This window comes from Anguilla rostrata, chromosome 5 (assembly GCF_018555375.3).
Source record: "Anguilla rostrata isolate EN2019 chromosome 5, ASM1855537v3, whole genome shotgun sequence".
In the NCBI taxonomy this organism is placed as follows: domain Eukaryota; kingdom Metazoa; phylum Chordata; class Actinopteri; order Anguilliformes; family Anguillidae; genus Anguilla; species Anguilla rostrata.
In genome coordinates this window covers 8794875-8938395 of record NC_057937.1, presented here as the reverse complement: position 1 = coordinate 8938395, position 143521 = coordinate 8794875, and the positions used below count along the sequence as shown (strand labels likewise).

The window sequence follows — 143521 nt, the reverse complement described above, 5'->3', positions numbered from 1 at the left end:
GCACAGAGCAGAGGATTCTGGGAGTTTATTTATGGCTACACGTTCTCCGAGGACGTTCTCAGACTCTTAAATGACTCCTGTAGATGCGTTTGGCAAATATTAAATGTTTTTGTTCTCAGCATGGCCCAGGGGTGTTTATCGTGTTGCTTTCCATTTATGAGAAAAACAAAACTTGTCGGCTGAAGATTTTAACAATTCAATTTCAAAACTGACAAGAGAAGACACTGTCTGAAGTGGGTGTGTCTAAACACAGGCAGGAATTTAACAGAAGAATGTATGTGAGCTGTATGTGATTTTAATATTTATGGGTTTTTGTTTATGTATCTGTGTGTGTGTGTGTGAGAGGGAGAGAGAGAGAGTGAGAGAGAGTTGTAGCCAGAAATTCATTTAAGATGTTCAAAATTCTGAACCAAACTGACAAAAACTTGAAAAGGGGGGGGGGATTTGGGGGTTCAAACTCAGAAATACACCCTCCCGCCTCTCTCTGTCTATCAAGCTATCATCAGCATCACTGCCACATACTTTCTCAGTCAAGATTAATGCTGCTTCTCCGTTCAATGGCAGTTCACCAAGTGATTCATTCTGTTTAGACACACGCACATCAGCCATTTTACAGTATCCGTGACATTTTAACACCAGGTCTGAAATAAGCCCGGTGCCACAGGGTGTTAGCCATTTCCCCCCCCCCCCCACATTTTATAAGCTTTTTTCCATAATGCTGTATTTATACCTAATGGCTTGATATGAACATTTGTATTCCATTTGGTTCTGACAGCGGTTCTGGCTGGGAGGGAGAGCTGTGTCTGGTGTATTAATCTAAATACTTTCCCCCAGCAAGTGGATGTCTCAGACAATGCTAAATGATGCGTTTGGTATTTAAGGTGGTTTCAGGAAAAATAGAGGAGGAAAAAAAAAACGTTACCCTTGATGAAAACCACAGTGGCACATAAACAATTTGCCATTATCTCAAATGGTTCTGTCAGCTATATAGATGATGTTATTGCTCTCGCTGCTCTGTTTACTGTGATAAAGTATCCTTTGAATATCAATTATGTCTCTCCTTCTCTCAGGAACCAAATACAGTGCTCTCCCGTTATACCAGGGAAAGACATCCAAACATTATTTCTTTAAAGTACACCAATGGCATTTCTGTGAAAACCCCTTACTAGATCACCTTACTGTATATTTTAGGCAACGTTAAAAGTATTCTGAAGTTTCAAATGCTCTCTCTCTCTATATATATATATATATATATTACATTACATTACAGGCATTTAGCAGACACTCTTATCCAGAGCGACTTACACAACTTTTACATAGCATTTTACATTGTATCCATTTATACAGCTGGATATACACTGAAGCAATTCCGGTTAAGTACCTTGCTCAAGGGTACAAAGGCAGTGTCCTTACCCGGGAATATATATAGTCCGTATATATATAGTCCGTATATATATATATATATATATATATATATATATATCTATATATATAGTCGTAATATATATATATATATATATATAGTCCGTATATATATATATAGTCGATATATATAATATATAGTCCGTATATATATATATATATATATATATATATATATAATATAGTCCGTATATATATATATAGTCCTATATATATATATATATAGTCCGTATATATATATATATAGTCCGTATATATATATATATATATATATCCGTATATATATATATATATATACAGTCCGTATATATATATATAGTCCGTATATATATATATAGTCCGATATATATAGTCCGTATATATATATATATATATATAGTCCGTATATATATATATATAGTATATATATTATATATATCTATATATATATATATATATATATATATATATAGTCCGTATATATATATATAGTCCGTATATATATATATATATAGTCCGTATATATATATATTATATATATATATAGTCCGTATATATATATATATGTCCGTATATATATATATATATATATATATATATATATATATATAGTCCGTATATATATATATATATATATCTATATATATATAGTCCGTATATATATATATATCTATATATATATAGTCCGTATATATATATATATATATATATATATATATATATTATATATATATATATATATATATAGTCCGTATATATATATATAGTCCGTATATATATATATATAGCTATATATATATATATATATATGTCGTATATATATATATATATATATATATATACGTAATGTCTAAATATAGAGTCACCCATATTAAATAAATAGTCAGTTAATAAATATATAAGGTAAATAATAATATATAAGTAAGATTTTAGTAAAATGGCATTTCAATGATCAACTGCATTAGCATCGATTATAGATAAAATTAATAGTAGTGGTCAAATTATATATATATAATATATATATACTTTTAATAATAATGGTCGTAATTCAATAATCAATTTAAAAATTTAGTCTTATTTCTTTCTTTATAAAACTTTAATCAAAGCTGATCAAAAGTTCGAAATATTATAATATTTGTATATATACGATATCTATATATATTATCTATTATTATATATATATATATATGGTCCGTATATATATATATCGTATATATATATATAAGATATATAGTTATATAGTCTTATATATATAGTCCGTATATATATAATATCATATCATATATAATCATAGTCAATAGTATATATATAGTCGTATATAAATTATTTATATTAAAATGGTCCATAAACATCTTGAGGAAAGAGTAACCACTGATATAGAATTTAGCCTCTTAACCATGAAAATATACTATTTTCTTGCTGATGTGAAGGGCCTATGTTTTTCATATTAGCTGTCGATTAATACATGGTATGAAATAGTTATTAATGGTCCGATTTGGAGGAGCAGGCCATGGAAAAAACAATGCTCACTGAATATGCCCGTCCTGTCTGCATCCTAGACAGGCATCCAGCATGGCTCTCACAGATTTCAGAATCTCACCTGAAACAACAATCAGTTGCATTCTGTTTCCATGGCAACGAGCAGTCAACTGCCACATTTCACACTTGACATGCACCCCAATCTGCTGCTTTTCAATGGAAAACGAGATGCAGAAGAAAATTGACAAAGCTGGGGAGCTGATGAAAGAGAGTTGGGGTCCCCAGCTAGCTCGTTGTAGGGTTCTGTGATGTGCTTTTTTTAAAGCCCGTTCCCTGAATCCACCAGTGGAAAAAAGGGTCACCCCATTCCATACTACTAAGTTTTGTGTGAGATCTCTCCTCAGATGCACTTTAAAAGTGCATTGTTATCTCCGGCACTCCTGGAAACCTACCCTGCATGTGACTCCGAGGCCCACAGCTTGTCAATTTGAAATTTTAAACTTGCGATAAGGTCATCGTGCAAGAGTGAGTGCCACAGCCCGGTGCTATCACGTAGCACAGCAGAATTCAATTTCATTTACTCACACAAGGGGAATCGAGTCTCACAGCTCTTAGTCAATATACAAACATATGATAGGGAACACACCCAGACATTCTGTTCAACACACTCATCCACCCAACTATACATGAGTTAATTATATAAATATATAGACATTTTGTTCAACACATATATTCACCCAACTATACATGAGGACATTATGTAAATATGCAGACATTTTGTTCAACACATACATCCACCCAAGGAATAGTAGGCTATGAGTCAAAAACTCCAGCAGTCCAAAGGTTGATTGAGGGAAATGTTGTGGTGGTGTGAATTGTCCACGGTGTTTGTTTGTAAGTAATAGGCAAATGCTTTATCAAGATATTTATGGTGCCACAAACTGTTTCACAAACATATCCGGCCAAACAAATGTTAATATGTTAGAGGGGAAAAAAGGCCTGAAATTTCCTTTAAGTCCTTTGATATAAACAACAAGTTTCAGTGGCTTAAGAATTAATCTCTCCTCCCACCAAGGAGTACTAATGTGCTCCAGGGTAATGCTGCCTCAGCTGGAACTCAATATAAGCAAATTAAATAGAAATCAAGAAGTTCATTTTCATGCTTTAAAAAAATCTGATGTGATCCAAAAGTAAGGCTTGCTTCTTCCAGAGCGGGAAGGGTAGAGTGTATGGTTCAGTTCCCTCAGGTCTTCATTCTTACTGTTGCTGTCCTTCTCACTCCCTCCAAACCAAGGGCAAATACATTTGGTTTGCTGAATTCTGTGAAGAAGAAAAAAAAAAATGAACATCATACATGGATTTAATTGAGTCAAGGTTGAGGACAAATGTTGATTGAATCAAGGCCATTATTCATAGTGAGGCTACTTTGCAAGCTTCCTCAAATTATAGCGCCCCTAGTGGTCTGCAATCCTCACTGCAGGAGCCCTAACCATTTTTTTCAATGCTTATTTATTATTTAATTTGATTTAACCATTACATAACCAGAATAGGCTCATTGAGATTTTAATCTCTTTTTCAAGAGCAACCTGGCCAAGACAGGCAGCAACAAATCAATTACACGATGTTAGAGACAGACAACATATATCAAAATACAGCAAACTGAGTTGAAATCACAATCATGAATATAAAACACTTTCCAAGGTTACAAGAACTGGTGAGCGGGTGGAGCTGCTTAGCTGGACTAATAGTAGAAAAATGTTACTGCAGAAACTAAACAGAACTGCATTACTGCCTGTAGGGCTGCTTCTTCCAGCTGTGTTGCAAAGAAGGCTAGGATAGGAACCAAATGAAAGGAACTTGGCATGAATACACACCACACCAGTATAGGCAATTAGGCTGAATCATGGGCCAAAGTGGGCACAGAACTGCTGCTGATAATAGCAGTATTGAAAAAACAATGAGTTAAGTGATTTATTTGTTCATTCTGATTGGGAAAAAAGAAAAGAAAACTACTGTTACTTGTTGTGATTCAGGCTAAAAACAAGGTAATGGTTTTGTTAATTCTTCAAATATAGACTCATGGTGAAATTACCAGGCAATGATGCTCACTGATTTTCATGAGGGGGCACTCCTTTTCATTTTCTAACTATTATTTTGAATTATTGTATTATTTTGTGGTCCACCACCCCATCCCACCCCCCCCCCCCCCACCCCCCACCCCCACCACCACCACAAAAAAATCTAATGAAATTCAGTTGAATTTACATTTTCATAGACATTCTAGAAGTAACTACAACCGTTCACACTCCACACTCAACTAAAGTAAACCCCATTCATTCAACTACAGTTTCTTAAAGCCATCCTAATCACTGAACTACACCCTCGGGCCCGAGACTGCCTGAAGCACTAAAGCAGTCGTGTCGTAATCACCTGTTTCATATTAGGAGGGAAACTATTGAATCATCTGAGAACAGGATTATTCAGTTGTGATAACAAATGGCTCATTATTATTCAGTTTGGCATTCACAAAAAAAGAAGAAAAAATTCAGATTTGTGTTCTTTCTCATCAATAATCAAGAACCCCGCACGAAATGGCTTGTCATTGCTGCTGTTCATTTTCTGTGCCTGGAATTGAATGTGAATGCCAATCTATATCCCCTCAATCATTTACATAGGCACCACAATTTTACATCCCATTTCTCTCTTTTTACTTTCTGCACCTTCCATTTGTGTACTGGCGGTTTTTCATACCTATACCATATTTACATAATTTGTACCTCACTGGGCTCCGGAGATTAAGCTAACCTATAGTAATACAATATCAACCCTAGTTCATATTAGTAGTTTCACTTGATAAGGGGACTGAATGGCACTAAAGTTATCGGCTGCAATCACAGGATTAAATTAATTTTGTATGTTTGAATTTTAAACGTCTCAGTTCATGAAATATGGTACACAATTACTGTGTAATCATGGCATATTTTCAAGCAGGCTGGACAAACCTATATGTCATACTGTATAGTATAAATGAAGAATAATGGGCAATTTAAATCCTCACAGTTTTTTATTATCTTTTAATCATTATCATCAATTCCATGCATGCATATCTAATGTATTGCAATAATTATTGAACATTATAAAGAATCTTTTATTTTTATTCCCTTTTTCAACGACTTGTTTTGAACCATTAACATAAAACACTCTCAGAGCTTTTATTTTGAAATCAAATCCTGTACAACCATCATCTGCGATGTGACACTCAAACTCAAATGCCTGCTAAACAAATCTGAAGCTGTATAGACACAGAACAATAAGGAGAGTAAGGAGGTATCTCATTGGTGGAACCATATCTCTTAAACGCATCATGCTGGTTAGGGAGTGCTCCACTGCCACTTTCAAAAGCAATGAGCACAATCTGACGAATAATAACCAGATTACAGTAAAATTAATCAGGCTGGTGGTGGGTCTGACACAGAGGGTCAGATACTAAGGGAGGAAGCTGTGGAATATTCACTTTTCAAATGACTGGAAACGCATACAAATGTTTGCAGCCTGTAGCATATGGTAGTCTTGGGTGTACTGGTGGAAAATAGCTACTGTGTATTTTGCTACACAATGGTGACAGTGAAGGTGAGTTTACCATCTCTTAATGGAACAGTGCTTCAACATCATGCAATGCACCATATTGTTGTTGCTGTTATTATTATTATTATTATTATTATTATTATTATTATTATTATTAGTAGTAGTAGTAGTAGTAGTAGTATTGTTGTTGTTGTTGGCTATTTTTCACTGTTTTTTCTATTTTATTTTTTTCATTTCTGTGTTTAGTGTCCCCCAGAGTGCAGCATGGAGCAAGCCTTCAAAAGGACAAACTGTGTGATTTACCCTCAGGCAGAACAGAATGTCAGAAACAGTTAAGCCGGAAAAGGAAAAAAAAAAAACACTGCTTTAGCTGCCCAGACTAATTATCCTCACCACAGGTTTCATTCAGGTATTTAGACCAGTTGAGAGCCAGCACCAGCTGAGAACAAGTCCAGACCAGAGATCATAACTCCTAACAAAGAACCACATCAGGACGGACTACACATTACAGGTAGAGACAGAGCCTCACCAAGGACCAGCTCAGAAGGTCAAAAACTACAGTGACAAAGACCATCAAAGGACCAAAGAAGATATCAAATTGTCTCTCACAGGACCAGACCACACAAAATACCACAGTGCCTCACACATGACCGGAACAGACCTGATATTAAAGTGCCTCTCAGATAATTAGACCAAACCAGATTGAACACATCTACAGCACCTCTCACAGGACTGACCAGGCCTGTTATTACTTCACAAAAAAATCACCCGGACACGCAGAGCTCCACGCTGGAGGGTTGCGCCAACATGTACAGCACTCTGTTTCAGCAGTGCTCCAAAATGGCCGTGACAGTTAGCAGACTGCGTAAGGCCGTGCCCGAGAAACTACATTCATCTTTCTGCCATCGCTGGAATGAAAAATGATGTTGTGATAAGTAGAGTCAGAGCCACAATTATGTCTTAAAGGGGCCGTGTTCACTCAGCATTTGCATATATAAAGTACAGGCACAGAAAGGGCTGGGCTCAAGGTTACAGGGACGGCTCGGTTAGCGAGAGCCTTTTACCGGGAAAACACATATTGGCTGACTGTAAAACGGAAGAGCGGTTTCATGCTCAAAGACAAAGGAATTAGACCTTTGTCGGGTACCGACTGTTTGCTAAACGCTGTTTGCTCTGAGGTCAGAGACGAATCTTTCACCGAAAGTGTGCAGCGTGGTTAGGCGAGCAGAAAGAATGAACATTATCTCAGAGTCAGAACCTTGCCTGCTGGTGTACCATTAGCTCCACCGCCTATCTGCGTGTAGAGGTGAAATACACAAATCCCTGCCACAAATATAAACAAGTAAGTATGGCCTGCAGTTACTATCAGCAAAAATTTTAAGCTCAGCTGTGTTCTGGGGTTTCCGTATCGGAGTGGACTACTACATTGACTGGCATGGCTTGCACTCACAACTTCAGATGACAACGTCATTGTCCATGGTGACCTAATGGAACAGTCTAATGGATCACTGTGATCTCCTTCACTCCACGTTCAATTAATTCTTACTTACAAGAGTGGGTTGTCTTTCCGAGATGTTTCAGTTGTTCAAAATTCCCCTGATCTTGAGCAGATTCAGTACGTCTGTAACAAGAATATGAGACTGTCAGAAGCAGTAAGGTACTCACATGACCTTGAAAGGCTAAGCACAATATAAGAAGTAAAAAGGAAGTATCTGACAGGTCGTGGAATGATAAAAGACCTTGTGTGCTGAACAGTTCAGTTAAGGCACAGGCGTCAAACTCCAGTCCTGGAGGGTCGCAGTGTCTGCTGGCTTTTGGGGGTGTTCTCGGCACAAGGGTTTCATTTGAGACATTGATTGGCTAAGGAATCCACACACCTTGTTCTCAAGGCTTTAACTGGCAACTGACTGAAAGGAAAACACAAAAATCTGCAGACACTGCAGCCCCTTTTGGGATCCAGTTTGACGCCCCTGAGTTAAGGGTGTGAAACTTCTTGCTTTCTTGCTTGGACCAAGAGGGATGAACCAAAGGTCTGGAGCTTCTCAACAAAGGATTATCAGGCCAAATGGAGTACTGCCAGATGTCTACTCTGATCTTAAAACAAATTAGTGATACGACTCCAAATGAAGAGCATATGCTTTTTATGATTCCAGATAGAGGAAGAACTTGAAACCTACTTGAAACCCTGCTGCTATATTACTATTGATAAACTGTGTTAAGATAGCAAGAGCCAATTTCAAACCAAACGGAAAATCTCTATTCTAAAGTAAATATGCTTCATATGTTGGGACTGTTCAAGGATATAAAAATGTTTTTGTTTTTTTTCCAGAAATCCTTAATACACAATCTTAATCCCCACTTCTCTGTTACCGTAGTGCTCGTACTCAAAAACACTTGAAACAAATTGGCAATTTTAGCAAAAATTAAAATTATATATATATATTTTTTTTATTCCATCACATTCTAAAGATTCCACGAGAGAAATATTGGCAGCGAGGAGCTTAATTGGTTGCGGAGTAAAGAAATTTGGCCGATGGCCCATTTCCAAGCCACAGAGAGCCAGCAGCCTTTAGTACAGATGTCGTTATTTATTGGGGCTTGCTGATGACAGTCAAAATAACCCACCGACTCAGGCGGACATTGACCGCAGGAGCGAACATGAGATAAACTCATAATTAATTACCTGGTGAAAAAGAAAAAAAGGGGGGGGGGGAGGGATACGTCCCTTTGAGTTTATTTTAACTCCTGTAAAAGCTGAGAACAAGAGAGATGTGAACGAGACCCTAGATGAGTTTCTGCAAGTCACATCACAAATCTTCACAGCTTTGCAGAAACAATAAAATAACAACAACAACAACAACAAAAGAGCATCATAAAAACTTTTTTTTTTTTTTTTGAACAGTTTTGAAAACTATTTTCAGAGATAACCAGAAAAAATCGACCCTAATGTACAATAACAACACAGGAAAACAATAGCCAAGAGGAACGGTTGATGAGATAAGAAGGCACAACATTGTGCGCAGCACGGCCATTCTTACTCATGGTAATCAAATCTAGGCACTGTAATACATTTTAATGAAGCAAAAGGTGAGTCAGTTCTTGGGAAAACCCAGTCCTCCAGCTCTTTTCTCACCCTACCCAAGCACTTAAATACTCATTTATGCAAATTCAATTGGGCTTACAGGCCTGCTTGTTTCAATTCTGAGATCTAAACAAGAAACATGCTGGACTCTAACTCTTCTGGACTAGGACCGGACTCCCCTTTAACCACTGGGTAAAATGTGTATATCCCACACCCTATGGGCCTGATTTACTAAGACCTTTTGCACACACAAAACTAATAACGCAACCAATGACTGGTGCAAAACGAATTCCATGACAAATCATCATTAGTTTTGCTACAGGGTGCTACAAGGTTTTGCATGCGCTCATGATCTGAGTAAATCCAGCCCTATACTGTATGTGCAATATGCATAGCCGAGTCTTGTTTTCCGACAGGTTCAGTAGTTAGTATTCTGTTAGTATCATTTCATTTAATTTATTTAGCATCTAATTTCTCTTTTTTCCTCTCTCTCTCTCTCTCATAAAGATCAGCTTTTACAAACCCATAAAGGCGAGGTGCTCTAAATGCAAATTCACAGGGTTAGATTGGAATGAGAACACAGGTATGGCCCTGAAAGGTGCGGAATGCGCACCCAGGTGGAACGCCGCGATGAAATACGAGCGGCAGCTGCTGTCCGCTAGCGCGCGTATCCTCACACCTAGCCTTGACCGGCCCTCCTCAGCCACGCCCGGCTCCTTCACTACATTAAACAGGACACACAGAGGACGGGACGTATCTTCATATTCACACACGAGGCCAGCTTTGCGATGCGCTCACACTGTGTGTGATAACTATACTGAGGAAATGAAAATACCGGACAGTACTTTTATGTTTGCGCATGCAAATTGGGCCAACATTATGATGTGCTCACGCAGTGGTAAAACTAAAAGTTAGTAGCTTCATATTAATACACACAATGTGTCTATACAGGTCAGTAGCTTCATATTAATACACATAGTGTATCTATACAGGTCAGTACCTTCATATTAATACACATAGTGTATCTATACAGGTCAGTACCTTCAAATTAATACACACAATGTATCTATACAGGTCAGTACCTTCATATTAATACACACAATGTATCTATACAGGTCAGTACCTTCATATTAATACACATAGTGTATCTATACAGGTCAGTACCTTCATATTAATACACACAATGTATCTATACAGGTCAGTACCTTCATATTAATACACATAGTGTATCTATACAGGTCAGTACCTTCATATTAATACACACAATGTATCTATACAGGTCAGTACCTTCATATTAATACACACAATGTATCTATACAGGTCAGTACCTTCATATTAATACACACAATGTATCTATACAGGTCAGTACCTTCATATTAATTCACACACCGTGTCTATACGGGTCAGTACCTGCATATGGATACATTCACGGCCACGTGCTGACAGTTGGCTTGCGTGGTGCAGTAGAGCAGGTGAGAGTGTGGTACCTTATCCTTCATTACCCTGTACCCAGGGGTCCGGCCTTGCCCTCCTGCACCACAGGCAGGCTCTGCCACGGGGACACATCTACCCTCTGTCACATTCTGGAACATTCTATTCCCCCCCCAGTGGCCCTCAACCTATCAGGTGACAACACCTTGAAAGGGAAAACTGTTTTTATTCTTTTTTTATTTTTGTATCGGGTTTTTGTGTTTCTTAGGCAAATAAGCTGACAGTAAATTTGTCATTTCTTCTGGGGTAGGTTTAGCAGCTTGGCTGTTATTCTGTTATTTTACAGTTTGGTATCTGGTGAGGTGATCTGGGATAGGGACCATTTGGAGCGCAGTTTCCGCCCTTATGATACTTTCATGGGACAGCCCTCAACTTTTATAGGAGTCTATAAGAGATAAAATGCCTCAGATTTAATTTGATACTCATTTTGCCTCTGAAGCTATATGTTACTGAACCCGTTATCCCAACCCCACCCAACTGCCCCCCCCCCCCCCCACACACACACACACCAGCAAAGATAATTTGAGAAAAGTCAATTTTCCCTCTTTCCTGGCTCCTTGACTATGTGAAGATAAGAATGACTTGCTGAACAAGCTTACTCTACAGGGTTGGAGTCCTGATCGATGTGGTCACTTCTGGCACTACGATCCTTACTTCACTCTAGTGTTTCTTTTGCGCCTCTACATCATGAAACCTATGCACTTGTTGTACGTCGCTCTGGATAAGAGCGTCTGCTAAATGCCTATAATGTAATATAATGTAATGTAATGCATCCGGGCCCCTTAGAGAATAAGGCTTCGGTCTTCAGGCCCGCCGCTTCCTGCTTCGGTAATCACAGGTGTGTGGGAGTGTGACAGACAGGAGCCCGCGGTGTGTAATCACAGCTCACCCTGCCCTTTCCTGGCTCGCTGCAGCACTGCACCTGCCACCTCCGTGTAAATTTACACCTGGGAACTTTGTTCCCCCGGCGCCGTTGGCCAAATCACCAAACGCACGCAAAGCACAGCACTTTTTTTTGTTGTTAGCTATGGGACCTGTGTATCTATGCAGTGATTCTAGGGTTCGCTTTGAATAGTTTTTGACTGTTCACCACATTACTCACTGAATTCTGGCTTAAAATGCACTTCAAATGATGAGTTGATTAATTATTTATCAAACAAGCTGCACACAAACACGCAGGCTTATTTTTTTGTCTTTCACAAAACAGAAGTGTTCAGGAAATTTGGATGACACAGAAAGAGATATGCGAGCCTCAACCTCAAAGGATTAGTGACCCTGTCCTTCACTGTCGGAAAAATGTCATTTAAAATAATTTGCCACATTTTACTTACCGTTTGTCTGTCCCTGGCTGGGAACCCCAGACCCCTATTTTAAATATAGACTTTTTTTAAGCACGATTAGGAGTTGGCCCCAGACATCCCAGGCTGGATTTCAGGAACTGTTGACTGGATTGCTCTTGTCGCATTTCGTAACTTGTCAGTTTAGATCGGGATCTGAGATGTGGAAAGAGGCTGAGGCTCGTCGGCAGTCTTCATGCCGGCCGTTTCGCGTCGGCGCACCGTATGCGGGACCGCGCCCGCGGTAAACCGCTGGCGGCGAGTAATTTTGGCGTATTCGCCCGCCGCTGTCGTTCACAAGCTCACGGCAACTGACAGGCCCATTTGATGAGATCGTCACGGCGATCATCTCTCGAGAAAAGGGACCGTGATCCAATCTGCTGCACAGCGTTACAGCCACACCTACAGTAAATGATTGATGAAAAATTCAAGACTGAAATACATTTTGTGTGTGTGTGTGTGTGTGGCTACAAATGAACAGTTCTGAAATTATTTTTACATCATTTGACTGACTTGGCTAAATGAGTGGCTCCTGCTAGTTAGTTGGAGTACATTTCACTAATGTAGGTAGAAAGATGGCGATTCCACCAAAATAGTCACAGCCTTTGAGCACTGCCTGTTTGCTTCCCATTTGAAACCAAAAAGCAATCTTTTCTTGGTTTCCCAAACTCTTGTCAACTTCTCTCAAAATGATTCAGTCTTTTTTTTTGTTTGTTTTGTTATTTCACCCAAGTCGTCACTCTTGAAAGACATCAATCTGAGCAAAATATCAGCTATTTTGCGAGTTGAAGCATTTTGAGGGAGGCTGCTGCATTGATGTGGAAGATCTTTATATTCTATTCTGGTCTGGAGATTGCTACTCTAAGCTTCACATTCAAGGCAGATCACCTGAGTGCATGTCTTCTTTTTTTATAAGTTTGGAAATAAGATGAGGAGCGTTGTATAGGTTTTTCTGTCTCACTGATATTGCGCCCACTGTAAAAGGAAATAGCCTTTTTTGTTTTTCCTTGGTGCTGGCTCGGCTCTTCCCTCTGCCCTGCCATGACCCTAATCTGGCATTCCAGGCTGGAGAGAGAGCACTATGGACTTGTCCTGACAGGTTTGGCACATGCAGTGCCACACTTCCTGCCCTGCCTCCACACATTTCCCATGAGCCAGTTCTCTTTTCACAGAGACATTAAGAAAGACAATAACCTCACAGCACACAAACACATTCATTTTTAAAAATCCAGTTCTCTTTATTTTTTAGTTCTCATGTCTCTCTCACTCCATCTCTGCCCCTTTCTCTCCTCTGCTTTTATTTCAGTCTGTTCTTTTACTTTTTCACTCTATTTTCCCCTCATATTTCCCTTCCATCTCCCCCACCCCCCATTCCCACATCTCTCTCTCTCTCTCTCTCTCTCTCCCCCTGAGCATCGCACTCTATTTTTAGAGGTTTTGCATAAAAGCCATCTTTCTCCCATCTGCATTGCAATACACTCTGGCAATATGTCCCTCTGTATCTCAATAATTCATGAATATTAATTGACGCAGATCAGATGTGCTTGAAAATTTAATGCGCTGGCTTTAATGAGATACCTCTTGACTGTCCTCAGAAATTTTCTGAGTTATTTATTTAATTATTGTTTATTTATTTATTTATTCGCAAACACGCTTTTTTCAAATCTTCCTCACGACACAGAGCTCCTAGGTGTGTTGCGGAAGCTGCATTTAGTCAGTGTGGTGACGTCATGCAGTGGGAGCGCAGTCCCATTGCGGAAGTTTTGCGGGTCTAAATTTTTCGCATTTTTCCAGCCCGTGTTTCTGCGTCTAATATAATATAATTCTGCTCACATATAAAATTAAGGCCTGGACTAATAAGTCACAGACAGGAGTATTAAATCAGATTTTTACCCCCCCCCCCCAATGCTCGGTGCCGGCATATCGAAAGTAAATCATTCACGAGCGGTTAAGGTACAGATTGATCACAGCTCTTTCGCATGATCACCAGCCCATTAAAATATGATCAGTGGTGTCCAGGGCTGGTGAATTCACCATCTCTTTACAATATCCGTTCAATGTCGCTAAACGTACCAGTCACAGGCAGGAAAGCAAACATTTTCCAGTTAATCGCGTGTAATAAAACTCGTGACCATAATAATAACTGTTGCATGCAAATTAATTTGCAAGGTGCTTCGGTTTAGTGCAGCATTTAAGTTAAAACCATTTTCGTTTTTTTTTTTTTTTGCTTCTATTGGAGATTAAGCTGTCGGGGCAAATTATTTATAAACACGCTGTAATGTTGCAAATTAACCGTAACAGGCAAATAGCTGAAAATGTTACGCTGAGTGAAAATTCTATGTGAAAATGTTTAATTATGCTAACTAGCTACACTCTTAGAAGTGTTCATCACAATCAATCCAGTCTGTCTCATTTTCAGTTTCAAACATTGCTGTTTGTCTGCTTTTACAGTATGTTAAATGTTGAAATTTTGTTGTGTCTGTAATCGACTGCTGCCTTCTTGGCCAGGTCTCTCTTGAAAAAGAGATTTACAATCTCAATGAGACTAAACCTGGTTAAATAAAGGTTAAATAAAACCCAGTATCTTTGTCACAGTTACATCTTTAATGAGAATCCTGCACAGTCAATGCATTTCCACCGGCACGGTTCAATGAAGTGGACTGTGACTGCTCCAGTGGACTGTGAGACTTTGTTGGTCACACAAAACAATGAAAAACAGGGCAGCTTCAGGCCTCTTTCCTGATATAGCGCTGGTCTCCGAGGAGGTGACGCTTATATGGCCCGGTACTAAATCGTGACCGTGCCCATGGCAACTGTGCCAACCCCACAGAAACATCAGAGGCTGTTAATAGGAGTTAATAGTTTTAGTTAATGTGTCCCTCCATTAGCCAAGCCCCCCCCCCCCCCCCTCACTTAACAGAAGACAGTCTCTCCGTTTAGCGCTGTATTGTCCATTAAAGTCAGTTCTGGAATGATTCCAGTGGGCTTAATCTTATCTCAACCTGTGCGAGGGGGTCATCAGGTTTGCAGTGGGACAGGTCTGAAATACGAATGTCGTTTGAGCATTCGTAAACTGTATTTAAGAAGCAAAATGGGGACTAAAAGTTTGTTAAAAGGAGGAGGTTTAACTTTAGCTTTTTAGCCACCGCAAACTACTCAAAGCTCTGCACTGACTAGACCCCTTAAACACCCCTTAGTCAGTTCATCGGCAGCCTCTTCCAGAAAACCTCTGTCTCACCTTAGCGGGATTTGAGCTTTCTTTTTTTTTTTCAGACCTCTGGGACGATCCTCTGCCAGGAGTCTTTGGCGGTTGTTTCTTTTTTCCTCTCAGTGACTTTCCAGAGATGAGGCAAAGATGTCTCTAAACATCACCAAGAATGCAGACATGGTGTCTACACTTCATTACCAGAGTGGAGAAAAGTGTCTGCAGTTTGTTCTTTGTGGGAGACGTTCATTGCCGTTTCTGAGCCTGTCGCTAAGTGCTAATTGCTATATATAACTACAGAAATTACCATAAAAACGACTGATCTTTTCCTGTGCGCGGCGCATATCAGATCTGGAAGGAACCGTGGAGACGGAAGAAGAAAAAAAGAAAGACATTGGTAGACAAACAAGAAATCCGTCCACTTTGCTTTTTTGAATCTTTCTTTTTTTTCTTATGCATGTGAGAGGGAGAAACTTAAAACAAAGACATTCATTACTCCCGAGCGGCTGTTTAATTTCAGCTACCGAGCTGAAACAAAGTCACATCTCACAGTTGGGATAGTGATGCAATGCACTAATGCGACACGTTTCATCTCATGATCTACAAAGCACTTAATGGGGAAGAGATATTCAGCCCCGTTAATGAACTGCATCCACCTGGGTGATGCACCGCAGCCAACATGACCGCCGACACATTGGCTGAAATGAACACGGGAGGAATCATTAAGCCAATTAAACTGGATGATGGACAGATTAGTTGAACCGACCGAGGGAGTCGTCGTTTTCGGGAGGAAATTTAGCTTGGGCCGGAGGAAGCCCCTTCTCTTTGCGGTTAATGCCATGGCGTATCTGAAGTCAACAGAGGGCTGAGATGATGGTTTAATAGAGCAATTCCCAACCTTTTTTTTTTCTTCCATCCAAGGCGCACTTTACAAATTTACGGAATCTCCACGGCGCACCGCTCTCCAAAGCGAGCAGGGCACTAACGTTGTTATGATGCGCTGACAGCAGGCCTAAGTGTTCCTCCGGGGTTTTTAATTAAGCAAAAGTGGATTTTAATGGTGTTTATTTTGGCTTTTGTGAATGGGATTTGTTCATTTAAGCCTTTTTAAATTAATTAGAAATTTAAAAATAAATTTTTAAAAGGACTTTTCACACGTCACACCTGACCTTGCCTGATGGCACACCAGAGTGCCACAGCACACTGGTTGGGAAATACGGGTTTCACATATCACAAAAAAAGATGGATGTTCTCTTCTTGTCCTCCACTGCGGACACTCCAGTCATCAATCAGAAAAACCCCCCAAAAAACCAAACAAAAAGAAAAACTGAAAATGACATTACAAACTGCATGATGCAAGACGGTGACACATGCTGTTTGATTTGAGGCTAGTCCACTCTGAAAAGAAAAGATTATACTTCATGCTTGTGTATCTTAAATGACATCAATGTAAATCACATTTCATTGGATTTATTGATTCGAATGGTTGCATAATTATGATTTAAACATACATTTGAATATTGCCTAGCAGACATTTTATATGGGCTTGTGTATTAAAGGCAAAACTGAGCGAGGTAAGTATCTGTTTATGGATTCAAGCCAACTTCTGCTCTTAATTATTTTATTATAATCATTTATGTAATGTGATACTTTATCGAGATGTACCGATATGCTCGTGTTTTACAGCTCGTTATAATGTTTGTGTCTCCGTATGAAGTGTTTTAATGTTATCTTATCTGTGAGCCCACATTGGCGTACACGGCTAATGAGACAACTGAGCCAGGCTAAATGGTGGAAACATAAAACTGCATATACACCAGCCCTCCAGGAACAGAGTTGTAAAGCCGTGGTTTATGGTCTGGTTTTAAATTAGAAAAAGCAAGTACGGCCACTTCCTGATGGGATTGTAGAAAATGCATCATTTGGGGGGTCCGCGGGGTCTGGGTCCTGATAATACGCTGTCTTCGGTCCGGTGACGGCGAATCACGGTCGGGTGTTGAAACCGGACTCTGCCAGTGATGACAGTGGCTACGGCTGAGCCTGAGAGGGCTGGCTCCGCCCACTGAGAATGCCCCACCCCCACAGAAATATATCTGATTATTTACATGTAAAACCACGATCACAATCCCCTCCCCCCCCGGTCCACAATCGGTTGTTGTGCAACCTCTGTATTAGTGCTACGCAAATACAATATGGATTGATAAGCACATTCAAATAATGTGATTGTGCCCACCCTGAACAGTTCATCTGCTGTCCACCCCCCTCCACCTGCCCCCACCCCCCCGCCAAAAAAAAACTGAGCCCTAGTGGCTGATGGGAGCCCCCTTTTTTCGATATTAGCGCCCAGATAAGGAGTGCTTCAGTCAGCAGGGCACGGAGCCTCACTGTGCAAGGGGGGGTCTCCTCTGGTCGATCAGGGGTACGGTCAATGGGAGCACAAACGAGGACGTCCACTTGCACACAGCCAAAGCTATGGAGGGCATCGCTGTGACAGGACAGGCCTACAGGTGAGATTAGGCTTTCCAAAAAAAGGAAGAAAAGAGAGGAAGTAGGGGGATAATGAGACATTTTAAAAATGATTTGCATTCCCTTGCCGGGGTCGTTGGAAACTGATGGAATCAGCGCTAAGCAACCGAAGCCACGTTTTCAATAATTCAGTTCACCTTTAATCCCTCAGGCTGCGTACGCACAAGGACACGAGTGGGCGTGCTCACTGTTTACTCAGAAACATCTGCATGCACACATTCCCACGGCAGCCAACCTGAGGAGTCTATCCGTGTCGCCGCTAACTGCGAGCATCGAGCGCAGTGCTGAATTAATGGGAGCGATCGATACCCGCGTCAGACAGGACTGAGCCTCCGCGGACGTCGATTTCAGGCAAACAACCCGCGTGTTACGGGAAGAGTACTGAGTGAAGGAGGTGCGTGTGTGTGTATGTGTGTTTGTGTGTATGTGCGTGTGTGTGGGTGTGTGTGTGTATGTGTGTTTGTCTGTATGTGCGTGTGTGTGTGGGTGTGTGTGTGTGTGTTTGTGTGTATGTGCGTATGTGTGGGTGTGTTTGTGTGTGTGTGTGTGTGTGTGTGCGTGTATGCGTGCGTGTGTGTGCGGGTGTGTGTGTGCCTCTGCGTGTGTGTGTGGTTGGTGTGCTGTGTGTGTGTGTGTGTGTGGTTGTTTGTGGGTGTGTGTGCGTGGTGTTCTGGTGTGTGTGTGGGTGTGTGTGTGCGTGTGTGTGGGTAGGTGGGAAATGCTATTCTGCTGCAGCTCAGCGCGTGCCACATTTGACAGGCCTTCCAGACTGCATATTTATTTTAAACAGCCTGGAGCAAGAGATGAATTATCAACGCTGCTCTCTCTGCCAAAAGTAGAGAAAAGCTGACAGGACAAGAGCCTTGGGACTCGGTGGGATGCAAGGTGCCGCAGAAACACCCACCCGCCCCGCGACACTCATCTTTCCAGCTCTTCCACGCAGGGCAGGAGGGCGCATGCAAGCAGGGGTCACCTGTTTCACACGCATTAAAAAGTCTGGAGAGGACCTCGTGTCAGCGGCGATGAGCCATCGTGGTTCGGACGCTCAGGGGCGTGCAAAAGACTGGACTGCTTATAATCCGCCCTTTCAGTGAGGTCATAGCATTTCTAATATGATACGCTGACAAGCGTGATTGCACGCATGTGGTTGTGTGGGTGGGGCAGGGTGGTGGTGGAGGTGGTGGTGCTGTGACTGGGTGGGGGGGGAGGTGGTGAAAAGGAAGAAAATTATCCTTCAAAGCTTCAATGCTGGTGAAGTCATAACCTTGTACATACACTGCCGCGTGTTCGCGTGTGAGATGCAGAACCATTTGCGTACATTTTTCTCTTTTCTCAGAATTGTTTGTAAATATTGATGCTTTATGAGATGCGAAACCTCCAGCTGAAGTTCCAGACATTCCGATAAAAGTTAACTGCATCTCAACTGTCAACAAAAAACATAGATATCAGTGTCTGAAGATCCACACAAACATTCCCAGACATGCAAGCAGTCCGAAGTCTGAAGAGACACATTTAGTGCTGTAGCTTAATTTCAGGATAAAGAATAATCTTGAAAGTAAGAACAGCGCAAACACACAAATTGGTCCTCTTACCAGAGAAAACACAGACACGCCAGCTGTTCCACTTAAAGGCCCAAGAACGGCATATCCATTGATTTTTTACTGCTTGGGTCAGACTCAGAATGAAGGTGTAAATGGCAATGAATAATTTTCATAAAATGTAGCACAAAAGTGGCTTTAAAGTGGGTTGGGTTTGAGTGAGATTTAGCTAAGCCTCCACTGTGTGGGTTGGTACAGCAAGCTACAAAACAACAGACAGTATCTCTTCAATGGTTTAACTGGTTGGCTTGGTCATGGCGTTTAGCTGTAATACTAGCCAATATCTTCAATACATGGGGCAAGGTTATGCCCAAAAATAGGTCATCACATTTTTGTGATTAGTATAATCACTTTAATGTGGAAGACAAAACGAGAGGGTAGATTATTTTCCCTCCTTCCTGCACCCTCATCAGCATTCTCCATCTTTATCACTTACTTACTTGTTCAATCTTTAATTGCTCTCTGTAAAAAGCTACTCATTGTGACTGAGGCAAGGTTTTCCGGGGAAGCTCGACAAATGGGATGCTGTTTTAACATGATGAAATGACTTGCAAACAATGTGAAATCAAAACAGGTTTTTTATGTAATACATAACTGTGACACCTCCCCGTAGAAGTGACAGGCACAACCAAAGCTGTTGCTGGCTATGGGGCTGAGAGAAAGCGGATGATGAGAGGAAGCTGGAGAGACCTCTACTGTGCAGATAGATGCCGGCGTTCACAATCCGCTCAGCTGTAAACTGAGAGAGCAAGAGAGTAAGAAAGAAAAAAAAAAATGAAGAGTATGCTGTTTTCTTACTGTTCTAGAGAGAGAGAGTTTCAAAGATACTTTGAGTATGGGACCGTAGGGACCGAGGGTCTCATTGCACAGGCGGGAGATGCAAGGTTTTAAGCGGCATTATCTTCCCTGTCAGACGGATGGATAGAAACACACTTCTGAGTTTTTGACTCACTTCTCTCTCACACACACACACACACACACAAACACGGTGAGCTCCTGGAGAATGATTGACAGAAGGGAAGCCTCAAAACGTCGCTGGTGTGATTTCCAGACGACCCGGATCACATGTAAACATTCCCAGATTGGCAGGTTTTAAAAAAAAAACGCTTGCTCAGCAACAGAAGGACCAGGTCCTGGTTTTCACTCTGTCTGATGAGAATAGCTCACTCGTTCTCAACCGGACGGCTAGCCTGAGGCCGTACGCCCAAATGTACCTCTCGTACGTACGTAGCCACACAATGCATGAAGTGTTCTGCAGGTCAGAAATGGGCCCACATCCATAGCTCTTTTTAATTATTTCACAGCCCCTTTGCTCATAAAACGGTCATGTGTGAATGCTATCAACCCATTAAAATGACAGATAGTCATTGTGTGGACAAGCGAAGCCACTAGCAGTGCTGGAAAAGTTAATACCTTTTCCATGTACGGAAGTGACTAAGGCCTGTTTCCACACGGAATGATAAATCCATATTGATGATAGGCTATAAATTGTCCTCCCAAGACAGCGTTTTATCATTGGACACAACTGCCGATCAACACCCACGTGCTTCCGCACAGTATACGTACAGCTGTGGTTCCAGGAAGCTCGACAAGCTTCCTGTGACCCAGATGGGATCTCAATGACATCTACCCTGTTAAGTCAAAGTCATTATTGCAGAGATACTTTAATTCGCCTGAAACTACCCATGTGTATAGAGTTTAGACTGTGTCTGGTTCTCATTATTCTACATGAAATATGAAATTACAGTCGCAAATCAGGGATTCACCAATCATGTTAATGCACATGACTGCATTTGTGCTCTGAGACTTCATTTCAACGGGGGCAGCTGTTTAATTGCTTATCTGTCAGATACGATGTTTCAGCACAGAAATATCACAGCGAAAGGGTGGATGACTACGTGTCATAATCAGCGACCACCAGTCCTGCCACCCCCCCGGTTGACAATCCATCAGCTACCCCACAATATATATTTTTGGAACGGTTTTGCTCTCACAATACTATAAACCACTGTTTACTACCTCCACAACTTTATTTCAGGTTCAATACAAAATGGGGGAACTTGCATCGCTGTAAAAACCACAGCTTTTTCCTAATCTCAGCACGCCCGTATAGAGTATGGTATTGCCAGGGGCAGGACTCTATGGAGACAGCCTGTGGTTCACCCAGAGACCTTATCTGTGAGAGCCCATACGGATGTTGCTATGGCATTGCTACAGCTATGTTTTATTTATTTATTTATTTTTTTCATTATCTCATAATGCATTTTTGATAGCTTGGACTCCGTAAGTTAGTGCCTTGGAGAAATCTGTCCAACCCATCCTCTATCAAATCACTGAGGTGGGGGTGATAACACTGAACAGGTGCAGCCAAAGCCACGCTGGCTAGTGGATCAGAGAGGTCGGAGGTGAAATCCTCTTTACTTTTCCTTGTTGCGTTGATACCCTGCAGTTTAGAATTGACTTCCGATGGGGTGTGTTAACAACTTAGATTTGAACTGGCATGACATGCTTTGGGTTGAATTTGAAAATTGGATTATTTTTGAGGAATTTAGACTTGAAGGGCATAGCCTACAAGTAAAAACCGGCTGTTTTTTCCTCTTTGTAGTACTATGCTGGCTGAATATTGGAAATATGCTGTAAATGAAAACCAGCTTTCTAACTTTTAGCATACAAAGTATCTTTTTGCTATGGTTACTGCAGACAGTTGACAGCTGTTAATTGTATCTTAATGGGTTTTTTCACATGCTAATTTTTAGGTCATGTTCTGAACTTGTTACATTAATAAGCTCTAGTGGTGCAGTTATTTTCAATTTATTTGTCGGAACATGACATTTCAGCTCCATTATATTTCTTCTAATGTACTGGAAGACAGTTTCAAAATGTCTGAGTTACAAATTGTATGCTTGTCACCAGACATCAGCCCTACACTTCCTTTTGTGTTACAAAATGAATGAAGCTCAGTGAGGCTAGGGCTTGGTCGATGTTTGGATGGGAAACCTGGGATGGGAAATCTGTTTTTTTGGCGGAAAACAGTGTTCTCAGACCAGTAGGGGGCAGACTTCTCCCTTGACCAAGCACCCATAAAAGCCAATGCCTTTTTATTGCAGTGACAGGCCACTGTGCAGTAGAAAATGTTGTCTGTCAGATGCAAAAATTCTATAAATTCTCACTGCGGTGAAAGTGCACGGATTCCCTGGTTGTCTGGATAAATCTTGACATCTAATCATCGTGCCCCAGTTTCTGTGGTTAAATGATCCCCTCGTCTCCTCAGCTGATGTGTGTTGAGTAACCTGGTACACAGTTGTTGCTGTGTGTCACCCACTTGCTACACCTGTTAGTCATGCTATATATCGATGATTGACATTAAAATCTGAAAACTTGCACTTTGTGTGAAATAACTGATATTATAATTGATACATACTGCAATGTTTTTTTTTCCATTCAGATTTATATAGCTTCATTATTTCACTTAATAAAATATTTAGTTGGATTGGTTGGCCGTTCTAATTGGTCTCTCCATCTAAGTAATTACTGCTTAGCAACAGCATATCACCTTAACTCTTGTTATGTGCTTCGATAGAATTACAGACCTCAAAACTATCATTAAAAAGACAGGGCCGTGTTTATAATATCTAAAAGGAAAGAAACACCATATGGCCTTTCTCATGCGCAGTGAGCAATCAATGTGCCAATTTTAAGCAATGCATTCCAGAGTGTACAAAGTATTCAAACGTCTACCGTGATATGCAATGCACGTGGACTGAAGTTGCTTACACGTGTTCGTGAAGTAGGATCTGTACTTTCCTTTGTGTATATCTGAATCTACCTGAAATCTTCCCTTCACTTCCCTTTCCCTATTGTTCTGAAAAAAAAAGAAGAAGCATTTTGTGTTTTGGCATGGCCTGCATGTGTGCTGAACAGGTATGAAAACAGGTGAACCACAAAATAGTGTCACAGATTATTCCACTTCATTTAAATTGAATTAATCACACATTGCTTTTATTAAGAGAACATTTAATTGTCCCATTTAATATTTGTCTTTAATTTATTTCCTTGTTTAACTTTTTATTGTAGACAAAGAGTAGCAGTACTTTTCCATGCGTTGCTACTGTATTTAGTCTCTTGCTGTTGTTGGCTGATGGTCTACAGAAAAAAGCCCAAATTAATTTCTCTGTTGAGGATAATACTGTCAAGCTGTATTGAGCTGAAGGGGGAAAAATATAATAAAACAATATAAAAAAAATCTGAGACTGCAAGGTCAGAGGCTTTATCATGCTTTTGATTCACACTATAAAGTCCATCACACCATAGCACCAGCACCCATGAAAAGGCCAATAAAGAACTAAATGGCTTCAGGGTCTGACTAGGCCCATGCAACTTGTTTTTATCACTGAGGTCTTCCTCAGGATTGCCTGCAATGATCTGGCATTGAGCACCCTTTTCTCATATAAGTATGCAGGTGCATTTATACGACTGGTGTGGTGTTGAAATTGCTGATTTCTGAATTGGTGACTTTTGTAACGTTACAGATTTATGGTTTCTTTATTTCTTTGTTTGTCCATCTACTTTCCTCAGTTGCTCTAAAAAGAAAGGCTGAAGTGAAACTGTGAACACAGCCTTCAGCTCACTAATAAATGCTAATATAATTTTTTTTCATCTAAACTTTGTTTGTGGAGAAGATTATTCTAACTATTTTGAAAGACTTATGTCACATTTCTATTGGTTATCACCAGTGAAAAAGTAGAGATGACAAGGTACAAAGCACTGAATCTGTTTTCTAAAATAAATAAATAAATACATTTCAAAAAACCATTCATGCCCTGCAATAATTAACATGATGAGAACTTATCCAGATTATTCCACTGGATCTAAAAATATTACTGCACACTAAATAAAAATAAAAAAAAGAAGCCCTTCTCCACTTTTTAAGTATTCTCATTATAATCTGCGTTTTTAATGCAACGGAACACTTCCCTGGTTCAAGGGAGCAGAGCTCTTTTAGACTCGAACGCTCATTAGATTAATGTGTGCTTGCTCAACGGTAGCAGGAGCGCTTTCTGCAAACAAATTCCAATTAATGCAACGCAATTAAATGCAGCGTTGCTCGACTGCTGCAGCCAGTAATCACACCTTTGATGTATTAAACTCAAGAGCAGATGGCACACACATAATTTACTGGCAAGCCCCGCTTCTGGTTTAACTGCCTGGGACCCACCGGCTCCTCGTATTATATTACAGAATGCAAATGACTAAAGAAAATGATGGTCATGTAATTTATTCTTGGGGCCCCCCCACCCCCCCACACCCGTTAATAGTTTCCTTTCCTAAACTGCAGCGTAGTCTCCGGTTAAGAAGAAAGACACGCCATTTTGCCCTGTCGCTTGGTTTACTGGCTTGAATAACGACTCAGAAAGCAGTGGGAGTCAGAACGCGCAGTTCTTCGCCGTAGACAATTTCTGCAAAGGCCAAATGCAAATTGTCTTACACGAAAGTATAGGTTTGGTAAAAGTAATGCATTTATACATCGTTCCGTTTGCTGAGAATGTGTTAATGGAGTATCTCAATGTAATTGCAATGTCTGCTACAAATACAGTGTACAGGTGGCTATGCACCGTCCGCATATTGCAACTCTTTATGTTTCATTCCTATATAAATTATATAAATTAAATGGAATGGAATTCAATGACAAATCTTCATGGCATTCCTTTGATGTGTGAGGTTTTATTATGACACCACAACTCATGAGAACCAATGGTAAAGTTGTAGGCTGATCAACAGACAAGGATACATGTTCACCTGAAAATGCAGAGCTGATGAAAGATATATAGAGGACAGCCTTGACCGTTACACATTTTACGACATACGATACAAACCCCTTGGTTTCACACGGTAGGTAGGTAGGTCACATGGTTAAAGAGAAGTAGATGTTCTTGTGGCCATTTGATAGTTTATTTGGTGTATGGCTTGTGAACTGCACTGGTTCAGTGTTTCAGTGTGTATAGTCACCGTCATGAGTAGTTTACAGTTTACAGTTCATGGGAATGATCTACAACTTAAATGGTTTGCAAGATCTGCAATGATACTAATTCATCTGTGGAATTTAAGTTAAAGGAAGCAGGCTTTTCCCCATTGATGCTCAAGTGCACAAACAGAGCAGAAACACATGCAGGGGCTTCACGTTCCTCACCGCCGAGCCCCGCTCCTCAGGCATCGCGGCATCGCCTGACCCTTTGTTCATTTAAATTATTTAAGCGAGGATTTATTCCGCAAGAGAGCTCTAACGTGGCCGGCCGGAGGAAAAATAAAAACGTGTTTTTAAAAAAAATTCTGATCGTTAACAAGCCGGGCTACAGGTAATCCTGCTGTTTTTTAAAAGCCATATTTTCAGATGGAGGGACGGAGACATGGAGAGAGGGAGAAAGAGAGAGAGAGAGAGAGAGAGCGAGTGTGTGACAGGGGGGCTGGAGCGCCCAGCTGTGGGGATTAAGCAGGAGAAGTAGAGCGAAAAAGACAATAATGAACTGGAGCGGTACCGGCGGTAAGAACGGCCAAAACGTCGGCGGGAGTTTGACTGCGCTAATGATGACTCCAGAAAGCCGTCCCAGAAGGTAGGGGGGGTCAGACCTGCCGGGGGAAGGGGGAGCTGTGGCAGGTGACACTAAGGAGAGGTGAAGCCATTTGTCAGATATTTGTGTCCTTTGGCTCTTGAGGAACCTGTGACTGTGCAAGGCGAGGCTGACAAGTGCTTATGACCCAGAAGAGTGGAGCGTCGCCCTGGAGATTGATCCCGGTCGTGAAGGCCTATGAAGCCAGAACGGTGACAGAACGAGCTAACGTGCTAACGGCGGTGCTCAGCGCCACAACAGGGGCTGTCTGAGTGCCAGGCCCTGCCGCCTGCATAAGAACGAACAAAACGCAGACTTTCTCTACTTCTGTTTTTTTTTCTTTTTGGTGAGTTCCTGATCGATGAGGGGGGAAAAGGACACCGTTTCTCCACAGCACGTCACTGTCTGTGTTAGTGATCAACCCAACCAACTATGCATAAAAAAACATAACATAAAATGTGCACACACAGGACTGCACTTTTGACTGTGGGGGCTTGGGGGCTTGGGGGTTGGGGGTGGGGGGTCAATCACAAACCACAGTATTGTGGCTAACATGTTTTAAAAGGTGAGCTGTGAGCCCTGGGGAAGTGAGCAGTTCAGACCTTTGAATTTTTTAACTGTGGGAGGATGGACATGATTTGTGTGTGTGAGAGAGAGACAGTGAGAGGAGCGACAGAGAGAGGAGTGAAAGAGAGAGTGTGTAGTGGGGGGAGGGCACTGCTGTGTGCGCTTGCCTAGCCTTGATCCTCACCTTGATTCACATCTGCTGTTCACAGTGTAGGTCAGACCGTTCCCTGCCCCACTACACAGTAAATGTATTAAATATGAAATGGGTGTGGGCAATGTAGAGATCTGTGTGAGAAAGAGAGAGGGGGCGAGAGAGAATGAAGTGATGTGGGTAATGTAGACAACCAAGAGAGAGAGAGAGAGAGAGAGAATCAAATGATGTGGGCAATGTAGACAGCTGATGACTGGATGACCGGTGCAGTCGGTCTGTCACATGGTCCACATGGTTCCTGTATACCAAGGATACTTAATTACTGCCCTCAAGGCCGGTAGCACTGCTGGTTCTCTTGCCTACCTGATAGTTAATTGATCAATTAAACCGGCAGTGCTACTGGTCCTGACGGCCAGATTTGAGTATCCCTGCTGTATAGTGAGAGAAATGTATTTAAATTAGAGTAAAAGGTCAATTATAGTACAGTGCTGACTCTGACTAAAGAAAAGTAGTATAGAGCTGTGGGTACTTACAAATTATTAATGAATAAATATATATTGTAACTGTATATATTTACGAGGTGTAACTTGGCTGGATGTCCCAATATATCATAAGTTACTTAATAGCTCTACACTGTAAAAATGTCTATGAATTTTATAATAAAACTGTGAAATAGTGAAGGTACGAAATGGTAAACATCTGAAATGCATGTAATTGTATTATATACAGTGAAACACCGTAATACATTTAAGATTTGTTAGATATACAGTCTGCTACTGTCTGCTTAGCATATTGTTATCATTATTTGTACTCTAAAATTATGCCAGCATTTTACCATAAAATTAGCTATTTTCTTGCAGGGTTTTATGTAGATTTGTGGTCTAATGACATCATGGTTTGCATGCGCTGGAATGTTTGTATGGTCACTGTGGTGGCTGCTGGGTAAATGAATATGGATGTCTTCAACTAGATGGATGAGCCAGAGTGGTCAATCTGAGGAGATTTTAGGATTAGAATGTTTGGGCACCCCCAAGGTCGCTAACCATCTGTGGCGATGCAAGTGCATAACCGTGACAAAGATATAATGAAGGTTTCTAGGAGACGGATATCAACTCTATCCCTAACCACCACATTTGGAAGGAGTATTACATTTTTTTTAGTATAATTTCCATTAAAGATTTACTGCAGGGGTCCACAACGAGGACTGATCCCTTTCAGGAATTTATGCTGGCTTCACATCTTGATCTGACATTTGTGTGTACAGACTCTACAGATTCTAATGCGCTGAAGTACAGGGTTGCGTCCCAATACTTTTCCCTCCTCACCTCCTTTCCTTCACTCCCCCGCTACCACTCGTCTCCTTCCTTGAAGTATGAGGAAGAAAGGAGGAGAGGAGACGAGCTTGAAGCCGCTTTGCCAATACAGTTCTGTGAGCTTCGCTTGTCTCCTCCAATACTGGGACACTGGAGGGAGGGAGGACACAAAGCTTGGTTTCTGGGGCACGCAGGAGACGAGGTGGTAGTGGAGGAGAGAAGGATACATTTTTTGAGTATTGGGATGCACCCCATGAGTGAACCAGCGTAGTTTATAGAGCTGTCAGAAAACTAAAACTAAGGTAATTGGTTGGAACAAAAACCAGCAGGCAGACTGACCCTCCACGACCAGAGCTGTGCACCCCGATTTACAGGAATAAGTATGAATAATGTTCTCCTGCGGCCCTAACCCCATTTCTCCAGCCACCAAACAACTTGAAAAACTCTAATTTTCTATCACAACCTTTGATGTCCGGGAAAAAGGATTGCAGTTTCCTCCTCTGCCAGCTAATGACATTGATTATCTGTGTGAAGAAGGTAATTTACGGTTCATTTTCATGAATACATCTGGTGAATTGTTAGGTAGTCACACATTCTTATTAGGTTAGAACTGCAGGCTGAAAATTATATTCTTTATCAGCGTACAAATTGCAATGTTCTCTCATTGTCTCTTTTTTTACCCTCCATTGTTTCAGAATGGTTGAAAAATAAGGTCAAGAGTATGAACTGATTATGTATCCCACTTTCTCTTTTTTCTACCCTTTTCCTCATTCAGTGTAAATTGCACATTGTGTCCATAGTCAGTGTTCACACTCGTCACATTGAAACATCTGAAAAAAAAAACAAAAAAAAAAACATTGAAATGCAGGCCAGTGTCTTACATTTAATTTGCCAGTGTAAGTTCTTTTGCATTTTCCCTCTACTTAACTGGAAAGGTCAGCTGAGAAACTTGGTTTCTATTGACAACGTTGGGGAGTCAATGTGATTTGAGAAAACAAGAGATTGATTGACCAATCAGCTGCGGAGGGCGCGTTATGAGGTCACAAGCACAAAGCCTGTGTGAGCAGGACGCCGGGGGTTATCTCTCGTACTCTTTTTTGAAAGTGCCGTGGGATCTTTAATGAGCACAGTGAGTCAGGGCCTGAGACTAATACTTCCTCAAAGCTCGGCGTCTTGTGCAATACAGTGTCCCACAATGCCTTGGGAATTGGATATGCTTGGGCCAGAGGAAAGGCTGCCCTCTGCTGAACCACCAGCACAATTTACAGCACAAAAAAAATAAATAAATAAAAAATGCTAACCAGGGCATGTTTCCCATATGAGCGCAAACCAATCATGAACCTACAAATCTGGTGCCATTTGGTAATAAAATCGAGAAGGTTGCAATGGCTGCTAGCCCATGTCCCCGTTTATAATATAATCAGATTCAGCTTTGATGACAAAAACCTGGTGAGCTGGCTGACCTGAGGATAAGGATAAACAAGCCAGTACCCGGGGGATAGGTGATTCAACAGAGAACACGCACTCTCCCCTTGTGCTGTAATTTCATGCGCTGGAAATGCAGAACCGGGCAACACAACATGAAAAATTTGCTCAGCTGGCAACAGATTGGCCGAGTCTGTCAGTACGCAATGCCAGATTACAGGCTTCTGCCTCGGATGATTTTCTTCGGCTTTTAGCAACATCGATCTTGATTTTACGAGTGTGAGGCTAGGTCGCCCAACTGTCAGTCCGTCAACCCCCATGTTCCGCACAAGCGGACTCCCCACGACTTTAATTGTGGCTGACCCACAGAGAAAAAAGGTGCGGAGAGTAGTTCAAGTGTAGAAAGGCATCAAGTTTTGTTAAACTGTCTGGACTGAATTTTTTTAATGATTAATTTGGTAGATTTTTTACAGTCAACACAACAATAAAAAATGTTATTCTTTCTTTCATTTGACCTAATGCACATGCCTTAAATCAATAATTAACAGAGTGCATAATGGTCTCAGTTGGGCTCACATTTAGACTGCTCAGTTAAGAGTTGAATTAGCACAGACATTTTATTCTGTACCCACCACTACTGATGCACACCACAGCAGCAGCTCGGCTGCTGACGGACAGGACTGCAGGATTGATTTTTCGTAGAAACTGGAGACAAGGGCATTTGCTTATTTTCAACTTTTAGTATTCATTACACGGTGTCTCCCAGAGGCAAGGTGTTTCTCGATTGCCTCCCACCATGGGACACACTGAGCTCTTTTCCACAGCTTTCATGTTGCAGTCACACTAATCCAGGGGTCGTTAAACTGCCTCTTTGGTTTCAGTAGTTAAACTAGTTAAACTGTCTCTTTGGTTTCAGTAGTTAAACTGTCTCTTCGGTTTCTATGAGGATAATCCAGACTCAGGTTGCATGTCTGCCAAGCTATCCTTATTACTGTCTGGAGGTTGTTTCTAGGGGCGGGGTCTAAGATCAATATCACCTTTGATGATTGGCTGCATGGAAAAAGGTTAACCTGGTCCTGGGTCAGTACTTAAATGAGACGCCTCACTTTTCCAGAGCAAACTAGTGGTCATGGTTACCCATCACAAAGCAATGCCTTTTTTAATTTATTTTTTTAATTGAGGGAAATATAAAGCCCATGCACACTGAGTTGACAGAAAGCTCTTGTGGGTTAGAGCCCCCAGAGACAGTCACCCCAGGCCACGCTACAGTGGCAAAAAATAGTTTCACAAATGATCAGGTGAAATCGGGTTTTTATTGAGAAACCCAAAATTTCCCATCAGCCTAATTATTCCTGTCAGGCCAAACCGCATAGGCATCGATTTGTCGGGAGACGGGACAAAGCTCATACATCAGGGCTGTCCTGATTTAATCTGGCCGTCTGGTCACCCTAGATCCTGCCCCTCCATTTTACACTGTTTGCTTAGAGCCTGTTCACAAAGAGTTTGGGACAAATGACAATGTCTGTTAACGTGATCCACACAACTATTTTCATTTTATTACATAATCTGAGGAATTCCAACACGTGGGGGGAATTATTAACTTATTTTCTTCTTAAAAAGAGGACATTTGGGCCATTTAAAATCAAGTAAATGACCTCTCATTATCCTCTCAAGTTTGATCATGTGGAATAGTCGCTGTTTAACAAACAGAGGCTGCAAAACAGAGTACCGGGCGGTATTTGTGATGTAGAAAACATACACCATTCAGAACCACAGCACCACTCCCATAGGCAGTCTATGTGAAATTAATATTGAAAATATTATTTTGTGGCAGCATACGTGAACCATCTATCTCATCATGGGCGGTTTTTTAAGTTTCTTTATTTTTACTGTTGTCAAATGTTCTGGGAACAGAATAAAGGTGTTATGTGAACCCCTTCAAAACACCCTTGCCTGTGCACTAAAGTATGACCATCATTTTCGAGTTTAATTTGATTTGTATAGCACTTTTAACATAAGCACTTTCACACAGATGTTAAGCTAAATTGTAATTGGGAAATAATGAGGAGTTTACCGGATAGATAACCATTTTAGTTGGACAGATTATAGCCCAGGGTATTGGACTACCTGGTAAAAGAAGAGGAAGTGTAAATGAAATTTCAACAAAACAGGGTCCCACAAGAGAATCTGTCATGACAACGGCCTTATTTCCAGCTGAGTGACAAAAAGATCACTCATTCTTCGATCTTGTAAAAGGTCAAAAACTGTCTTTTTTGGGGAGTCTGCTTGTTCATCTCATGCACCTGAAATGCCTTCTCTCCTAGCGTGACAAAGCTGATGCTTCATCTTTTTGAGCCTTTCGAAAAGTTCCCCGTTCCCACGCACATACCTTGTTAACTTTTATGTCATTCTCAAAAGACTAGCTCGGGCTTTGACAGGGATGTTCATGTGAAATGGAATTCTCGCTTTGAAAGTTTACAAACCAGCACATTGTTAGGAACCTGTCACAAAATCCCATGGCACCAGGAAGATGGATTTCCAGTGCTCTTTACAGCAGGTGTGCATCAGAAGAGCCAAGTTAAAACTGCAGTTAAATGTCCAGTGTTAATTAAACTCCAACAGAGTACATTTGTACGGAGTACATCCCACTCTGCACCAAATGTACTCTGTTTGAGTTGAATTAACATGGGATGTTCTACAGTGTAAGAACATGTTAAATACAGTTATGCTATTGCCTGCTCTTAGCGTGGATAGTTACCGTTGCAGATGCAGAAACTGCACAGCTCTGTTGGTGGACTGCAGGGTCAACAGAATCAGCAGCTGGCTTCTCCGCATTCTTCAAATTGGCGTAGGTTACTGCATGATTAAAAAATGACCCGACAAGTAGTATAGGGCATTCAAAATTGGGTTGGGTTTTTTATAAATCCCTAAAGGAAAATGAAAAGAGTCGAGAGTCACAACTGGAAAACATCAAAACTGGCGAAAAAGGTATGCCAGGCATGTGCAGGCTCCTGTCCAGAAAGCTCCACACTGCATTGTGATTGAGTCATCACGCTTCACATCTGAAATGAAAATCAACAAATAAATCCATAATGAGTGGAATTTACTATTCTGTTTTGTTTCAGAGACACAAAGTGCTCCTTTTGAGGGATCTGCTAGCTCAGAGCCAAATTTCCCTGCACTCTGCCAGGTGTCAATGGAAGCACTGTTAACTGAGAGCGCTTGGGGAAATCCAAGAAAACTACTACAGTAACACTTTTGTGGGGATATCTATTATAGCTTTCTAATATAGCGCAGTCCTTTTCGATCACTCTGTTCACAGGCTGTGTTTGTGTGTGTGTGTGCGTGTGCGCTGTGCTTCATCAGAAAAAGAGTAGTTTGCAGCTTGCTGACAAACAGTGTTTCACAACCACAAACGGCGTACAATTTGTGGCAGAAAAGTATTAGGCTCATTATTTCAGAAAAACAGACAGATCTGCTTTTACTCGTTTTTCCATTGTCTTGGAAACATTAGTGATCATTGTAGTGCTGCTTAGGCAGGGTGACATCACTGGGAAAAGCATTTTAGCTACCTCACAAAGGGGCCTGGTCCTACCACTGAGGTGGTCTGTATGTCATTGCAATTTTTAACCATGTGAACAGGGTAATTGTTTCCCCTTCCATTAAGGAGATTGTTGTAATGGATCAAAAAGTTGATTTAGAGTGCACCGATTGACTTAACACCAGTTCTGAGACAATCAAACATCTTAAGTTGTTTGATCCACAAGTTACTTTGACAGATTTGTCTGTCACTGTTACAGCCTAGACTGTGGATACTCAAATCCAAATCCAGCCCTGGTTTTTTTCTCCCAGGTGATAAAATGAACAGTTAGTGCTACTGAGTGCTTCACGCCTGACTCCCAGGTAAAGGAAAGGTGGAAAACCAGCAGTTCTCGGCCCTCGAAGATCATGATTTGAGTAATAGGGGTCTTAATCTTTAAAGTATAACTAATGATTTCCAGGATCTATCATCATTTCTCCAAATGTGGCATGGCTGGCCTTGATATTACACCATTCTTGTCTGACTACAGCTAATAATGCTGAAGATCATTCTCTGTGGCTAAAGATAGCAATATAGTTATACATTGCCTCATAGTGAAAGATGGCATTTCTCTGACAAGTTATAGAAAGCCCCGCTTGCATGTCTGTTGCTCTCAGTGTGCATCTTTGCCCCTGGAACACTTTCAAAAACGTCCTACTGACAAACACTTGGGTGTTTTCAGCTTTCTGGGTCATAAAGTCCATCTCAATGGGGCTAAATGATTTATTACCTGTCTAACCCTGAAGCCTCCTGTCAACCTTGAGAGAAAATCTCCTTTGAGCAAGGAGGAAAATAATCACCCCCTTGCTTTTCAGACCTCTGCCAGTCTCCCCCGGCTTTGCCCAGCAGCCACTCACTGGCCTTCCCGAATTGACTTTTATCCTCTGATCGTTTCAGGCATTTTTTTTTTTTTTTAAGCCGGTGTTAAAGTATTAATGCCGTCCGCGCGCGCACACGCTCTCTGCCCACCGCAACAAGGAAAAGTTTTTGGAGCGGGAGATTGACCGTTCTTTCTTTCCCGGAGAGGAAGCGGCGAGCGGTTTTGCCGAAGCGCGGATCTAATCGAACCCCCCCACAGTTACGGTGCGGTAACATTGATGGCTCACTTCTCTGGCATATTATTTTGGGCCGTGTGCGGACACCTCTGAAGCCCCCCCCCCCCCCGAGAGCCGCTCGCACGCAGAGCCCCGGACGTGCCGTGGAAGGTGCCGGCCAGCTCTAGCGGGGCCAGGAGCGCTAAGCAGGTCCTGAATCATCTCAGCTGAAAGGTCACTGCTGATAAACGCAGTTTGCAATTTCACCTGCCTGCGTCAAGACATGATCCCAGGGGCATATACAGCACTGCAGCAGTCCAGCGCTCGCTGGCCAATAATGCAAAAAGAAAGAAAAAATGGTCAGAAATGTGTTTTCTTCTTTTTCTGCTTTGTCTTCTTCTTGATTTATACATCTGCTAATTATTGCACTCAAAATACATCTTCTGTTTCAGATTTCCATGTTTTGCCCTTTTTTTGTTAATGTATCACTGGAGGTTAGGCTTTAGTAGGTCTTTTTTATTTTATTGAGGCACATGAGGGTGGGGGGCGGGGTGGCTGGGTCTGGCATTATAATGAACCATTTGGTACTTGATCATGGGAACAAGTCACAAAATGTGAAGGCAAAAAGCTAAATGGAGTGAGATCCCTCCCTCTACACCCCCCTGTCTACAGTGTGTGGTGCACATCTAGCTTATGGGTCAGAAAATGTTTATCTGAAACTCCAGTCTGTCAGTAAACTACAAGCCCCACAAACATTCATTGCCTCGTTGACCTTGAAGTATTGCAGTAGCTGGAAGGATGTTTACGGCAAGGCTGCTGACAGCAACAGAGGCCTTTCTGTTTTTTTTTTTTTCTTTTTCTTTTTGTGGCCAGCCCCCACCCACCCAAGACATTATAGGAGGATTGGAATTATGGGACGGAGACGTGGTGGGTCGAGTTTATGCAGGGTGAAGGTGGTGCAATAAGTCCCATTACCACCAGCTCTGAAGACTTGCTTATTGACATCTTTTTGACATCTTTTTTCACATGTTCATGTGTGTTAAATACATAAGGGATAATTTAGCTCAAACACAGTTTATATGATGTAATATGAGTCCAATGTGAATTGCATGCTCTTCCCCAGTTGATTTGGCTCTGAACATTCAGCGGCATATAAGTGTGCAAGTTAGCGTGTTTGTGTGTCTGTGTGAGTGTGCGTGTGTGTATACATGTGTGTGCATGTGTATATTCGTGTTTGTGTGCGTGTGTGCGTGTGTGTGCGTGCGTGTGGGTTGGAAGGGTTAATTTAGATAATGAGCGCATTTAGCCGGAAGCTAAATGAGAGCATTCACAGGGCTCAGGATAGGCAGTTTCTCCCTTAGCTCTCTTAGTTCTCATTAGATCCTGATGCTGTTTGAGCTTAGAGATCTCCTGAGATACATTCCCATCTCGCCGTTTGTAACACAATCAGTCCTTCCATCTTGAAAAACAAATTGACAACTGAACTTCCTGTTTGTGGAAGCTCATGCCTGTTTTAGAATACCGTTCAGAATTATAATATGAATTTGTAGGGGAGATTGAAATTAAACAACCTGAAGCCAAAACATCACTGCACTGATGTGTGTGTGTGTGTGTGTGTGTGTGTGTATTTATGTGTGTGTTTTGTGTACATATGGGTAGCAAGCATATGTGTGTGTATATGTGCATATATACATATGCACACCCACACACATTCACGTGTTATTGCGCATCCATGTGCGGACGTGCATGTGCATATATGTTTATGAATGAGCACGCGTGTGTGGGTGTGTGTACATCTGAAGTTCTTTCATTTCACTGGGTGACTCGGGAGAGGCTGGGCCAGCTGATAACTTATTTAAGCATCCCCGCAGGGTTTGAGCTTGAGAAAAGCGAAACGAAAATTGACCACGTGGAAGGAGGGAAGGGGGGGGTCCTATCTGACGCAGCGTGCATTCTGATTCTGTCAGCAGAAGAGCATGTTTACGTGTTTACAGAGGTAAGCACCGGCTTACTGAATGGACAAACTGTTAGGTGCCCAAATGCATAATCGCCAAAACTGCAGCAGGGCACTTTTCTTCAAAAGACGAGAAAACAGTGAGAAACGGATTAAGCAGCATCAAGGCTTAAGGTGCCAGACCCCCTACAGGTAGGCAGTGACTCCCTGCAAGTCAGCTGACTCAAGCGAAGTACAAAGTGGAGGACAAGCTGAAAGGAAGTTTACATTGTTGCCATAGAAACTCTTTCTATAACTGTCGTTGTAGTCCTGAGATCTTCAAGGAGCCTTTTAAAGAGTAAACAAACAAAAAAAGAAAGAAAATGTATTGTACTCAAAATTGCTTATTTTTGAGTACTAGGCACGTAAACTTCTCTGACTAGCGTTTCATCTCAGAACATGCAGCTCAGAACGTCGTTCCTCTCTTAGACAAAGCAGAAAAGAGCCTTTATGCTGTCAGGCAGAAGACAGAAGATAAGGCTAGCCAGTGTTGGCACAATGCTCCCCTGCTGTCTGAACCATTCTTCTTGGGCTTGATCGTTTTGAGGTTAAATACAGCTTTTCCCCGAGCTTAGAAGAATCCGTTCATTTGTGTCTGACACGCAAAAAAAATGGCAAAAAAGGCAAAGTACAAACGAACTAATGGTAGTTCGCAGTAATCTGATTTTTAATCTGGATGGAGGGGAGGGGTTTGGGTGTGGGGGGGGGGGGGGTGCGTGGAGCATTTGTTTTAATGTTGCGTATATTGTGCTGCAAACCGCAGGCTCCAGCAGCAGCAGCTGCATTGTTTTAATGGATCTTCATGGTCTATTATTGCTGCATTTTCATTTGCTCACAGCGGGAATAAGCCCATCTGTTTTGAAATAAAGAAATGCATATCCATGTCTTGGGGAAAACTGTACAGGCATCTGTGCTGAGGCCGCACTAGTCACCACAGCCTACGGTGTACTATTTATTATTTATTTATTTATTCGTCTTTAAGAATCTGCACTTCATTTTCAGTTTCAATTTGGCCAGAATCCAAGTTTTTCTCCACACTAGCAACCAAAAAAAAAAAAGAAAGGGAAGATACATACATATTTAATATGAAAGGTGCCAAATTGATTTTAGGTTGGTTGCAGGTTCTACTCCATAATATGATTTATACTGGAGTTGGGCCGGTTGTAATTGGCGAGACAGGGTTGGCGGAAAGCCCACTGCTGAAGGGGGAGGGAGCCTCTGAGCTGATGCTATTAGGATCGTCTGAGGCGTAAAACACTGTGTAATTTAACATTGCCTATAAGCGGGATGTGCACCAGACAACCAGGGCTGGAGTCCATTTCAAAGCCTGCCTAGATGAGTCTGATTACACAGGGTGTTGGGCATAACATGTCTTGACAATCTGGTGGGCTTCTTGGCTTTGCTTGGCAGATACAAATCCAATCAATCACGCGCCTCTCTTCTCAGCAGTTAGTGCTGAAAGAGGCAGGTTGTTTTATTTCCCCCGCAGGGATTTTTTTATTGTTTGTTCAAATGCTGGAAGGTCTCCAGTCTCTTCCCACTGACGCTTGTTTGTTTTAATTTTCATCTTTTTAATCACTCACAAAAGGAGCAGGTGACACAGGTGGGAGGGGAAACCATGGGGGGAGGCGGTGGGATCGTGTCACAGTAAACCCATGGAGGCACGTAATGGGGCACGGGTGTAATGCCCCCACCCACCTCCCCCCACCCATAACAAAATCAGGCACAGCGGGTTTTTGCAGGGGAGGGGGCTGGTAAAAGTAATGGCGGCGTATGCGATGCACGGTGGATTCACCTTGCTGGACTAATTCTCCAGACGCTTTGGAGTGACACGGCGCTCTTCACCGCTGGATGAAAATGGAATTTAAATGACACGGCCCCACCTGGCGTTCTCCGTCTCTGCAAGCTGCTACATTTTCATCTCTCGCAACTCTCTTACAGCTCCATGGTGAAAACTGTGTGTGTGCGTGTGCGTGTGGGTGGGTGTAAAGGTGTGTGGGTGTGTGTGTGCATGTGCATGTGTGTGTCAAGATATTCCAGCTACAAGAAAATTACCTCCTAAAAATGTCATAAAATTAGGAAGAAAATGTATTTTTGTGTCACTAAGTCACAATATTAATTCAACAGAATCTTATGATACATTTATCAGTAGTGAAAATCCAAGACTGTGCACATTTTACACTGTTGGGTCTGATGTTTACTGTGTGAACTGGACTTGATGTTCATTGCTATGAATGTTATAACATAATGAGTATTGTACCTTATCGGACCTGTTATTTTGTAGTTGTTCCAATGACCTCCAGTATGCACTTATTGTATGTTGCTTTGGATAGAAGTACCTGCCGAATAAACATAATTTAACGTAACTGCTTTTTTAACAGTTTGCTCCTGCAGAATGCGTGACCTGTTTTCAAATCACCCATGAAGCCGTAATCACATGGTTCTGTTCAGCCATTTATCGGGCAAATTTCTTCCACAATGCATCCTGTCCTTTCCATTACAAACCATCACCAACTTATAAAGGAACCAATGCCAATTCATTCGAAACACTGTGCTTGCAACCAGAAACAGAAATGAAATCATGTTTAGAGAAATTTGACTCCAACAGGGTCCTATTCTGCTTCTTTTGACAGGATTCAATCCAATAGTTGTGTGGTTTGACGGCAGTTGAAAATAGCAGGCTTACAGGGGTGTATTATTTCAGCTTGGCACGAAAGGGAAATGTCATGCATTTAAAGAACATTTGCAGGTTCCTTAAACGTGTTACAAGAAGCTTTAAACATAAAATGTCTGCACACTATCCCCGCTAGTGTTGCTGGATATCATTCAATTTTCCAACTGCCTACTAATTTGCAGGATACAGCTGGTGTCCAGATGCGTGGTGATAACCTTGAAGTACAGTGCAACTATGTCAGAGATTGGCCATAACTTAAAAACGAATGTAAGGGAAGTGTATTTTTTTTTCACAACCAGTCTGGCGCATTACTATTGGTGATCATTATAACAAACGTTGCCTGAGTCCTAGGCTTTGATCGTTTAACACATTCGATACGCTATAGATGAGTGACAGACCTAGTGCTATAATCAATGATGCACACAGCACGTGTCACTAAGATGACAAAATGTAGCCGTCAGGCTATCCAAGAATATGCTGAAGCACACAGAGAGAGAGAGAGAGAGAGGAGAGAGAGAGTGTGTGTGTGTGTTTGCAAGTGTATGTGCATGCATGCGTGTCTGCACTGTCTCTTTTTCAGGAATGCATCAATGGGCACCGTGGCTTGTGAAAGAATCTCACAGCTCACAGACCAAACTGTATTCAAGGCTGCCAGATCTCCTCTTCTGACCCTCAAATCACACCGAGTAAAAGACTCAGAAAAACCAGGGGCGTGTGGACCACACATGGCTATTTATGCGACACCCTGCCCCCCCTCCACAAAGATCAAATAAGCTTCATAACACGCTGGCGCTCTCTGTATTTTACAGCCGTCTGTCGGGGAAGTGGTTAAAAACCCGCAGAAAGACCATATTTTCTCGGGGGGGTGGGGGGGGGGGGTTGCTCTAAAACGCCCCACTGGTTATATTCCCGCCGGGGCAAACAGGGTGAGAGAGAGAAAAAACCGAGAGTGGGGTGATTGACAGGCGGCCGCTACATCCTCCTCGCGTTTTCGCCGCTCGTCTCAGGGACCACCACAGGAAGTGGGCCTTTGAAATCCCTGCAAGCCTCTCTCATTGCAGTATCCCCTCGTTGCCGTGGGTGACTCACTGCTTATCGCATTTGCTGTTGCGCTTTCATCCTTCCTAGCCTCTTTCCTAGCCTGTCTGTTACCAAGCCAGTTGAGGAAATAATACAGACGGAAAATCTGATCCGAACATATCCATCATTGCTTAGCTGAGCCCGTACACCCACCATATCAATGCAGTTATGAAGCTCAGCTGGCATAACAGATGTTTTCTAGGCAAATAAATGCCAGTGATCACATGCTTTTAAATCAACGGTTCGTCTTCCTTGATTATGGGTGAAGTGAGAGTCAGATAATAGCCCCTGTTACTTACAACCAACACTGTAAAGCGATCAGTGCTAAATCAACTCTTACAGGGTACATACGGCCCCTACTGAACTCATGCTGTATGTACTCTTTTCGAGATTAATTAACCCTGGACGTTTTGCTGTGTATAAAATGAACTTTTAGCTCTCACTCTTTTCCCTGTCTCTTTTGGGAGATACATATTCTATAAACCAGAAATAAAGATGGAAAGCAACATTTCCAAACTTGTGGAAATTCTCCTGACTGGAAACACATCGTTGCTTCAGGCGGGGATGGCTACACTGCCTGAAGCCAAAGCGGGCATTTTAAATTTGAAACACTTGCACCAGCGTGGCCTGAGCTCTAGAGCGCCGGGTCTTTTTTGGTTCAGTCCCAGATGTTTTTCGACATTTACCGCATGACATTCAGAAAGTTTGTCCCGGTGGAAGTTGCCCTCTAGACCTCCCTGCAGGGGCTAAGCCTTTAATCTTAAGCATCGCTAGAAACACCCCGTGCTCTCGGGTATATCTGGAACAGTGGGCAGGTATTATGAGTTTGATGACCAATGACCAAGGAGCTTGATAATGTCAGGAAGTTATGGAACTTATTCTCCGGGAAAGGGCGTTCGGTACTACATGAACTAGAGAGAGAGAGAGAGAGAGAGAGAGGTTGATTACAGAGTAATTTCGGTGTCTTACATGTGCTGCTTTGGCATTATGACTGTAGTTGTCCTGCTGTCCTGCCAATAAAGCACATTGAATTTGAAATTGAGAGAGAGAGAGAGAGAGAGAGAGAGAGAAGAGAGAGAACATGACAAAGAGCAAATGAAACAGACTGTAAGACAGACAGCGAAGGGCGGGCCCTCCCTGCAGTGCAGAAGAATGAAAGGCATGCGGATTCCCCCTGTGCAGATCAAAGGTTCATAACCAAGAACGCCGGCAAAATGATATCTTTGGAGCTCGCCTGTCTCTCCGTGTGAGCAGCAGCTGTTGATTGACAGCAGATTTTTTTTTCCCTTGCTGTGTCAGGTGCCCCCCCCCTTTTCCCATAACCCATTTCTAAGGTAGCTAAATTCATGGCTGCTGATATATATGTATATAGACATCCACACCGATGTCCTTGTCCAACAACAACAGATAATCAACTTATGCCTTTAGGGAATGTGCATCTGTGCCACAATAATGCTGCAGCTTTTAAAAAGCATTCAGCTGAAAGACAATGGTGATGTTGATCAACAAAACAAAAAAATGCACTCAACCTCAATTTCATGAGCTCCCTCACTCAAGTAATTATAAATGATTGCATCTGTTTCAGAATCTTCAAAATAATGTTCTGCGCAAAAATTTCAACATGTCTCCATGTGAGCTGGTGACATGATGGTGATGGTGGTTCTTCCATCTAACTGCTATGCAAATCTGTCCTTCAACTTTGAATAACACATTTTTGCAAGCATTACATATTTTTTTTATACATTATTATACATCATCGTGAGTTCCGCCACTAAAATGAAGGAAAAGCCTGTAGTATAACTACCAATGAAGTACCCTATTGGCTAACTTAGGTGATAATAAATTGCAGTATCATCATCAAATTACACTGTCCCCGGCAAATGAAAAAAGGTTTAAATCCTCGGAATGCGGCGGCGGCGGTGGCGGCAGTTCAACAACGGAGGAAATGTGTTTCGGGAAAGATTAGGTTAAGTCTGAAAACTCGTTCTGTGGGAGCGGGATTTTGGGCCGAGGGTCGGCTGCAGGCTAAACGCAGGAAACAACCGGAGCGCTACGGCGGCCGCGTCGCTGTTCTGTGTCCGCCGCGTTCCCCAGGCCAGAATTCGGCCCGTGCGGGATTAAGCCACTCGGCGAAGTCGGGCCTCGTTCCACGCCCAGACAAATAAAGTCCGTAAAAAAGAGCCAAAATTACAACACCATGATGGGGGCACGAAACTTCACGAATGAGAGCGGGAGCTCGGGTTTACTTCCCTTACACTCTGTGCCAGGTGTTTGCGGTGCAGGTGAGCAGCACCTGTGAAGGTGAGAGCGCTGTATTTACGTACATCCTGAAAGCTGGGGGAAGGGTAGCCATGCTGGTTTGAGCCCCAGGAGAGACATTATTTTTCATACCTCATCTCTCCTGTTAGAGTAGGGAAAAAAAAAAGAAACACCAAGGTTCAGTAGTGGGAAATGGGAAAACTGAAAAACCGTACGCTTGCCTAGACCAGGACACCTGCCAGCCAAAAAGGGAAAACAATTTAAAAAGAGCACAAATTTCAGGAGGCAGTGGTGTGTCCTCTACATCTTCTCTTTCTCCCTTCATTCTTCTCCCATCCCCCTCCGTACCAGCCCCCCAACATGCACCCCCCCACCCCCCCGCTCCCAGGCTGCTGAGCTTCCTGCAGGCTGCCTCAGTGTGGTGTAGGAGGTTTTAGGTGCAGTTAACCAGCAGGACTCTGCTGCCGGGCCTTTTGAACGTCTAACAGATTATTAATATAACAGATAGGCTCATAAATGGATAATATGGGAAGACGGTGTACGCTTTTCAGAACAGAGGCTGCTGAGAACAGGCTCGGGGTATTGACAGGATGTTTAGAGTGCCTTAACAAGTCAGCGCCTTGTGTAAAAATACCCCCCGGTGGGACAGCATTAGCCGCTTCAAAAAGCGCTTCAGAAGCCGGCTCGTAGCGGCAGACGTTTGTGGCCAATGGGAGAAAAACGACCGAAATTAGAATCCCTAATGTCTCAACACGGGACGCCGGTCGCGGGACGTTCATTACATCACAGGGCTCCTTTCTTCTTTCTGTTTTCGTACCCTCAGAATTTCATCACACAAACAAAGGCACAACGACCCCGAACGTGCCCGAAGTCTGCCGAAAATACAGCGGGGACAACGAAACGGAATGAGCTGTCGTGTTTAAATCAACAGCTCCACGGGAAAATAGAGATTTGAGTTCAGCCCGCGTTCAGCCGAAAATAGCCCCCCTCCTCTCCCCCGAGTTGTTTTCTCCCCGCTGCTCTTTACGCGCTTTGCGGGGGCCGTTCCTCGCCGGTCTCCGCGGCCGAGTCGCCCGCTGTTGCTCTGCGGCGCTCGGGGGCGCCGATCGAGAGCGAGAGCGGCGACGCCATTCACCGGAACCGACGGTTGAGCGATCCCGTTAGCGGGGGCGCCAGCACGCTTCCGCGCCGAAATCTCACTTTCGCCACGCGTTTAATCCCGTGTTAAATTCCGTGCTCGTGGCGTTGACGCGTCAGGCTCACAGGACACATCCAGTCCAGTCATCAGGAGCCGTCTCAACAGGCTGATGAAATGGAATGGCCGGTGGGGGGGATTCAGATTGGGTTTTTGGACAGGGTACAACTCCCGGTCCTCAGCTGACCCCAGAGATCCAATACAGCCCTGCATGGCCATCGTGCAATGCAGATTCGACTGCAAACACAATTCATCCTCATCGTACCCTTGTCGTACGTCGCTTTGGATAAAAGCATCTTTTGAATGTAAATGTAAATGTTCATCCGCTTCAGTTCACACTAACGCAGTCTGCTTAATGTTAAAGCGGCTTACTATTAGCATACATAGTAGTGACATCGTTTTCCGCCTTGCTATGAAGTGAGCAATATTTTATTATGAAACATTTCATGTAATCATATATTGTATGTACACATCAGTACTTTGTAAATTCGTTTTAAAATAACTGTTAGACATTATGATAATAGTATATTGTGTTTGTGCACCAGGGGCAATTCTTGACTTGATCCACAAGGTTGTGCTTTGGGGGATAAGAGGGGACTTTAAAAGGTGGTTTAATGTGCGTCCTATAGGCATTTTTGTGTGACGTTTATCTACATCACTGTACATTTGTAACACATTAAGAGCCTGCTTTACTGAGACCTTTAGCATGTGCGAAACCTTTTAGCACATGCAAAACCAATAACATGACCAGTGATCTGCACCAGTCATTGGTTGGGTTATTAGTTTTCATGCGCTAAAAGGTTCACACGTACTCAATGTCTTAGCACATCAGGCTTTATGCATCCAGGTGCTAATCAAACCTAATGATATGCGCTCAGTACATCGCTCAGGATAGGATTCTGTGAGATAAAAGAACGTCAGACGTGAATACACACGGAAGCATTCCCTTTACTCTTACAGCTAGGGCCCAGTTATAAGGACTAGCTACGAGATGCATAAATGCATGCTGATTTTAATGTGGTTTGTGCAACAGCAGGACACACGTGGCAAGTGATGACTAATATGCCCAATATGGCGGCAGTGTAGTATAATGGGTCAGGAACTGGTCTCGTGACCTAAAGGTCTCAGGCTCAATTCGCGGGTAGGACACTGCCGTTGTACCCTTGAGCAAGGTACTTAACCTGCATTGCTTCAGTACCTATCCAGCTGTATAAATGGATGCAGTGTAAATGCTATGTAAAAGTTTTGTAAGCCACTCTGGATAAGAGCGTCTGCTAAATGCCTATAAATGTAATGTAATGTTTCACCTGTAAAAATAGCTATGGCATGTGTGGGAAACAGGTACGAAGGCCGCTAATGGAAAGAATCTTTGTCCTTATCTGTAACGGGTGAAAAGACAAGAGCTCCAACTTTGTCACTACTTAAAAAAAAGGAGACAACCATTTTTCTTCTCTTTTTTTTTCATGATCTAAATCTTTGATGTGAAGAGCTGGATAAAAGGGTCTGCAATGAGAGGAGATATTTATCAGGACTTAAATGGGTGCCCTTATGTGTAATGAGAGGTTAATGGGAGTAAGTGGTATATAAATCATTAACCTACTCCCAACACTTGCTATCGATCAGTGTTATCGTTATCGCTGGCAAGCGCATTGGCTTTGCTACTCATTGATCTGGTTGTCCAGTGAAAGAACATACACCAAGAAGAGAAGAAACCAAGCTATGCCTTTTGAACAGCCTGCTTGCAAAGTATCTGTTTGTTTGTTTGTTTTTTTCATGCTAAGGCGTTTTGAAAAAAAAAAAAAAAAAAAAAAAACACGTTTTCACCCTAAATTACATTCAGAAGTTAAGCATGTTTTATGAAAGCAGTTCAGTTATGGGTCGGGTATATGGGGTATGTAGAAATGAGATGATATGCCTAGCTATCAGTACAGTACGGTAATGTAGCTGTGATGAAGCTGTTGTTGGACAGACAATAAATTATAGCTTAATACAGCCATTTAAAAAAGGATTCATTATTTATTCGAAGAATAAATACAAGAAATAGTCTAAAACACTAGCTAGCCAGAGTATTTATCTAAGCAATCGCTAACTGGTGTAAATTCTGGAGGATCAGGCTGACAGGTGAACATGTAAAATTTCATATTTTTCTTTATGAAGGTTAACCCATGGACATTTTCAGCGGTGCACAGTGGTTGTAGAATGTAGCTGAACATGGGCACAGTTGGTCATGATTACATGGGCTGTTACTGCTCATTTTCTTTTCTTTCTTTTTTTAACTTTTAGGTTTTGCCAGTGGTGTGCTGCAACTAGACACAGGCAGTCTTGTAAGCATATGAGCATACATTGTATCTCAAATCAGTCACAAACCAGTAACCATTAGCAGGTAATTTTGTCTCACAGCTGTGCGATTTGAGTTAACAATAAACTGTAAAAAAAAACAAAATGTATATAGCAAATGGTTCGGAGTAGCATGCACCTGTTGAAAAAAAAAAAAACATAACTTTGTCCTAATGTGCTGCTTACCATTCCCTCTACCAGCCAGGACCATAATTATTTAACTGAACCAATTATTCTTCTAAATTAATGGAGGTAACTATGGTTACTAAGGTATTTCTGTTATTTTGTTTAAACTATTATTGCGGCAAAGTGAAAGAAGTGGCCACCAAGAGAGGCACTAAGTGGATAAGGAGAATAAAAAATAAAACTGCAAAAGCCATCATCTGTTTAATCACCAGGTTCAACAAAGCAAAAAAAAAAGTCAAAAAGAACAAACAAAAAAAAAACCTTTTTAAATAATTTACATAAGAAAATGCCAGTCCTGCAATGACAGAAGACGGGTGAAGAGATGAGGAAGAGAAAACACTCAGAAGACACAGCGGCATGTTCCATGTACAGTGCTATATCTGTGTTCCTGAAGGCTTCTAAGACGTTATGAGATGATAAGGAACTGTCTGGCCTTACACGACAATCACTTGACAGTTACGCAGAGCAGCATACAGAAGTAGAGAACATCACTGTCATTCACAGAAATACAAAAATGTGGCATGACAGAGAAAAGGTTCAAAGGCCTATTTATAATCAATGGGCCTCATTCATCATATTTGATCGTAAGCTGTGTGTAAGAACGCTTCCACGAACAATTCGGCATTCATCTTTTTTTTTTCTTATCTGTATTTATTCATGGCTGTTTCCTTGTGCTAATCACCTGAACAGGACTCTGCATAAAATTGCCCAGCCTCCTGCTGTCATATATACATATTGCTCATGCATGCATCTGGATTATAATTGGAGCAGTTCAGCTACCTTCTCTGACTCAAATGTTCAGCAGCAGTACTCTTAATAGTGAATCAAAACCTGAAATGTTCTGGCTAAGAAGTCTGATTCCAATTTTCAGCATTACAGTACAATGCTGATATTGTATGGGTGTAATGGGTCGAATTCAATTACGAAAGAAAAACCAATGCCATTTTTCATTAGTGGGACCCAGTCTAATCAGCAGAAAGCAGAGTTTAGTATTAACTCTAAAAGTGTCTGCATCACACTGGCAGTCCTGGCTGGTTCAAATCCTAAAAAAAAAAACTGTTACCATGTGATCGAGAGCCAACAGCTAGCAAGGACCTCGAGGAGCAATTAACCCAAAAGTTAATTAGAAAATGCCTTCTCTAATTTAATTGGATGAGACAGAGCTGCAGGGATAGGAGATGATTCATCACGGGCCTATAATCAAGGAGCGCAGAAGCGCAAATCCCAAATTAATCACACCCTAATTGACTGCCCAAGATTTACAGTAGGGCCGCAACTTTATCATCTGTGTGACTCCGCTGTTCACCCCCAGCTTGTTTGTGAAGTCTGAGAAGAAAACAAGACAAGAAAGAAAAAAACACAAAACAACCCGTAGCCATGGCAGCCGGGGACCGTTCCAGCGCATAAACGTGAAGACGTGCGCGTACCTGCCCAGGATACGGGCTGGTCAGGGAAGAGGAAAACGCGCTCGGAATCAGAACACCGCGGGCTTACGTCCCCTCGTGGAGTTCCTCCGGCGTCCCCGTGCTTGTTAAACTAAAACAAGAGCTGAAAAGGGGCATAAAAATATCGGTCGACTCTGACACGGGCGAACGGTGGGAGCTCATTTCTGGGTAATAACGCTTTTCAGATGTTATGTGGGGTGCAGTGGACAAAAATCGCTCAATGCTCTCTACCTGTGGACTGCAAACTGAAATACCTGGAGGGGACAGGAGCTACTGCCTCCTAAGATGAAAACGCCCAGCATGCCTTGTGGTATGACACATAAGAGCACACAGGGACGAATACTAAAGAAGCTATAGATTTTGGTAGTAATGGCAGTTTCTTTTGCTTCAAAGGGGCAGTGGAGCCTCACACGAGTATGAAAACTGCTTTCCGTCGTGCTATAAGACTATTTTAGGGTTGCTTCATTTCTCTTTGTAGTCACAAATGGGTAGTTCAAAAGATGTAGACAAGATAATATTCACAAACAATGTGTGTTTATAGACCACCTCTGTGATAGCTGATAGTTTAATTATTTTCACTGTGTGATTTTTTTTTTTTTTTTTACTTAATACATGGCTGCTGTAATCTACAGAGTGCTATGTTCTTATGTTGTAATTTACTCTCGCTGTTCATGTGACAGGTATTTATTATATGACATCACATTTGAATGTAGTGTTTATGTACATATCACCCATTTATTTTATCACTTTTCTCTGTATATTCTTTATTTTTACAAATTGCTATCTTGTATATGAACTGTACTGTTTTTTTTTCTTCTTGACAATCAATGGCAAGCTTTCTTTGCATTTTTGAAAGGGGAAAAGGTTATGTTATATGCAGCATTGTGTTTGTTGACATCGCTGCAATAATACAATATTGCATCATAGATGTGCTTAGATCTATGCTTATCCAAAGCCTCTATGTGCAATCAATGAACTTATCTAGAGAGCCTGAAAGCCATAAAGTCACTACTGCAAACACCTTTGCACAATTCATATCTTAACTGACCTCCATTGAGGATTGAAGCAAACTACCAGGCCTCCACATCCAGGGGAATATCCATTTTGTCACGGTATAGGCAGAGGAAAAAGGGACAGATATTTATCTCCAGATCAGAGGACCTCACTGGTCGGTCGCAGAGATATTAGGTGTCGCAGTTTTTTGGGGATGGAGGGTGCTTAAACCGTTGCCTGCTCTCGATTGATCTTCGTCCAAAGCTGATTAAGGCCCCCGTTTGAGCCTAGCCTTGGGCACAAGATCGCACCAAGGCCCCTCTCTCCCTCAGGGGGGTCACGATGATATCAGGATGGATTAATCCGCCGTCTTCAGACAGACCGCAGGGGGACCTCCTGCCACCAGCCTCCCCACAGCGGGACCCCCTTCACCGGGCTCTGCTGCTCCTTCTCCTGTCCCCCATCCCCGTCCCAATGCACCCCCCCCCCCCCACCCCCTGCCCCCTGCCTAGCGGGCAGCTGACGACAGCTTCCCCTATAGCTCCTAAGTTACCGTGGAAACCAGAAGCGGCCCATCCGTAATCATTCAAGCCGGACTCTGTGGGCAAGGGGAAATATGAATCACTGCCAAAACAGGCTGTCGAGCGCTGAATTGGACGCCGGAGCAGGTTTGGTACAAATAGCCACCGGGGAAATTTCAGATCTGTTTTTTACGGACTTTTGAGCTGAATGAGATAGAGGGGTCTGGCAAGTTAGCGCCTCCGGTGGAATTGGGGCCTAAATCACGCCGCACATCCTGCACACCTTTCTTTGAATTCACCCAGTTTGACTTTCCCCCGTGTTCTTTCTTCTTCTGCCTTTATTCAGTTTTCTGAGAATCATGTTCCACTAACTTACTGCCAAAGAGCAACATTAGGAGGCAGAGTGATTTTAACCGTTGTGTGGGTGTGCTTTCACAAACTTTAGAGTAGCGCTGAAGGTGTTAGTCACAAGCACAAGCTGGGCCTCAAACGTGCATCCTAGAACCTTGGCTATGTCATTAGCTAACCATGGCAGAGAACCTGCAGTGGTGGACATAACTGGCCTCATTGTGCTAAAGGGTAAGGTTGGCCTGAGCAAGCCAGGGCCTCTCATGCTCCTATAGTTCTACCTAGCGATGCACTGGGTGCCCAAAGACACCCAGCTGGTTTGAGCAAAGATATGCATCTCTCCTCTCACTGGTGCTGTCTCTCTCCTGTAGTACTATGTGGCCGGAACAGTTTAGAGTAGCCAGTGAATCAGAGCACATGACACAGTGCTCCTTATGCAGGTGAGAGAGAGAGAGAGAGAGAGAGAGACCTGCCGATTCAAAAAGGGGGTTGGGAGGGGGTGAAAAAACGTACAGTGCACCAAAAATCTCCAGTATTCTCAAGACGGTTGGTCATGGCGCCTCTCTAAGGATCGGGAGTAAGTCGTCACGCAGCAGAACCCAGCAGTGGGCAGAAGAGGCTGGCGCCAGACGCCAGGATGCCAGTGAAATGAAGGAGCGCTCGAACCGGCAGAGCAATCCCGTTTCATCTCCGAGCTGCATTTAAACCTGGGGAAGGGGGGGGGGAAGTGGAGAAGGCTCTCTTCTTTTCTTTTTAAGTACAAGGCCTTTTCATGAACCGCAAGCGATTAAAACACACGCTCTCGACTACGCCAATTGGCGCTTATTGCGAAGAGAGACAAAGGCGGTGAGTAGGATGTCAGCGCGCTGCTGATGAGAAAGAGAGAGAGAGAGAGAGAGAGAGAGAAAAAAAATCCCCCTCGCATTTTTAAGGGCTTAATTCCGCTGGTCTGGCGTTTGCGGCTCAGGAAACTGAAACAGACTGCGACATTAATAGAGCGTGCTGCTTTTATGAGGTCCGCAACGCCCGCCATTTTAACTCTGTCTTTGCATTCCGGTTGCTTTGCTTCTGCCTAAACCCTTGAGCCACGCCTCAAACGCATGCCCTTTACCTAGCGTGCTGGCTAATGGACAGACCTTTTAGCTTTCAGAAGCAAACCTTCTCTCTTTCTTGCAGTGCCTTATAGCGGAGTGGTATAAACCTGTCACCCAGTTGGGAAGCGTACACTCAGGAGCTTAAGAAATGGTCAATGTTAGTGCAAGCTTCCGTTCAGTTACACTAATGGCCATTTGCATAGTGTGCCCACATTTCATGGCTGAATATTTGCAATTTAGGTTGAAGGTGGGGGATTGAATGCAACCTCTTTTGTGTACTTCTTTTGAAGAAAAACTAAAGCTTTTTAAATTTATTTATTTATTAAAAATCCCATCTAGCCTTTTTTTTTTTTTTTTTTTTTAGAATTCAAATAAAATCTCCTTAATAAACTGAGAAAAGGCTAAGGCTACATCTGTAAACACAACCTAAATATTAAACACAGGAATGCTCTCTCTCTCTCTGCTGGGACAGAAAAGCCACTAATGAATTTCATCTACTGGGAATGAAAGGAGCAGGACACTATTCTCTCTGGGATAAAAGATTGTGAATTACTAAACTTTGAAGAAATCTGACTTACCATTTGAAGAGGAGTTTTGTTTTTATGATCTGATTCCTCGGGAGAACTGCTGGTGTTGCACTGATGATCCCAGACCAAGTTGTAAATTAAATGGACCGTGCAGAACATCTTGCAAGTCTTGCCAAAGTCTTTCCGTATCTTCAGAACGGTATGTGAATAAATGCAAAATGCATTCATTAAGGTACCAGCAGCTGTTCAGCCTGCCACTCCACAAGCTTGAAATATCCTTAAATTTGGAAGGGCAATATGACCAGCCTGGGGTGTTATAAGAGATGAATTATATAGACAAGACATAAGGAAATTACCCCTGGGTTGATTAAACATACATTCACTGTCACTTTGCTTTTCATCACTGAATTTCACACTGATGCTGGAACAGGGGATTGCGTAGTGGGTGCAGGCGTTTGCTCAAATCAAGCATTAAAAAACACCTGATTCAATTCATCAGAGTCCTGATTGAAGACAGCAATTGGGTAATTGGTTGAACGAGGTGTTTTAGCACTAGGCTAGAACAAAAACACTTCACGTCCACACCTGCCCTATGCGGATGAGCCTGGAGACCACTGTGCTAGAAAGCAGGCCTCCTTCTTCACGCACATAATTGCACCTGCATGAGACGAGCAAACGAGATCTACAGAAGAGTCTGCGACGCCAAGGTGTTGATCCGCTAAGAAGAGATACTAAGTAGAGTTTGTTTTGCTTAATGCGCAACAGCTGTGATTGTGAATGCTATCCACGCCACGTTAACATCTGATTCATGAAAGCTTTGACGCAAATCAAGTGACGAGTATCCGTGTTCAAATCGTTAGCGAGCACGGTGACATTTTGGCCATTAGATCAGCCTTCATAAGACATTAGCGGAGTGAGGGTTGCACCAGATTTAATTCTCTCTGATGGATTACTTACATTTTATTACTGTTTCACTTCTCAGTTGTATTTAACTCCAAAATGGGTCTTTGTGTAGTTATCTCATGAGGCAATGAGTCACAGTTCGACTTCGATATCTCTCGGAACAACTTAATATCTCAATTCACAGAAACGGATTATTCTGAAATAATGATTTAGTTAAAGTAGGGTGGGTTTTGAAGATGTCAAAATATTTGTCACTGTGCAGTAATATAGCCTTCTTAAATTATAGCAGAAACCAAATTACAGGGGGAAGGTTAAATGCCGTCTTTGTCATCGAGCAACGATGATGAATAACTTAGGAATGATCCACTCTCTTTTGACCCCAACATGTTAGTGGTGTCTCCCTTATGCAACTTTGACAGCTGCCATGGTTGTTTCTTTTTGTTTGTTTGTTTGTTTTTTGTATGCCTTTAAATTAGGCTACACTGCATTACCATCAAGTTTCATGTCATTTTACTTGCTTATTGCGAGTGTTAAATTTCACTCACCATTGTGACACAGACATGTTCTACATTTAGTCATTTTGCCTACAAATGTGTGACACAATGTAAGCAGGCCAGACCTAGACAGCACTGTCACTGCTATGTCCCTGGTACTGACGTTGAATATGCTTTCCATCCACTGTTGGTGGTTTGTTAATTGATTTTTTTCCCTGGTATAACAGGTGCAAAAACATCCCATTTTCTTCTGCGAGAGATCCCACAAGGCAAACCTGGACACAGTGATGGACTTATTCAAGACTAGGGCAAATGGAGAGCTTAGCCTAGCCACTTCTCCTCATTTGACTTCAAGCTCTTTCTTATATGCAATTCAAAATGCAGTGTGTGTGTGTGTGTGTGTGTGTGTTTTCTAATAAAGTGCAAGCGCATCCATACACAAATCCTCTCCCATATTCCCTACCATTAAGGGCATATTTGTGATAACATTCTAATATTGCAAAGAGGATTACTCTAAAGTATATTTCAGTGGATTTAATAAATTGCTCAAGCTCATGCTTCATTTAACTTTCTCCCAACCTGAGCCTGGAGGTACACGCCTTGAATTATTATTATTTTTCTGCAAACCTCAATTATGCAAAACAGCCGAAGCATTCAGCCATATTAAGCCTTTTAAACGGTGCTGTGCGGCTGTGTTTGCGGAACGTCGATCGGGAAGGCAGAGGTACGATTCGCAGGCAGAGGTACCGCAGCGAAGCGCCAACACATGCGAACACCAAATCTCCACCCCTAGTTAACCCACTGATGGAACCAATGTCTAAATCAAAAAAAAAAAAAAAAAAACAAATTAATAAATAATGAAAAAGAGGTGCCAGGTCTATCAAATATGTGGTTCTGGGAACTTTGTTTTTGTGCTAAAAAATATACACAAAACACACTTAAACAGCATGGGCCTACTAAGAGGCCTACTTTTTAGACACATGTACAAGTGTGTTTTCTGACCAGTTAAAAAAAAAAACGTTTAATCACAGAACAAGCAGCTCGATTGCTTTAGTTAAGTTATCGCTATAGCGCATGGACGACGCTGACGAGCGCGAAGCATGGCTTCTAGACCCTTCTCTCTTGCCCCGGCACGGTGGGGGGCCAGCGGGCAGTCCGCTTCGCGGGCACGCGGCCATCAGCAAAGGCAGACCTGCGAGGTGGCGGGTCAACTACCGTCGTGCCGGCCGGCCAATGAAAACGCGAGGCGGTCACGAGTCAGCAGATTTCACATTCAGTGACCCGGCAGGAACTCCGTACGTAGCAGAGGCGCAGTTACCCAGCCGGCAAGCATCTGATCTTGGCGGTTTTTCAGCTCACGCCCATGTGTGATGGCGGTAATTATTCCCAGCACAGGAAGGGATAATGGAGGTCAGACAGCAACGTGCCGTATTTATTAGCAATTTAATTTAGTCAATCGCAATCTTCTGCTTTTCATTTTCTTTGTGGCTGTTTTTAAAAAAAAATCCGATTACCATTTTTAATGGGAAAGGGAGATGTTGTAGTTGTAAGAATATGGCCTGGTTTCGGCTGTGCGTGTTTCATCTGAGAAGTACTTGGGGGGAGAGGAAGAAAGTATGTTCAAATATCAGCAGAAATAACTAGCCTGATATTTTTCCCAGTGTGGAACACAAACTGTAAAATATTACAGAATCACACTTGTAACACTGTTTCATAAAACCAACGTCCCCTTTTTGCTACTTCTGGGAAAAAAAAATGTAAGCAGATATAATTTTTAATTAAGACTGTGTTTGAGAGTGAAGGGAATTATATGAAAAATGTGTAGGAAGTTAGGAATCAAAAACTGTGAAAATTGTTTTGATACATACCTCTGAGACAGAAGACTTAGCAGTTTGATGGAAAATAGGCTTAAATATGTTAGCATATGAGTGCTAGCCCAATCAGTAGGCACTGCAGAGATTATAATTTTGCATTTGGTGACTTGTTTAAATTACATAAAGGGATTAGTCACTATTCATTTCTAAAGCCTACAGAAATCAGTGTCTTATTTTTTTTCCCTTTCTTTGTTAGGTGAAATGGTTTAAACCTGGATCAACTGGCTCTTCCCCGTACTGTAATCTTTTGCAATGTACACGTCCTTCAGACCTGAAATATCAGTACACATGCAACGTGATCAAAGCACACAGACCCCTCCTTTGTCCTTGAATCACATGAGCCTTTTATTGTATCAGGAGTGGAGGTGTATGTCTTTGTGAATGTGTGTGTGCTTGTGTGTGTGCGTGTGTCTGTGTTTCCGTGTGTGTGCGTGTGTGTGTGCTGTTATTTCCCAAACAGTGTGACACACTTTTTATGCAGGTAACAGGGCACTGATGTGATGAAATTGGGTCAGTTGTGCTGAGCCAGCAGTTGTTCCACCTTGAGGAGAAAATTTTTTTTAAAAACCTTGTGCCCGGAACAGGTAAGAAGACCCGAGCTTCCTCCACAGAAGTCAGAAGAGCCCTGCTCTGGGGGAAAACCAGGGCAATGCTTCCCAGCGGTGGCCTCAGGAAAACAGGAAAACAAAAAAAACTTCCAAATTTTGGGAACAACATGTCTGGTTGGATTTGATGTTCGCTTGCTTCTGTGGATGAAGCTGTCCAGCTGCCCTGTCTTCCGGGGGCAAATTTTATTCATAGTAATTTTTAGCAGTGCGGTTGTTACTGGATTGCACTTGATCCTGTGTGGAGCAGTGATTATGGCTCAGAGATTTAACAGCGCCAGCCTTATTCTTATATGAGATGTGGCTTTGGTGCCCTTGAATAAGTTACTTGTCTGAACATTGCTTAAAATAATGAATGGGATAGCTTTAGCTTTTTTGCTTTAGTTTTAGCTTTTTGTATAGCTACATGTTTTCTTCAGTGAAAGAGCAGACTATCTTGTCTGGTACTTACCAGTAACTTTTGTTTTTCTTATGTTTCAATCTCAATCTTAAAAAGATGTTTTTTTTTTTTTTTGCAAAGTAAACACAGGTCAAAGGCAGGCCCAAACTTCAAAGTGCCTTGCCGCTTTATGGATTCGTCTGAAGCTTGCGCTCAATTACCACCTCGCCATGGAAACACTTATCAGGAAATTTACAGGCGAAGATAATGGCCAGCCTGCGGGCCCTCTGCCTTGATTACCAACCTGCTTTGTTCCGATAGCATCCTAGACTACAGAGCAGTGCTTGTGGGTTGTCTCGTGCTGTTACGATGAAGAAGATGAAGAGAAAAAAAAACCGCAGCCAATGGGCTGAAGCGGTTAGGGGAGGTGGTGTTGGTGGTGGTGGGGGGGGGGGGGTCGGGTTTGGGCCACCGAGCTGGAAAGGTTGTTCCTTAACAACACTGTGGTCAACATGTAAGATATACGTGCCACTCCTTCCAAAAATCTATAAGCTTCTTTTGAAAATAAAACTTTTTTTATAGCTCTGTTCATAAAACAAGTGTATAATGAGAACAGGATACATGAAGGTCCAGAGAGAGAGCGAGAGAGGCCAAGAGAGAGAGAGAGACTCATCATTGTTAAATCCATTTCCACAGTCGAGTCAAATGTCCCTGCAGACCTTGGAGGGGGCTGGGAATGATCAATATTACTGACAGCTTTAAAAAACGAACTACAAATCTAAAAATAGATATCTGTGAGTAATGAATTCTCTATGTGACTTGCATGTTTCTGTACTGTAAATTGTATACTGTAAATTGGCCCATCGTAAGTCCAACCAGTGATCACTTTGAACTGCCGAGTGTTCCGTTTCAGTTGGAGAGCCTGAGAGTTCAGGTGTCACCACGTGAAGTGCATGTGTAGCAGGTCGAAACTGTCATATTCCTTAATAGTGCAGGATAACGAAGTGACTCTCAGCCATCCCCACTTGCGTCCTCTTCTTCTTTGTATCCATGGCTCGCTGTTCCTAGCAGTTATTTATGTACAGCTGTGGTCATTTGGGGTTGATTATTTCATCAGTGATTCTAATAGGCAGTCGCTTTGAAGATAATTTCATTGTCTAAATGGAGCATGAGCTTGACAGTGCGGAAGAGGGCTATTAGACCATTGATCTTGACATTTAAGTATGGGAGGACGACTGCACTGTGATGAATTAGGACCCGACTTTCTCGTTCAATAGAGTCACCCGTCTCTTTCCACACCTCCCCTTACTTTACCACCTCTTTTCATCTCTCTCTTTCTTTTTATTTTGTCGGAATTTGGTCCTTTGTAAAGTACAACTTGCAGTTCCAAAGTTCAGATCAATAACAATTTATTAACAAACCAATAAACTGTTTTTTTCCCTTTTAAATATAGGGTAAAGGCAACGCGGGTTAATTACAATACATAAAATACAATATAGTGTTGTTCTAGCACCAGCTTTATACCACTTTCCAAGACAAATGACCCATTCCATGACTACACCCCCCCCCCCCCCCCTTGTACTTCCATGTCTCTGGGACTCTGGCAGGTCTGTCCCAGATCAACATGCATGCATGCCGAGGCTGATAACATTAACCAAATGGTCTTCTTTGTCACCTCTGTTTGTGTTTGACTCCCTTTTGGTTCAAGTCCCCTTTTAATCAATTCATGTCCAAGTCAGTCCCAGTTCAAGTCAACATCCAGGCACACTGAGGCAAATTAGATCAACCAAATTTCCTTTACACTTTTTTTTTGTCTCTGTCTCTTTTCAGTGGGGTGATACTGTGTATACCTATTGGTGTGCTGTATGTAAACCACTATCATACTAGGGGGCTACAAATATCGTAACATGATCTTTAGTCCCTATCGCCAACCCCCACAGTCTTTCTTTGCTTCTCTCTCCTTCTTCTTTCCTGTCTTTCAGCACAGATTCTGCCTTTTCTCTCCCTTGCCCGTCTCTCACTCCTTCTTTTTCCTTGTCTCTCATTGAATTTCCTCTCTTTTCTCCGTGTCCCACGCTTTCTTTCTCCTCTCTTTTTTTTGGGTTTGTTTTCATTAGCAGGAAGGGAACGTCCCGTTTGTATCGCCTGCGCTTAGAGACCAGGCTCGTGAGCCAGGAACAGCGGCGGGACTTTTCTCTCCTTCCCGCCGCCCCGTCTGGAGCGTAGCCCCAGCTCAGCCGACCTGTCAATCACCACGGCCGCTGGACATCACTGGAGGCAACCGAGGCAGAAGCCTAAATCTCCTTCTGCCCCCCCGACTCCCCCCCACCCCCCTCTTCATGGAAAAATAAACTTTGGTCTCGGAGCTCAGCGGCCAAGCCAGACAGTGTGAATAATGGAATTCCGAAACGGAACACGGTCTGGGGTTCGCAGGGTTGGAATGCGCCGTGCTGTATCGCCGTTTAACCCTCTCCTGTCCTCAGAGGGAAAAGAGAGTGGAGTGGCATCGACCTCAGCAAGCAGGCTTTCCCTCGCCTCTCTTTCCGATAACGGCGCTCGACGAGGCTAAAGCAGGCCAATGCATGCCAGAACGTAAAATATGATACACAGGTTCCAGGAACCCCCACCCAGGGCCTCCTCTGAGCACACAGTACATAATGATGGCTTTTCACAATACAAACAATAGTAATTGGATAATATCTATATAGTGCCTGTCAGATTACTGGAATCTCAAAAAATGGGGGGAGGGGGGTGGGGGGTGGAGCCTTATAGCTAGCTAGTCTCCACCAGTTCAGCAGTTTTGTCATTGACCCATTCCAAAGAGGTTGGAGGCCACTGGTTGCCATGGCTGTGTTTCAAAGGGAATTACACACTGTGTGTGCAGCACATGAGCATGTGTTTGTGTGTGTGCACACTCGTGTGTGTGTGTGCGCTAGTGTGTAAGTGCGTGTGTTTGTGTGTATTTTACAGTTAGTATTGCACTTAGCAGTAGAGCATACTCTGGCATGTAGGAGGGCTTTTTTCACCGTTGAAATGGCAGTCGATTTAACCAAACTGTAAAATAAAAAGAGAGAGGCACTCAGTGTGACATGCTACCGCAGCCAGGCAATTTCAAGCCACAGTAGCCTTGAGGAGATGGAGAGGATGATGATTTAATTTGTCGTTGCATTACAGGTATAAAAGCCTCTTTACGGTTTCCGTCTTCAGTAAGTAGTGAAGTTCAGGACCAGATGGCGGGACGGAGGGAGGTCACACACAGGACCTCAGTTCACACCGCTACCGTATCCTTCCAAAAAAAAAAAGCCAGTTCTTTTTGAAAGTGTGCAACATTCATTCCATTCTGTCAAAGAAAGCCATGCCAAAAATTTATTCGAAAAAGGCTAAATCCAAGCCAAGCTTTCTCTACTGACTGGAAAAAGATTGATCATTTTTTCTTGTCGATTTGAAAACCTCTGTGTTGTGAACTCCACTCCACACAGTGGAACATACAACGTTATCTGCTTGTACACTTTCCTAGGAGAAAAACAGAGGAGTTCTTTGGAAGCAATAAACAGTAAGCCTGTTGTAAATTGGTAAAACCCCCAAAATGGGTAAGTTGCCCTATTGCCAGTGCAAGACTGAGGAATTCATCAAGAATTTATGGCTGCGTTCCCTTGACAACAAGCCTTTTGCGATCCCAGCCGTTTTTAAGACGTGCACGCCAGCCTCAGTTCGTACATCCCCTCCCTGGAGTGACAGAAGTGAGAGAGAGCGATAAAAGCAACCAGAACTTTCCCCCTTTTTTTCAACCCTTTTTCCCCCAGGCTATTCCCAGCCAAGTCTGTAAGCCCCTTGAAATTTCTCTGAGGATTGACCTTCACGGCCACCGTAGAAATGCTATATGTAGGTCGCTGTGTTTTTAAATCCAAACCGGCAGGATAAATGTTATTGTCATTAAAAGCAGGTCAGGCGTAATCTCGGAAACAGCAAGCTTCTTTTCGTCTTTTTATTCGTCTGGTAATCCGTCCAATGACAAAAGACCCTGGCGGGGCTGGGACACAGAGCGGAACCGTGGTTGGATCTTTACATCATACAGCAGTTTATCTTGATCAAATCTGAGCCGTGTCCCATAGCTAAAATAGAAAAAAAATCTGTAAAATCCATACATGGTATTGCCGGCTGATGAGAAGTCTGTTAGTGGACCTGTTCTTACATTCCTCCCTGTTTTCACAACTGTTCATTTGTATAAAGGATTAAGAGATTTGCCGAAGACAACCGGTGGCATTATACTTTAGCGCTATTGTTGTGTGTTTTTTTTCTTTTTTTTTATAATAATGCTGTTATATCTGCCCCTGAACCAGCTGACCTTACACATCTGTGGATTGTGTGTGTGTGTGTGTGTGTGTGTGTGTTGCGACAAGACTGCAAGGTTTAAAGCGTATGACTTAGTGATGCTACAGAACTGGCAACTGTGGATGACCAGATCAGCCCTGGGTTACAGAGAGCAGCGAACACCGGGGAGGTCCAACCGACGCTTTCCCAGGGTTTCCATTTTCCAGCAGAACCGCCGTGGGCAGAGACTGGGTGAGGTCAAACCCAGAGCTTTTTCTGGGTTTCGGTTTTCCGGGAGAATTGCCCCGGGTGCCCGTTTCCCTAACCCCCGCTGGGCCGCCCGCCCCCCCGCCCGCCCGCCTGCCCGCGTGCTTTTGGGATTGCGTAGTCTTCAGGAAGCGAGTCAAACAGAAGGGCCCGCATGGCGGTGAACACGCCGGGGCGGGCCCAAATACAGATGTGCTTAAACAGTAACAGATGGCCAGGTCTTCCCGCAGCTGTGCCTTCCCTCCTTTTTACATTTTTTAAGTCTTTTTTTGTTGCGCACACCACCATCGTAGCCAGGCTGGCAGTACCCTTTAACAGCTGACCCTTGAAGAGCGTCTTAGAGGACAGCCGATAAAAGGAGGGAAAAAATGGGGGTGGGTGGGGGATGGGGGGGGGGCGTGGTTGGCAAATGAAAGAGATTGCATCCTGTTTCATTTCAGACACAGGTTTTTTTTTTTTAGATAATGCACAAACGACAGACAGAGGTGACAGGGGCTTGACGTGGCCTGGCCGTCGACTCCACAAATATTTTCTCTGGGAAGCCGGTGTGTGTGGGGGGGGGGAGAGGCGGCGAATGGCTTGAAATTTAGATATGAAGATATGAGTGAAGAAGGGGGAGAGGAGGCATACCAAGTACACCAGATTGCATGGGGGAACTTTAGCGGGCAGAGCAGTTTTAGTGCATTCGTAGCCCAGTACTAACCTCGGAACAAGCGTGTAGCGCATGGGTCCACTGAAAAGCCTGCTTCAGACCCGTTGGGCTATTTCACCCATCAGAAACCACTACATCAAACATCATTTGGAAGCGTTTAGTCGCAGATGATTCGATTGAGAACATCTACATTTAATTTTACCCTCAATTGACCCCTATCCACACATACGCACACACAAGCGCACACGCACACAGTCATCTATCATAATTTCAGTATGACCAATGTCTTCAATGTTAATTTGCTTTATATGTAACATTCACGCCATAGTTCTTTCTACAAAAGCACTGTGAAAGAAAGGGATCACACAATACACTCGGGGCAGCATATTCCCACAGTTTTATCATGACTGAAGCAACGTCCTGCTGGTTTGCTCAGGATGATGGCTTTCCTCTCTCCGCCTGCTCTCCAGATATAAATATTTCTTATCCCAACACTCCTGATGACTGTTTTTTTCTCAACAATCCTAAAGATAAATGTAAGGCAAGGCAATCAGCAAGATTCTTTTTGTTTTGTTTTTGTATTTTTCATTACCAGCTATGATTCACATTTCTTCATAAATTACAGCGGTGTTATTAGATTAGGGCCCTGCATTGGGAGGAATTAGGAGGAATGTTCCCACATGTCACAGTGTGAGATTACGCACAGAGGAGCTCGCCTGCGATTCCTACAACGCCGCGGCCCACACAGAGAGAGATAGACTGTACGTTTATGAAAGAGCCATTTGTTGCAGCCGACTCAAAGCAAGAAACGGCTCAATTTGTTAGCATTTGGAAATTCAATTAAACCTCATGCGGCATGGAACAATATGGTCTTTTGAACAGCAAAAATATACAAGCCATCCTAATATAAATCGAGGTTTATTTGCTTAGCTGACACCCTTAAATCGCTTACACAGAGTGCATTTGCACAGCTGAACATTTTACAGGAGAACTATGGGATGGGTGTCCTGCTGTAGGGCATGATGGCAGTACCCCACCCGGGACTCAAACCTGCAACCCCCCTGGATGCAAGCCAAGCTATGCGCCACTGCTGCCACATTGCAGGATGAGGATGATGATGATGACGATGATTATTATTATTGTTATTATTATATTGTTATTAATAGTAGTACTACTATTATTATTATTATTATTATTATTATTATTATTATTATTATTATATTGTGAGCCATAGCACCTGTATTTGAATCTGCCCAACTACCTTTGTTCTCTGCAGCAGTGTACCTTCATATGTAATTAATATTTTGTCTGTGTGCTTTCGTACTGTTTGCACTTGTAAAATGCCAATGGCATTTAACACACCGTGTGCGGCGTTCACACAGGGGCCAAACATTTCAAAGGCTCGGTGATGTATTCTGAAACATCTGGTTTTGTGTGCAGGTCCCATTTTGGGTGGCTGTTTTCGGATTGAAGGCATAGTTAATTAGCATCGCGCTTCACGCCCACGTGACTCGCGACTGCCGCGCGGCAGTTCGGACGACACGACCGCGATTTCGTAGGCGCACGCGTGCTCCCGAAGTCCCAGAGGACTCCACATTTGAGCCTTCTTTCCTCCCGCACCTTTGAAAAAAAGATGAACCTAACGCATCTATTATTCACAACTCCGTCGTTCGCTCAGCCTTCAGCTTTCCGCAAAATGTCAACAGGACTCGGCGAGCGGGGAGCGCGAGACTCTCCAAGCAGGAAGGCGACGCGCGTTGGGTTTGTTACCCTGTCGTTTTCGCGGTTAGCGTTTCGGATTTTGACGCGCTCGCTGTTTGTTTTCGCTTTGTTGTCGCTCGTGCGCTTGTGCTGCGCTTTCTTTGTTCTTTTCGTTTGACGCCGCGAAGGAGAACTCGAAGTCATGAGAGACGGCGGCGGTTCTGCGGGGGACCCTGCAACAGAAAAATCTAGCGACTTTGGGAAAGTGAGCCAGCTGGATCTGCCACGCCGCATGCACCCCTCTTGCGTGCAAGCTTCAGCTGCATAATCATTAGCTAGTCTGCTATGGTATAATTGAACAAGCAGGAACTTGGGCCCAAACGTACAGTAGCATGAGGTGTCATATGAGTTCAACAGTGAACCTCACCGGTGGTGACAGTAAAAGTAGCTATTGAGTAACAGTTTGAAAGAGGTAAAATGAATGTTACATACGTTAAAAAAATAATTTAAAAAACCATCAAACGATCAAAATCCTTTAGATATTTTGAAAAGTTGAGGTTCAGGTGTTTTATACCTTACAGTTGGAACAGTCTTCAAAGCAATCTAAAACTCAAATGACAAATTACTTTCAATTGCTGACTTCAAACATGTAATGAGTGAAATATGCTCCTGTTTCTAACCTCTGCTCTGCTTTTTAATTACTGTTACACTGCTGTCGCATTCCCCTTTTAATGTTTGTAACTTGTTTGCCAACTGTCTTGTGTAACTTTGTAACATCGTGTTTTATGTCAGGTACCCCTTGCAAATTCCAAGGCAGTGAAATTGGCAACAAAAAAAAAAAAAATCCTTGGATGTTCATTTTCAAAGAGTTTACACTCTTGTACCTCTGCTAGCACTGCCGCTGCTGCTGCTGCTGCCGCCGCCATCGACACAGCTGAAGCGGTTTTGAGTGATTTCTGTAATGATTAACATCACGGGGAAAAAAAACCCTCGTGGGTGAACTCTCCATCACAGGGAAAACATTTTTCTAAAATAAAAAGGTGCTGAAGAGGTATGAAGTCCCGGCCGTTGGCCGTTGGCCGCCGGAGCGAATGAACCCCGAAACCAAAGACAAATGGTGCAATTTGCCACCCTCCCCCCCCCCCTTATAAGCCCTACACACAGTGAGGGGGCCCGCTGTTATTTATACTGAGAATACTCCAAAATAATACGGTTTTTTTAATACGTTTTTATTCCACCGGGACACATTTGTTGGAACTGCTGCAAACGTGTCTGTGCCACGTGGCCTTCCCAGAGGACACCCCCCACCCCCCCACCCCCACCCCCCCAAAAAAAAAAAGTTATAATCTAATATGAATTTCCTTTCTTTAGCACTCCGTATGCTACCATCCTGTTCTCACCCCCACCTTCCGTCATTTGTACCCTCAAACACAATACCGCGAGAAAGATTGAGCGTCACCGTTCACTAGCTCCGCGGTTTGGTTCTCGATTTTTCAGTCAGCACCTATTTAGTACCGTGGTTCTCGTATTTGTAACCTCCTAAGACCTGGCAATTCATTTTTGCACCGTTCTCTGGGTTTCAATCTCAAGAACCATATATTCTGCTGTACTAAAACCTACACTAAAAGGAGCATTCAATAAACATAAAACAAATAATATTTCTTGAAAATATTTTCACTGCAGCACGCAAGACACTTGTCAAAAAAAGAAAAGTACTTAAGTTTTTTCTGAAAGGTCTCAGGAGGATAAGTAAAAAAAAAAAAAAACATAAAAAGAAAAACAGGTTACAGGAACGTGTTTTATTTAAATTCACAGCACATTAGCTGATAATCATATAAAAAACTTTTATTGCTGAGAGCATTCTTGAGCAATCACAAGGCTGCAATTAGCACACCATTAAGGACACTTTACGTCAAACACAAGTCAAAACCGTACACTCAAAGCGAAGATTCAACAACAAATATGAATACTCTGAAAGCATTAGTGGTCCAAAACAATGGCTTTTTCATTGGGTCCTATGCGTTCTATGTCCTGTGAGTGTGTGTGTATATGTGTGTGTGTGTGTCTGTGTGTACCCAGCTTACATTCTTTACATACAATCCATTTATATGCAGCTGTATACACTAATTCAGGATAAGTACAGTGTGCAAGTTTACAATGGCAATGCCCACCTGGTAATCGGGCTGGCCAGCAAAGGACGGGGCTCCCCCCTCTATAGTTGGGTTCCCCATGAGATTCCTGCCTATTGGGGAGTCTTTACTCGCCATCGTTTCAGTGTTTTTCTTCCCACTGGGGAGTTTTTTTTTTTTTTATCTCAGCCACTCTCTTTTTGGAGGTTCAGGCCTGTTTTTTTCCTTTGTTTCCTCTGTAAAGCATCTTTGTGGCAGTGTCTTGGTAAAAAGCACCATATAAATAAAATGTAATTGAATGAATTAAAAGCACATCCTCGGAGGATCAAACCCAGTTCCTTAACCATTGTACTGCACTTCCATCATGTTACTCTTCCGCATGAGCGTAAGGTTACACGGTGCACATAGCAGGGCAATATTATCAATTCAGTTACATGAAAAATTAGCATGTGCTTGACAACAGTTAAGCTGGAAAAAAAAAAGGCAGCGGTGCGGAACTGAAACCGTGTGCATGTCACGGCTCGGTGAGAAACCGCGAACCGCGAAAAAACCGTGAACCACCACGCCCCCAGAACGAAAGACGGAGCGCGTCTGCGGCCCTGCGCGGGTCCGCGGGGCTCTAAATCACCCGGAAGGTTCCATTCACGGGGGGGCACAGGTGCTGGACATGCACATGACCCCCGCTCCGAGCCCCGCCCGCCCTGAGCCCCGCCCGGTCCGATGCCTCAATCAGGGCCGGGGACGCGGCGGCGCGTGACTCACCGACCCCCGCGCGACCCCGGTGACTCATCCTGCGTTCGCGCGCGGCTCGGCGGGTCCAGGCGGGTCCAGGCGGGGGCCTGCGACGGCCCTTGTGTGCGAGCGACGTGCTGAGACTCGGCGAAGCTCACGCCGTGGCCCCACGTTGCTGGGCATCAGTTCCACGCGTGAAAAGAGGCAGCAGTGAGAACACAGAGCGTTTCGAAGCTACCAGTGAACAGATACATTTTTTTGTAATGTTTTCCTGTGTTTATTATTTTTCTCCACAAACTTGGGGAAAACATATTATATTTTTTACATATACATTTTTACATATAGACTGCATTGCATATATAAATATGTATATATATATATTTATTTATTTTCATTTATTTATATTTTAAACTCTGTTTTCCTTGTTAGAGAATTTTTTTTTTTTTTAACTGCAGCCAATCTAATGTTTTCCTTTGAGGCGGGAAAGACCATTAGCTCTGACGCATTGCGAGCCGAAGAGAGAATGCTTATCCCTCAGCGAAGCGAGATGGACCCATTGTGCTTCATTTGGCGCTGATTTAATTACCCGCAGATGTATTTAATGCACATTAGATGGACCGGGAGAGGGATCCGCAGTCAAACCCACAGAGACTAATGACTCTGCCCCACACCAAGCAGGGGCCTCGTATATTAACTAAGGGAATGTCTGTCGTACATCAGAGCGGAAATGATTACAGTAATGTAGATTCACACGATCTCTGCCGCTCGGGGGTCGAGGGAATTGTAAAAAGGAGTCAAAAGGAGTTCAATCACCATTACGCCCCCATAGGTCACTCTGTGCCCCCCCCCCCCCCCCCACCCCTCAACCCCACAATACAAATTGGTCAGCCACAGGTTTGGTGTGGTGAATGGATGCCGTGGAGATATTTAGCTTTCATTCCTCGGCGTTTTCTCTCTCCTGTTGCATGGCTCTCAATAATGGGGTTTGAGTTTCTTTGAGGACGTGAACTTTTAAAGGTCAGCTTTGAAAACAGCTCGCAGCGGCGCACGGTGGAGTGCGACGGCTTTTCATATGGCGGTAATAAATAACGCCGCGGAAGGCTCCGGAAAGAACGCGCAGCACGATGTGTGCGAGCGTGTTGGGGGTGGGGGGGGGGGGGGTGGTTTGGGAGGGGCGGGGGGTTCGACAATGAGAGTGAACACACAGTTCGGTATCTACGCCCCGCATTTTTTTTTTTCCGTGAAAGAACACAAATTGAGCTGATAAGGAACCTGCCAAAGTCACTTTGCGCCTAATTTATTGGAACAGACGTTCTGTAGTATGCGCCTTTAATCGTTTTTTTTTCCCGCGCGTGAATGTTTCCGTGTGGCCGGTTTCCACGTCAACGCTTTTTTTTTTTCGCCCTTACCCCGAGGCTTTCCCAGCATTCCATAAAACATCTCAAAGGGTCAGGGAGCGGAAGGAGGCTTTTTGCCAACTCAGGAACAGCGGGGAAAAAAACTGAGAAACTTAAAAACTGAGGTCCAGAGCTGCAAGATCAACGATCATGGCTCCCCACCTTCCACAGACCAGTCGTGGGAAAGAGATCCACAGCCTGATTACTTTACCATAGAGATCCGTGTGCTGTGATGCCATATAAACAGCTAGATTAACAAATGCCTTCCTACTGTTTATATTGGGTTTGTCGCTGCTGTTTGTCCTCATTCATTATCTCCAACTAACTTGCACATCATAATGTTTTACCCAGATATAAAAATAAAATCTCTGACTTGGCAGGAGAGTTGCAGTGATAATTGGATGATAGGGTTTCTTTTATTCTCTGGCATGAATTGATGGCATTTTTGTGTCTTTTGCATATACTTGTTATGTGGATATTCTGGGTAAATGCATTTTAACACAGCCATCCTAAACACACAGGGCCTATCAGGCGTCATCTGCATGTTTTATACATTCATGACATTCAGGAAGCATGCTTCTAATTATAAAGAATGCGCCTCTGTTTTTCAAGTATGCATCCGCTGGCTTGACAAATGTTGGCAATATAAAAATGTAAATGTTTCCAATGCGCGATAAATTATGATGTATTACGCGTTTGTTTATGTTGCGCCCTGTACTGAAATGATTTAACATTTGCGTGTTGTGTTCATGCATCTCAATATCGCATCTTTACATAGTGGCTGAAAGCATTTTTAGAACAGCGAACACAGTGTGCAGTGTGTGCATGCATGTGCACGTGCGTGTGTGCATGCATGTGCACGTGCGTGTGTTGCATGTGCCTGCGTGTGGGCATGTTTGCGCGCACGCATGTTCCTGCGTGCACACGCATACATGTGCATTTGCCTGACATGTGTGCGTGCGCCTACGCGAGTGTACGCGCGTGCGTCTGTAGGTGTGCACCTGTCAGCTACGTTCTGCATCAACGGCTTCTAAAAGCCGATTGGCCTATTTTCTTTTTTAATGGACAGAAACGCACTGACAGAGTGGCTCGTCTCAGACGCCACATCATTGATTGCAGAGCGCTGCGATTAATCTCTCTTTCGCCGAAGCCCAAACCCAGGCCGCGTCGTCGAGGCGCGTCACTCCGCGACCAATCGGTAAACAAGACTCCCCCTTTCCGTCCCCGGAGCCCATCACAGGTTTTAATGAGGGGCGAGACGGGCGGAATCGTGATTCGTCCTCTGGATTCCCGGGAAGGACGGACGCCGTCTCCGGCACGTCGGGATCTGACAGCTCTTCCGGGGTTCGAGGTGACCTCAGCGTTCCGGAATACTGGGGGAAGGGAGGCGAGGTGTCGCGGCACCCTGGTCTCTGATGTTCTTTTGTCATCCGGCAGAACCCCTCATTTATTTCAGATTCCTGACTGCCGAACGGAACGTGCCGCTCCTGTAGAAGGGCACCTTTCTACAGTTTTCATTTGATTCTGGAATTTATTTATTTTTTTCATTTTTTTCATTTTTTTCAGAGTGGAAGTGCTAACCTTGGAGCAGGTCTCCCCTACACATATGTTAATCTCATCCAATATGAGCTGAAAAAGGCCAAGTTTATTTTTGATCTGTACCCCTTGAGACACTTCATGAATACAGGCCCAGGTCGCCCAGGTTATAAAAAAAAATTATACTAAATGGAACAGCATCGGGGGACTCGGGCTATCTCCACGGTAACTGCAGAAGAACGGCCCTAGCGGCACGGGCAGTCTGTGCTGATTGGCAGGGGCGTTTACGTGTGCTTATGAAGTCATTACGGAGGCTTAATTCAGCTGGGAGGCGGGAAGCGCAGGAAGTCGGCTGCGAGCTTGGCCTTTTCCGTGGCCGCGTCGAGGCGGCTGAGGACCGTGGAGAACGCTGCTGTTTGAAATTCAGCGCGGATTCCCTCCGCACCCTCCCCCACCCCCCTCACCCTCCCCCACCCCCCTCCTCGCCTCCTCTGCCCCTTTAAAGTTAGATCAAACCCGGCTTAACCTTTGATATGACAACGTGTGGAAAAACCAGTGGGGAGAATAGGAGCCGGCTCAGCCACACACGTCCGCACATCGCCTGTGATACCCTGAACGGCAGAAACCCAACATCTGCCAAAATTAACTACTGTCACATAGTTTACATGATTTTTTTTTAAAGAATAATTGATATGTTAACTATGAGCTTACAGTACAGAACTTTATGCAGACATTATCTTACCAGAGAACATTTTACATTTTATCCCCCAAACATTTTTCAGTTTTACAGTTCTTATTGCATTGTCAGTTCATCCCCTCAGAGAAACATACCAAATTTTAAAGGCTTGTGAATGTACGAATTGATAGACAGAAAGACAGAAAGGCAACAGGGAGTGTGTTTTGGCATATTCAAAATAATAATAATAATAATAATATGTCCTCAATCTACGATTACTCAAACTAAGCTTGCTACAGTATACTATAGCACTAAAACAGTTTGGGTTTCCCCTACCCCCTCTATGTCTCTCTGTTACTTTAAAGTGCTAAAAAATAAAATAAAATCTTCAAGGTTTGCAAATCTGTTTCAGGCCCCTGTGGCTGTATAGTGCGGACTGGTGTAGTTCACCAGCGTCACTGACTTGGCGTTATGTTGCTCGTGTGACGTGCTTGTGCTGGTATTGTCTCCCCGTGTCGCACTGAATACGGTACGTGTGTAGTTTTCTGCAGGCAGTTGCTGGTGCCGCTCTGACTTGGCAGCGGCCTGGCATTGGTGCCATCTGCTGAGGCCCGGAGCTCGAACAAGATGCTTGTGCTCTTTCACAGGTATCCTGCCGGCCCGCTCCCCACCTCTGCGGTCACCCATCTGCTCTCCCTTCCTGATTGGACGCTTTCCCAGGAAGTGAGCAAACACCCACGGGCCCCGCAACATTGGCCGAAAGCGCATCCAAGGACATGTTTTGTAGCCGTGGCGACGATGTGGATGGTGGATATTTTGAAGCCACCGCACGTACCTGGATGTGTAATTTTAAATGTTTCCAGGTACGGGGGTGTCTCGTGGCGTAGCCTGTGGAGCACTGTCTGCATGCTCGTTACGAGCCGCGACACCGGCGGTTCAAGTCCATATGTCTTTCCCCTCTCTCTTCGCCGTTCTTCCTGTCTCTCTACACTAACCTGTCCAATAAAGCTGAAAAGCCCCCCCCCCCCCAAAAAAAAATAAATAAATAAATATTTTCCAGGTACATTAGTGCCAATAATTGTTAAATTCTAAATTGTGTGCAGTAAAATGGACATTTAAAATGGACTTTCTTTCTCTCTCCCTCTCTCTCTCTCTCTCTCCATCACTCTCCTCATCATAACGGTGCTGCCATTTTTGTTGCCATCTGTGTTATCATCACTAACTTTCTTCTACTCTCCACCTTCCCCATGATCGTTCAGTTACGTCTCGGCAGCGTGTAAGAATCTGCAGAGCGGACTGGAGTGGTTATCGTAATGCACCCATGCCCGTCCCTCGACCCAAAGCACTGCAAATTCTGGAACGTAATGCCCTTTAAAAGAACAGAGCGTTATAACTCTTTTTTTTTCGGCAAAGTGTGGGAGGAGAGGAATTGATACTTTTTTTTGTCATAATAAAGTCACAACTGAATTTCTGTCCCGGACTTGCCGAACTACAAAGGGACAGCCGGGGGCAAAGAGAGGTTTTGATTTAGACTCAGAGAGGAGCCCACTGTGCGTAGGCGATATCACCATCCCCATCACAGTGAACTATGAGGTCTAATTGGCCTGTGTGTTACTTTGCTCTTTACAAAGCAGCATCTCTCTCTCTCTCTCTCTCTCTCTCTCTCTCTCTCCTGTTCACCATGATTTATTCTTAATACTTAGTTAATGCCAATTTTCTGCTCTACAAGCCATCTGCAAAGTGCTTATCATAAGGATGGCATCCAAATTCCAGTCCAAAGTGAAACATGCATTTAATATTGTGTTTAAAAAAAAATACGCTTGAAAGTACTTGAACGTGCTTGGGAATATTGCAAAATACATAAAATAGTAAAAAGCATGTCAGTTTAAGCAAATACAATACATTTTCAACAATATTTTGTTTACATTGTACAGTCTAAACACCTATTATGTATGATCCAAAGCAACATAGATTTGCTCAGGGTTTGAGGAAAAGTCTTGATGATTTCAAAAGCAAGAGGGTCATCAGCATACGGTAGGCAGCACCTACCTCCCTCCCTGTCTGCAGCTGGGTCACAAACTGATTTCGTTATCAACTAAAATGAAATAGACTCATCTTGTTTCACTTGCAAGTATGCAAATGCAAACCCAAAATGCCAGCACGCCCCAGGGTTCCACAGGTTAGACGCAACTTTTTGTTTATTCTGGTCAGGCTGGCGAATGAATGCGATTACCACCTAAATCTTGACATCTGGCCACCTGGGGGGGGGGGGGAGTTAGAAACACAGGTTCCTATTCTGAGAAGCTGAATCCAACCAGAATAAAGCAAACGTTTAAGACATGGTAGTGGATGGAGGGAGGGAAGGTGAAGCGCCCCCTACTGGCCGGAAGAGGGAAAACTTGGGGAGGAAACCACGACTCTTCTTCCTTTCCGCAGACAGATTTAACATTTTAAGAGGAACAGCATGTGTGCGTCTCGCTCTGCGGTGGGGCGGACGGGTGAGCGGCAGGAACGTGAGGGGGAAGTGGGGTCTGTAATTAGCCAGACCAGATTAAACGAACGAGGCGAGGCCTGGGAGAGGAAACGGGGCGAAGGCGAGGCCCTTTTTATTTTCCACGCCGTCTCCGCGTCAAACCTTTCTGTTTATTTCCCATAATTCCTTCTTTTTCACCCCCTCCATCCTGCTCCCTTTTTACCCTTTTTTTTTTTTGCTCTTTTCCACCAGGAGTTGAGGAGTCGAAGGTCTGCCCGTGCAAAATGAATTCAGAAACCTTTCAAAAACCCCGGTTTATTCTGTCACAGCAGAAATACCAAATTAGAATATTACACCGTCCAGACAGATCCTTTGTCTAGCGGGGGCTAAATGAGCCCGTTACGTTTTGGCAGAACATTAAAGGGGCATTGCCGTCGGAAATTCAGCTCAGCCAAGTGCTTCTGGTTGCAAGGAGACAGGCCGTAGCCTCACTTCCTGCTGTTGATGGGAGGGGGGGAAAAAATAACCTTCCTGGAATGAAGACAAAGGATTCAAAAACTGGAATCTGGCCTGAATGTGAAATTGATATTGACTCTTTTAAGCTCGCAGGCGCTGTGAATATGAAATATGGGAGAGCAGGAACTCAGACGCTAGTGTCCTCAGCGAAACTTTTCAGCAAGCGCTTCCGTGCTCGCTGAAAGGTACTTAGGGTTCAAAAGCAAGCATCTGACCCCTGAAAAACAAAAATGATGGTTCTTGCAAACGTGCAAATGCTCGGGTTGTTCCCTGGGTCTTTTAGCAGTGAAGTTTCAATCTATAGTTTGGGCTTGGAGAAAATAACTGAAAGGGAAGCTGGGGGGGGCGGGGGGGGGGGGGCGGGTGTGGGGGGTAGATACCCATGGGTGCGCCGTGTGTCTGAAAAGTCGACATATTGATTAACTTTGCGGAAACACCGAGGGCAAATCCTCCTCTGAGACGGAGGGAGAGAAAGAAAAGGAAGGAGGAGAGCGAGTGTGACGGGAGTTAAGAGAAAGAGAGAGAGAGAGAGAGAGAGACGGCATTTGCTTTCCTTCCTCCTTTTGAAACGTCGGCGGTTTTTTTTGTTCCGCCGCGCCATGAATAATAATGCGCTCTCAGCTCAGCGGCCATCGAGCAGAGGCCCCTTTCTTCTCCGAGCCTGCCGATCGAAACGCGAGTTCCCCGCGCGGCCCCGGGCCGACCTCGCCGAAAAGCGCTCTCTCGCACCCTTACGAACGACGGGACGGGCGGTCATTCCCCCCCCCCCCCCCTTTGCTTCGCTTATGCTGATTAGCGGTCCGACAACAACAGAGTATCAAGTGTGGGATCCCCAGTGCAATCCCTGCTGCCTGCATCAGAGAGCAAGATGGATCGACCTCAATAAACAGGACTAAGTAGTGTGGGAGGGCTGCAGATTAACCCTTTTAACCTTCATTACAGCGATGCTTATTTGATGCATTTTTCAGAGCGAGGAGAGAGAGAAAGAGAGAGAGATTTAGAAGTTGACAATTACTGGTACCTGTGAACTTCATACTTTTAAATCAGACATTCAGATATCTGTGCTGGTTTCAGAATATCCACATTACTGCAGCTATAAAATAAGCCACTGAGTGCTCTTTCAGCAAGTGCTCTCTTTCTTAAGCAATGTGCTTTTCTTTGTAACAATGCGGTTTTGTCAAGCTCGAGGCGTTGGGAACACAGCGTTAAAACGTGCAGTCATCAACGCTAACGTAGCCAAGGGCAGATGAGGCATAAAAATCCAAAATGAATACATATTTCCTCTCTCATGAGCTTCTCAAAGGATCTTTTTTTATTTTACAGCATCTAAAGCCTGTAGAAATCTGGTCATTTCCTTACCCCGATGTCCCAGAGGCAGACATAACATTGTTTCATGTGCAATCTGTGATATTGAGTGCTTCGGGTCAGAGGTCTACTCTAAGCTACAAAGCTGTGATTTAAAGCACAAACGAATTTAAGACATTTACTGCACCACAGAAGCATACTGAAACCGCATGTGGAGCGAAACATATATTATCTATTGGTGTATATTGGAGACAAATATGTATAATTTTGTACTGGATTATTATTTCTTTAAATTCAAAGGCCCAAAAGAAATCACCCTGCAATCTGCCAGCCACAGCCTGTTTTCATGTTTTCATGCTTTGCTATGGATGCAGGACAAGGATTCATTACACAGAGTCAGAGGACAGCTCCGCTGTTATTGCCCCTGTGCTGGCAGGGGCAATAACACAGGTGGAGAGAAGCCACAGTTCCTATTTTGGCCCCTCTGAGAGTCCGTAGAGCAACTCTGCAGGCTGTAATCCTAATTATAAACAGAACTGATAACAGGGGTATCTGAGATGACATCACAGGTGTCGGCAGGGACAATAAAATATGCAAAGTTTCTCAAATACCCTCATTTCCAAGCTAGAGGGACTGTCAGACTAACGAACGCACACTATCTGCGTTAAGCTACATCAAAAACAAGGAACCTTGTCTAAAGTTAAAGGTGTTGTGCGGGAGGTGGGGGCTGGACGGTGACATCATGGCTAGAAAATAGCAGCGAGGATTTATGTTCCGTTCGCTATCACTGTCCTTTTCCTTCTGTGAAATGAAAAATGAAAAGAGTATTTTTATCTCCTCACCTGTCGCTGTGTTATCAGCCACAGAGAAGCACAAAACCTTCTGATGGGGCAGGGAAGCGTTCTTAGTTTGTCCTTTGTTTTGCGAGCACTGCCTGAGATAAATACAGAATAATAACCCAATGGACAAATTTCACTAAATTGTTAGCAGAGCATTACTTTGTCTGAAATTAAATGGTTATTTGATCATCATTCAAAGCCTGCTAATACCACAAAAACAGACAGGCTTGATAAGTGTTTGTCTTATAACAAGACTTCAAAACATATATTTTTCTTTCATGCAGATCATATTAGCTTGTTTTAAGTTACTTTGTACTTGCACAAGTGAAACTGTCTTACCCCATTGACAAATCTTGACTGAGCTTGTCTGACCTCATTGGCAATTTGTTTGTTTGATTTAGCAAAAAAAGTGACAGAAATAAAATCTTAAAGTCTAAATATGAGAATAAAATACTTGTTAAGATTGGCTCATCTTTTGGTTTTGAGAGCGGAAATAACAGCGTATGAGGACAAGGTCAACGTGCTTTGATGTCACATACTGACTAGATCATCTATTTCACTCTCCTTAGTAGGCATGTGATGTCATCACAGGCTCAGGGTCTAATTTGCTGTGAAGGCTGAAGTCTGCAATGGATAGCAGTGGAGTGCGGAATGTCTGCACTTCCTGTGTGAATCCCAGCATGCAGTCACCTACCAGAACACAGCCGGCTCCAGCAGCCGGTACCCCAGCGCTTAGCGAATCGACACTGTAACGGTCCACTGGAGGCGGGGCCATTCTCCGACTTTTTGACCTATTGGAACAGCCCGTTCTCAGCTCGAGTGCCTCGGCTCAATCGTCCCCTTGTAGATCACTATAGTGCCGACGTGCAAAACCCTGGCGGTGGGGGCAGCTGCCACCAGCTGGGGCTCCACAGTGGGTCCTGCATGCATGTTTGCTGGGAGGGTACGGTGCCATGGTGATTACAGAACATAACAATAGCCTTTCGTTTTCCCTTTGAGTACTCGAATGTGTGTTTGTGTGTGTGTGTGCGCGTGTGCGTGCGCACGCGTGTGCGTGTGCACGTGCGAGCGAGCGCTAAAACTGAGAACAGCCACCCGTGACGCTCATTAGCAAACCAGGCTGCAGACCCCATCGAGCCAAAGCCCCTCCACAGATGCGCTAAGGGGAAAACGCCTTAACCGAACTGACAGTGACGACAGGCTGAGCGAATCATCTCAGGTGCCTCCACATCAGTGATGTAATGACACCTAATTACAGCTCACCTTCCTGTGTACGCGATGCTCTTCTCTAGACACAGTGGTATTAGGAGATTCTGGCCGTTAGGATGAACCATAATGATATCTGACAATAATAATGGTGTCTGACTGAACCTCTTCGGTTTGTTCCACAACAGTTTTGACAGATAATTAAGTTGCAACAGTTGGACTGTTTTCCATGGATCCTCTGGGTAGAGGTCATAAGTCTACTGCTATTGCTTTACAATTGTAAAAAAAAAAAAGAATGCAAACAGGACTATCATTCATGCAGTAGGCCTATAAGAATGGTACTTAAGGCAACAAGCTTCTGGGCTTGAAATGCATATGTTATGAATGACCTAGTAGAGTGGGGGAAAAAATCTGACTGGATTTGACTCAGATTTTTGATTGCTTTTGAAAGTCCAACTTGGGTGGTCCAGCTTTTTGAATGTTTTGAATGGTTCATCAATTCAGATTCCTTAATTACGGGTAAGCTGTAAAATAATATAAATGCTGCCAATTAAAACATATGTGATGAAATGAATGCACACATTTAATGTATTTGTGGAATTATTTCCATATTTTTAACGAGCTAATTTACACTAAAAACATACAATTGTCAGGAGAGAGAAAGAGTGAGAGAGAGAGAAAAACAGACAGCGAGAGAGAGAGAGAGAGAGAGAGAGAGAACGTGCGAGCCGCGTGTCTTCTTTCGCAGGCCACCCAGTTCATCTTCATTACTCCTCAGGCGGGATCTTCATATGGAAACCGCATTAATGGCGTGACTTACGCGAGCAGCATGGGGTATGAGAGGACGCTAATTGGTTTCCGAGACTCGCGTCCGATTTCAGCCGTAGCCAGAAGAGGAACGCAGGCGACGGCTCTGTGAGGAGGACGGTTCTGTCAGCGAAACCGTAAGGCTCCTTCTGACGGGTCCCTTGAGGTACGGCAGGAGAGAGAGAGTCACCCTGGCGACGCTGACGTCCCTTCCCCCAAGCGCGACGCGTAATTCATGTAAGATTATTACCTGTCACGGCAAAAACATTCAAAAGGATGACGGTTTCTGGAGCACGCAAGGAGGCGAGCGCCTTTCTTCTCAACGTGATGCCGAATTGGCAAGACCGGTGATTTAGTGGCGCCGGCGTACTGGGCTCTCTCCAGAATTTCACAGTTAATGTTTTGGCTTCATTTGGAGCATCTTCTACTGCAGGATGCTATGCTCATCTTCATCAGCAGCTGGTTGTTTTTGCAAGTTTTTTTTTTTAAACCAGCGGGTGAGCAATTTTCAATGCCAGTGATAACAATTCCTTTTTTATCCCAAGGTTTTAATTTTAGTTGTTTTAGTTGTTGTTGTTGCCGTTGCTGCTGCTGCTGCAGCTGCTGTCGCAGTAATACTAATATCTTTCATCTAGTTTCAATAACGAAGATTACATTCATAAGTGGAATCTTTCAACTTCACCTGCTGAGGTTAATATTAGAGTCTGTCTGTCATTTTGTTCTTTTCTCACAGCACTCAGTGTTCAAGGCTGTTTAGGAAATAGAGCTGCATAAACTCACAGAGTGAAATACGCTCTTGTTTCCAGCCACTATCGATTTTTTACCGCTAAGTGCAAGCATGCGTGCACATTCTGCCAGAGGGTCCCCTAACCCCCGGTCCCGAGGACACGCGCCACGTCTTTGAGGTTTTAGTATCTTTTGGAAAAATCTGTCAGGGTCCGAGACTTCTCTGAGCGAGATCTGTGTATCCTTGGTGAGGTCATTGGGTACTATGGACCGTAGAGCTGTTTTCCTGAAGGGCAGAAATCTGTGTCTGTGTTCGCTCGCACCAAGTGGGGCCAAAGAAGCATCAGCATTACCATTCGAGGTCTAAACTGAATCAAACGGGTGAGGGTCTACAAGCTCAACAAGGGCTAGTTTTAACTCGGCAAAACGCTCGCTTTATATTTCTCGGTTACATTTCTTTGAGTATTGTACAGTGTGTGAACTTGTATGTCAGTGTGCTGTCCAAAGTTTAAGCCTGAGGGTACCCGTTAAAGGAATCGTACGCATAGATACACTTTTTATCTGTAGCACAGTGCACTTGAGTGTGTTGCACCCAATCCAGTCCCAAACCCTGATATTTACAGGGGAATTGATTTTTAAAAATTCCCAAGCTGGATGTAGGCCACGTAAACTAATTTACCAGTCAACACTTGTTTTGGCGGCGTACTATGGATGAAGCATAATGGCTCATTACACACAGTGAAATGACGGCTCTGTGGAATTCTGCCAGTTTCTTGTGCATACGGAGCCTGCCTGCCAGTAAGCAGTGTGTGGCACACCTTCGCTATGACAACCTGTGATGGGCGGAGCACAGGTGTGGTCACCTGGGTGAAGGCAGGCCACACGTCTCCTCAGTTTCCAATGGCTGATTGACTGGCTCCAGGACACCGTTTTTTCCACCAATGGGAAAGGGAGGGGGGCGGGGACATCCAGAATGATGTCTTAAGCATGGCTGAGCATTGCTTGCAGTCTTCACTTTCGTCTGTGTCTTCAGGAGGGGACAGGAAAACTGTTAAAAACACGGGAATGCGTGGGTGTGTGGAGGACGGGGGTGGGGGATGTGACGGGGTGGTGGAGGGGGGGGTACTGTACTGCACTGAGAGCCGGTCTTTCATTTCATTATAGTTAATGCCCAGCACAGAGCCTTCCTCAATTGCCTCAGAAAAACCCCTTCTGTTTTGGGACAGAATCTTATCAGCGGAGTGTGTTCTGTTTAGATAGGAGCGGTGCGTGGAGACTGTCCATTTTTATTACGCGCAATCCCATTTCAGCGCTGGCACCTAAGCTTGTTCTCATCACCTCCTCAGATTTATATTTTTAGAATTTTATCGAGTATGAATGCGCATCCCCAGTATTGGCTGCTTGGTAAGTGATGGGCGTGGGCTGGAGTGGGGGAGGGGGGGGGGGCGTTGGGGGGTGATAATGAAAGGGTGGTGAGCATGAAGGTGATGACGAGGATGAACTGACAGTAATTGTTCTCTCTCGTCCCTGTGTGAAAACACAGCTTTTGCTCGGAAATGAGCTGGGTGAGACACAGAAGCAGACCACTACACATGAAAATGCATGAAAGTCCCTGTTTAGTACACAAGCACACCAAGCAAAGTGTTCTCTGAAATACAGGCAGGTTTGCCTTGCAATCACAATTAGAAAATCTAATTTGTGCTTAAAATAGCTAGTTTCAGTTAACATTTGAAAAGGGGACCCAGAAAAAGCCTGACGTTCCAAGCATACAGCGTGTCAGTGGCCCTTTAAGAGGCAGATGAACAGTATAAGTGCTTTGTAGTGATGGGAGAGTTAGGTTACATGAACCTCATAATGTGTTACTGTAGCTGTCAGTCACTGACGTGCTCAAGCCAATAAAGAAGCTTTGCACTCCACAGCAAAGGACAATGATTGGTTCAAATGAATTAATTTTATTGTAACCCTGCCTATTTTTGATTTAACAGCACCCCATTCTTCCATCACTAATGCTGGGTCCTGAGCACCCAAACAAGTTTTATTTCCTTGAAGGGCCACTGTGCCAGGTGCCTTTCACCTGGCTGTGCCAAAATGCTGGTTACCTTAGCGACCTCCCAGAGCCAGCGTCATACACAGACCAGGCCAGGAGCAGAGGCTACACTATCATTAATCCTGCTTTGCCCTTGTCTGTGTTTTGTAGTGGAGAGGGGTTTGGGTCTGATGCAAGGGTTTATCTGTGTGTGTGTGTGTATGTGTGTACATGTATGCGTGTGCACACATGTTCCAGAGCATGTGTGTGTGTGTGTGTGTGTGTGTGATGTGTGTTGCCTAGTAAGGTGTGCTCCTGCTTAATGCAGGTGGCTCGATGCCAGAACTGGCGAGATTCCACATATGTGTATGTGCATGTGTGTGTGCGTGTGCATGTGCCTGAGCATATGTGTGTGTGTAGGTGTGTGTGCACATGCGTGGATATGCCGGAGCGTGTGCGTGAGTGGGTGCACGCATGTGCGCGTGCCTGTAGGTGTTTGTATGAAGGAGAGGGCGTAGCAGCCTGGCTGAAAGTGACAGATGTAGAGCCAAAAACGCTGTGCTTTCCACCTGACTGAGATCCCCCCCCCCCTAAACCAAGCGGGCAGGACGCGCCACAGAGGACGTCAGATCACGCAGCCGCGCAGTCTGCCGCCGCGCAGCTCAGGAAGAGACTGCTCGGGCCTGCCGCCCGCAGCGCTAGCGTCTGCGTCTTCTCGACATCCATCAAGCAAAACGGGCGAATCGACGAATGATTTACGGCCACGCCGGTCTCACGGCAACTGAAATGTGAATCTCTCTGATTCTAATCTACTGACACGAACGCAGAATGCGGAGGTTTAAATTTTATTTTATTTTTTTTTTTAAACCTCTTCTCTGTGACACAGTGGCAGACAATGCGTATGAGTTGTAGTGTTGAGCTTGAAATGTGACAAAAAAAGGAAGAAAAAAAGAGAAATGGGAGGGGATAGCTTGCAATACTATGCTCTGGCTTTCTCCTTTTGCACTCCAGAAATGGATGCACCGAATTTAAGAAATGATAAAGTGAATATGAAGCCTGCCTCAGCCAGACGTTAGGGCAGTGGTTTCCAACCCTGGTCCCGGAGAGCTACAGGGTCTGCTGGTTTTCATGGTGACTCTGCACTCTATGAATCAATTAGAGCAGTTGATTACACCGTTAACTCAACTCACCTGGTGTCTTGGATCTCAATTGGGTGCTGATTTTAAGGTGAAAACAAAAACCAGCAGACCCTGTAGCTCTCCAGGACCAGGGCTTTTCGGGGAAGTGCTGTGTTCTAACAGTGCAGGTGGAGGCTGAGTGCAGCTCTGGACCGTTACTCAAGCCCGCGAGCCAGGCACTGTGGACAGACTCACAGGACCTCGTCCCTGCCCACTTCCTGTTCACGCATAATTAAGCAGAGCCCCACTCCTTTCCATCGTGTGTCACCGCGCACCTGTCCCAAGCACCATGGAAACAGACAGAAACTTCCTCTCTGTGTGTGGACTCTATGTGGCAGTCTTAAACCCGGTTTCACTGTAGATCAGACACGACCACAACCCAGTGGCATCATACCACACAAAAAAATAAAGAGCTTTTCCTTCTTTAAATTATGTATTTCGAGATACTTATCATACATAATTTAACCCATCCATTCTTCCGTTTAGATTCTTTAAAAATCATCCCCTTTTTCTTTTTTAATTCTATAATTTAACTCAATTTAGTGAGCATACCACAGCTAAATACCACTCTGCAGTTTCCATACGAGACTTTTACATGTGTATACTGCCCTCTACTGGACATAAAAACAACTCCATGTTGAACAAAAGCAGTGCATCGAAAATTACAAATGGGGCACAGAAATAATTCAGTAGTTTCTGTAATACCATCTTCATTAGAGCTGGTGCAAAATCTGCAATTTATATGAGAAATGAGGATCCTTCGATATTTGCTGCAGATGGAACATAACAGCATGGCCTGGTGTTGCTAAGCGATTGTTGTTTTCAAACAAACCAAGGCACAGCAATCCGAGCGGGGGACGTAAAAATGTATTATTGCGAGAGGGGAAATTGTTTTTCTTTCATAATTAATGTTGTTTTCTGTTTGGTGTTTTTTTTTTTTTTTGCATTCAGCACTGAGCCAGAGTCAGATTTCCTATTATGGTGGTAAATCAAGTCGGGGACTTGCAGCGTCCTCTCGAAGAAGTGTGTTTGGAAATTACTAGGCAGAGAGAGAGAAAATTCCAGGCTTAATTTCGTTTTCTTTTTTTTACACATGGGTGCCGTGGGACTGCTGCAGTCACTGTGTTCTTGAATCAGTTCTCATTGGCATCAGGATAAGAATTTGCACAGGCAACCTATCTGGTTGATCCTCAGATCAAAACAAAGAGATACTCCAGTGCTGAGGGGAGAGAGAGAGAGAGGGAGAGAGAGAGGAAAATGAAAAAATTAAAAGAAAGAATATGGAGGGAGTATGTCTGTGTGTTGGGGTTTGGGGGAGGGGGGTTGGGATGCTATAATGCAGGACAAGAGGAGTGCCAAGTGCGATGGAGCACTTCACACAGTTGACACCTGCCTGGGAGTGGGGGGGGGGGGGGTGAAGGCGGGCAGGGTAGAGAGAGAGAGAGAGAGAGAGAGGGTGTAAAAATGAAAGGAAAAGCATCTAAATTATCAGTTATGACTTCTTTCAATTTTTCACATCTTTTCCTCCCAACTAAATGTCATATGTAACTGTGGGACATTTCTCGCCACCATTATTATATCAATTACATATGAAGCCAAGAGTGGGAAGAAATGTGAAGAAAAGATTTATAAGCTCCAGGGCAAAAGCCTACAGACTGTACAACCGTCTCACCAAAGTAAATGCCCCTGGTCTTCATTACTTTTTATCGTCCTTCTGACGAAGCGTATTAACTGAGCAGCACCTTCCTGTCTGACTCCTGAAAGCCCAGCTGCATGTTTTCAGCATTCCATTCAGGTCGGGAGCGGGGAGGCGGAGGGGGGGGGGGATGCGGGGGAGGGAGGATGTGGGTTTGGACAGTGCTATCAAAGCGCTCCCGGTGAAAGAGCGGTGGCGATTTCCCGCGGAGAGGTAATTTGGCAGGGGGGAAGGAGGGGGTTGTGCCGAGCGCTGAGCGGCAGGTGTGTTTGTTGTTATGCTTGCCATATGCTCTTCCCGTTGGCTGAACGGGGTTCGATTAGGGCCCCGGGCCTCCCAGCACGCTGAGAACACGCCGCAGCACATGATTTAGGATAATTAGATGTGCCTGATCACTGTGTTCAGGAAGCTTGGGCACGGGGTGTTCAAAAGTAATCAGAGAGAAGGAGATTAACTATAAATATAAATGTGTGTGTGTGTGTGTGTGTTTGTGAGTGTGTGTATATAGCACTATGTGTATAGTACTGGCTGTGGCAAGGAAAGGAAAAAATATATAGTACATACATAATAATAATTATATAGCCCTATATGAGTGTGTGTGTGGGGGAGGTGCCGTTCTAGTTTGGCTTTGTGCATATCCTTTTCCAGGCAAACTTGCCTGCCTCCATTCTTTTAATTATCCATTTATAAGCCTGATGCACCTTCTGTTATATCAATTCAAGTTAAACGCCTTGCTCAAGGATGCAAAGGCACTGCCCCACATGGGATTCAAACCTGCAGCCATTTGGATTTTGAGTCCGATGTCATGAAAAATATGTTCCCCCTCAGAACTTCCCTCCTGACATTATGACGTCACAATTTAAGTTCCCCCGTCATTATGATGTCACAATTTAAAGGGAAAGTCAGATTCAGCGATTTTGTGACATAGTGCACAACAAATCACAATGGCGTTTGAAGGGGGGAGAACTTATTTCTGAGGGAGAACTTATTTTTCATGACTACAGTTCCTAAACAGCTTCATGTTACTACTGTTCCAGGCTTCGAGTACTCCTTCGGTCCCCCACTCTGGATTGCTCTGTGGTTTGAAATCCATGATGATGTCACCGTGACCTTGTGTCATTGGTGTAGAGCCTCTTAGCAGCACCAAACATCTCTATTTTATCTTGTTCCTGATCGATCCCAAGATATACACAATGCTCCCCTAATGGAGTGCCGAAAAGACCCATAATGTGTTTTTCAAACTTTCCAGAGATATAGAGATATATATGTTTTTTATACGGATCTCTGATGACTAGTTCCTTTGTCAGTGGTTGCACATAATCACAGTGAAGCTACTTTTGTAATAAATTGCACTGGAAAGCAATGTTTCGGCTAATCGTGAACCATACATTCTATGGAACAAAAACTACATAAACAGATCGACAGCTTCTATTGTACGGGGTCTCCGTGTCGTAGGTCTTGGTGATCGTGGTCGGCAGAAAAGCACAGGAGACTGTTGATGTCAACACGGCGAAGAAAGAAAATTTCACGGCTGTTAATTTGTGCAGGGAACCCTCTTCGTTTCTATTTTCAGCCCCCGATGAAAAATTGACCGTGCTATCAAATGAACAGAACAGAGCGCTTTTATATGTGCAGTTAGTCACTAAATCCATAGGTCCATGGCTACACCGGTCCTCTAATTCAGGGGGGCGGAGTTCAGGGGTGCTGCTCGCTTTCCAGAGGTTGGAATGAGGTGGGAAGACAGGCAGGCAAAAGATAATAACACAGAACATACGTGTTGAACATGTGTGTTGAAGGGCACTTGGTACTGAGCTGTTTATTATATTCACTACAGAAGCATATCGGAAATAAATCTAATTTTTTTTCTCAAGTACTCAAATGGAAAGTGTTCAAATAGAAAAATAAAAAATGCAATATTTGCTTTCATACGTGAGTAGCCTATAAAGAATAGGTAAGTAGGCCAAGGTACAAAGAGGCTATGTTAGCCTGTAGTACTGCATTTAATTTTCAATTTAATTTGTACCTCTGTTGTTGAAGGCCAGTTCACATTGCCACTCTGCTAAACCCTTAATGGCAACCTTAATAAATCAATTAATTGGTCTCACCTATAATGGAATAAGTCATTATGACTCCATTAAAAACATAATAATAAAAAAATTAAGACCAGTGCATATTTGAACAGATTTTGCTGCCCTATACAAAAGTTTTGAGGCAATTGGTTTCTGAAAACTCTTGGGCTTTGCAGCATAACGCATACAAGCTATAGCTTTCATTTATATCCGGTATGTAGGTTGTCTGTCAAACTAGAGAATCCACTGTCTGTTTACTGTCTTTTAAAAAAACATACAGTTTCTAAATGACTGTAGCACCTAGACTAATTTTTAAAAGTCAGTTTCCAGTTTTAAAAAAATCAGCAAAATGCTTGTTCTCCAGAATTATAGCCCCCCGGTTATATATGAAGACCGGATGATCACCTCTGGTTTACTCAGCGCACAGCCTAAGGCCTAAATCCTGGACACAGGGCGCGGTGTACTTACGGGGGAATGATCCGTGTCGATACAGAAAAACAGTAGAGAGAAGACAGCTGCCGTCACCGAAGAGCAGCAGCTCAGCTGTGTCACTCATCCCTCACCTGTTCTTCTGTCACTCATCCCTCACCTGTTCTTCTGTCACTCATCCCTCACCTGTTCTTCTGTTCACCTCCGTGAACACGAGGCCGGCTTGACCGTCTGTCAAACCCAGGAGCGAGAGGACGTTCCACTCTGTGGTTGAGCAGAAGGCAAGGGTGGGGTGGGGGGGGGGGGGGGGGTGGTGGTGGTGGTGGGGGGGGGGGGGGGGGCTCTATCAAATCTTATCAGTACAGAATGAGACTCAGGTGGGAACACATATAGTTCTAGGAATTCATTTAACTAGTGTTTTTTTTTTTTCCAAAAGTTTTTTTTCCCCTCAACACTTGTAGGGGATTGTGTAATTAATCATTCAGTTCTCAAAATGAAGCAATCAGATAAATTGATTTTCTTTTTCTCTCGCTTTCACCTGTGGGTTTTTTAACAGGCTTACCGAGTCTGCGGTGCATGCCTCAGGGCAACACATACTGTGCCTCCTGCCGCACAACGAGTAGATTATCTAAAAACATTCTGCAAGATATTCAATACATTTGGAAGTAGGTGCATTTCAATTGTCGCATGTGAAATGAGCGGATAGAGCGATAGCCCCCCCCCCCCCCCCCCCTTCGCTGTAATTTAACAACTTTTACTAAGGATTTGGATTCTCAGGGAATGGCTTTATATTGGCAGCCACCTGGTACCCCTAACTGTGCTGGCTCATAAATAGCACCTGCAGAAATTCCGGATTTCTGTTCTATCCAAGAGTTCCCTCCTCCCAGCGCTGTGGGGTCACTGTACTCACTTGTTCTTGTTTAACAATGGTCCCATTGCTTAACATTAATCATCTCAACGAATTCTCTAATTACCATCGGTTAAGCCCTAAGCGTATTGACTTAAAAGCAAACGTGTGCCCACTCTTAATCACACCTATTCACTTAAGTCCTGTTGTTCTACTCAACAGTAAGGACGGAGGATATTAAGATACAATATAAAAACGAACGTGAGCATGTCAGCCAAGCTATTTAGGTCAGCGATGTGGGTGCAATATCTCATTTTTTTCTGGAATAAAATTAATGTCAGTAGTTATACACTTTCTTCTTTCATGGATTAATGGTATGTGAATAATTCCAGACGAAGAAACACTTCTTTCTGCAGCAATGGAATTATTGGCAGCTACCAGGTATTGTCTTGTTATTCATGTTAAACACTAAAATAATATTTCAATCTTGTTTCAGAATTTATCCAAATTATTTTACCGAAGTTATTGACAGCTGCATTATTAGCTGCGTTATTGACAGGAAAATGTGTAATTACATTTCCAAGATGTTCTATATACCTTATTATTGTCTCTAACAATCTTCTTTTTTTCAGATGCCATTGGTTCATCCCTGTCTGACTGTGTTGACACTGCCTTTTAGCAGGGTCATACCATTGATTTGTCCTTACAAATCTTTTCAATCATTGATTATTATAAATGTGTATATAAATTTTTTTGCAGCAAGTAGCTATTTAGACAGGTAGAATTGGAGCCAAAAACAAAAACCATTGAAAACAGTGGCGTTATTTGATTATCTGAAATAATGAGCCCTATGCATCAAAATGCACAACTGTGCCAACTCTTGAGAGTGCTGTGACAAGTACAGTTTGATTGTGTGACTGACTAACATCCCAGACTAATAAAAACATTTGTGGATTATTCTGTGAGTCTCCGGGGGGAAAGCGATTCTGAGTGAAGAATGATAATGAAAGATGTTTCAGTGCTGGGAGGCAGCTAATGGAGCACAAAAGGGTTGTCCGACAAGGCCCAACAACAAAGACACGCAGACAACTGGAAGGGTAGCAGAGAATTTCACACTACCAAATTATTAACCACTTCCCAGAAGATCAACAGTCAAAAGTCTAATGCCGTAAATACCCAAGAGCCGTAATCAGAGGATTCCTTAACCCAATAAAGAAAAGAAAGAATAACTTTTAAAAGGTATGTTGGAGGAAGACCTTGTAAAATTTTGACTATGCTCTACCAATGGTTATTTTTAATAGTCACTTTTCTTGTAAGAATACGAACATTATGTATCTTACTGGAAAATGGTATACTTTTGTGATAAGTTTAAGACCATATCAAAATCTAAAACAGTGGTAGTTGCTGCAGCTATAGCACAGCTACAGCAATAGCAGTAACACTAGTAAATATTTAATAGTTAGATTACTGTCATTAGGCTACTCATGATTACAAAGCCCAGTAATAATCTGAAGCCGCATGCTCAGCTGAGAATTCAGCCCATTGAAAGACCACACCTTAACCATTAATTACCAATTATGAGAAATGGCTCCATAAAGGTTTCAATTTAAGATTTGTTAACAACATGTTAGATCAACAATCTGGACCTCACTATGTTGTTACCCAACTATACAACTGATCTATGCTTGCAAAATAGAGATAATATTTATCAAGCTCAAGAGTACAATTGCACAATGTAATGATATGCTTGCAATGAATACACACCGTGTGTCGGTACGGATAAAGGAACTAAATTAAATTCACTGAGCTGTGTAGGTATATTCAACTCACTTTTTATTAAGTGGTCATGATTCTTGTTCACCTCTTAAAGGTGCTTCACTCCCCTGGAAGAATTGGCAATAGAGGGCACGCCTTAAAATTATTTTTTGTCTAATTAATTTTCTGCGCTGACAGCGTCACAAAATGATTTATTGCCTCCCATCAGAGGTTTCCTGAAAGGGTCGATCCTTGTTAATAAGATCTCATTTGCATAATGATTCATTTCATGGCACACCTCCATTATGAGGTTGATCTTTGCAGAGCAGGTTAATGGCTCTAATAAGAAAACAGAGAGAACAGAAGTCAGAGACGTGGCATCGTGTGACGTGACATTACGGAGAATGACTGAGAATGGGAGGCCAGCCCTGCTTTTGAACTTCTGCGCTGATGATGGGTGAACAAGTAACTTATGTAAGCTTTCATTCCAGACGATGGTCTCATTCAGCCACCTGCTGAGACAAAAAGGTGGCAGTGAAAGTGATTTCAATTACAGTTAAGACACCCACACCTACATGCTGCCAGTCTCTTTGCCGAGACAAGACTTCAAAAAGAGGGCTTTGTGGAGAATGTTAGAGGTTAGACAAAGTGGCATCATTCATTTCCAGTTAATCTTGGCTACGAAAATTATACTTTAGAGAATAGGGGGGTGGAGGGGGAGAGGGAGACTAAAATCACCACCACCTGAAGCCACAAAATGGCCCTTCTTTTGAGTCGAGTGTTGAAGAATTGATTTGTTTCACTGTGGAGTTTTCTTTTTTCTTTTTTTTTTTTTACCCCTCAGGTACAAGTCTGAATCTTTATGCCTTCAGGTTGTCCAAATGGTAAATGGACTGCATTTATATAGCGCTTTTATCCAAAGCGCTTTACAATTGATGCCTCTCATTCACCAGAGCAGTTAGGGGTTAGGTGTCTCAGGGACACTTCGACACGCCCAGGGCAGGGTTTGAACCGGCAACCCTCCGACTTCCAGACAACTTACCTCCTGAGCTATGTCGCCCCTATATCCCAGTCATGTGTCACAGAAACTTCTTTGTTTGATGCTCAGTTTATTTTGAATGTTCTACCATTAATGCAGTTTTCACAGTACATTGACCTTGTCGGCTTTGTCATTTCCACTGCCAGCAAAAACATAAAAAAAGATAAGATCAGACGGAAAGCTGCGATGCTTCCACTCGCATGCACATCGCCAGAGACAGTTTAGTTGAATTCGTGGGCAGCGAAATTATTGACTTCCATCAAGGCTGGCATATATATTCATTTGAAATTAAAACAAGAATACATTTTGTCGTGTATAATGATATTGAATCAAATATGACATTAAATAAATCCATATTCTACATTAAGTATGCTGTTTGAAAAAAATACAAGTAGTTACCGAACGACTATGAAAGCAAACTCCTTACATTTCGTTACCTAACAGCGAGCACGGGTTGATGCCTGTAGATACTGACCTCCGAACAGTGAGTGGCGCAAGATTACACTGAGCGTTTTTCCCCACCTCACCAACTAAATTGTCCCTCGTCGGACCCCATCTTTCAGTGTAGTTGTTTTCTGTTTTCATGTGGGAGAGAACTGGTAGAAATTATTGGAGAGGAAGGATCCCCTGGACGCTAATAATCGTTTAAAATAAATCCACACAGTGCTAAAAATGACTGAGTACTCACACGTGAAATCTACCAAACTTGTCTTGAAAGGTTTAAAGGACAAGTAAGTCGGACGAAATATCGACTGAAATATTGCTAGCTAGTTAGCTAATATGGACGCTACTGTAACTCGTGGATGTTGGCTAGCTAGTTGGCAAAAATAACGTTTGCACCCACTAATGATAAAAGTGTCTCACTAACTCGCATGCTAACGAGCCGTAACAATTGGTTACCGTGATATTTTTCTGTTAATCAAAGTAGCTGTACTTCGCTGACAGCTGCGGTGCTTCGAAGTCTCACAATCTTTCTCATGGAACAACGAGTAACGTTGTTTTAGAAAATTCACAGTTAATTAGATGGCTGGCTGACACAGTATAGGAAGTATTATGTTCATTATTTGAATTTTGACAGCTAGGGTTATAGTGTGCTAGTCCACTTGATTGTTATTAAACTAATTATGATTACGATTACTCATACATTGTCAATGTCAACAGACAATGCATGTCAAGCAATCCGTAAGTTTCATGTTAATTTTTTTCTGTCTGTCATTACCTTCAGAAAGAAAAAGAAGCACAAAGACAAGAAGAGAAAGAGGGAAGATGAAGCAGATAAAGATGACATTATTGGTGAGACTGTACCTTAACGGTACATTATTTTCTATTTTGCTATACAGACTAAACCGTCCAGCTGTAGCTGAGTCACTTAAGCATTTCCATGGACGAGCGCATCACTGAGATAAACCTGAGTTGTTGCTGGATATTGCAATCTGATGGAGTCAAGCTTTTATAAGTTCACGTGAAGACCATCATTAACTGGTTAGTTATTTATTTATTTTCCTTTCTCTTTGTCCCTCAAGGTCGGTGGTGGGCAGTTCGTAATTTTGGAGAAATTACTGGAACAGTTGCCATCGAGATGCAGAATTATTCTTACGTACACGCTCTGGACACGGGACTGTTCACTGTGGGCGCACCTCACAAAGGTATGGAAATACGCCACTCTTCGTCTTTCAGTGTTTGACCGTGTAGTTTCAGAAAGCGCTGTTCTCCCAAAACGGAATGCCCTGTAGTACGAGGCGAGCACGTGTATCATTCGAAGTGCACATAGCCGGTCCTTGCTTTTTTTTCACCCTGCAGTCTCGTAGGTGAGGTGCGCATTCATTACACTGTAGTACTGCATTTCATGTGCAGTTGGTTGCAGGGACACTACGCAAGCATGCCCATTTAAGTAGAGCTGTGCTAACCCTTCCTCCCTGGGGGTAAACGATGGAGGCAGTCCTTGGGAGCTGTGAGTCAGGCCTGTGGTTTAGCCACTCATCCAAAACTGAAGGGAGATATAAATGGCCACCTGTTGGCAGATGAAACTGTCCACCTGTAGAGCACAAGCATACACACACAAGTCCTGGTCTTTATTTAAGGTGTAGAACTACGGAATTCTGTTGAAGGAACTTCAGGTTACAAAAAGGGAGAGGTGTAATAATGCTGTGTTTTCACAGAAGTAAATTAACTGTCACTGAAACCCCTAAGAATGTACAATTTTATTTTTCTATTTGTACTTCTTTTGAAAGGGGTCTGTATTGTGACTGACTTCAATGAATGTGATGCGAAGCATAACTGAGTCCCAATCATGTTACTACTGCAAATCTCAGCTTGGGGCAAAATGTGTGAAGACAAACCTTTTTGAAGTATTTCGGCTGTATAATAAAAAATAAAAAAACAATATAATTTCTCTTAAGAGGATTTTGTTCTGCTTGCTTGAATGTTCAGTGATTTGGGATTATTGCAGCAATGGTTTTGCATTGCAAATGAGATCATGCCACTTTCCCTTTTTCATTCTCTTGTATTTATTTATTTATTTTTTGAAGCCGTCCTTTCTGAAATGAGAATGATTATTAAAAAAATAAATAAATACAACAGTACGAAAACAGAAAAATTGGCATTATCTGACACCGAAATCTGACACTATTGGCGCGGAAGAAATGGAACCCTGTCAGTAATTGTTCAGGATTTTAATGAATCCCGAGAGCTTGGAGTGTCTCTTTCGCTTTGGAACGACCCCCAGCCCTCCCCTTCTGCTAATGGACTGCTCTGTGAAACGCAAGGCAGCATGAACGACGTGCATTTTTTGTTCAGGGGGCGAGGGGCGCATATTGACTGAGGGAACTGATTTGGTATAATTGTTTCCTGGCTTCATTGTCCGCCATTTGCTGACCCCGGCGCTCGGCTGCCCACGGCGAGCGGGAGGAGTAATTAATTTCCTGCGTCGGGGCTGGAAACCGACGCCCGGGAGACGCCGGCCGTGGGCGTCGTAATGCGAGCGCTGGCACGTCCGCGATTCGGTCCGCGGGCACAATGTGGCAGGATGGGCACAGAAAATGCAGAACGACTCGTGGAGCCGTTAAGTTGGGATGGATCCAGTGTGCTTAAAGGCATTAGCTCCAGTCTTTTTGCATGAATTATTGTTGATAAATATTATCAATATCTGTCTGCAGAGACTCTGACTTGGGAGTGATTTATCCTTTTTGCATGCGTAAAGAGAGCATGGATTTATTAAGCATCTTGTCTCTTCCAGTTAAGCTAGGTTTGATGAAGCAGAAATCCTGTATTAAAAAAGCAGCAGGGGGTATCCACTGTCTTTTTTCTGTGTGTGTACTGTTGTCTTTGGGGAGTTGAGTTTCATGTTTTTCTCCTTGTCTGCTCTCAGACAGGTTTGATACATGGTGACATGTTGGAGATGGAGCGACTGTTTTGATGTTGAGGGTGCCGGTGTCATCCCCAAAGGAAAGATGTCGTATTAGTGATCACATGGTCTTCATTTTGGCTGAGGATTCTTGCATGTTCCTTTAAGCAGGAGGGTGGGTTTTAAAGGCAGTGCAGTATAGTGGTTGGGCCATTTCACTGTCAAGCAGGTCACTGGTTCAGATCTTCAGGTGAGGAAATACTCAAATGCTGTAATCCTTGTCCTGCACTGTTTCTGTGAACACCTAAATGTGTAATGGCATATGTTCACAAGTCATGCTCTGGCGTAGGCGTTAAATATGAAAATTAATACAGCGTCATTGTGCTGGCTCTATTTCTGATTCTGCCACCCACTCCCCCACCCCATTCGCGGTCGGCCCCCGTGAGTTTGGCGTGGTGCGCGTGCTTCCCTGTGAAGTGTGGGGCCCGAGAATGCTGAGCCGTAATGGAGGTTCTGGCGCTAAGCATGAACAGGGCCCCTTTGGCCTTACTGTGCTGTCCCAACAGATGGTACCAGGCTGGGGCTGCCTGTTACTCCTGGCCACTGCAGTAGAGTGGGGTGGTGAGAGAATGTGAGTGCAATGTATAAACTAAAGGAGGTTTTAAATCCAACGCACACACATTCTCTCACAAACACATGCACACAACACACACACACACACACACACACACACACACACACACACACACATACAAAAAATGACTACGTAATCTCTAGTTCCTGGACATAAATGTTAAAGCTGAAGACCTGTAATGTAACACGTCCAACTGGGAGTTGCCACCATTGGTGCTTTATCTAAAGAACCCTATATGCTAATGACAGCTATTTTTTGTGAGCGTTTTTCCTTTTGCCCTCTGAAGGACGGATCGCGTAGGCTACGTAATAGGTTTAGTGTTTATGACTGCTGGGAAACGCATCAGGATATCTTTTCATTATCGAGGCCGCTCGGTTTAAATAGCTAATTTCTCATGCTGTCACTTTTCATTCTTTTCTCTTTTTATCGTGTAAAAACTCTTTTTTTCTCCCTGCCTGTTTTCCCCGGTATATTTGTTGTAAGTGGCGTTGGTGCGCTGTACGCTCTTGGGAAGTGCTCTGTGAGTCTCTTTAGCCTGTCAGGATCTGCGTTGTGTGAAATTTGATCGAAATGAGCGGGTCACACGAGGTAAGCAGGCAGACACTTGGCAAGATTGCACATTTTGACATTTGTTTTGGGAGGAAATGAGCACTTCAGGCTAACTGCCGGCTCACTCCTCGCCTGAGCCCACAGTGGGGCAGATAGAGATAACAGCCCCGTGGGGGGTTGTTCTAAGCAGGCTTGGGAGTCGTTATTCTGGTAATGAAAATGTGTTATTCTGAAATCAAGTCTTCAGACGTGAAAAAAACAATGATGCAGCTCACACTTCAGACAGTTACATTATTTTTTCTTTTTTTGTGTTGCCAAGTGTTCTTCATTTAGATTCATTCGTCATTTTTATAATAGTGCTGTGTGTGTGAGTGAGTGAGTGAGTGTCTCTGAAGCCCTGTGTGTTTTATGAAACAGGACATGCATGTACCATGTTTATATGCTGCCACTCTGGACAGGTAGTGTCCCTTATGTGTTTTACGTTCACGCTGGTTAGTCATACGAGCAGCTGTGTGAGGGGGGGATTGTATATGACTTCCTGTGATGGTGGCAGCTTGGGGTGTGCTTCTTGCTCCTGTGACCTGGGAGACGTTTTGGGCTTGCTTTTAACCAGGAGGAACAGGAGGAAAAGAACAGCCTGACCGACAGAACGGCCTTTGAAGGCTCATTGGATTAAAATGTCAGCATTGAAGATGAAAGGGCAACAAAATGCGTTTGAATTTTTCAGATGATGAAGGCCCCGATCCTCCGGAGCAGTTTACCGCCATCAAGCTCTCTGACTCCAGGTGAGTGCCACCTAGTGGCAACGAGAGGTTTTTTTTTTGTCTGATTATTTTGGACACAGGCACTGAAACCTAACCCCCCCACCCCCCCCCCACCTTGCAGGATAGCCCTGAAGTCGGGGTACGGGAAATACCTGGGGATCACCTCCGAGGGCACGGTGGTGGGCCGCTCCGACGCCATCGGCTCCCGGGAACAGTGGGAGCCCGTGTTCCAGGACGTGAGTTTGTTTGTTCCGGAAAACCTGGGAATGTTTTAAAACTAGCGTTTGGAATGAGGTCTGGCAATATCCTCGCACAGACAAAAGGGAGGGACTTTGGGCTGTTCTCTGAAAGAAACAACTCCCATTTAGCTCATGTCTTCTAATTCAGAAAGCGCAGGAGCTCATTTTTGAAAATGAACAGCCGCGAGATACTATTAATGTTCAGAGAAAGCGATGCTCTACCAGAAGAAATGAGATGTGGAACTAGGCCGTCTCTCACGACTCTGCTTGCGTCAATCATAACGAGCGGCCTGGATTTTATGTTTTTATAGCGGTCCTCCGGCACCGCCTGTGACGCTGAATAAAAGCTTTTCATTCATGCAAATACCTCTTTGAACGAAAACATAAATCTTTTGTTCTTTTTATGGTGCGCGAGCAGGCCGGTCGTCGTTACTCATCCGTCTGGCGAGACTTAATTAGCGGTTTTGGTGCAGATTCCATTTTACGCGTCGGCGTCATCCCGGGTCGCTCTTTTCGTCAACCAAACGAAAATGTTTCCTGTGATTTTGTGTTATTTGAGGAAACGTTTCTCCTCTTTACGCCCCGCGCGTGTTAGCGAAGGAGGCTTGCAACGGGTTGTTACTCAGGAAACGGAGGGTTTTCGTGAGGGGCCGAGCACTGAACCTCTCCCCCCGGGTCTCCCGGTTTCTCCCTCCGCAGGGTAAAATGGCGCTGATGGCGGCCAACAGCTGCTTCATCTCCTACAGCGAGAGCGGGGACATCGTCGCCGGGAGCAAGACGGCGGGGGAAGAGGAGATGGTGAAGGTGACGCTCGTTCATGCGGCCGCCTCTTTAACAGATGCAGAGGGCGGGGTGTAGGCGGAGCCTGTTAGAATTCATTTCTGAATGCAAAGCCTGTCTACGTGCTGCTGCAGCTAGTGACACCCGTCACTGCTCATTTTCATTACCTGTGATGAAATGTTGACTGCACACATATCTGCAGGTTCGGAGGAAGGGCTCCACGTCTGGCTCTCCCTGTCCTCATGCCAGATAGCTTGCCACTATCAGGTCTTCCTATGCTGCTCTCTCCCTGTTTGGCAATACAGGGTGCATTAATCTGTTTCCCATGCAGAAAGCCAAACGGCAGCCTGACAGCCATTTTGAAAATGGCAAGCTTTTTAATATGTATTTTTTTTACAAGATTTTGTCCTCATGTAAAGACCTGTAAGTGACCACTTCATTGATTTCCTGTGGAAGCTCTGCCAGATTTCCTCCCTTGGGTTTTTGCAGACGGGCCCTCTCTTGCTGACTGTATCTGTCCCAGAGTTCAGTTCCCTGTGGGACCGTCTCTTGAGTGTCTCCAGGGTTGTCCACACCTTTGGAATTGGATTCCATCTGAAGCATAAAAAAATAAAAAAGAGTTTCTCCTCCACCTGACTCATACCCCCCCCCCCCCACCCCACCCCACCCACAACAGATCAGGTCCTGTGCTGAGCAGGAGATCAAGAGAAACGACGACATCGCGGACGAAGACCGGGGAAACGTGAAGAACTGTGAGATAAACTATGTGTGCGTATGCGTCATATACCTGGACCAATTTCATAAGCCCAGTAAATAAATGTAAGCAAATTGACATAGTGCAGTCTAATGAATCAAATGCCACATGGAAACAACACAGAGCCTTCTCGCTTTAAATAACGATGGAATATACTGTGATTAGGTGCGGTAAGCACATTCGTATTTGTACTGTAAGGAATAGTTTTTTTTTACTTTTAATTTTATTTTTAAAGCATTTACAGAGATTTCAAAGGTTACACGAAAGACAAAGCATTTCATTTCTGATTGAGTAGGAGAAGCTCATTTTAAATATATTTCAAAATGCATGAATTCCCTGAAGGTTCTTGAATGCGTTGCTCTGTCCTCAGGGTATTTTAGTATTTTTGTTTTTTATTATTGGACGACTAAATAGCACCCTGCCTGTCATTTGACTGCCACTCTGGAAGCGTGAATTCCATTAAAGAGGAGTGGAAGGGGACAGAGAGACGGAACGGGACGTGCCAGAGACCGAGGCTCCCGCTAGAGCTTTCCTTTCTTTCTCCTCCTTTTTTTTTGTGTTCGGGATGTTTCTGGGCCATTTAATTCAAGGCGTTGTAATGACTGCTCTGGAGGCGTCATCCATCTTAGAGTGGGGGGGGGGGCGATGTTAAATGACTCCCCGTCGCTTCGCGTGATGATAATGGCGGTCCTCGCGCCACGCTGCTTTGCCGCGCGTCGTTTGCCCGTCCCTTTCTAAAAGCGCGCAGGCCGACGCGGGCTGACCCGTGCGGTAAAGGCGAGGCGAGCGAGCCGGAAACTGAGCGGGTGTAATGGGGTACGCCTGGAGTCCCTCGGAAAAAGACAACGCTCTCCACAACGCGCTGTCGCGTTCGCGTCCGGGAGTGAGTGCGATTAAGGCATTCAGTCTGCCCACGTCAGGCTCTCCGCCAGACACTTAGGGTTATCAAGCGCACTTTCTTTAAAATGATCTGAAATCAGCCAAACAATGGCAACTAATACCGTTCAGTTTCTTTCTTTTCATTCGTCCTGGAATAGAAGGGCTTTTAACTCCCCACACAAGTGATCATCATAGTTAAAAAAAGAAAAGATTTCTTCTCTCAGAGAACACTGATTAAGGGACATTGAAACTCGCCCATCCGCTTCGCCTAACCGGGCATTCTGATTGGCAGGAAGAAGTTCCAGAGTTTCCAGGACCGCAGGCTAAGAGTGAACGAGGGAGACAGCGAGACGCTGAAGAAGGCAAGGACGGACGGGAAGTTTCACGAAGCTTTATTAGATCGGTACGTTCAAATGAAGGCCTGTGCTGTGTCTCCAGTAGCTGCTTCATTCGCAGTCCCCCAGTATGTGTAACCTAGCATTGTCAGCTGACTTGGAACAGACAGCACGAGGCAGCGAGCTGTATGTGGTTCAGAGGACAAATTGACCAATAGAACTCATCATTGTAAATGGGGGGGGGGGGGGATTGGGGGATGAACATACAAAAATAGCTTTGTAAAAAAAATTATTCGAGATTTTTGAAAATTTACCACCTGCGTGTTTTTTTTTGTCAACAGGAGAGCCAAGATGAAGGCTGACAGATACTGCAAATGAGGATATGGTGACTGTTTGGCCAAGGAAGTCTGATAGATATTTTAAGACAGTGCTGCCAGTTTTTTTTTTTTTTTTTCTATTAAATTTTTTTATTTTTGTTTTGTTTTCCCAACTCATGTTTCATGCAGTTTTCAGAATATTACTTTAGAAATATATGTATTTTATTACAAGTGTTTGAACAAGTAGACTGTTTTATGAACAGTTTTGTCATGTCATTTGTTCATTTGAGTGCTGTCTACATCATTTTGTCCAGATTTAAATAAATGAAATTGTTTACTGGTTATTCAACAGCAGTTTCATGTTGTGAAAGGGTGACTATCCCTGCAGTTCCTTTAGTCATTTACCCGTAGGTGGGACTGCTAGAACAATTTTGATCTTGAAAAAGGATCGCCAAACAAAATAAAGCATTAAGTGCTCTACAATCACTGAGCACAGGATGTTTGACTCACTTAAGAATCAAACCTTTAAAGATGTCTGAACCCTAAAAGAAAAAATGGATCCTTTCTCATCCTGTTGCTGAACTCAAGTGGAGTGAAACCCAGATAACAGAATGCCATATGTGAGGGGCGACTGCATCGGGGGGAAGATTATTTTAATGTTATATATTACGTTGAGTGGCCAATGAAGAGACTTGGTGAATTATTGAGGGCCTGTACTGAGCAGCATACAATGATTATAATATTGCGGACCTACAGGAATATGAGACTGCACAGAGCTGTTGCAGAAGACTGCCAGGACATTGTGGGGAAGATTGGGGGGGGGTACTGAATTAATCCAGCCAATCACAATTTCATCTGTTCAGCATGCCCTTCAGAATGATCCCATTCATGTCTGATTGCCAGAGGAACGAAAAATAAGGCAAGCACCTGTACTTTATAAAGGTTCAAAAAAAGTTCTAAAGGTTATTGTGCATAGGGGAAACTTGGTCAGTGAATGGTATTTATTACTGAATAGCTGAACAGGTACAATTTGAAATATCGCAGTGGCATAATTGAAGCAGCACTTGTATATTTGACAGCTGTTTGGAACTTCACAAGCTGTATTTTGCCGCACTTTAACCTTATTTACGCAGAGGCACTGAGAGTCTCGAGACTTGGGTGACCTATTGTTCTACCACCGCGCTATCTCCATATAGCACGATGTGCTATGTGGGGATATGGCTTTGCTGCAATGACAATACACGGACTTGTTCATTCTAAGATATAGCACATCAAAGGCACCTGATGACACCACACCATCCTTATGTGAAGCCCTTCCTTTTCATTAGAAGGAACGCTAATGAGGAAATAAACTGGAATGTTTAAAATTACCTTTCACCCCAATGACCAGCTCTGGTACCACCATCCCAGGCTGTTTTGCAATAATTAGATCACAAGCAAGATCGAAATCACATGTTTCCATTTCACTTCCTTATTTATTTTGAGTAGACCACATGATCCTACCGATGAGGGGGGAGGAGATGGGTAGAGATAACTTCTTTTTTTTTAACGGAGACTTAAACGTTAATGTCAACTTTAAATTGTTGATTATCTTTGCCTATCTCCAAGTACGACATGTCGAACAAATAAATTCTTAACTGATTCGGAATATAATATGAGTAACAAATCCTTTAGGGCCCCCTGTTTGAAAGAGGTACATTCCATTAGCGTTGAAAGTCACGAGCGAGACGATGTTACTGAATACTTCCTTGTTTGTTGAATCAGTGGAACTAAGGGAAGTAGCTCGCTAACTTTAGTTGCGGCTATCGATAACATACAAAAATGGCCAGCGGTTTGATATGTTGCTTCGTCCTCGGTTTTCTTTGTACGCTAGTATCGACGCAGTATGTGCCTCCGGTATGTCGTTTTCCGTTTGGCTAATAGCAAGCTTGCTGTTGTGATTACACTTAAGTTTACTAAGTGGCCCATTGGCCACATTGCTTGTATAGCTTTTCTTGCTAGTTAGCTAGGTAACTTATTTTCTCAGTAGCTGACTAACTTTCATCACGCAGTAGCTTGTCTTGTTTTTATTTATGTATTATTTAGTGAACCGGATTGCTAGCTAGCTTATTGCATAAACTGTTGTTACGGTCGCACTTTCTGACGAGCATTCAGTTATCAATACAGGTGCTATTTTGTTAAGTTCCCCGGCAACTAACGGTAATCTAACCTGTTATCTAAAATATCCTTCTTGATTGCAGTACACCGAGGAATGCCGCTCAGGCATGTATCCACCAAGAGGTCCAACGTATGTCTCCTTTTTATTATTACAGAATTTTAAGTGACATATCAACTGCAGTAGTGTGAACCTTGCCACACTACGGTTTTGTAATGACACAGGCGTGTTTCTGCTTGCTGTGGTACATCTAGTACTTTCAGAGTGACTGTCATATGTATGAAGCATTCTGCAGCGATAATTTCTGTTACCATTCAGTCATCATAATGACAGTCTCTTGTAGAATGCTCCTGTGTCTTAAACTTTGCCAAGTTAAAGCCCGAGCTCTCAGGGAATATGATTGGCAAATTACGTAAACTAGTAGCTGTGAGAAGTAGTAGTTTCTGTAATGATTATGATTAAGAAAGGGAACAGTTGATGTAATTATGTCCAGAGAAAATAGAATGGTTAGTACAATACGTGTGACAGTGACATTAAAGTGCAGTACTGTTTGCAGTTTCAAAGGTGCGGTCACCTGGTATACGGTAGACTTGGATTTACCCCCCAGCAAACGATGGACCGAAGTAATTACTGACAAGAAAGCAAATGTAAGTAGTTTAGTTGTAGTTCTACACATCATTTCCCTTCTTTCATGCAAGTCTTGCCCTTTAATTTTAAAATATGTTGCGCAGGTTTACTGATATTTCAGTAATCACACTCACCGAGTTTGCTAAACAAATAGAGGAATTGGATTACTGCATACATAATCACATACAAATTTGATTGAATACTTTGTGTTCCCTAAATTACATTGTTTTGATACAAATTTTTGAATAGCCTTCTGTATGTAATTAAAATACTGCAATTCCATGAAGCAGAGGTTTAAATTTGACTCCTGTTAATTAAATTGACTGTCTTTATATGTAGAGTAAATAACTGAAAGGAGAAGCTTGAATGTTGATCTGTGTTCATCAGTAACTAACAAAATTTTATTTAATTTAGTTGGTCTCCATGATCCAGGCCATCAAAGATTTGGCCAACTCCTTCGTTCCCAGTGGGAAACTAATCGAACTTGTGGATAGAGATCTGGTGAGGGCTTAATTTTATCATGCAGTTCTTAGTCCTGCAAGGGAATTTTTTGTTCTCGCAAACACGTTTCTGTGCTTTTGTTTCCATAGATTATAGCTGTAACCTACACATCACTGGTAAAACTACACATTATAATGCAAACATAATGGTGGAATAAATCGAGTGGGGTTTTTAAGGAGGATTCACAAAGGATTGTTAGGACAAAACATTTACTATTAAATTTGGCCACAACTGCAGCTCATGAAGTCTCAGGAGTCTCCCTTATGTTTTGCTGCTGTTTGTTCCTTTGAAGAGTTCCAGCTCCTATGCCCTGTCATACGCGAATGTCCCTTATCGCGACTCTGCCCTCCAATACTTTCGATAGTGGCCTGTTGGGTGAACTCTCACGAAGGAGGTGTTTGTCTTTAATTTTAACGAATCTCTGTTCCCCAGCCTCTGATCGTGAGCACACTGCCTTACCCCTTCAATGAGGAGATCAAGGGAATCGCCCAGGATTCCGGTGTTGCTCTGGGTAACACACCACGCGGAACTCCTATGAACAATATGAAAAACAATGAAAGCCTGCATGCTGTATAATATCATCTCCCCCCCCCCCTTGTCCTACAGGAGAAGTTGTCCTGTTCAATATTTTCTATGAGGTCTTCACAGTGTGCACATCGCTGGTTGCAGAGGATGCAAATGGTGAGCTTCTCCCACATTGTGTGATCTCATCTCAAAGCTAAAACCTGTAGCAGTGTGGTGTAATGGGTTATGAGCAGAACCTGACTAGTGGGCCAGTGGTTTGAATATGTGATGGATTCTGCTGTTTCACATACCTATATGCCAGGTAATTATCCTGGGTTGCATTGGTAGGTGTACTTAAGTGTAAATGTGTGTCAGTTTCATACATTACCCTGGATTATGGCATTGCCTAAACAAATGTGTAATAAAAATATAAGGGGACTAAAAGTAACTGGTAGGATTTAAAAGATCAATGATTAACATTGTGTGTGCCTCTTTTTAAATCCACCTTTCATTTTTTCTTTAGTGTTTTATGGTTGTGAACCAGGGAAAAACAGAAACAACCACTGCATTTCATGTGTTTGAAACGGCACCAGTACAGGGTTATAACTATCTATTTTTTTTACACCATTTTATTTTTTTTGTCTTTCAGGTAATTTGTTCCATGGGCGGAATTTAGACTTTGGATTGTTCATGGGGTAAGCATATAAAGTATTGGCCTGCTTAAGAATGAGGGTTTATTGGTTAAAAACAAAAAAAGCTTAAAATTATTCATCCTACCTTTCTTTTGCAATTTATTTATTTTCAATTAATTGCATCCAAAGGCTCCATACATGCATCGAGGCCATCAGTCACAGCTGTAGCTGATGGCGTTTCGGTGCCAGTGAGGTGTGTTTGTCTTGATAATGTCACAGGTGGGACCTGAAGAATAGGTCCTGGATAATAACGGAGACACTGAAGCCGCTCGTGGTGAACGTGGACTTCACACGAAACAATCGGACTGTCTTCAAATCCACCAACTTCGCTGGATACGTGGGCATGTTGACAGGTATCAGGCCGGTAAGTGTAGCCTTCTGGGGCCTTGAGCCACCGGTTGACTACTCAGTGTGTGTGTGTGTGTGTGTTTTATGTATTATCCGGGCCAGGTTTGATTCTGGATTGCAGGTCGCAATGGTGTACTATTATTCATATGTCTTAATAAATGTTTCAGCACTGACTTAGAAGCGTCTTTGACCAGCTGTAGAGCAACATCGGTAAAAACCGATTCAGTACATTTGCCTTTCCTTCTGTTCTAGCACATTATATTTACCCTTCTGTCTGTTCCAGTACATTACATTTATCCTTCCCTCAGTTCTAGAACATTTACCTTGCCTTTCTCTCACAGCACACCTTCACTCTCACCATGAACGAGCGTTTCAGCCTTGACGGAGGGTACATCGGTGAGCCTTGTCCTGCTTAATGACGCATATAAAACCATGTCTTTCTGTTGGAATATCCCAGAAGTGGAATATTATTGGAAATCAATTTTTATGTAAAATTCAAAGGCATTGCTGTCTCGACAAACCCCCTTATCCCTTTTCACATCATGGGTACTGTTTTTGACAACGCACAAAATATTTTTTGAGAGGGTGGAGCAGGAATGGGGGTATATATTGTTTGTGCCTGTGTTTTTGCTCGCTCTGAGCTGGTATGCAAACGCGGCGTGAATAATGCAGTGGGGGGCCGTCTCAATGGAAACACCCTCTTCCTGCAGGTATCCTGGAGTGGATTCTGGGAAAGAGGGACGGGATGTGGATGAGCTTCCTCACACGGTCGGTTCTGGAGAATGCTACCAGGTATCTGTACCATCTCAGTGAAACAGATCAGTTTGTGCTGTGGTTGAAGGTTACACAACATCTTCCCTGTAGCAGTCTACATGCTTTTCAATAGCCTGGTCCTCAGTCCTCTTGTCTGTTTAACTATTCAAGGCATGAATAGTTTCTTTTTTTTTCTAGTTTATTTCATAGGAATCCTTCCCTATCACTAATAATTAAAAGGCAAGATCTTGTTTTGGTCTATATATGTTTTGAGCATATATAAGGTTATTCATCTTTGTAGGATCCATGTTCTGAATAACTGGCAATGCAGGGGATTTTGTTATGCAGTGAATGTCTTTTGACAGCTCTGTCATGTCTTGTTGCTGCTGTTGTGGTTGGAACTGAAAAGGGAAGCAGACAGGTGTGTTTGGTTAAAAAAAAGGTTTGAAATAACTGGTGTGCTTTGTTTTTCTCTTTGGTTCACTTTCCACCCACAGCTACGAGGAGGCCAAGAACAGGCTGGCCCAGACCAAGCTGCTGGCCCCAGCCTACTTCATCCTGGGAGGGAACCAGACGGGGCAGGGCTGCGTGATCACCCGCTCCAGAGTGCTCAGCCTGGACATCTGGGAGTGAGTTCAGTCTGCACACTCAACCCGGGGCGTGGTTAAAACAGCGGGGCGTGTCCATGGGCCATGGGGTGGAGCGTCCCGCTCAAACTCAGGGTTTTACTGCTGTGATACACCCCCTGCACTCTGGTACTGATTCCGGATTGGCCAGCAGCCTGGGCGGGTGGCGCATCACTAGCTGTAGCGCTTCCCAGGGAGGGTGGGTTTCATTCAGCAGGGTCTGTGCGGGAACAATCTCTCCGGAGTCCAGGAAATATGCCTTTAGTCTGTGAATGTCTGTGAATCTTTACACACCAGGCCCAGCAGGTGGCCAGATGAGGTCTTGACCATAGGTTCTCTCTAAAGATTAGGGATCACATAGCTCTTCTTCAGTGTGATGGGCCTCTGTGTTCTTTAAGGCTCGACCACAAGCAGGACCGGTGGTATGTGCTGGAGACCAACTACGACCACTGGAAGGACCCCTTCTTCCTGGACGACCGCAGGACTCCAGCTATGAAATGCATGAACCAGACCATGCAGGCAGTGAGTACATGGCCACAGGCTTTGGCTGGTGGTGGGGGCTCACATTAATTTGAGCATTGTCAGAAAGAGGTCGTTCAGATTAATTTACTGCAGGGCCAAAGGGGCAGGCAGGATTTTGTTCTAATTCGTCCCCGCTCTTGAACAGCCACAGGGTGTACTGATGTTTGATTTTGCCTTATAATGAATAGCTAATTCAGACCCAAAACACGGGTGAGGCAAATTAACTGCATAATCAACTGCTGTATTACATGCTGAGAAACAAGGAAAACCAGCACGTCCTGTGGCTGTCCAGAACTGGGGTAGAGGCCGTGCTGTAAATTAGCTTCTCAGGCCCAAATGATCCTGTTTGTCATTTGTACATTAACTGTCAATCATTGGGCTGATCAAGAGGTGGGGGTGGAGAAAAACAGGACCATGAATGCTCACTTGTGCTCCAGGGACTGTTGCATGCTGAAATTTCCTCAGTACCTTAAGTGCACATTTAAGTAGATGCATGCTGGGTAAAGCAGGTCCAATTCCCCTTTGCCAGGTGTTTGTTCTCAAACGCCACTCGAGTTTTCCAGAAAACCAAACATTAAGCCTGGATACTGATCTACTTACTGATCATTTAATTCAAATAAACTTTAAATGGTGGTTTTGGGTGCCTTTGAAGGTATTAAGGGAATTCAATGTTGATTAGGCGGTTACTGTTTCCATGGTAATTTTGTATTCAAATGTGAAAGGAATGATTTTTCCATTATCCTCCAGCCTGGATAACCATCCTAAATCTGCCTAAATGTCTTTTGTTTTTGTAGAACATTTCAATTAAGACCATCTACGATGTTCTTTCCACAAAACCTGTCCTCAACAAGGTGAGTTGTGGTCCCAAAATCTCACAAGCTTGCTTGTAATGTCCTGCTGTAATGCTGCGATTCCTGCTTCGTGGATTTTGATACTCTACCCTTTCCCTGGCTTCCTGTTTCAGTTGACCACGTACACCACCCTGATGGAGGTGTCCAAGGGCAGACTGGAGTCCTACATCCGGGAATGTCCCAACCCCTGCATGCCCTGGTGAATGGCGCTCCCCACACATGGAGCCCCAAGCACTGACCTGGGATCAGCTGACCTTGCACACAACACCACTACAGTTAGCTGGGTAATACAATAATGGGTTTTTTACAGCTGATTTGGGAACAGTGCTTGGGGTGGAAAACCCCCACCCCTCCACTGTGCCACTTCAAACTGCCACAAAATGAACAAGCTCAGCAGAACCTTTAAACCACTAGCACATAAACCTGCATTTCTCAGAGACTTGGATTCTGCATAGAGCTCTTCCTTCATTGGATAGAACCCCCTGGGGGTGGAGTTTATGGATTCATTCTGATAACAGTTGTCCAATAGGAAGTCACACCGTGACAGTACAGTGGATGTATGTAGCCATTAAAAACTGGGATCTCCCTCCATTTTCTAACGTTACTAAACTGAGCTCTGGGTATGTTGAAAAATATGGCCAAATTTAGGGATTATTTAATGTAAAAAATAAAAATATAAAGTGGTAACTGCTTTGAGAACAAGTGTGCCTTCAAATGGCTTGAAAAAATGACAATGCAGGCATTCACAGTGAGGAGTTAGTACACTGGTGTCAGGAAAACAAACGTACTCTGTAGTCTATTAAACCAGGGTGCTAGGGAATAATTTACAATAAAAACAAATCCATCTCAAAAATGAGGCTCTAGCGCTGTTTCCATTAGGATGAATTTATGCAGCTTGTCAAAATGGTAAAATGGCAGTGTGCATAAAAAATGAAATCAAGAAAATATGAAATTCATGGAGCTTACGACACATTGCACATTTAAAGGGAAAGACACCATTCTCTCCTACGAATTAAATTCAAGTGATTGCTAATCAAAACAGATGGGTTCTTTCAAATCATATTACGCAGACACTCAGCACTGATGACAATTTGGAAACTCTTGTATTTTCTGAATACTGACAATATGGAAACTTGGCTAATATTTTTTGAGGCCCGTTTCCAAATGATGCAGAGTAACGCCATCTGAAGAGCTTGATCCCCCTTTTGCTCAACATTTTCTAACAATAACAGTACCTCCTGGATCCCTAAAAAGGTGAAACGACTCCATTGAAGTTTGCACTTATCTGCCTGTCTTGTTCCGTTTTTTTTTTTACATTGAGTACTGAATCAGAAACTGTGTGTAGATTGTGTTGAGATGTATGTGATGTCTGTGAGGAACAGAATCTGAGGGCTTATGGGAACAGCTGCTTCCCTGTGAGACGGACAGCTGTGTGTGTCGATGCCATGAATGCCTCTGTGTTTCCTGGGTGACCGAAACCAACCCAGAGCTTTAGCCTTTAAACTGTACCGCAGGTATGTTTTCAATGAACAGGCATTACTTGGAAAAATAAAAGATTGTTCAAACTACCGTGTTCGCTGTGATTGGATTGTGATTGAAGACTGCAGCTTAATGAATCATTTTATAGAATGCAGTTATGACAGGGACTCCCCCAAAGTGGGGGGCGTGCCCATGGGTGAGAGTCGAAGGAAAAAGGCTCAGCACAAGCTGTGTGTGCATGTGAGATTTAATTTCCCATGAGCCAAGTGGGGCCTGGCCAAAAAAAAGTTAGGGAACCACTGTTATGTCGTGCCGTACATCTGATTAGTGAGGTATTGATCACCCTGTGGGCCTCCAGGTCTGTCTGGATTCAATGCCCAACTATGAAATGTCAGCCCCCCAAACACACACACACACAAACAAAAATGAACCCGTTTTTCATACCCATTTGTAACAGTGAAAAGGTGATAAAGTAGACAAGGCAATTTTGTCCATGTTGAAAAACCCTCAAGCTACTTCTTGTTTTAATGTGCTGTGATTGGTACAGCAGTGTCCGGACATGACAGTCGGATGTAATTTGCAGGTTTGCACAAAGCCAGGCAAACGGCTGAACGTGTTGAAATAAAACAGGGAATGTGATTTTGAGCACATAAATCACGGTTGTCATATTACTGCAACTTGTGAAACCAGAAATGTCAAGCTTGTGTGCAGGTTTGTCGAACCGTCGTGAAATCACCCGATACGTTATAAAAATAAAAAGCTGGAACAAGAAATAAAGGCAAAATTTTTGAAGCCTTAAAAAAAGTCAATTAGGGAATTTATTTAAAACTTCCATAGTAAACATTTTTTTTTATTTCAACACAAAAAAGAGAGACAAAAAGGGAGAATTTCAGCCACGGAAATGACAACATGCCTAAAATCTATGATAAAAATGTAAATGGACACACTAAAAACAGCACTCGAGGCCAGAGAACAGCAGCAGGAGGGGGGTGGGGGTGGGTGGAGAACAGTGGGAGAGTACGAGCCAGGGAGGGTGTAGTGTGGTTGAGCCCACCTGGGCTAAAACAATGAGGAACTCATTAGAGCCGTGTCTCGGAACTGCAACTGCGAGTATGTTTCAGCTCAAGTGCTCAAAGTCATGGAAACTAAAGTGCAGCTGAACTTCTGCAACGCAACGGGCAGGGCCCCGGAGTGCAGTGGACTGGCGCTACGGAAGCCGAATCGTTTTCCGGGCTCAGCTAGCTTCCCTGAAGCGTCGCGCTTTTAAAAAAACAAATAAGGCTAGACTGTTTTCAGGGCTGAGAGCGGACTGCTTTTGGACAGCCGGTCACCCGGTCTGCGACAATCGTAAAACGCACAACGTAACGATCGAAAAGCGTTTGAAGTTTCTTCCGCGTTTCCTCCTCGCCGTGACAACAACAGACAGGCATTGCGGGGGGTTCTACAGCAGGGCTAATCAGTCACTTACGGTTAATTACATTTTCAGTGTTGCGTGGATTAAATGGTCGTTCCTTCTTCGAGCGAACGCACGGCTAACGCTATTCATTCAACCCGCAATGCGGTTCTTCCAGTTTGGTGGTCGCTAAAATGGATGAGGGGGAAAGAAAATGTAGTGTGGACATTCAGTTCAGCCCAAAGACCTTGGGGTGCCTCAGCTGTCATCATGACATCACAAAGTGAGGACCGTCTTCATGCACTCTGTGCTCCAACCGTTTCTGCAAATGAAAAATTAACACAGAAACCACAAATAAATAAAAAATGCACATTCAAAACACAACAAATGACACTCACCCTAATAAAGCAGTGATCAAAACAAGTACCACTGACTAAATTATCCATAGAAATTTAAAATGCATTGCCTGAGAAGCAGTCATTGGAAACAACGCCATTTGATCTCAGCGACACTACACTTCCACCTAGGAATGAAAAATACCACTTAATGTCCCAAATGTGGAGGACAGCCATGCCACACATGACCCGAGGCTACGCTTAATGGTCACCAATAAGGAGAAATGACACGGACTGTAAAAGCGGATTGGCTACCTGGCTCTTTGAGGGTTTGAGTGTTTCCCACAAGCCCCGTCAGCCCATCCACGTTCCCGTTGATGATCTCCACCGACAGGTTGTTGTTCTGCTGCTCTTCTGCGATTCTCTTGCGAAGCTCGGCCTTTAGATCAGGAAGAGGAGGAGGAGGAGGAGGAGGAGGAGGAACAGGTTATTCGTGCACAGCTTCTACACTATAAAAACAACCATAGGATACTTATGACCGAAGTCCAGGGATTTCTGTAATTAATGAACGTAATGAACGTTTCGATGAGTGCTTCTCAACCCACACATCTGTGGATAAGTGGATGGCCTGTTTATTTTCCTGTTCAATTACAAAAAATGAAACATAAAAACCCACTCAGATGGTTTGCAGTGTCACATGATTCTCCCTCCCCTCATAAAGCAATAAAAAAGGCTTTATTATTCTGTAAATCAAGCTGCACAATTATGTAATCTGCCAAAGGTTGAGAGCCACTACATTTTTTATAGCAAATTTTGACAGTGTAATGGGACTACTTATGTCTTGCTTAGACCTTTGCAATCCATGCCGGTAACCTTGCTTAAAACACGGTTATCTGAAAGGAGAAGAGCGGATCGTTTCTCATTTTAAAAAGGCCCAAAGCCTGCGTTTGGTTAATAATGCATACCTCACACAGAGTGGAGAGCTGCAGGGGAACGCCTTCCACTTTCACAAAATCATCTTCGTCCGACTTCTGGCTCAAATTCCCAGACCCAACCTCCTGCAAGAGCAGACGTTCGACACAGTTTCAACCCCCCCGGTACTTAAAATGCGCTTAAACATTTCAAGCCACCCTCGACTGAATTCGCCAAAAACACATTTACGCGAGTCAATACAACAAATACGACAAAAGGAGGAGCACATTTATAATGGAAAAGAAGGGAATGGATATTACTCATCCCCAGGGAACTCTTGTCAACTAAAGCAAGACCACATTAAACATACATTTCGAAAATTACTGCATCTTAAAGTTGCAATATTCAATACAAAACAGAACACCGCACTTCAGCCCAACCCAGTGCACAGCAGACCAGCAGTACCCCATGCTATCAGCACAGCCCTACATGAACTCCTGCACTCATTTGTGATCTCACACCTTTTAAGGTGTGAGATCACAAATATGCAATTAGAACGTTCTTAACTGAACATTCTAATGCTGATGTAGTGTGTGTGTGTGTGTGTGTGTGTGCGTGTGTGTGCGCACATGAAGTTCGCTCTGCATTAGGACCCTGGGCTTAGTGAAATTCAGTGGGGGGAGTGGGGGGGGCGGGGGTTGCTTACGTCTTCATTGACGATGACGGGGGAGTCCGTGTCTGGGCTGCAGGCCACCGAGCCCTCAGGGGACGACCCTTTTTCGGCTGGTGCTTTGGGGGCCCCCCCGCCCTCGCCCTCGCCCTCCTCCTGGGGGGCCTGGCCTTCAGCAGCTCCCAGGTCAGCACTCCCCCTCTCCTTCAACGTGGGAGACGCCACCTCCATGGTTTCAGACTGGAACATTCTCACCTCTGTTTTGGGAGGGGTGGTAACTGTTAGCTTTCTGCACATGAATCCTGCCTCAGTGTTCTTCACTGGCACTGATCTTTACAGCACGTACCATCACAGCTTCCTGCAGGCTCCAGGCCACACTTCCCACTTCCAGATGTCCTCCTTGCCCCCTGGATTGACAGCTGCCAAAACACAGTAAGACACAGCCCAGAATGAAACCTGTGAAGAGTGGGCATTGCTCACACGCTAAACTAGTAAACCCATCAGCTGACCTGTTTTTGACATAATCTCCAAAGCACTCCATATACATCGATTCCTCACCATTATCCTGAGTCTAACCACACATTCGACTGTCAGCTGTACTTCGGTCTGTAAACATTAGGTGAGCCCAATGTCCATGGACACAGCCCTTTCTGAATATTCACAAGGCCCATCGAACTGCAATGCTTTTGCTCTGGCGGCAGAGAGACCGAGCTCGCTGTGTTCGGAATCGGGAGTATGTTGCTGGTCTACAGAGTGTGTGGTTCAACAGCAGTCTGCCTCAGAGAGGGGCGTGTCTATCTCACCTGCTCAGGTGTGGGCGGAGCACTGCCGCAGGCCTGCAGGTAGGCCAGGGTGTCCCCACGCTCGGCCTTCAGCTCCTCCTCCTCCTCTTCCTCCTCATCCTGCTGCTGCTCCGCCTGCTCACTGCTGCAGCTGCTACGCGCCTGGCTCTCTGCTCTCAGCAGGCCTATCGGTGAACAGGGAATAAGCATCGTAAACACAGAGCACCTCAGGGCAGCTGTGCCATTAAAAACAACCCCACGCTGGTTCAGTCTGCCCTTTATTAGCAAACAAGGACACGGTGTCACTGATACGAAGCACTGCTCTTATGTAGCACCTCCGGGTACTGTGCCTGTGGTCATCTCCACAACCTAGCAGAAGTGCTAAAACAATAAAGAGTGGTTTTACGCGCAGCACAGGCTGACACAGCAGAAATCCCTGAAAGCGTCACCCAGCTCAGCTATTTGATTGCTAATAGCTCCCCCTTGTGGATAATCTTGAGCATAAACAAATGTGAGTGAGTTGCAAGTCAGGTCTATGAAGTGCTTCGCATTTAAAAAGTAGCCCAGAAAATCCTTGGAAAATGAGCCGTCTACAGACCCCACCCCCCTCCCTCTCTGTCCCCTACAGAGCCCCCCTCCCTCACTGTCCCCTACAGAGCCCTCACTCTGGGACACCTCACCGGCCTCACCACGCCCAGCTTCGTCTCCATCGCCATGGTGACGTGCAGCTCCCTCTTCGGCCTCGTCTTTGTCCTGCAGAGCAGGAAGTCCCAGGGTAAGACTCGTGCACAGAGGTTACACCCTGCGTTTGCATTCTGGTAAACGTCTAAAGGCACCAGTGTACCTGCCCTTGTCCTATGTTATTCTACAGAGCAGCCGCATTGCTAAGGATCAGCTTTTGCACTGGCATGAGTCAACAATCCATCTTCCAAGACATCAGTTGTGCCCGCGAATTTCAAATAGAAAGACCACCGTGTGTCTTCTCCCTCACGATGACTCTGGGCTCATAACCAATGACATCATTGTCCCCCTTCCAAAATAGGATATTGACTGTCTCGTACTTCAAACAGACAGAGCTACTATAAACCACAGTCACTTACTTTGTCTTCATCACTAAACACTGCAGAAAAGGACCCTTCACCCTCAACGGTTTTCCTCTCCTGCAAGACAAGATGAGCACCGTACTTCATATTCTTTAAAAAAAAATTTTTTTTTATTTTATATCACACAAGGGAAGAAACAGACAACCCCCTCCCACACACACACGCACACACACACCTCAGAGCGAGTGTGTTTCACGGCTGGGGGGTCTGGCTTTCGGGCGGCTCTCCCCTGCATGAGGCTGAAGAAGGCCAGCTCGTTGAAGAGGATCTCAGAGATCATGACCAGCAGGTCCTCCCCACACTCCTTCAGCATCCTGCCCATCATCCTGCTCAGGTTCTCCTGCAGCCCAACACCACAGAACAGCTAAAGGCCCGCCTTCTGCTACTGTACAGCACAGCCAAACACCACAGTACCATACTGCATCAAGTCATCTGAATTACCTGGAATCAATAACTAAAAGCAAATACTCCTCGGTTAACCTGCAAAACTACGTTGAAAAATAATTGATGACACCCTGTACTAATGATATGAAGTTCTAACAGAGGTAGTAATAGTAATGGTAGAGGTAATAGCAGTAGCCATAACAGTAATAGTAGGTAGTAACATTAGTAGTAGTAACAGTAGCAGTAATGGTAGCACTAGTGGTAACAGTAATAGCAGGTAGTAATATTAGTGGTAGTAACAGTAGCAGTAACGGTAGCACCAGTAGTAACAGTAATAGTAGACAGTAATATTAGTGCTAGTAATGGTAGCACTAGTAGTTTCAGTAATAACTGTATCAGTGACTGTAACAGTGCTTGTAAGGACTGACCTTCAGGATGCGGTCCAGCTGTCGGTGGAGGAAGCGGATGAACTCCCTGCTCTCGTTGGCCCGCTGCAGGAGGGAGAGCACCATGCTCCGGACCGAGCCCAGGAGCTGCGGGGAGCACACCTCCTCCATGTGCTCCTGCGGGAGGAGAGCCCAAAACAGACGCGTCAGACACGGCTCCGCACCGAGGCCCACCTGCTGCACCGCCCCAGTATCGTCTACATACTACAGCTGCCCCCATCAGGCCTCGCACACGTCAGTCTAACAACAGCGATGCTGAGGCCTCTACTCTGAGGAAATGAATGGGGTTATAGGTGCTTTCAGTAATAAAACAACTCCAGGGATGTTGTGGAAGGGACCCATTTTGCCTTGAAGAACGGGTGATTGAAGTGAACACAACAGCTAAGGACGCAGTGATGTTGGTTTAAAGCACGGGATGGGCACGTATTTAAAAAACGTCTCGGGCTGCTGAAATTTTGACATCTTGCGCTGGAAGCGAATGCTAAAATGCTTCAATCGCGCTAGAAAGAGACAAAGTGCCAAGGATGCTACATTAAACCCCCTCGTTTTTTCACTGCCAGTCCATTAGAATTTAAATGAACTGAAGAAATTGTTTTTTAAGGGTTTCAGATTAGGCATCTTGCTTGGAATACAAATAGCGCTATTCCAATTCAGCCATGCTCTCTCAGTTTCAAAGGAAGAAGTGAAACGCAATTAAACAAATCAGTGCAACAGCGAACACCATGTACCGGCAGAGATCTATTCACTGTTCTGGAGACGGGCAGTGGCACAGACTCGGGTCATTTTGAGAACCAGACAGGAAGTGTAAATCCTGTGCTTCCGGGTCAGTTTCCCCCACCTTCAGGAACGGGATGACCTCAGTCATGATGGCTTTGATCTGCCTGTCCAGCTGCTCCGTGTCGACCTGCGGACAACGGGCATCCCCGGGCACATGTCCCAAACAGGCGGAACCATCACCGGCACCTTCAAAAACCAGGAGACACTGTCACAATGCGGAACATAACACTGCGATATGTTCAGCACCGAATAGATATTTTTAGTGCACTGACCTTCTACACTGTACTGTTTAAGTGAGAACCAAATGACATGCAACCAAAATGGATGCCATGTCCCTGCTTGGCATCATGAATACAAACAACTGACACTTCAATGGTAAGATGTAATGTGTCCAATACTGAGGCATCAGTGCAGACGAGGAGGAGGACGGTACGGCACCTTCCTGTGACGCTGGCACAGAGTCGTCCCCGGCGCTCTGCTGGTTCTCCCTCATCCTCGCCAGCGCCCTGTCCAGGTGGATCACAGTGTCCCCTGCAGGACGGGAGGAGGAACGCGCGTTAAATATGGTCAGCGGTACAATGGCGCTCTTTCCTCCTCGTCCTCCACGCTCACCCAGATCGTCGCTGGCGAAGGGCTCCAGGTTGGAGGAGGTGGAGAGGGGGCTCTCGTTGTCCCCGGCGTCTCTGTTGCTCAGCCTCCTGACGGGGTTCAGGTTGTTCCGGGCAGTCTTTTCGCAAACATCCTGAAGACAGCGCATTTATGAGCGAGAACAACTGACCTGAGCACATACACTCAAGCATTAACACACCCCTTTCTCAAATAAGGACTCAAGCACAAACACCAAGAGTGCTGGCTTCAGCTGGGATACACGCTAATCCACTTAAAAACATTTCATATTTGCTTGGAAAATCACTTCATCCCAGGTCTTACAGGGATTATATTTGATAGCTGGTACAAAGTTACAGCTGGAGATTTTCTTTTTTTTTCTTGGGGAATATTTGGAACTGAACATGGTTATAAGAATTTTTAGGCAGAGGGTGATGGGGAGTGTGTTCCCCAGTAAAACTGTTTATGTCATGTGGTGTTTTTAGGAGGGGCGTGCTCATGAACGGGGCGCTCCTCACCGCGTCGCTCGTGGCCCTGCTGGTGGGCTCGCTGGGCGTGAGCTCCGAGTTGGAGGCGGTGGCCCAGGCCAGCGGGCCCAGAGGATTGGGCCGCCCTCCAGCTGTGTCCCTGTCAGTCAGGTGCCTGGTGACCACGTCCTGCAGGCCCCAGAGGGAGGGGCATGGATTAAATCTCCACCCCCCAAAAACGCTCACGGCTTACGATGGACAAGCACACACGAGTAACTCCACACAGCCACAACTCCCCCCCCCCCCCACCAATCCCATCTATCTCTGCACAACTCTCTGCTCCCTCTGTGTAAATGTACCTCTCCATTTATTTTATTCTTGTTACATGGAAGAGAGCCATAGCGCAGGAGCTAACGCACGCGCACACAGCCAATCGCAGGCCGTACCTGCAGGGAGTAGAGTGCTCGCTGGCGCAGGTAGTCCGTGTTCAGCAGCTGGAGTTCGTGGAAGAGCTCGATGAGGAAGTGCGGTCTGGATTCGTTCTGGGAGATGAGGGAGGCCACTTCCGCGTATATGGTCTCCCGCAGGGCCTCGAACAGGGAGAAGTCGCTGCTGGTGTCTGCAAAGACAGAGCATGTCTTAATGCACACTTTCCCGCCTGAAAACAGACCGTTTCCTGTTTGTCGCATTTCACATTTTAAACAGAATAGCTGTCACGAGCAGACCCTTTCCCCTGGGTAAGAATGCATATCAAAAACTAGATAGGATAATAATAAACCCTTTCAATAATTTAGTAGCAGCTTATTATTTTCCAGAAATGATTATTTCCAAATAGGCGAACTGGGAAACTCTAATACAGAGCAGCCTTTCGTTGTTGTGAAAGACTCAGTTCTGTGGAGCTCCAACTTTCAAATGGAAGAAAGCTGTAAGAAACCAGGCCACTGGATCATGTTCATCAACTATTTTCCACTGCATCATGATGGGAGCTTTACTTGAGGGATTTTTTTTTTCTTCCTTTGCATTATTTACATAATTATTTTTTAAAGTAATGAAAAAGCAAAAGAAAACACTCATATAAAACTCCCTTCACGATGCAGTGGTGTTCATTTTTTGCCCTTTTATTTTAAGCTTGCCTTTTTTTCTTTTACTGCCTGACGGTGTGACTAGACCTCGTTAGCATTCACATTTTAAATAAGTCTGTTTCTGAAAATGACTGTGGCTTTCTGTGCAGAAAACAGCAATTAGTTCTGCAGGAGCACTCCGTGTACTGTTACAGTGGAGACCTCAGTGCTCTCTTTCCTGGAGCCAGAAATGGGAAATTGCACTTTTTTTTTCTCCAATCCCACCTGAATTTGGACTATGCTCAAGTACGCCCTCTGCTGCCAGATCGGGGGAGAGAAGTCAACTTGTGTTCTCCTCTGAAACATGCATTCACTGAGTGAGCTACCCAGCAGCCTTTTTAGACCTTTTTAAAGTGGAAATATTTCAGCAATGTCCAACTCCAAAAACTCAGAGATAAGCACACATTGTATAATTTAAGTAACACATACATAAACAAAACACAAAGTCTTAATAAACAGTTAAAAATATGTCCCAGTCTCACAAGGAAAAATACTGCAGCACAGAGTTTACAGAAATGGGTTTGTAATCAGAGAAGATGGTTGTGGGTTCAAATCCTAATAACTGGAGTACAGTGGAAAGGTCCTTCACCCGAATCATTTCACCTCCCACAGCTACACTTAAAGGAGCCCTCTCCGATAGCATTGTGTTACAGGTGGAGTGCCAGCAGACGTGAGTGCAGAATGTGCTCTCTCACTCTCGCTAAGGCTAGGATTAGGAGCTGGTTTCAGGCTGTTAGTAAGGCGTGCACAGGTTCGAGGAGGTACCCTGACCCCATTAGAAAGCCCGGGGAAAAGAGAGGCGCTACAGTGCTTGCTGATTGGCTGCGGAGATGTGGCGGGTGGGGCTTTACCTGCTGCTTCAGTGCATGCGTTTCTGTTAGAGTGGAGTGGTGCGCTCCAAGCCAACGCTGTGAGGAATTAGGGGACAGATAAGGGTGACAACGTAAAACCCAACCAAACCCACGGATTAAAAAAAACTAATCAAACAGTGTAGGGGACAGGCTCTCTCCTCCGCTAAGCCTTAAGCTTACATTTGTGCAGCTCATTCGCCCCACAGAGATAAACCTTAATGGAAATGATTAAAAAAAAAAGAAAAAAACTGAATCTTTAAATGAAATGTTAAAAAAAGAAATATTTTACTGCTAAATTCCTGTGTCAAGTGAACATCCCTGTGCTGTGGCAGCCATGCTGTAGTGAATATTGGCCCTGTGCTGTAGTGGCTGTGCTGTAGTGAATATTAGCTTTGTGCTGTAGCGGCTGTGCAGTAGTGAATATTAGCCCTGTGCTGTAGCGGCTGTGCAGTAGTGAATATTAGCCCTGTGCTGTAGCGGCTGTGCTGTAGTGAATATTAGCCCTGTGCTGTAGCGGCTGTGCTGTAGTGAACATTAGCCCTGTGCAGTAGTGAACATTAGCCCTGTGCTGTAGCGGCTGTGCTGTAGTGAACATTAGCCCTGTGCTGTAGTTAACATACGGGCTCACCTGAGGACGGCTCGTTGGCGTGCCTCACTTTGATCTTGCTGTCCAGTTTCTCCTGGGTCAGCCTGTCCAGCAGGCGCTTCTGCTCCCGCTGCTTGGCGAGCGGGGCGGGGTCGCGGCCGTACTCGCTGGCGCTGGACACGCTGTCCGTCCCCTGGGCCGAGGGAGCGGGGCCGCACTCCGCCGAAATGTCCCCTGCACGCCAACACCCAGTTTAACAGCACACCTGCGCTTCATACTGACCCACCTCAACACACGCTGCTTAACACTGTCACCAGAGCAGCATACATCTATTAACACTGCCCCAGTGTAACCTTCACATCCCTTTACACTGCCCCAGAGTAACATGCACACCTTAACACTGCTCCAGTGTAACATTCACATCCCTTTACACTGCCCCAGTGAAACGCACATCATTTCCACCGACCCAGTTTAATACACTTGTATATCTTTATATTGCCCCAGTTACAAAAACCTTCTGCTCTTTGCACTGACCCAGTTTAACACACAGGCGTCCTTTTACACCGACCCAGTTTAACACAGACTGCCTGTCACTGTCTGAGGCAGAAAAAAAGTGGCTTTATTTTTACCGGCAATACTTCAACCACATTCTGACCTGTCATCTGCATACATACTGCACATGTAGGGTAATTTAAGTTTGTGTACATATGTAAATAAAATACATGCGTGAAGCGTGTGTGGGTGTGTACACGCATGCAGAAACACACGGACCTGCGTTTCGGGCGTGGCCCTTGCTCCTCTTCCTCTTGGCGGTGGGGGTCTTGTCCCGCGTGGCCAGGCTGGCCTGGGCGGAGGCCTTCCTGCCGCAGCGGAAGGTTCTGGTGATGGTGGTGGGGTCGGCCGGGTCCGGCAGGCTGCTCAGGCTCTCCAGGGACTCCGGGTGGAACAGCCGGGTCCTGCCGGCCCGGGGCGGGGGGGAGGGGGACCCCTCGTCCTCCCGCTCGGGGGTCCGGCGGAGGCGGGCGCCCCCGTCTGCCGGGACGGGGCGCCGCTCCACCCTCGCGGCTCGGGCGGGGTTCGGCCGGCCCGCGCCTGCCTGGTCCCCTCCCTCTGCCCCTTTCTGCGTGCTGTCAGACAGACAGACAGCCAGAAAAAAAAAAGACAGACAGACAGACAGTCAGTCAGTCAGACAGACGCACACACACTGAAACACTGCCACTTCAAGCATGCCTGAAATGAAACTAGCTTGCATTTTCCCAACAATATGGCACCATTATCAGACTTAAATATTTAGCTCCAAAGCGAAATGAGCAAGAGATACAATGTAACAGAAATAATATACAAATACAGAAAGACAGACACTAAATATAACACAAAGAGAAATAATCCCCAGCTCATATTCTACTGGAAAGACCAAGGTGTTCTACGTGCGTTCTTTATTTAAATTTTAAGATAAACAGAAGTGGTCTACTTGGGTGATGATGTCCCACTTTTACTGCAGAGCAGACTTTCAAGACTTTGAAAATCAGCAAAGGAGCCAAGAGGATGGACAGGTCTCAGGAGCCGCAGATCTAGTTACTACAGAGAATCTGCGGGCGGGGCCTGGTAGTCGGGGGTTACCGTTTGTCCGCTCCGCCGGCGGCGGTCCTCTCCTGCTGGGGGGGCGGGGGCGGTGGCGGGGGGAAGCTCATGTACTCCGTCCGGGCGGAGGAGTTGTGGTCCATCTGCTGCTGGGCGGCGGCCTGCCCGAAATCAGGGGCGAACAAGGGGCTGAACCCCAACCCTGAGCGCAGAGAGCGAGAGCGGAGGATTGGCACACCACACGCCACTCAGGAGATGGACACATTTCAGCACGAATTGCAGGAAACAGGGCCGTCTTAATGGGGCACCTCCCATTTACTTAATACAGCGCTTCCAAAACTTTTGCAGTCAGGACCCTCTTTGGTAATAGGACATTTCTGAACACCCCACCTCCCCTCCCCCTCGCCCCCTTGAACCCTCACTGCACGCCCCCCCACCCCCCACCACATTGAGAACCAGTGGCCTAATACGAGTATGAATTACACCTGTATTCGAGTAGGGCCTGCACGCACACTAAAGTATGAAAGACCAGACAATGCGCAGGCTTTAAGAAGCCCTGCGGTACCCTGCAAACCGTGCTGAGAGAACTGCCCATCTTTTCCTCCCGTCTCATAGCAACACACCACCGCCCTAATCAGGGCACCGACAGCGAGGACGCGCACCTCCAGGAGGGCCCGTACCGGAGGGAAGGAGAGACGGGGAGAAGCCGGCCAGTCCGGGCAGGCCCACAGCGCCGGGCGGGATGGGGAAGGGCGGGGCGAAGGTGCCGGGGGAGGCGGGGCGGCCGCGCTGCTGCGCGGGCTGGCACTGCTGCTGCTGCTGCTGCTGCTGGAGGAGCAGGTCGTTCAGCAGCTGCTTCAACCTGCAAACCGGGTTCCGCATTCGTTAGCGCGCCGCGGCTAAAGGCTTGTGGCGCAGGGACCGCTCGCGCTCAAACGCGCCCGTCTTTACCTCTGCGCGTTGTTCTGTTGCCACGCCAGCTGCGTGTAGCACTGGTTGAGCTGGTGCATGACCATGTGCACCTGCGGGGAGCCGACGTTGCTGGGGATGACGCTGTACGGAGTGGAGAGGAGAGACTGCAGCAAACAGGACAGAGACTACAGAGGGAGGGAGAGAGAGAGGGTGAGAGGGAGAGAGAGAGGAAGGAGAAAGAGAGAGGGTGAGGGTGAGAAAGGGAGTGGAGAGAGACCGAGACGTACAGAGAATGAGAGAGAGAGTGGGATAAAGAGAGAGGGAGAGGGGGATAGAGAAAAGGACTCTGTTATAAGAACGCATGCGTATGTGTGAACAGCGCAGCGTAGCTCTCTGAACCTCAGAGGGGTCACAGACCTGCTGGTCGTGCAGGAGCGTCTGGCACATGACGGTGCTGAACTCCAGCTGTTTCTGCAGCTGGGTCACCTGCTCCTGCCAGTGCTGCTGGCCCTCCAGTGGGGAGCGTGCCCAGGCCCAGCGCATGTTCTCCTGCCTCCGCCCCCCGGCCCCGGCCTCGGCCCCGCCCTGCTGCTGCTGCTGCTGCTGCTGCCTGCTCCTGGCCTTCGCCCGCCCCCTGGAGGACGGGCCCGGGACGGCGCCCGCTGGGTACGGGTTCGAGGTTTTCAGACCGCTGAGACAGGAGCAAAAGAAGAGGCAGCGTTTACACCAGCGCAGGTGTCATTTACCTACATTTTTTTTTAAACATGAACATCAAATGCTAATTATAAACATTTCTCTCAGAATCAAACTAGATCACACTAGAGCACAGTAAAGGCAGTGATCCTCCCAAAGCGGTGTTTAATGGAAACAGACTGGAGCCACCACATTACAGCTAATTCCACACCAGCGGGATTAGCCCCACCCCCCCACCCCCAGAGGCTGGAGCCTTCCTCACAAACCTCTCATTGGACTTGCGCCCGCTGAAGGAGGCCTGGGTCCGGCTGGTGTACAGGGGCAGGTCCTCGCTGGAGCTGGAGTCTGCCTCCTCCTCTTCCTCCTCAGCCCCCGTTTCTGAGGGGTAGCAGTCCTCCTCCTCCTCCAGGTGGCGTGGTGTGGACCCGCCCCATGTGGCCATGGTCCTGTGGAGGAATCCCAAATTTATATCACACGATCTCCGTCTACACCACCCCACAGACTCCAACCTACACCACCCCACAGATTAATGGAGTCCTATAAACTCGTTTTTCCTTCCTGCAACAAACCCCAAATCCTCACACTCCTTTACACCATACTTCACTCAGAGTCCAAGTCTTAAGGGACCTCTGAGTACTAAATTAGGCAACAAGTCTCAAGATTGAGTTTCTGAAAACAGATTCTAAGTCTTAAGATTCTAAGACCTCCGAGTATATTCCTTCTTGCAACAAAATCCAAATCTTTACACTCCCTACACCACCCCAGAGAACCTCCCATGCCACAGACCCCCACCCCCCCGCTCACCTCTCGTCCCTGCTCAGTGGCTGCTGGGTGGGCACGGCCGGGGGCGGGGCCAGGCAGGCGGAGCCAGGCGGCTCCCTCCGCCTCTGCTGCTCGGCCATCAGCCCCTCCAGCTGCTTCCTCCTCTGCCTCAGCTCCTCCCGCAGGATCTGGTGCCGCCGAATCTCCGAGAAGAGCTGAAAGCGGAGGAGGGGCGTAACTCCGTAACTCTGCCAGCAGAGGGCAGCGCTGCGCCTGCGAGCCGCGAAGAGGGCCAGCGGGCCTCTACCTCGTTTTCCGGGGCGAGCTCCTCCGGGGGGTCGGGTTGGGCTCCGCTGGCGCCGGCGCTGGGGGTGGAGGCCACCTCGGGGGGTTTCCTGGGGCCCTGGGGCTGGCTCGCCGTGCTGGACATGGACGACTGGAAGAGGCAGGAAGAGGCAGGATTACCACTCACTGGAGACGGCCAATACTGGTCCCTAAAGACCAGGACAAGCAAGCAATACAACACTGCCTCACTAAACTCATACAGAAAATAAGACTACACACACACTACAACACACTACACCTGCATGAACTCATAATCCAACCCACTGAAATGCACCTGCAAAAGCCCCCACATGCACACGCCCATAAGCAGACCCCGCCCTTTGACCTCGAGAGTGCTGCACCAGCAGGACAGGGACCGGTGCTGTGCCTGTAAGTTGAGCCAGGTGTTCTAAACCTGTAAGTTGGAAGCAGGTGTTCTGTACCTGTAAGTCGGGGGGCAGGTGTGCTGCACCTGGAAGATGGAGGCAGGTGTTCTGCACCTGTAAGTCAGGGGACAGACCTTCCGTACCTGAAAGTCGGGGCAGGCCCACTGCAGGTCCTGGATCTTTCCCTGGATCTCGGAGAGGCGCTGCCGCTCCTCCTGCAGCCTCTCCAGCTCCCGCTGCTGCTGCTTCAGCTTGGCTTGATAGAACTTCTCCCTGCCACAACACAGGTAAAGCACAGAGTCTCAACCACCATAACAGCCCTACAATCTGCACTACAGCGCCCCCTGCTGCACCACAGGCAAAGCACAGGTCTCAACCACCATAACAGGCGTACAATCTGTACTACAGCGCCCCCTGCTGCACCACGGGCAAAGCACAGGTCTCAACAAACATGACAACACTGTATCTGCTCTACAGCACCTGCCTGTCACACCACAGGTCTCAACCAACACACCAAATTGTATCCGCTCCACAATTACAATGTCCACATATTAGAGTCATAGTAGAATGGAAGGGAAGGCTGCATTTCAGCACAAACTAAATGCACTAAAACACAAAATGCACAGAATTTTGCTCACTGAAATAGGCTTGCATAGGTTCACATAGAACAGAAGCAATGATCATATATGACAAAGGTATAGCAGTACGACTCATGTGAGCGTAAAGCGCAGTGAAGCGTGAGCCCGGTTCTGACCGAAGCACAGGGCGGCGGCTCACCTGGCAGCCTCGGTCGCAGAGGGGTCCCTCTGGGGTTTGGCGACGGACGCTCGGGCGTTGTTGGGCTGCTGGACCGGCCCCTCCTCCTCGTTAGCCGTGGTCCCGTCCGTGTCGTCGCTCTGGCGGTGAAAAAGCGGACGAACACACCAGTGACCAGGCTGAGGCAGCTGCGTTTGCAGCGCAACCCCATAAACACCCCGCTGTTAGCATCACACAGCTGTTAGCATCCGTGACAGCGGCCACAAGGCCCATTAATGCACCGGACGACCCGTGATGCTCAAGCTCTTCAAGCAGCAATTTCCAATCCCGGGGCATCATTTCTATCGCATAAGCACCCCTCATTACCTCAGTGTGCTACACTCACATTACAGACAATTTAACAAAGAGAAACAATGAAAATGATGGACTTAAATGCATTCAGTTGGAATAACAGAAGGGGATGCAAATACACCCTTGGAACCGATGACAGGCCAACAAGGTACAGTCAGCAGTACAATTAACATAATCGAATACTGGTCACAGTCAGCCAACTACCCAGACAGCAAAACTGGTATTAAAGCCACCGTTAAGATCTTAACAGATCTGCTGCAAGATATTGTCCTAGCGCCGGACTGCCCCACTTTGGCAAAGATGGGATTGGCTGAAGGGTTGCCAGGTAAACCAGCCTCACCTGCACCATGGCGACCAGCTCCTGCAGCTGCCTCAGCTTCTGCTTGGCGGACTGGAGGCGGCGGACCTTGTGCTCCAGCTCCGGATCCTCAGCCAGGCTGCTCCTGCGGCTCGAACCCGAGCCGTCGCTCCCCGGCCCCCTCTCCCGCGCCTCCTCTTCACCCACCAGCCCCTCCTCTTCTTCATCATCCTCCTCCTCCTCCTCCTCTTCGTCTTCGCTGCCGTCTTTGGCCTCGTTGTAGGGGTGGTACCTGTTGTACTGGCACTCTGCACGATACAGTGTCGCCATGGTCACCAGAGAGTCCGCAGGTGAAGACTTACAGGCTAGACCGTACATTTTTCCTAAATAACTAAAGAACAGGGCCCTGTTTCACAAAGCAGGATTGCGGGGATAGCTGGATAACCGTGCTGAGTAAAACCCGGAGTCCTCTCAAATCTGGAACATGGACCTAAGCAGAAAGAGCTGTTCCGGGTTTTACTCAGCGCTCTGGGACGGACTGGCCCGTCTCACCTATGGCAGAGGGGAAGCTGAGGCTCCTCAGGTTGGCCGCAGAGCGGTTGTTGATCTCGCAGTCCGTGTTCAGCCTCCCGTCCCGGTTGTTGGTTCCGTGAGAGCCGGTCAGGCCGCTCACGTCCACCCAGTTCCCAGCATGCCGAGGGTTTCTGAGGAAAGACGCATTTATTCAAAGGTCAGCGGTTCAGTTGCACCCAGTTCAATGCACACAGAGCCCCTGGTATTCCACACAATCATTTTATACACGCCAGACCTCCCGCTCAACGCTTGCGCCCACACAGGACCGCATTCGGATACGCAAAGATCCAGCCTCCCCCCCAGCCGAGTGCTCGCCTGATGTTGGTGACCGGCCCGGGGTTCTCCTGCTCGGAGTCGAACATGGCCTCGGTGTCTTCGTCCTCCTCCTTGACGTTCTCGTTGACGGTGTCGGCCATCATGTCGGAGGACTGCTCGTAGTACTGCACCAGCTCCCTCAGCTCGTTCAGCCGCTTATGGACCTCCTTCAGCTTCCTGCATCAGTGTTACAAAATGGAGACACAATGAGCCACACAGTCAGAGAATGGAATACCAATACTATACATGAGTACAAGAATGATATATATATATATATATATATATATATATTAATTTTTAACCTGTATATAATAGAGGAAGAAATGCATGACCTTCATATACTTAACAGAATAACCCAGAAAGAAGTACAAAATAATTCAACAACCCACACAGACAGAAATGCTTGAGAACACACAAACGCTAACAAGGAAGCTAGCCTAGGCTACCTTACCATGTAAAATTAGCCCCAGTTTAAAGAAACAGACATTTACAAAGAACTTAATAACATATTAAATTCCAAAAATAAATTACCCAGACAATTTACTGTGGAGGAAAGTAAGGTCTTATAAACTGTACAACAGTAGCTCAATCTAATGATTTTTAGGTTCAGCACATTCTGTTCAGTCAGTGATGACTCCCTAAGGAGGAGGGAAAAAAGGGGCTGCCTAAATTTAAGTGTGAAAGTGGGTCACAAGGCTCCTGGGAGAGAGCACTCTGATCCAGGCCAGGATGAGGACTGGGAAATCCCTTCCTCTTTCTCTTCCTCTCTCTGTAGGAAAGCTCTCCTTTTCTACTGCCAAGTGCTAAGCCATAGCACTAGCTCACTGGTCCTACAAAGCACATCCTCTCCCAAACAGCCAATACTGAAGACTTCTGCCAAGCAGTCAAGAGCTTTCAGTTTAATCTCTTACATACAAAGACGAGTGGTTAGTTTGACAACCTTGTTTACTTTTCAGTGATTGGCTGCCTGTGTGGCCTCTTGATTGATTTAATTTTTGTTTTCTGGGGCTTTTAACAGATTGCATCTTCATCTGACAGACTGGTCGACTGATACGCTAGCTGACTGACTGATTACCAGCCGAATGATTGATCGCCTGGAAACCAGTCGCTAACTGATTAACTGGCCGACTAACATACCTGAGTTTATCTGGGGGGTTGGCGCCGTCCTCCGGCTGCGGCTCGCGGTAGGAGGGGGCGGGGTCATGTCTGATGACCACGCCGACGCGGCCATTCAGCTCCCTGTTGACGGCAGAGGGGCGTTCCACAGAGGACCTCGGCTCCGCCCCTCGCTGACAGAAGCTGGACATCATCCCTCCATCTGACGGCACATCAAGGCGAGCCACAAGACGCCCATTTAACATGCAACTCTACAGTACACGACCATAAACCTAGACTATGGGTGCCACTGACTTCAGCATTTATGGTTAATATTCAGGTCAGGACCAAAGCCCATAGCCATCAGTTAAATGCAAGGCGCACACAATTATTTTGCAGGAAGGAAAATGGCCATCGTTATAGGACTGCATTTTTACATTCTGCAACATACACTCATGAGCAAATGTTATATACACCATGTGATATGCAAGTATGGGGCAAAAGCAAACACTGTTGTTCACCCATGGTCTCTCCACCACCAGTGTAAGAGCACTCACAGGATCTGTTGTTCAGTGTGTGGTCTCTCAGTGTAAGAGCACTCACAGTAAGGTGTTCAGTGTGTGGTCTCTCAGTGTAAGAGCACTCACAGGATCTGTTGTTCAGCGTGTGGTCCCTCAGGGTGTGCAGCTCTTCCAGGATCTTGTCCATGGTCTCCTTCTTGTCCTGCAGCTCCTGGAGCTTGGTCAGCCGAGCGCTGGTCACGGCTGCGGGGGCGGGCTGGGGGCGGGGCGGAGGAGGCGCCCGCAATCTGGAGACCTCCCTGGCCAGGGACAGGCTCTCCGCCTGCCTCCGGTTGTCTGGAACCACCTTTGTCTGGCAAAAAACATGTGTGGTGAAGCTCTTTCCTTATACAAGTTACCACAGCAGGTTGCAGACCTCCAAACAAATTCAGTGACAAAGTGAGTGTGACTTGGGCAACTGATACTAATAATACAATAGCAAAATAAAAATCAAATCACCAAGATCCAGTCTACCTGTGTGTCATGAAGCTGGTTGTGGAAACGCTGAATTAAATCGTTCAGCTCGTCGTTCAGCTCAGAGGTGATGCTGAGGCCAGAAACACTGCCTGTCGTTTCTGTTATCACTGGAGACATGGAGAGAAACCAGTCAGTTAAGGGTAAACATGACAGGAGCGAGCACCATACTGCCAAAACAGGCAGTCAGAAATCTATACACGTTAAAATTGAAAAGCCATTTCAATTTTCATTTTCATTAACATTTGGCTTTGCGCATCTCTCTCACTCAGACATTATCCTGCCATTAGACATTAGACATCCAGACATTATATGTTCTTTTTGTACAAACCCTGAAATGGGGGGGAAAAAACAAAACATATTTGCCATAGCTTTGACTATTTAGGCTAGGTGTGGGCTATAATGTAACAGCTATTTTTTTAAAATTATTTTTTCATTTCAGCAGGATTTTATCTCCGAGAAAGAGAACTCCTTTTCACCACAGATCTGGGAGCAGGGAGGACCTGCACGAGGGCGAGTGCTCTCACTTCACACGCTTTCATCGTGTGTTAGCATGTCACCAGCAGCGCTGGGGAGCCTCACCCGTGTCGTCCATGGCCGCGCCCGCCCGCGGGGCGCCGTGCTGCATGGCCATGAGCGCCTCCTGCTGGCCGCGCAGAGCGCGAAGCTGCTCCTGCTGCATCAGCATCTGCTTCAGCAGCTCCTGCTGCCTGCGCAGATTCTCCAGCTCCTCCTCTTCCTCCTCCTTTGCCCCCGCACGCCTGGCCCTGCCCTGAGACACGCAGTGACAATTAGTGAAGCCACGTCCAAAAAAGACCCCCCCGCACCCCACCACCTTCTCCAGGGAACCAATCCTGAAACAACGTTTCTAACACTAGGTGCTTTTAGTTATTCTCGCCTTTTTTTTTTTTTTTTAAAGATATTTAAGAAAGTCATCCGTTTTGACTGTCAAACCAAACTTACAATTTTTTTTAGTCAAAATGTTTTATTTATATGGTTTTTTTTTTTAAAATCAGTACCCACTAAACAGGCAAATATAGTTCCTGTGACCCTCTTATTTAGAACAGCTCAACAAACATTTGCAACATGTCAAAACTGGTTTCCCAACATATGCGCCTTGTGTAATGTTGCATTTGCTTGGTGTGAATGCCAGTGTGAAGTGTGTGAAATACAAGTCTATATTTTCCAGTATTTATCTTGTGACTCACACCAGCCCCAAAGTCCAGTTTGGGAAACATGGCTCTAGCACACCAGGGTCACACAGGGTTTCTAGGGATCGCTATCGTTTAGATTTTTCCAACACCGGTGCAAAAACAACACTTTTAAAAACGGTAGCGATACCTGAACCAATACCTTCTTTAAACTAAAGAGCAAACCGTAATAAGCATGTCTTTTTAAACGCAACGGCAAAGAAACTGAGCAATTTAATGTTTTTATTTGTCTAAATTATGCTTTACACTTACGTTTCGCTTTTCGTATTTTAACCGAGTTTAACGTTAGCCAGCTCGCTAACGGTACCTGCTGTCGCTGACCGAGTCGACCGACTGAGTGCAACGTTAGCTAGTGGAGGCGTGTGGCACCGAAATCTACACTGCGATTCAGTAAGGTAGGCACCGGCCTACGGGAGCTGTGGCTGTAGCGGTGCCGGGGTTCGGTACCCAGCCCTGGGTGTGGTGCTTGGGAGAGAGGCTGGCTGTCAGGACTGCCCCACTTACGACAGCAGCAGACCCCTCGGGCCTCGCCTCAACGTTCAGGGAGAGGCTCTCGGCCGCCAAGTCCGTGGGGCGGACCTCGTCTTCGTCGTTCTGTCCGGCCTGCGGAGAGCGGTACGAGAACGTTAGCTTGGGGGCTCGTTTCCGCGATGACATCAGCAGCGGGCGAACAGCTATGTTCTCCTGCAAACCTCGCTCCACTGTTAAACGTTCACGACTGCAAGGGGTTACAGCGCCGTCCAGGCAAAAAAAAAAAAAAAAAACGTATTAAATTCAGCAAATAGTGAAGATGGTTTTGGCAATGGCATGCTCGAGGGGAGGGAGAACCACAAAAACAGGGCAAAAATGAGGCCATGCCAACTTAACCGCAACACAGACCTGTAAAAGCATGACGAGCGTGCGAACAGGAAGCGCAGCGTGGACAGAGAAATAATCGTCGTTCCATAAAATGTTTGGGTTCAGAACGGCCAATGAAAACACAGTTTGGTTAGTAGCCCCCATGCATAGGAAAAAAAAAAAAAAAAAAAAGAAATCTCGGTATACTGACCAACATCTTTTGAAGGTATCTCAAGTAGGACTTTTCCTGCTCCTTTAGGTGCACTATTAGGTGCGATAAACGCTCGACATTGGCGGGGATATCGTTTTTCTCCACCAGGTCGTCCCTTATGGTGCTGGCCTTGCCAATATACTCCCTAATCTGAACAAGCTTGCTGACGACCTGAGGGAAGCATACAGCACAACACATTCTGCTTTAGGCACGGACAGCCGCGGCAGGTTCGGCGCTGACCCCGCGCATTTCTCCGCCGCCTTCGGTAACGGGCTTGATCTTCGTGTACTGATTTTCCGCGCAGAACGCGCACGAGCGTGCCGATCTCTAAGGGACGTGGTTCGCCCCGTGCAAGCGGCGATCCATCCGTCAACTGGACAAGCACCGATTCACAGATCCTGGAATCTGCTCAGTATTGATTCGTTAAAGAGCTCGCTTAAAATCATCTTTGTGCAAAGTTGTTCCACGGGGAATCATTTTACTACCAGCCAACAGCACAGCTAGCGCGTTTTCTGGGACATCTTGACTTTTGAACATCAAACACTGGGCAAAAGCATAAGTCAAATATGTTTTATGTCCCCCCCCCAGTTAACTCTTGCACAATCCTCCAGAGACACTATATGGGCAAACAGAAAGTTTTTTATTTTTATTATTTTTAATAATCAAAGAAGGTCAAAGGTTACCTGGCTGCTGTCAATCCCTGGTTCTCTTCTCCCATCATCCCCTGCTCCTCGCTCTGTTCTGCTGCCCTCCTTACTTAGATCGCAGGCTGCCAGGTCCAAGCTCAGGGTCTGCTTTTTGGCGCCCCTGCTGGTGGACGGTGGCACTGCGGCTGGAGGGGCCACGGCAGATGACTCCTTGCTTTTGTTCGTGTTCACATGGAGCGGTAAAAATTTGAAGGCCTTTTTGGTGTCGGCCAGCTGTCTCTGGTTGTTTGCAGCTGTGACTCGCCCCTGAGAGTCACTCCCAATGCTTCTCTGTAAAGCACATTTGATAAAATGCATATTCATTCATTTCTCACATTAACCTCATGAAGTACTACAGATGCAGTTCATAATTCCAAGTAGAGCAGGGCAGGCTAAGATTAAGGTGTGACATTGAGGTGTACGAAAACATGTTTACACCTTCAAATCCAGTAATATATCCTACTACAGTATAACATTTCTAATGTGTGCCTACGTGATCTGCAAGCACAATTTTATAGTATGTCTGATATAAACATAGAAAGCTCACATTTGGCTTGTGTAGTATGGCAAACCGACAAGCATTTTAAGAATATTACATATTATTGAGTAGGCCCTGGTGTGATTTCAACAGCACTGCTCTTAAGCTGGGCTGCATCTTATACGCCCAGTTCATCAAACGGCATGCTGGGAACGTGAGGATTTCAGACCCACCTCATCTAAATCGGTGAAGTTGATCCTCTGCCTGAGCCTCTCCAGCTCGGCCTGGTCCGGCACGGACATCTGCGTCGAGTACTTTGCGTGGGGGAAGGAGTGGGGGGTGCGGCCCCGCCTTCGCCCCGCCCCCGGGGTGGACTCCGGCGAGATGTCGTTGGTCACCCGGCTCTCCACCGCCGCTCCGCACTTCTTTCGGTTCTTCTCCGAGGGCCGGTTGGCCTTCTTCTGTTGGGCGCCCCAGTCCTGAGAAAGACACAAACTTCCTGTTATAGATGCTAATTATAAATAAATAAATAAATAAATAAATACACATTCAGAACAGACCTTGTACACCAATACTTCCTGTGGAACCACAACCCATGCACACGGTTCAACCTCAAGTGTCTTAATTATTACAGCTTAGTAGGGTGATCAACTAAGAGTAAACACAGAGCTATAAGACACCTTACCTTGAAATTAGTAGGCTATATATTACCGCACAAACATTTCTGTCAGTCAGCATTTTGACTGGCTGTTCTTATATTTTATCATTAAAATGCACCAAAGTAACATACATTTCCAAAGACCAATTTTTTTTTACAATTTCCAATATGTATAATGAATGGTATCATGCAAAGAACATTAAGAAAAAAACAATAAAACTTCATAAGGTCATGATACAGTCAAACACACACCGACCCCTCCAATACATATGTTATTACCATATTGTTTAACCTGTCTTCTAGGCTGCCGTTGCTGGTAGCCCAGTTCGGCAGATCTTGATCATCTGCACAGTCGTCAAATGGCGTCCCTCCTGTTGCCATCCTCAAACCACCCTGCACCTGTCGAGGATAAAATCCTCATTCACCAGTGACAAGTGTTCTGCACATGCTGACCATAATGCCAAACGGTAGCTACTGATGGACTTTTTACATACATGCACGCGCTCAACGTTAATATACTCTTAAATAACTTGGCTGCAATCAAATACAACTGTAAATCTGTTAATTGAACAATTTTGAGATCATAACACCCAGGGCTTAATGCAACACAAAAGACTTCTACAATCAAATCGAGCAACTAACGTTGTAACAGGAGTTAGCAAACTTATGCCACTTCGAAAACAGCAGCATTCTGATACTGTGGGAATTCATCTTATAAATCCATGACAGCAAACACTGCAACCTTTCAAGTCAATGAAAGCTTGGTACACAGCTATGAACTACATATATCCAGTCAGCTTTATCATCTACTTCAGTTAGCTAACGTCTAAACTAAATCGACGATTTATAAATCTGCCTTACAAACAACGATTCCAAAAAAAAAAATACATTAAAAAAACACGAGGTAAACAGTAAACAAGTCAGCGCGGCAGTAACATAGCTGCGTGAAATTGATCCAATCAAGCCACGTTTAGATATACTGACCTCCTGGCATAACTTTCTTACCTGAAGAACTCGCGTCTCAATCGAATGTACTTATCTTCCCAATAAACTGCACATTATGGATAAACGTTAAATTGGCTACGCGACGACAAACAACAGCTATTTAGCCTTCCCTTTGTACCGTTAACTGGCACTGTTGCTCATAATCCCGCTAGTTTTCCCGGTAAAACACCACAATTCCCTCCACTTCACAAACTCGACAGCTAACAGTCAGCAACCGAGTCCAACTTTTCAAACAATAGAACGGCCTCCCACCAACGGTGACCCACGGCCAACTTGAATTAACATGAGCTACAAGGAACAATGAAGTCCCCCAGACTACCCGCCAGCGAAGGCGAAACTGACGCTATACGAGACAGCCAACTTACGATGCTAGCCACTTAAATTAGCTACTTGGATATCGATTCTTGTTAGCAAACACGAAGAACAAAATTATTCTGCATGTCATTTTCGTCTCTTTTGGAATATCTAGCTCGCATGATTCAACAGGTTGAATGATGGCTAAGTAAGATAGTTCCACTGGTGAACTTAACGTTACCACAATGTTCAGTGTGTGGTCAAGAATTCCATCAATTATGGTGACGACTTTCGATGGGAAAGAGCACTGCCACTCGCACTGATTGTTGGTTATAACAAGATAACTCAGCAAAAAGAGAACAAACTTTATTCAGCGACATGCACCGGTTAATAATACACAATGTCACTTCGGAAAGTTGCTGGGAGCTGACCTTCGTTACCATGGTAACCCTTGCTGGGCCAGTCTGTTGAAAACTTCTCAGGTGGTTAGCTAACGTCAAACAAATAGACTACAACCTTGCGCCAAAAAAACACACACGCCCCTACAGCAGATGTGGTACATGGTTAATTAAACTGCCTAGCTAAAGTTCATTAAAGCATATGTCGGCTAATGCTGACTCAGTTAACAGAGGGTCGCACACACAATATTTGGCCTCTTAGAAAACGTTAACCAGCTAGCTAACGTTATCTATTTTTACACGACAAGCACGTTCCCATTAAGAGTGTGCCGATAAGGTACCTAATTTTATAGCCTGACTAGCTCACATCAACAACATACGCACATTTAAGATGTAGACTACAGCCAAATAGTTTACACAAATTCCCAACACTCATTCTGTCACTATTGTAACGTCAGAGGATAGCTATTAGCTATCGATAACGGTGCAGATCACTAGCCATAGAGCGAGCTGGTACCTGACAACGGAATACGATTTCTATGAATAACATACATAATAATATTAAAAAAAAACATATAGACTAACCAGCTACGGTGGAGGCAGACCACAATGCAGTGTGGTGTGTTTCCTGAAATCAAAACTGCCACAGTAGCGATATCGAATTTGGAAGTTGCGATATAGGTAGACAGCGACCTAGCAGATAGCTTGTAAGCTAACGTTACAGACGCAAACGGCTGGCTGGCTAGCTAGCATTAATAAGCTGACATAAAGTACGAATGTGAAATGTATTACCTAGTTAATTATATAAACAAAACAGGCTGCAGCTCTAGATCATAAAATCCCACAGTGTGATCAGACGAAGATGTATATATCTCTCGAAACGTCTTGCTGTGCCTGTTCAGCTAACGTGCTGTATGTCATAACTCTAGATCGGCCGCCATCTTTCACTGCAAGCATGCGGAAAGATATGGCTGTTACCAATAGTTACCGGTTTACAAACATTAAGCATTAATTACACATCTTTAAATCGTATGTTCATATGTTAGAAAGACACATTCTGTACACAAATATTTCAGTTTTAAGGCAAAACGTTATTTAAAAAAAAAAAAACTTGCAAATTAATGATGTAGCTCAGACGGCGGGGAACTATTTAGTATCTCGGACCTTTTTTGAGAGGTTGTGAGGCAGCCTAGAAAAGAATTTCGACCTAAAATGAGTTTTTTTTTTTTTTTTTTTTCTGACATAGAGTGGAATGACTGGAATGTGTTTTACTGCTACTGGTATATTGAACTTATTTATATATAATTATATATATAGTTAATTTATATTCAGTAAATTATTAGCAATGCTAAAATAAAATGTAAGAAAAATATATGGGCTGCTGCACTTGTTCTACAGGATGCAGTGTTTATTAAAGTTATGATATCATGTCAATTTTCCCATTGCTATTGTTCCTTAAACATTGCACCACCTCTTCCTGGGAAAACAGGGGCTATGTATGAAAAGGGATCACCCAATGTAAACATAAATATCCTAAAATTAAAGCTGACAGTCTTCACTGTGATATTCATTGTTTCATTTCAAATCCAATGTGCTGGAGTACAGAGCCAAGAAAAAAAAATAACTAAATACTTTTGCATTTTACTGTATTGTCTGAAGATCATATATGGACACTGTTTTTCACATTTATTTTGTAGTTATAAACAAATGTTGCATGCCACTACCAATGAACATATATACTGACTGTACTAGCAAAACAGGCAAAGGGCTATGATTTGTTCAGTACTAAAAATTACGTTGGTCTGATACTTAACCCCTTCACTATTGGCACAACAAAATAACAAGTTCAAGTGGAATTAATGATACTTCATCATTGCTATTTTGCTACCAATATGGATTTGACTGAGCACTAGGGCTCATCACGGACTGTTCCCTCCATATGACATAGAGGGAGTGAGGGAGGGTTATGAGGGGAAAGAGATTTGAAGAAACTGAGAAAGGAACAGAATGAAATACAGTAGGCCTATAAAAAGTGTGGTGGGGGGTGGGTGGTATGTGACTATGCATCGGTCTTCATCAGCTCGTTCGTTCCACTGAACTGTCGTTTGTTTGTCGCATTGTAGTCTTATGCATGTCTACCGCAAGGTGGCGACAAACTCATAACACTGTAGGTCTTGGACTATTCAGCCCTTTCAGGAATCTACAGTAAAATTTTCAAAATTCCACTGTGAATTTTTTTAATTCTGCCATATTCTGCATATGTGATATTAGTTTTGCTATTTTTTTTTTATTATTTTGATTTAATCAGAATTGTATCTTTTGGACCACAGTGAACCCCACTCACTGAAAACCAGGTGTTTCCAATGCAAGCCAACCTCAGCAGAATGCTTTCTATGTATTTGTTTGGTTTTTTTTTGTTGTTTGTTTGTTTTTTGCCAAGAATCATTTAAAAAATATTTTTGGCCTGCGAATGCAAAACAATTATAAAAAAAAAACATATCAGCAAATAGTTCACTAATTTCAGTTGGTTGGACTTTTAACTGTATTCATACCACCAATGTAAGGGAAGTAATTGTCCCCCACCCAAAAGAACTTGAAGATGACAACATTGTATCATTGGTGGGGGGACAGCATGTATACTATTTACTCGTTGGTCTTCCAGTCAAGTCCCAATAAAGAATTTAAAACTTTAATTTCTCATTAAAGAGTAAATGAACCTCGTCATTTAGAACCAGGATCTCTCATTTCAAATACTGATGGTTATTAATACCTTAGGCCATTTCTTGATTTGTCCCCAACCAGTACCAATGGCTGGAGTTCAGTAAACATTGTTCATCCATCCATAATGTCTAACTTCAGAAAATAGCCTGAAGCAAATATCATGCAAATATATGATAGAATTTATTTATATAATAGAAATCATCTTTTCAAAAATAGTTTTTAAACATACTTTTCATAAGCCTTCAGTTCATTTAAATAAATCACAGTACACAAAATTTTATTTGGCTAGACAGTAATAGTTAAGAAAGGCAATTGTGAACAACCTCACCATTTTAAACGAGGTAGGTAATTTAAGTGACAGAAACCTAACAGAATAAAATGAAAAATAAACATAAATAAAACCCGTTTTTTCTCATAGAATGTTGCATCATGTTTCAAAAAGCATAAAGGTTGTTATTTTTTTGGCTAAAATTGAAGCAGCTTCATGTTCGTTGACAGAGAGTAAATGACCAGAATAAGAGGAAACAGGAAAATGACGACTTCCTGGGGTTTGCTTGTTGACATGGCACTGCTTGCTGTAGTGGTGGCACCGTCAATTTCTGTTTAAATAAAAAAGATGAATAATGAGTGTTTTGTTTAATAAATATCAAAAGCTTGTTGCATTACTCAAAAATACTGAAAACAGATGTATTTGCAAAATGAATGTATATCAACAGTACTGTGCCAGATTTAAGCCAATATAATAATAATAATAATAATAATAATAATAATTATTATTATTATTATTATTATTATTATTAATAATAATATTATTATTGTTATTATTATTATCACAATCCTGTGTGAGCAGCACAGAGATGAGGTTGAACGTGCAAGGTGTAATGGCAATAAATTAGCAATTAGAATGAAAGCAATAAATAAAATAAAAGGATCAGCATTACATATATAAATAAGACCAAAATACACCAGAACCACTTTAAATATGCATGGTTCACACTTTGTAGAAGAGGGGTAAGTAAGTATGATGCAACTTATGTGAACAGAGATGAACTGACCTGCATTAATGGTGCCTGGGATGATGTTTAAAAAGACAACTCCATTTTCGAGGGCCTGAACAAGGGTTTTTACAGCGATGGTAATGTTTGGAACCACAGACTGATTCTTGAAGATCAGCTTTGTCTCCACTCGTGTGGTGTCCACCCGGATGAAAGAAGGTCCACGTCTGTTCATGAGAGGGTCATGACGGAGTAAAGGGGGGTGGGGGGGGGGGGGGGGGGGAGGTGATGGTGAGGGAAAGACAAAGGGAGAGAAGGATGAAAAGAAAGAACAGAAGGAAGGGGAAAAGAAAGGTTAGATGCCCTCTTGGAATCACAATCTCAAAGCGACTCGTAGAAAATGCCATATCTCATCCTGGGGCAGTGGCTGCTTAAGTGTCCCATCACCTTGGCAATGGCTGTAGCCAATAAAAGGAGCTTCTGCTCTTACCTGAAAGCTATTACAATGCTTCTCAGGAAGGTTAGAGGGAAAGCCCTCCGGTATCCACGATTCAACTGTAGAAAAATAAGAACACATAAAGGTATGCAAGTTAGTACAATACAACTATTAATCATGTTTGCTTTGTATATTTAAGCAAATAAATTGCTAGTAAATGAAATGAAAACATAAGATGACATTGAATATCTTTACATCTATGTTCTTATACAGAAAGAATGAAAGTATTTTATGTTTGTTTTAGCTACATTATTTTGTAAAAAAAAAAAAAAAAAAACAATTCTGGGTGTCAAACTTAAACTTAATAGCAACAAAAATCTCACCCATAACATGCAGCACATCCTCAAAAAGAAGCTGTTATAACTGATTTGCAAATAATACACAATAATAATAATAATAAATTTGCAAATGGCACAAAAAAACACAAAACAAATTGTATGTTGTTTCCCTCTCAACTTTCAGTATAGTCAAATATAATAGCAGCATTCGTGGAAAGAAGTTTTTAAAAAATCATCTTTCCTTCCTTAAAGATGTTTAATACTGCAACCACACTTTTGATAATGCTGGTAATGTCTGCAATGTGCTCTGCATTCACCACACTTCATGTCACGTTAATCTGGCCGAGATTCAGTCAATATTTGTCCTTTGGAATTGCAAGTTAAGTGGTTTTTACTGGCACAGTTCACTTTGGCATTTGCTGAACTTGCTGAACATGTAGTGTTTGAAAAGAAAAAAAAAAAAAAATATATATATATATATATATAATCACATTTAAGTATCAAAGTTAAGGACAAATGGTTTTTGAATCTTGGGCTCTGTATTTGGAATGTAAGTGTAAACCTGTCCGCTGGATTCAGTCAAAATCACAAAACCACTAAAGTGATAATGCAGTTGAATCAAACCAAAACAAAGCAACTCTATTCAATCTGATTCATTTTGGTTTGATTCAATTGCATTATCAAATATTAAAAAAAGCACTCACCTCAAGCCAGTTGTTATAAATTAACATTGTGGTTTCAATCAAACTGCATTTATAAAGAAACATTTAACACTCATGTTTTGTTTAATTCAATACCATTTGCTCTGAAAGTGGCCAAGTGAGTTTAGAGATTAAGACCAAGCATTGATCTCAAAGCAGTGCATTTGAGATCTTAAATGGGGAATTACAGCTTTTGCTTTTGCAAACAGAATCTCTTGAATTCTTTGATCTATGATTCATACTGCACATTTGCCAGACATCATCGCTGTATACAGTATTATTCTATGTTATGTTGTTCTATATATATGTTCTGAATGAGGTTCACCTATTTGGCTGTGGCACAGTGGAAGTGGAAAAGACTGCATTTCAATTTGAAAAACATGTTTAGCTCAGACAAGTTCTGCCTTAAGGGAGACCCAAAAAAAAGAAAAGAAACAAACAAAAGTGAGCAATGACCGGTTACCTCTGTGGTGACATTACGAGCCAGGACCAGGAATGCAGAGGAGCTCTGGTCCTGCAGTTGTGGAGTAAAACCTCTAAAAAGTCGAAACGACAGGAGGAGAACACCCTCCTTTATAGGTGGATCTGTAGGGGCAACAGTAGCTGGAGCAGTGGCTGGTGGCATTGGTGGTACTGTTGATGATGTTGTTGTTGGATTTACAGTGGTTTTTGTGGTTGTAGCTGTGGTAGTAGTTCTGCGGGTAGTTGCTGTTGTTGCAGATTCAGTAGCAGGTTGGGTTATAGGTACCATAGTTGCTGTGCTTGAAGCAGTAGTTTTGGGAGCTGCAGTTGTCATGAGAATGGGTAACGTTTCACTGACATTAAGAGAGTTGGCAGTAATGTTGAGACCCGAGACAGATGAGTTTGCATATGCTGTTAAAATTACATCGGACACGTTTTTCACAGTCGGCGGGGATTCTGAAGTTGTATTAGAAAAAGTCATCTCTGCTTCTGTGATTGTGGATCCTCTCCTAAACAAAAATACACGTCAATCACATAAGGTAATGATTTACTCATGCTCACACCCACCCAAAAAGCAAATGCACAAACAACCAAAAGGCCAAACACACACGCACACAAACACATACACACACACACACAAAAACAGTAATTCTCAGATACAGAATGGATGAATCTGAAATTACCTGAAACTTATGATGATCAGTTGGACAAAGGATGGATATGTACGTTTGAAGAGGGGTTCAAGCTGGAAACAAAGGTTTGGTTATTTAAAATAAAGTACTGTCACAAGCTGTTTTAAGTATTTGTATAGGCATTTCGTAACTAAAGAACAACAGCACACTGTAAGGTACACATGGGCTTGTTGGTTTACTACAAGCAAACACAAAAACGCACTAACGACAATGTAAAGCCTCACCAAATCCTTGATGAGCTTTTCTCTTTTCTTGAAAGCTTGGGAATTACGATTATTATAATCTTCTTGGAAGGGGTCAAAGGAGACGTACATCAGGTACAAAATGTTTGAGGCTCTAGCGGGTGCTTTAGTTGTAGGCTTGGTAGTTGTTTTAGCTCGAGTTACAGTAGTTGTGGGGGCAACTGTTGTGGTTGTAGCTACAGTAGTTGTGGGGGCAACTGTTTTAGTTGGAACTATAGTTGTAGTGGGCATTGCAATTGTTGTCAGTGCTGTAGCTGTTGATGGGGCTGCAGCTGTAGTGGGTGCTGCAGATGTAGTTGGGGCTGCAGTTGTAGTGGGCGATGTGGTTGTAGTTGGGGCTGCAGTTGTAGTGGGTGCTGCAGTTGTAGTTGGGGCTGCAGTTGTAGTGGGCGATCTGGTTGTAGTTGGGGCTGCAGTTGTAGTGGGTGCTGCAGTTGTAGTTGGGGCTGCAGTTGTAGTGGATGCTGCAGTTGTAGTTGGGGCTAGAGTTGTAGTGGGTGCTGCAGTTGTAGTTGGGGCGGCAGTTGTAGAGTGCGATGTGGTTGTAGTTGGGGCTGCAGTTGTAGTGGGTGCTGCAGTTGTAGTGGGCGATGTGGTTGTAGTTGGGGCTGCAGTTGTAGTGGGTGCTGCAGTTGTAGTTGGGGCTGCAGTTGTAGTGGGCGATGTGGTTGTAGTTGGGCCTGCAGTTGTAGTGGGTGCTGCAGTTGTACTTGCGGCTGCAGTTGTAGTGGGCGATGTGGTTTTAGTTGGGGCTGCAGTTGTAGTTGCGGTTACAGTTGTAGTGGGAGCTGTAGTTGTAGTGGGTGCTGCAGTTGTAGTTGGGGCTGCAGTTGTACTTGGGGCTGCAGTTGTAGTGGGCGATGTGGTTGTAGTTGGGGCTGCTGTTGTAGTGAGCGATATGGTTGTAGTTGGGGCTACAGTTGTAGTGGGTGCTGCAGTTGTAGTTGGGGCTGCTGTTGTAGTGAACGATAAGGTTGTAGTTGGGGCTACAGTTGTAGTGGGTGCTGCAGTTGTAGTTGGGGCTGCAGTTGTAGTGGGGGCTGCAGTTGTAGAGGGTGCTGCAGTTGTAGTTGGGGCTGCAGTTGTAGTGGGTGCTGCAGTTGTAGTTGGGGCTGCAGTTGTAGTGGGTGCTGCAGTTGTAGTTGAGACTGCAGTTGTAGTGGGTGCTGCAGTTGTAGTTGGGGCTGCAGTTGTAGAGGGTGCTGCAGTTGAAGTTGGGGCTGCAGTTGTAGTGTGCGATGTGGTTGTAGTTGGGGCTGCAGTTGTAGTGGGTGCTGCTGTTGTACTTGGGGCTGCTGTTGTAGTGGGCGATATGGTTGTTGTTGGGGCTGCAGTTGTAGTGGGTGCTGCAGTTGTAGTTGGGGCTACAGTTGTAGTTGGGGCTGCTGTTGTACTTGGGGCTACAGTTGTAGTGGGTGCTGCAGTTGTAGTTGGGGCTGCTGTTGTAGTGAGCGATATGGTTGTAGTTGGGGCTACAGTTGTAGTGGGTGCTGCAGTTGTAGTTGGGGCTGCAGTTGTAGTGGATGCTGCAGTTGTAGTTGAGGCTAGAGTTGTAGTGGGTGCTGCAGTTGTAGTTGGGGCGGCAGTAGTAGAGTGCGATGTGGTTGTAGTTGGGGCTGCAGTTGTAGGGGTGCTGCGTTGTATGGGCGATGTGGTTGTAGTTGGGGCTGCAGTTGTAGTGGGTGCTGCAGTTGTAGTTGGGGCTGCGTTGTAGTGGGCGTGTGGTGTTTTTTTTTTTTTTGGGGGGGGGGGGGGGGGGGGGTGTGTTTAGTTGGGGCTGCAGTTGTAGTGCGGTTACAGTTGTAGTGGGGCTGTAGTTGTAGTGGGTGTGCAGTTGTAGTTGGGGCTGCAGTTGTAGTGGTGCGTGAGGGCGATGTGGTTGTAGTTGGGGTGCTGTTGTAGTGAGCGATATGGTTGTAGTTGGGGCTCAGTTGTAGTGGGGCTGCAGTTGTAGTTGAGACTGCAGTTGTAGTGGGTGCTGCAGTTGTAGTTGGGGCTGCATTGAGAGGGTGCTGCGTTGTAGTTGGGGCAGCAGTTGTAGTGTGCGATGTGGTTGTAGTGGGGCTGCAGTTGTAGTGGGTGCTGCAGTAGTATTGGGGCTGCAGTTGTAGTGGGAGCTGCGTTGTAGTGGACTGCAGTTGTAGTGGGTGCGCAGTGTAGTGAGGTGCAGTTGTAGGGGGCTGCAGTTGAAGTTGGGGCTGCAGTTGTAGTGTGCGATGTGGTTGTAGTTGGGGCTGCATGTGGGTGCTGCTGTTGTATTGGGCTGGTTTAGTGGGCGTATGGTGTTGTTTGGGCAGTTGTAGTGGGTGCTACAGTTGTAGTTGGGGCTGCAGTTGTACTTGGGGCTGCAGTTGTAGTGGGCGATGTGGTTGTAGTTGGGGCTGCTGTTGTAGTGAGCGATATGGTTGTAGTTGGGGCTACAGTTGTAGTGGGTGCTGCAGTTGTAGTTGGGGCTGCTGTTGTAGTGTGCGATATGGTTGTAGTTGGGGCTACAGTTGTAGTGGGTGCTGCAGTTGTAGTTGGGGCTGCAGTTGTAGTGGGTGCTGCAGTTGTAGTTGGGGCTACAGTTGTAGTGGGTGCTGCAGTTGTAGTTGGGGCGGCAGTTGTAGTGTGCGATGTGGTTGTAGTTGGGGCTGCAGTTGTAGTGGGTGCTGCAGTTGTAGTGGGCGATGTGGTTGTAGTTGGGGCTGCAGTTGTAGTGGGTGCTGCAGTTGTAGTTGGGGCTGCAGTTGTAGTGGGCGATGTGGTTGTAGTTGGGGCTGCAGTTGTAGTGGGTGCTGCAGTTGTTTTTTTTTTTTTTTTTTTTTTTTTTTTTTTTTTGGGGGGGGGGGGGGGGGGGGGGGGGGGGGGGGGGGGGGGGGGGGGGGGGAGTGGGGCTGCAGTTGTAGTTGGGGCTGCAGTTGTAGTGGGTGCTGCGGTTGTAGTTGGGGCTGCTGTTCTAGTGGGCGATATGGTTGTAGTTGGGGCTGCAGTTGTTGTGGGTGCTGCAGTTGTAGTTGGTACAGCAGTTGTAGTTGGGGCTGCTGTTGTAGTGGGCGATATGGTTGTAGTTGGGGCTGCAGTTGTAGAGGGTGCTGCAGTTGTAGTTGGGGCTGCAGTTGTAGTGGGTGCTGCAGTTGTAGTTGGGGCTGCAGTTGTAGTGGGGGCTGCAGTTGTAGTGGGTGCTGCAGTTGTAGTGGGTGCTGCAGTTGTAGTTGGGGTTACAGTTGTAGTGGGTGCTGCAGTTGTAGTTGGGGCAGCAGTTGTAGTGTGCGATGTGGTTGTAGTTGGGGCTGCAGTTGTAGTGGGTGCTGCAGTTGTACTTGGGGCTGCAGTTGTAGTGGGCGATGTGGTTGTAGTTGGGGCTGCAGTTGTAGTGGGTGCTGCAGTTGTAGTTGGGGCTGCAGTTGTAGTGGGCGATGTGGTTGTAGTTGGGGCTGCAGTTGTAGTGGGTGCTGCAGTTGTAGTTGGGGCTGCAGTTGTAGTGGGCGATGTGGTTGTAGTTGGGGCTGCAGTTGTAGTGGGTGCTGCAGTTGTAGTTGGGGTTGCAGTTGTAGTGGGCGATGTGGTTGTAGTTGGGGCTGCAGTTGTAGTGGGTGCTGCAGTTGTAGTTGGGGCTGCTGTTGTAGTGGGCGATATGGTTGTAGTTGGGGCTGAAGTTGTAGTGGGCGATGAGGTTGTAGTTGGGGCTGCAGTTGTAGTGGGTGCTGCAGTTGTAGTTTGGGCTGCAGTTGTAGTGGGTACTGCAGTTGTTGTCAGTGCTGTAGTTGTTGTCGGAGCTGTAGTTGTTGTGGAAGCTGCAGTTGTAGTTGGAATTTCTAATGTTTCACTGACAGTAATAGAGCCGCCAGTAATGTTGAGTTCCGAGAGAGTTGAGTTTTCAACTGCCTCTAACAGTACATCGGTCACGTTTTGCACAGTTGGCGGGGATTCTGATGTTGTATTAGAAAAAGTCATCTCTGCTTCTGTGATTGTGGATCCCCTCCTAAACAAAAACACATATGTCAATCACATAAGGGAATGATTTACACATGGTTAGGATTTTACCGTTTGAGTGTGCTCACACCCACCTGATGAACAAATGCACAAAAAGCCAAACATATACACTCACACGCACAAAACAGTAATTCCCAGACACAGAATGGATGATTCTGATATTACCTGAATTGTATGATGATCAGTTCGACAAAGGATAGAAATCTCTGCCTGAGGACGCGTTCAACCTGGAAACAGAGGTTTGGTTATTTTAAAATGTACTATCATAAGCTGTTTTAATATTTGTGTATTAATTATGTAACTAAAATACAACAGCACATTGCAAGGTACATTTGGGCTTGTTCCCATAGGAAAGCAAAATCCAAGAAGAGATCTCATAGTTGTTTCTTTCATTTCTCCTGAACACAAATGAACTATTTTTAATACAAAGGCTTTTCTCCTACATCTCAAATTCAACTCAAGAGAAACAACCGCATATAATCTGATTTATGTCTTACTCTGATCAGAACAAGAGATCTCTAAATGATCTTAAATAAGTCTCCTGAACATGGGACCATGAGATCAGAGAAAGAGCACGAAGAAAACTCAGCTATGACTCCTAGGATCTCATGATTCTCCTCAAATATGCCTCAGTTTTCTCATAGTGACCTCATGAGAAACAACCGCATCTCAATTCCATATCCATTCTCCTAAGGGGGTTTTAGGAGCAACAATTCAGATTGAAGTGATCTCAAAAGGTTGTACAATTGAGATCTTACTACTTTCTTAAGAGTTAAAGAAAAGACTATCCTGAGCAAAATATTTTTCCTCTGGGTTGGTTTGCTACATGCAAAAAAGAGATAGCACTAACAACAATGTAAAGCCTCACCAAATTCTTGATGCGGTTTTCTCTGTTCTTGAAAGCCTGGGAAGCACGATTTTCAAAATCACTTTGGAAGGGGTCGAAGGAGACGTACACCAGGTACAAAATGTATGGGGCTCTAGCGGGTGCTTTAGTTGTAGTCGGGGTAGTTGTTGTAGCTCGAGTTACAGTAGTTGTGGGGGCAACTGTTGTGGTTGGAGCTACAGAAGTTGTAGGGGCAACTGTTGTGGTTGGAGCTACAGTTGTAGTGGGTACTGCAGTTGTTGTCAGTGCTGTAGTTGTTGTTGGGGCTGCAGTTGTTGTCGGAGCTGTAGTTGCAGTTGGGGCTGCAGTTGAAGTGGGTACTGCACTTGTTGTCAGTGCTGTAGTAGCAGTTGGAGCTTCCGTTGTAGTAGGGGGTGTGGTTGTAGTTGAGGCTGCAGTTGTAGTGGGTACTGCAGTTGTTGTCAGTGCTGTAGTTGTTGGGGCAGCAGTTGTTGTGGGGGCTGTGCTTGTTGTGGGAGGTACAGTTGTAGTTGGGGCTGCAGTTGTAGTGAGCAATGTGGTTGTAGTTGCAGCTGCAGTTGTAATGGCTGCTGCAGTTGTAGTTGGGGCTGCAGTTGTAGTGGGTGCTGCAGTTGTAGTTGGGGCTGCACTTGTAGAGTGTACTGCAGTTGTAGTTGGGGCTCCAGTTGTAGTTGGGGCTGCAGTTGTAGTGGGCGCTACAGTTGTAGTTGGGGCTGCACTTGTAGTGTGTACTGCAGTTGTAGTTGGGGCTGCAGTTGTAGTGGGCGATGTGGTTGTAGTTTGGGCTGCAGTTGTCGTTGGGGCTGCAGTTGTAGTGGGCGATGTGGTTGTAGTTGGGGCTGCAGTTGTAGTGGTGCGCAGTTGTAGTTGGGCCTGCAGTGTAGTGGGCGATGTGGTTGTAGTTGGCTGCAGTTGTGTGGGGCTGCAGTTGTAGTTGGGGCTGCAGTTGTAGGGCGATATGGTGTATTGGGCTACAGTGAGTGGGTGCTGCAGTTGTATTGGGCTGCAGTTGTAGTGGGCTGCAGTTGTAGTGGTGCACTTGTAGGTGTACTGCAGTTGTATTGGGCTGTGTAGTTGGGTGCAGTTGTAGTGTGTCTGCAGTTGTAGTTGGGGCTGCAGTTGTAGTGGCGATGTGGTTGTAGTTTGGGCTGCAGTTGTCGTGGGGCTATGTAGGGCGATGTGGTTGTAGTTGGGGCTGCAGTTGTAGTGGGTGCTGCAGTTGTAGTTGGGCTGCAGTTGTAGTGGGCGATGTGTTGTAGTTGGGGCTGCAGTTGTAGTGGGTCTGCAGTTGTAGTTGGGGCTGCAGTTGTAGTGGGCGATGTATTGTAGTTGGGGTTGCAGTTGTAGTGGGATGATGTGGTTGAGTTGGGGCTGCTGTTGTAGTGGGTGCATGCAGTGTTGTAGTTGGGGTATCAGTTGTAGTTGGTGCTGTAGTTGCACTTGGGACTGCAGTTGTAGTGGGTGCTGCAGTTGTAGTTGGGGTGCAGTTGTAGTGGTCGATCTGGTTGTAGTTGGGGCTGAAGTTGTAGTGGGTACTGCAGTTGTAGTGG

The 143521-nt window shown here is 44.4% G+C and overlaps 4 protein-coding genes across 12 annotated transcripts; 2 read left to right on the top strand and 2 right to left on the bottom strand.

Moving 5' to 3' along the window:
* The first annotated feature begins 88147 nt into the window (after window positions 1–88147).
* On the top strand, window positions 88148–96541 carry frg1 (FSHD region gene 1). The gene is made up of 9 exons (XM_064334989.1): window positions 88148–88329; window positions 88824–88891; window positions 89122–89244; window positions 92852–92909; window positions 93010–93124; window positions 93827–93931; window positions 94584–94675; window positions 95833–95943; window positions 96217–96541. The coding sequence occupies exons 1-9, from the start codon at window positions 88271–88273 to the stop codon at window positions 96251–96253; spliced, it is 768 nt and encodes a 255-aa protein (XP_064191059.1). The 5' UTR covers window positions 88148–88270; the 3' UTR covers window positions 96254–96541.
* Window positions 96542–97737: 1196 nt separating this feature from the next.
* Window positions 97738–105336, top strand: asah1b (N-acylsphingosine amidohydrolase (acid ceramidase) 1b). The gene is made up of 14 exons (XM_064334988.1): window positions 97738–98088; window positions 98433–98479; window positions 98904–98994; window positions 99389–99475; window positions 99908–99986; window positions 100082–100156; window positions 100629–100674; window positions 100891–101035; window positions 101361–101415; window positions 101730–101811; window positions 102270–102401; window positions 102797–102920; window positions 103715–103771; window positions 103885–105336. Exons 1-14 carry the CDS (start codon window positions 98014–98016, stop codon window positions 103972–103974), a joined length of 1185 nt encoding a protein of 394 aa, XP_064191058.1. The 5' UTR covers window positions 97738–98013; the 3' UTR covers window positions 103975–105336.
* A 714-nt stretch (window positions 105337–106050) lies between these two features.
* pcm1 (pericentriolar material 1) lies at window positions 106051–131502 on the bottom strand. 9 transcript variants are annotated; one of them, XM_064334981.1, is made up of 40 exons: window positions 131334–131502; window positions 129124–129243; window positions 128420–128665; window positions 127706–127999; window positions 127023–127193; window positions 126479–126577; window positions 125346–125535; window positions 124764–124873; window positions 124377–124602; window positions 123772–123952; window positions 122635–122811; window positions 122299–122450; window positions 121789–122054; window positions 121119–121237; window positions 120485–120614; window positions 119939–120067; window positions 119674–119846; window positions 119136–119315; window positions 118594–118867; window positions 118216–118361; window positions 117927–118126; window positions 117304–117466; window positions 116455–116810; window positions 115726–115917; window positions 115098–115154; window positions 113572–113744; window positions 113177–113314; window positions 112665–112794; window positions 112491–112583; window positions 112114–112238; window positions 111258–111392; window positions 110621–110785; window positions 110443–110502; window positions 110023–110095; window positions 109364–109527; window positions 108907–108979; window positions 108597–108817; window positions 107944–108036; window positions 107294–107417; window positions 106051–106965 (listed from the first exon to the last, which is right to left on the bottom strand). In XM_064334981.1, exons 2-40 carry the CDS (start codon window positions 129223–129225, stop codon window positions 106940–106942), a joined length of 6126 nt encoding a protein of 2041 aa, XP_064191051.1. In that variant the 5' UTR covers window positions 129226–129243; window positions 131334–131502; the 3' UTR covers window positions 106051–106939. The 9 variants fall into 9 exon arrangements, with proteins under 9 accessions (XP_064191051.1, XP_064191052.1, XP_064191048.1 ...); XM_064334982.1 differs by lacking the exon at window positions 131334–131502 and adding an exon at window positions 131127–131327; XM_064334978.1 differs by lacking the exon at window positions 131334–131502 and adding an exon at window positions 130575–130601.
* Window positions 131503–133420: 1918 nt separating this feature from the next.
* On the bottom strand, window positions 133421–141064 carry LOC135256044 (mucin-2-like). The gene is made up of 10 exons (XM_064337919.1): window positions 141003–141064; window positions 140670–140904; window positions 140132–140184; window positions 139262–139815; window positions 137111–138690; window positions 136878–136939; window positions 136196–136703; window positions 134748–134812; window positions 134318–134484; window positions 133421–133861 (listed from the first exon to the last, which is right to left on the bottom strand). Exons 1-10 carry the CDS (start codon window positions 141062–141064, stop codon window positions 133728–133730), a joined length of 3420 nt encoding a protein of 1139 aa, XP_064193989.1. The 3' UTR covers window positions 133421–133727.
* Between the last annotated feature and the right edge of the window lie 2457 nt (window positions 141065–143521).

What these genes read in the sequence shown, in the direction of transcription:
- frg1 (XM_064334989.1), top strand. Translation starts at nt 88,271, where the DNA reads ATGACTGAGTACTCACACGTGAAATCTACCAAACTTGTCTTGAAAGGT. An exon ending in AACTGTGAGATAAACTATGT is followed by an intron (nt 94,676 to 95,832) that starts GTGCGTATGCGT and finishes TCTGATTGGCAG; the next exon opens with GAAGAAGTTCCAGAGTTTCC. An exon ending in CACGAAGCTTTATTAGATCG is followed by an intron (nt 95,944 to 96,216) that starts GTACGTTCAAAT and finishes TTTTGTCAACAG; the next exon opens with GAGAGCCAAGATGAAGGCTG.
- asah1b (XM_064334988.1), top strand. Translation starts at nt 98,014, where the DNA reads ATGGCCAGCGGTTTGATATGTTGCTTCGTCCTCGGTTTTCTTTGTACG. An exon ending in CGACGCAGTATGTGCCTCCG is followed by an intron (nt 98,089 to 98,432) that starts GTATGTCGTTTT and finishes TCTTGATTGCAG; the next exon opens with TACACCGAGGAATGCCGCTC. An exon ending in TGTTGACAGGTATCAGGCCG is followed by an intron (nt 101,036 to 101,360) that starts GTAAGTGTAGCC and finishes TTTCTCTCACAG; the next exon opens with CACACCTTCACTCTCACCAT.
- pcm1 (XM_064334978.1), bottom strand. An exon ending in ACCAGCTTCATGACACACAG is followed by an intron (nt 124,603 to 124,763) that starts GTAGACTGGATC and finishes GTTTTTTGCCAG; the next exon opens with ACAAAGGTGGTTCCAGACAA. An exon ending in GGGCCACGCCCGAAACGCAG is followed by an intron (nt 115,918 to 116,454) that starts GTCCGTGTGTTT and finishes GTTGGCGTGCAG; the next exon opens with GGGACATTTCGGCGGAGTGC.
- LOC135256044 (XM_064337919.1), bottom strand. Translation starts at nt 141,064, where the DNA reads ATGACTTTTTCTAATACAACATCAGAATCCCCGCCAACTGTGCAAAAC. An exon ending in AAAAGCTCATCAAGGATTTG is followed by an intron (nt 136,940 to 137,110) that starts GTGAGGCTTTAC and finishes CTTTGTTTCCAG; the next exon opens with CTTGAACCCCTCTTCAAACG. An exon ending in CTCGTAATGTCACCACAGAG is followed by an intron (nt 134,813 to 136,195) that starts GTAACCGGTCAT and finishes ATTTTTCTACAG; the next exon opens with TTGAATCGTGGATACCGGAG.